Genomic DNA, 144,179 nt, shown 5'->3' on the forward strand with positions numbered 1-144,179 from the left:
GCCTGACCACACAAAGGTGATGCCATCTCACTCATTTCTCACCAGATTATGAGCCCCTGTGCTTGGAACTATTTACTATCACTGTGCCCTCACAGCACAATGTCTTCTTTTCAGTAAGCACTTTGTATAAATATTTGGTGAATCAAAAAAACAGAGTGACTCTGCTATCACTTAAGATCAGCTAGGTGAAAGACCACATTTAACTTTGATAGGGCCTTTCATTAACCAAGGGCTAATGAGCTTTGCTAGTGTAATAAATGTCTGGCTTTGAACCCAATTAAAATTCATCTTCCTCTGATTACCAGGGCTAAGTGAAGGTCTCCAAATTGCAGAAAAGATCTAGGAGACATGTGTTCCCATCTCGTAAGTGGTGGGCCCAGTGAGAGTTGCCAGGAGGCCATTTATCTGTCTGAGCAGTGAAGAATGCCTGACAGAGGACAAAGGATTCTATGTTTTGGGTGGAGACTGCTGGACAAGGAGGGAGGGGCGAGGGCAGGCTTGGCCCCTCAGAGAGAACCCTGGGTCCATCAGGAGCTCACGCAGAAGCTGGAGTTGACGCTGGGGTCCCACAGTGGCAAACAAGTGAAGACGGGAGGAGAGACATTTCTGGGTGCCACCCACACGACATCTCCCAGCTGTCCCCCAACTTTACCCTAGGGAATTTAGTGCCAGTCCTGGAGAGAGAGGGTTATCAGAAATCAGGCCACAAGGCACCTTTCTGTGCTAATTCGGGAGGTGTAGCTGAGAAACAGGGTGACTGTGGCTCAACTCAGTCCACAAGGGTGAAACTCCCAACAGTACCGGCATCGCATAGATGGCCTTGGGTTGATCCCTGAAGTGGAGGAAACCCAGCTGCAACAGCTCCTGTTCAGAGAGCCTATACCTGCTTCAGAAATGCTCTAAAAGGGACCACGGAGAATAAGAGAGTTCCTCAAAGACGGAGGGGAGAACCCTGAGGGTGTTCTGGTCCAGATGGTTGGGTAGCTGCTCCACACTAAAGTTAGCTTTCATTCCTGTCACCATTATTAGCCAACCCTTCATTTGACCTTTCTCACTGATGTGGCTTGGCAGAAAATAGGGCTACACAGCATTGTGGAAAATCCTTCAGCATCAATCACATTTTTCCAGAGAATTCACATATCCGCCGGCCCAACCCCGAGGGGCTCATTCATATTCAGGAAATGTGCTAGTGACTCAGGCCCTGTGAGCATAATTTCATTATTAAAGAAGATCCTATCCTATGAGGAACTGTAGATCTGGACTCTGTCTCTCTCGGCCTATTCTAATTTTAGGATGTGGGGTTCCATGGTGCAAAGCACACTTCTCTATAAAGCCACAGAAATCCCTTCTGAAATTACAGCTGGGTAATACTTTTTTGTTTCTATTCCGTTATCACATCAATTCACTGACAACATGTACCAAAACATCTAGGAAACTTTCAAGCTCTGTACAACTGTTGAATCGACTTATACAGAGCAATACTCTCACTGACTCATGGTTTCCAATAAGAGGGAAAAAACAGACTCCTTGTTTCTTAGGAATAATCTATCCATTGAAAGGTCATCCACTTGTTTTGCAAAGACCCCCCAATGGTCACATGGTTCATAAGCTTTTGGGAAAGTAATGTGTGTCCTCATGTGAAAAGAAAGAGAAAGTACTAGGGGGTCTGATGCTTTTAAGATGTGAATTTCTATGCTGCATGCTAGAATGGAAAAGTAGCAAAAGAGCCATAACAACAATAATCATTGCCGTTTATTCCATATTTTCCATGTGCTGAGTGCTGTCTATGCAGTGTCTTATTTAATCCTCCAAACGATCCTATGAGAAGAGCAGACATTCAGCCAGTGAAGTTACTGAGATGATTCTTTACTGGGTAGTGTATGTCCACTGCCCCGAGACCCCTGACAACACCCTCTCTCTCCATGCACACAACACTCTATCCGCCCTTTCCTCTTCCCTGGGGACATCCAGGACTGTTCCAGGACTAAAGCAGAGACTGTCGTGATTGGTGAGTGTCCATGCTGTACTCGTGGTTAAATATTTCTCATGTTACCCCTGACTTAGGAGGTAGATAGGATTATCCTCATTTGCAGGTGAACAACTGGAAGCTTTAGAGAGTATGGCAGACGCTCTTCCAAAGTTGGCTACAACAATATTTCCAGTCATGCATGCTCTTCAAGAACCTTGTCACTTCCCCATCGAGAGATGGGCTCTGTTTCTCCTCCCCTAGAAACTAGGTGGGCCTGTGTTGCTCTCTCAACGAACAGAATGTGGCAGAAGTGATGCTGTGTGACTTCTGGGGCTAGGTTAGCAAAGGCAATTCACTTTTCACTTGGCTCTCTCTCGGGACACTCACTGTTGAAATACAACCACCATGTAGAAAAAGCTCAAACCACATGAAGAGGCCATGTATAGGTAGGTGGTCTGACCAACAAGTTCAGTTGACGTCCCAGCTGACTGCCAGCATCAACAGCTGGACGTGTGAGTGAATGAGCCTCCAAATGACTGCAGCCCCCAGCTGGCAAATTACCCCTCAGCCTTTGAATCTTACAGCTAAGGCTTCAGATACCAGAGAACAGAGGCAAACTTCCCTGAGGCACCTGATCTAAATTTCTGGCCCTAAAATTTATGAGTATGCAAAATGGGGGGGGGGTAATTTGTTACATGGCAATGCATAATCATAGAGAGGTTAAACAACTTGTCCAAGGTCATACACCTAGTAAGTGGTGAAGCCAAGATTTCAACCACAAAGCACCTGACTTTGAAAGCCAGCATTCGTAACCACCAGGTGACACTGCTCCTGTGGCCACAAGACCAAGAGGCAACATGGTAGCATGAAGGTGCCAGTTGGACCACCTTTCAGTTGGATGTGCAAAGTGGATGGATCTGCCAGGGTGCCGTCACTCTCCATGGTGTTAACCCACACACTTTTTATCCTGGGGCTCTGTTGTGTGTCGTTTCCATTTCCAATATAATCTCCTGATCCAAGATAGCTGCTCCAATTCCAGCCATCACATCTGCATTCCAGTCATTAGGAAGACAGAAAGAAGAGAAAAACATGTACCCCTCCTTCCAAGGAAACTTTCTGGAAAGTGCAGACACCATTTCTGCTTAACGTACCACTGTCCAGAGCCTTGTCACATGGCGTACCTAGCTGCAAGTGATGTTGGGTGACCTAGTGTCCAGCTAAAAACTAGAAGCATATTTATGTAGATTCTAGAGTGTAAAAGAAGAGACCTTATATCAGGACACCTGGGAATGTTTGCCGTAGAAAAGAAAGGGGATCAGGTAGGAAATTAATGATTTCCAATTTGGAGCCATGCTAATCCCTCACTTCCTCTATTTTTTTCCAATGTTTTGTTTCTTCAAAAATTATTTATAATCTATTATTAAATATTTTCTAGAGGATTTAAACTGATTTTGCTGTAAAAGTTTTGAATGCCCTGAGACAACAGGAATCCCTTGGCTGTGTTGCAAGGGTAAATCTACCCTAAAAATAATCTGGGTTCAATCTACTGTGGTGCATCATCCTCCAAAGGAATAGAATTGCTGAATGGACCAAGAAGCTAAAAAAATAAATAAATAAAAATAAATAAAGATAGGGTCATGTTCAGGCATCACACCACAGAAAGCCACACAGGATTAGTTATTGTTCTGGCCTAGTTGAGAAACAAAGGTTACAATGAAATTTGCAGGATCCCATTTCTAGTTTTCCAAGTGTATTTCCCTCCCCTCTTTTAAATGTATATCTAAAGAATATTTCGGATGACACTTTCTCAGATGACTACAATGCTGAAACTGATATCACTTATTTCTCCCTAAAATGGGAATGTCTACTCTCTTTCCCATTTCCAAGATTCTTCCCAAAATGGAAACCATTTAAGTGGGTGGAAGTGGAAAGCTGTCTCTTGGAACAAACACATTACTTGAACTTCTCATTACAAGCCTAAGATATACGTTTTTCAGTGCTTGATGATTCAATCACAAAGAATTCTTTAAGGAAGGGACCTAAAATGCAATCGCCAATGGAAGCAAGTTTAAAGGAAGGCAAATTATAGTTCCCAATAAACAAATCTGTCTTTACATCATTTTGATGAAAATTTGCCACCCTTTAAGTGAATAAAACAGAAAGTCAAGAATGGCTTAGCAATAGGGAGAAAGGACTGTATATAAAATGTTCTGTTGGCACAAAAACGCAAAACCTGCTTTCTGAATTGGAGAATATCTGATCTTAATTAGAGATATCTTCAACTTGTTTCTACAAGAAATGACACTGTAGTTTGTATGGAACGTTTCACCTAGGGTTTCCAGGGGAGCTTGGGAAAGTGTGTGTAACACGAAGGGCCTAACCCTAAGAATTCTTCCCTGGAATCTAAAATCCCAATACTGAATTAAAACTGGATAGGGACTCTGTGATCTCCCTTCCCCCTTCCTTTCCTTCCCTTCCCTTTCCTTTTATTATATTTTAGAGAGAGAGAGCTCAGATGCAGGAAAGAGGGAGAGTGGCAGAAGTGGAGAGAGAGAGAGAGAGAGAGAGAGAGAGAGAGAGAGAATCTCAAGCAGGCTCCACACTGACTGTGGAGCTGAGCTGAGACACCCAGGTGCCCTGTGACCTGTACTTTCTGATGAGAAAGGTTCAAGAGTTTGGGCTCTGCCCACAGGGGAAGAGGAAAAGTGTTGGTGAGGAGAAGGTTTGCTATGGATGCTTCCTTCAACCACACAGAAAGCCAGCCAGAACAGAAAAGTAGCATAAGTCTGCACAGCATTTCGTGATAAGCAAATAGGTTTCATCCTTAGACCTCTATGAGGCTCTTTGCCACTTGTAGGGAAAACATACCAATCATACAATTCTAATCGTGGAAACCAAGGCTCAGAGTACTTGTGAGTTTCTAGGCTTCATCAACTGGTGAGTGGAACAGCTGGCACTCCAGCCAGGTCTTGTGTGCCAAGGAGATTATTCTTTCTACTACTTCACATTTTTCCCTCTCTCCACGTTTTAGGTGTCTACTGTGTAAAAACACATAGCACAGGTTTTTAAAATAGGTCCACAAATTCTTCAAAACTCCTCCTTAAAAAGACAGTAGTGGGGCCTGGGTGGCTCAGTCATTGAGCATCCAACTCTTGATTTCAGCTCAGGTCACGATCCCAGGGTTGTGGGATTGAGCCCCGTGTTGGGCTCCACGCTGAGCACGGATCCTGCTTAAGATTCCCTCTCCCTCTCTCTGCCCGGCTCTCCTGCTCGTACTTTCTCTCTCTCTCTATCTCTCTCTCAAAAATAAAAAATTCAAAAAAAATTTAATAAGTAGAGCCTACTAATTCTTCTTCCCTTTAACATGCACTGGACTTAGTGACTCTCTTCTAACAAACAGAATATGGAGAAATGACCATGTAGAGACCAGCTCACAGAAGTCACTGCGGCCTTCTCCCTGCTGTCTGCTGGTTCACTTATCTGGGGGAAGTCAACAGACAAGCTGTGAGGGCACTCAAGCAACTCTATGGAGAGAACTAAGGCCCTCTTTCAACAGCCAGCTGTCGGAAGGGGGTCTAGCCCCATATTGACGGCAACCTCACGAGAGAGTCCCAGCCAGGACTACCCAAAACCCACTCTCAAATTCCTGACACATAGAAACTGTGAGATAACAAATATTCATTGTTTCAAAGGACTACGTTTGGGGGTTAATTTGGTGCACAGAAATAGGTAAGTAATATACTAGAGAACTCTTCATTCTGTTCCTTGTCTCCCAAAATTATATTCTTTTCACTATACCATGTAGTGGTTTTTTGTTGCTGTTTTTTTAATCACTACCATTTATTGAGGGATTAGTGTGTACCAAAGGTAAACATTTTTTTCATGGATTTTAGTTTTTAGGGCTATTTTAGATTCAGAGCAAAATGGAGCATAACATACAGAGTTCCCATTGACCCCCTGCCCTTCCACATGCACAGTCTCCCCCACTATCAACATCTCCCACCTAAGTGATACATTTGTTACAATCAATGAACCTACATTGACACATCATTATCACCATAGTTTACGTTAGGATTCGCTCTCAGTGTTGTAGTCTATGGGTTTGGACACACGTATAATGACATGTATCCACCACTATGATTTCATACAGGGTAGTTTTTACTGCCCTAAAACTCCTCGGTGCTCTGCCTATTCATTCCTCCCTCTCACCTAACCTCAGGCATCCACTGATCCCTTTATACAGTTTTAAGTTATGTCATCAGTGAGAAAAAAAAATGACATACACTTTGAAGGATATAATTAAATTAATGCCATTATTACAAAAACTGGTGGTCCATTAGCACTTGTTGATAAAACATGGGATGTAAATTCTTACGTCTCATGATTATCCTTTCTCACTGGACTGAAGCTCAGCATCCCCAGGCTCCTTCCAGTTTTGGTGAGAATTGGTATCTGTATATTCAGCTGAGTGCTGGAACCTACAGGAGGTTTTGCACTTAAGGAAGCAGCTAAAGTAAGGGAAGGGAGTTTGTGGAATAAAGAAAGCTGATTCGTCATGCACATTCTCTATGCATGTATCTATTTTTCTGTCAATTTCTGAGATTTTATTTAATTTTTAACAATTGCTACTCTTATTGCTACTCTTATTGATGTATGGAATTTTTGATATGTTGGAGAAATTAGAAATTAGAGAAATCTTTAATTTATATTGTATTTCTTAAATTTTACATTGTGTTGGGACCTGAGTAAGATATTTTACTATATATTTTTTTAATGTTTATATGATAAGAGGTATTAATCTTTTCATTTATAGAATCTACATTTTGTTTGCAGTGTGAGGCCAATCTTTTTTTTTAACTTGTTTTATTTTTTATTTTTTTAAATTTACATCCAGATTAGTTAGCATGTAGTGTAACAATGACTTTAGGAGTAGATTCCTTACTGCCCCTTACCCATTTAGCCCATCTCCCCTCCCACAACCCCTCCAGTAACCCTCAGTTTGTTCTCCATAATTATGAGTCTCTTCTGTTTTGTCTCCCTCCCTGTTTTTATATTATTTTTGTTTCCCTTCCCTGAGGTTCATCTGTTTTTTCTCTTGAAGTCCTCATATGAGTGAAGTCATACGATTTTTGTCTTTCTCTGACTAATTTCACTTAGCATAATACCTTCCAGTTCCATCCACGTAGTTGCAAATGGCAAGATTTCATTCTTTTTGATTGGCGAGTAATACTCCATTGTATATATATACCACATCTTCTTTATCCATTCATCCATCAAGGGACATTTGGGCTCTTTCTATACTTTGGCTATTGTTGATAGTGCTGCTCTAAACATGAGGGTGCATGTGTCTCTTTGAAACAGCACACTCGTATCCTGTGGATAAATGCCCGGTAGTGCCATTGCTGGGTTGTAGGGTAGTTCTATTTTTAGTTTTTTGAGGAAACTCCATGCTGTTTTCCAGAGTGGCTGCACCAGCTTGCATTCCCATTTAGTGGTTTTTTCTTTTGGCGGTGGGGGGGGGGGGGAGTTATTTTCTTTCTCTACTTTTCACGGAGTCCAGACTGTGTAAGTTCAAATAACCCAGGGGACTCCTCATGCTGTTCCTTGGCTCCCAGAAGCCCCACCTTTTGGGAAAATCTCCCCAGATTCATGATATCCTTTAGCTATTCTGCTCATCTAATTTGAGTCAACATGTTAACATTTAATAATGTATTATCATCCCAGATTTCATGTTTGTATTTTAACAGGGAACGCCAATATCTTTTTTCTGCATGTGTCACTAACTCATTTTTATTTTATTTTATTTTATTTTATTTATTTTTTTATTTTCAAGTTAGTTAATGTACAGTGTAGTCTTGGCTTCGGAGTAGAACCCAGTGATTCATCTCTTACATATGACACCCAGTGCTCATACAAAAAGTAAACTTCAATATCTTAAGCTAAAGGACAGCTGCAACATAAAGTAGAGTGGTGGGGTGTGGGTTTCTGGCCCCTGGAGATCCCTAGAACTACACTCATAGTGTTTCTTGGTCTTTCTCTCTGTGTGGACACTCTACAGGCTATGCTCACTATGTGACTACCCAAGATATTCCAGTGACCCAAATCCTGGATTTGAAAAAGGTCCAACAAAGGAAGTAATTGAAAAATTAAAAGTAGAAGGTTAAATCAGAAAAGGCTACATACTGTATGGTTCCAACTCTATGACATTCTGGAAAGGGCAAGACTCTGGAGACAATAAAAAGATCCATGGTTTCCAGGGGTTGGGGGCAAGGGAGAGATGAACAGGCAGAGCACAGAGGGTGTTTAGGGTAGTGAAACTACTGGGTATTACACTGTAATGATGAATAGATGTCATTATGCATTTGTCCAAACCCACTGAATGTTCAACACCAAGAGTGAATCCTAATGTAAACTATGGACTCTGGGTGATAACAATGTGTCAGTGTAGGTTCACTGATGTTAACAAATGTACCATTCTGGTGTGGGATGTTGACAGTGGAAGAAAAAAGACATGTGGGGACAAGGGGTCACTATACTTTCTACTCAATTTTTCTATGATTCTAAAACTGTTTTAAGAAGTCTAAAAAAACCTAAAAAATAAAAATTTTTAAAGTAGGATATTAGTCTAGACCCATAGATTGTATAGAAGAGAGGCAGACAGCAAAAGAGGAGACCACAGATCGAAGGAGGGCCTACTTCCAACACCAGAATCCTTGATGCCTGTGCAGTGAGGAGTCAAGATGGCATGTCATCAGCAGCAAAGTCTACTTCAGAGCTATTTGTTTTCTGCCCAGCCTTGGGCTCCATACCGGTGGTACAGAAGTTATAGATGACTTCTCAGATCTACACTCCACTTAAGGAAACAACACAACACACAAGAAGACGAAGCAAGAGCAGCTAGTAGTAAAACCTAGGATGGTAAGGACTGCTGACGTGTGGTGGTGAAGTCAGGTGTGGACTGACTAGTAAGACAGGGCTGTGAGAACTAAGTGGCTGAAGGAGTGGCTAGATGATGCAGAATGCTGAAGAGTAGATAAAAGATAAAAGGTGCCGAATTGGGAGGGAGGAGTTGCTCTCTTGGTGGGGATGCAAGTGAAGGTATCTTAGAGAACTTGAACTCTGAGTGATGTTTGGAAAGGGTATTGCACGTGGATTTTCAAAGAACTAACTCTACTATGTATGAACTTGATCTTATTCTCCAAAAGCTCAGAAAATGGAGGGAGCTCCCAATGATGAAATGGAACCTAGATGTGCTCCTATGCCTATATAGAGAGACCAGCCTAGTGCTAAGTATCTGTTTTCTCAAGAGGACCTGGTGTGTGGAAGGTTTCCACACACCAGGTCCTCTACTCTCAGATCTGGGCAGCCTGTGGAGCCACCCATCTGACCCCAGTGAGGAGTGTCAGGGGCCAGCTGGGTGCTGGTGAGGCAGGGCTGGTTTGTGGACTGTGAGTACAGGGCCCAGGGCACTTAGAAGTCAGAATCCGTGGCCAGACAAACAATGCAAATGAAGGGGGAGGGGGCTACTAAGGGGAAGGCAAATCCATCTTGCAAATCCAGCAAGAAATAGAGACCCTCTGAGATGGGAAACTCGAAAGCTGAGACCTTTTTCTAATACATCACTCTTAAATGGGAAGAGGACTGCTAAGGTACAGCCCTTAAACTGTACTTCTTCTTTATACAGGTTTACCTGCAGAATGGGGATGACAATAGAGCTGCCTCAAAGGGTCCGTATGAGGAATGGGTGAATTCAAACACACACAGTTACTCAGAGCTACGCTGAGCACACAGTAAGTGCTTAATAAGGATTAGCTGCACCTCTTGTTACTAAACCTGGTCAGAAGCAGCAACAGCTCCTGGAAACAAAGTTGCCCGAGGACCCCACACAACACTCAGTGACAAATATGCTTCCTGACAGCGTGCTAGAAACTCTTTCAGAACGCATTCTGCCAAGCTGATTGCCTTTTCCTTTAGGGGTGGTGCATTCTGGCCAAGCCCCCAGGCTCCTGCCAGGGGCTGTCCTGCCTCACTATCTGTTTGGAAAGCCATGAGGGGGCTGTTCCCTCAGAGCACAGGCTGTGGGGACCATCCTGGGGCCATGCAGCCACCACAAGCCTTAACCCCCTCACATGTGGTGAACAAGGAAACGGGGCCTTCTTGCGTGGGGAGATGTGAGGAGATGTGACCCGAGAAAATCAAGCTGCCATTACCTCAGGCACAGCTGCCCCTGAAGCCTGTATTCATTTCCTCTGTTTATTGAAGGAGCGGTTCCCAGGGTTATCTTTAGAATTCACACTTCAAATGCTTTAGCAAGGAGAGAATTTTACTGATTGGTAAGGGGATGAAACGGGTTAGCACAGCTGTCATGGTCACAGAAAGAGGGGCATTGGTGTGCCAGTAGGACAGAGAAAGTTAGCATTTATTTATTTTTTTTAATATGCGTTTATTTTTGAGAGAGAGAGAGGAAGCAAGAGCGGGGGAGGGGCAGAGAGAGAGGGAGACACGATCTGAAGCAGGCTCCAGGCTCCCAGCTATCAGCACAGAGCCTGACGACGTGGGGCTGGAATTGGTGAACTGCAAGATCAGGACCTGAGCTGAAGTCAGAAGCTTGCTTAACTGACTGAGCTACCTAGGTACCCTGAGAAAGTTAACACTTAAAAAAAAAAACTGATGGCGTCTCCTGAGAATTTTCTCTTTCGCCTTACCAAAGCTGCTCGCCTTCTCACCATCCCTATTTTATGTGGCTGAAGGTGAAAGATTCAGAAGTGTTGGGAACCTCTTTCTTTTCTTCATAAAGACCCTCTCCCCACAACTCTTGTTGTGCTAGCATCTGTGTTCTACTCTGGCTCAGCTGGCTTCTAGACTCGAAAGCATCTGAGTGTTGGTCACTCATTCAGAAATATTATGAAAGACTTACCATGTGCCAGGCATTGTACTAGGCCCTGAGGGTGAAAAGAAAGAGAAGACAAATGGTCTGTGCTCTGGGGTCTCTGTCCACCTGGTGGGGTCACAACCACCAAAAAAAATAAAGGCAATGTAGTAAATTCTATACAGTGGGATAGTTATATTATTTTAAGACTTCACAGAGTATATATGAGAATCTATACCCATAACCCACCCCCTGATGAATGTCTTAGAGTTTACCCCTGTCACTTACCCCTGTCAGGGAGAGTTATGTTTTAATAAAAGTACTGAAAGACAGAAAGGCTTTCAAGACAAAATAGGAATTAATCTCATGGCAGACGCTCCTTGCTGATGAGATTGGGGGGATGAATTTTCTGATTCCACCTTCCTTAGACGGCAGCCCCAGAACCCAAGAATATAACTCAGCTGCCCCACCTTCATAAGTGTTTTATCAAAAGAATCATCTGTACTAATAAGTTTCTGTACGGAAAGGGGAAGGGTTGCCTGCTATTAAGAAACCCATATCTTTATACTAAGGACACATTTTCTCCCAAGAGTCAAACCCTTTTTCAGGGGAAGAAGACATCAGAAGTCTGTTGCTAATGCATCCTCATTTATCTGGTAAGAGATACTGATGGGTTCCTGGCCACAGAGGTGGGCTTGCCATGGGTCTGCCCTGCAGCGTCAGCTAAAATTAGGCTTTATCTCAGCTAGAAGGGTCTCCTTCTTTTGTGGAAAGCCATTTGGGATGAAAAGGGATAGAGTTATCTTTTGACAAGCCATTTCAGGCTAGAATGACTTCACTGGATGACCTCAACAGTAAGGAACAGGGGAAACACCCTACACGTTTTGAGCATCCTGGAAAGAGCTCCCCCCGCTTTGAGCTCTGCCCTGCCCACTGCCACTGACCATGGCCAAAATCGAGCCATACTGACCTGGGGGACTACCCCTGCTAGAAGCAGACACTTGCTTAAAAATAAACAAAACTGGAGAAAAAGAATTGGATCTGCAGATCAACAGACTATACGTAGGACACAGTATGAAGGAGTCCAAGAGAGAAGCCCAGGAGAAATAAAGAGACACAGAGAGTTAATGACCTACTTACAAATTCACCCCATAGAGCACAGACTATCTAACAGCCACCTCTGCCCAAGGCCTGATGAGTGACTGAAATACTAAGAGCTATAAAAAAGGAACGAGCCAAGAAGGAAAGCAATTCTGTGAGTCAGGGGCATCGGGGCCAAAGAAAGCTTACAGAGGACATGGGACGGTGTTGGGCCCCTGGAGCCCAGAGCAAAGTAAAGTAAAGCAATCTCAGAACCAACAACAGTAACTCAAATGACATTTTCAGGTATCTGAGTCAGGAATTTGAATTGTACACATGAGTGCACTAACTTACTGAAGCTTGAGCTAGTTCATGTAGTAATTTTTATTAAACTATGAATTGCCTTAAACTGAAAAGATTTGACTTTATAGAGTGACCAAATCAACTCAAATGGAAATAAACCAACCACATTTTTTTAATATGACCAATAAAAATTAAAATGAAGACATTCATTCATTCATTCATTCATTCCTTCAACAAACACTGAAGGCTGGCTGTGCCAGCCAACATTCTAGGAGAATAAGACATAGAAGGTCCTTGCCTTTGGAGCTTACTGTTTGGTAGAGGAAAGACAAACAATAAAACAGATTGAATAAACAAGGAAATATCAGGAAATTATAAGATGAAAATAAAATTACAAAAAGTAATTTTCTAGAACCACTAATTCAGATTGGGTGATCAGAGAAGGATTCTCTGGGGGAAGTGACACTTGATAAGAAATGGAAATGATGAGAAGGATCTGGAAAGGCAAAGACAGGGTCGTGGGATCATTCCAGGCAAAAAAAAAAATAAGGGTGAAGGACCTAGGTAGAAGTATTTAATGTGTTCAACAAACCGAAAGAGAACAAGGACTGTAAAGTGGTGGGCAGGAGGAAGGTGGTACAAAATCAGTGAGGAAAGCTGGGAGGTCCATATCCTGGAAGGCCAGGGTAAGGGGCTTGGACTTTGGTCTAAGTGTGATGAGAAGCCATAGGTGTTTCAGCTGCTGTATGGAAAATGGGCTGTACACAGTGAGAGGGGGAGGCAAGGAGACCACATCAGGGGCCATAGCAGTAGCGTGGTAAGAGATGGAGATGGCTTGGGCTAGGCATGCATGCCAGCTGACCCAAATCTCAAATTTTTCCATTGCCTTCATGGGAAAGCATCAGCAAGCTGTTCTTAAGTTACATGTGATTGAAAAACAAAACTGAATTCTCCGAATAAGATTCAATCAAACCATGTAGGAATGCTCTTTTCCAACAGGTCATGTGAGAGTTTAGTTAGTTTCAAACAAAAGAATAGACCAAACACCCCCGCCCCCCCCCTTTTTTTTAAGACGATGGGCTTTCTTTCTTTTTTTTAAAGTTTATTTATTTATTTTGAGAGAGCGAGAGAGAGTGAGCAGGGGAGAGACAGAGAGAGAAGGATAGAAAGACAATCCCAAGCAGGCTCCGCATTGCCAGCGTGGAGCCTGATGTGGGGCTCAAACCCACAAACCATGAGATCATGACCTGAGCCAAAACCAAGAGCTGGATGCGTAACTGACTGAGCCTCCCAGCTGCCCCACACCCCTTTTTAAAAAAATATTTATTTATTTATTTATTTATTTATTTATTTATTTTGAGAGAAACATATGGGGGTGCAGAGAGAGGGTAGGAGAGAGAATCCCAAGCAGGCTCCGCACTGTCAGTGCAGAGCCCAGCATGGGGCTTGAACTCATGAACGGTGAGATCATGACCTGAGCTGAAATCAAGAGTTGGATGCTTAACCAACTGAGCCCTGTCCTTGAATCTTTAATAGCCTTGGAATTTGGTGAGAAGATGAGTTTGAACTAGCTAGACTGGGTCTTGGACATCAGAGACTGAAAGGAAGTTGGGCTGACATGCTGGAGAGGAGGCAACACCCCTGCATCGCCAGCTACCTAAATTAGCAGTGGTCTGTCCTTCTGTGTGATTATTCCTGTGGAAACTCAGTTTGTCTTCAAAGTTTTGTCTTCATAGAAAGTAAGGTTGGAGAACAGGAGATGGGATTTCGACATGAATCTCCTCTGGTACCTTCCAAGCTCTTCAGCAAATCACATACCAGTCTAAAACTGGTTCTTCTTGGCTGGGTGGGAGAAGAAAGAGATTTCATGAGTCACCATGTGCACAGAATATTACATAATGTTCTACAAGGTACAGAGAAAGTGTAAAAGGCGTATTATCATTTACCAGATGCCAACCGTGTTTATATAACTTGATTTTCTTGGTTAGTGATCTCCATTTTGTAAATTAGCTCAAACCAATAAATCAAACTCCATTTTGTGCTATAAGAAGGCTACAGATTAGGCTAGCAAGCCCTGTGTGGGGCTCTTTTTAAAGAATAAGAGAGTCGAAGTTGTGTTCTTAATGCCCATTTTATATGCATGACTTGAGTTGAGTTCCTTATGCATAATTCATGTGGTCATTTACAGGCTTTTTCATGACTCCTCCATTAAGAGTTAACTAACAAAGGATGTTATCAGCCATGGCAACCAAGATATTATGCAAATCTGTCTCTGAACCAACAGCAAAGGGGGTAGAATGATTAATTAAAAAGATAGAGGAGGAAAGAGGGGTACACATCCCTCTTGATGTTCCTCATCATTTATTGATGTCTTTAACTGAAAATAATTTTGAAGGGTAAATATGTGTTTATGCATTTCCTTTGGGTGTGAGGGCACTGCTTGACCCTGTGAGCAACCATTGGAATGAATGCAAAACTGCTGATTTCATTCATTTCATTTCCTCTCCCTCCAAGGAATAGCATCACGAGAAGGTGGATTTGGTATTAGGTGACACCAGATTCTTGTCCCTTTAGCCCATTAAACTAACCGAGTCACTTATTTTAACAACTCTGTTTCTCACATATGCAGTATAGATAAAAATACTTGTCCCTATTTATTTACTTGGTACAGGGTGGGAGGGGACTCAACAAGGGTATGAATAGGAGAAGGCAGCAATCATTGGGAGTCAGCTGGAAGCTGGGCTACCAGATGTCAGAAGCAGAGACCAAGAGAGGTGATTTTCCCAGAGTCGTTGGGGTGATAGAGAACCAAGTCAAAGCAAAGATCCAGCCAAGTATTCCCACAACAAAGCTCCTGACATAGCTGCTGCTCGCTGAATTGCCAGAGGGACACAAAGTAGGATCCTCTAACTTGCCAACTGAGCCTTTGAAAATTTTCATTTCCAAAAACTGGTTACAAAAGCAGTAATGGGATCTGACGCATGAATAGTTAAAAGGTTTACCTTTTACCTGAAGAACAGATGTTTCCATCAAGCACAGCTGGAAAGTAAGGTTGAATCAAGAAGCAAGTTAGTCTTTCTCTCTCCCTCCCTCTTGCTCCCCCCACCACACCCCCACCACCTCTCTCTCTCAGGCTTTCACACTGATTGAGATAAGGTCAGGGCTCCTGTCCAGGAGAATCTTCCAGAGAGAGTGAGGGAAGCCATCAAAGGTCTTTCTGGATTCTATAAACAGTCCTAGAGTAACAGAATCTCTATGACAAGGCAGCAGCTACATTTCTCTGTGAGCTGCTTGGCTTTATTTCCTTTATTTCCTACACCTGAGAACTAAAGTTACATTTTCCTGTATCCCAACTATTTGCTTTTCAGTATATTCTATTTTAATATTAGGGTGTAATTACATTCTAATCCCACATTACAAAGAATTTGTGGATTGTTCTGATTCAGCTGTGAAGTAGACAGCACTTTGTTACCATTCTAAAATAACCTCTGTTATTTTTTGATTATACGAATAATTTATATTTATTGCATAAATGTTAGAAAACAAAGAAAAGTCTGAAGAAAGAATTAAAAATTCCCTGTCAGTATTTGATGTGTTTTTGAGGAATTTTTTCTTCTGTATATATGTGAACACAGCTGTAGTTTACAACATTAAAAACATGGTCTATTTCCCCATCGGAAAAGCTATGCCTCTGATCTGGATTTCCACATTTCACCCCAGAGGCCACAAATGATGTGCTATAAAACAGAGCTACAACTACAAACTTCTATAACCATTTAAAATTAGTCTTTTAAGGGGCACTTGGGTGGCTGTCGGTTAAGCCTGCAACTTCAGCTCAGGTCATGATCTCATGGTTCATGAGTCCGAGCTCCGTGTCAGGCTCCGTGCTGACAGCTCACAGCCTGGGGCTTGCTTTGGATTCTGTGCCTTCCTCTCTCTCTGCCCCCTCTCCCATTTGTGTGCTCGCTCGCTCTCTCTCTCAAAATTAAATAATTTTTAAAAAGGTTTTTAATAAAAAAATGAAATTAGTCTTTTGAAATGAATAATGCTCATAATTCCTGCCAATATCCCAGATTGCAATGAAGTCACAGAGGCTCCAAGCCACTGAATACCACTGCTAATGTTTTCAAGAGGTGATCATTCTTGGAACTAAGAGTTCCCTTCTTAACCTTCTAGGAAGAGTACTCCAGGATCACCAGAACAATGGATTTTCAGGGTTTTGCTATTTCCTAGCAAAGCTGGTGCCCACAGCCCCAGTCTCCAAGTCTGACCAGTTATTGGGCTGATATCATTGGGGTCTTTGCCTTTCCCCTCTGGAAACTAGAGCCCAGTCGATACCATAATTCCTCATACCCTTAAACCATAGTACAAAAGGCAAACCTCTCCAGGTTTCTTATATATCACATTTTCTTAATTTTGTTTCCCTTAAACCTTCCTTCTCATCTTCTTCCACTGTGATTTTTTTTTCTAAGAAAACTTCCTACCATTCTCCCTGGAATCCTCATTCCATGTAAAGAAACCTCCAAACCCCTTATTTTTAATAATATCATAGATTATTTGGAACAACTTCCTGCTATAAACAACTAAAAAAGAGCTGAATTTACTGAAGTGAAGTCTTCCTGAAAAAATCAAAGAGCTAAGAAGGCATCAAGGAATTATAAAACTAAAGAGAAAAGGATAACCCAGTGAGTTCAATAAGCAGAAAGGTTACTGAGAGCCTGTGTCCATTTTGAAAAGTTTAAACCTTGATTTCAATGGCCTGGTGGTAAAGGGAACATTTACCAATCCCTGAACCTGGGCAAGTCAGAGGGTCTAACAGGAGACACATGGGCAGGTTCTATGTAAGCTAAGACTTCCAAGGAAGCCTCAGAGTGAGGCTAAACTGGTTTACCCTGGGAACATCAATCCTTAAATCTGATAAGATGGTCCTAGATTATTAGTGGCCCAAGACCCCAAGCAGAAGCAAAGAACATTCTTTTTGTAGAATCCATCGTAGGCTTTGAGTTGTTATTACAATTTTTTTCAACTACAATTACATGCACACAATCATAACTAACAACCCCACAGCAATAAATAAAAACTCACATGTACAACTTCAGACATAGAAAGTATCAGGTAAAGACTATAACGTAATTATGTTTGTGTTTAAAATTATGAAAGACATGCTTGAATATATCTGCTTGAAGATGAAATAAAATCATAAAAGTAATATAACATATTTGGAAAAGAACCAAATAGAACTTCTGTGAAAGAAAAAGGCAGTAACAAATAAAAATTCCGTGGATGGTTTTTTAATGCAGCATAGAAAGACACACACACACACACACACACACACACACACAAATGGAAATCATAGAAGAAAAGGTAAGGAATATAGAGGACATAACGAGAAGGTCTAACATGTATTTAGTTGGTGTCAGAAGAAGCTAGATATTATGGAGCCAAGATAATATCTGAAAAGATAATGGCTGAAAATGTTCCAGAATCTGTGAAAGATGCCAATCCAAAAATTCAAGAATCACAATATTTAGCAATATAGCTAAAAATGGTAGACACATTATAGTGAGAGTCCAGAAAACTAGAGACAAAGATAAATAAAACCTTAAAAACATCCAGAGGCAAAAAGGTATTAACTTCAGAGGAGCATCAATTAAACTGTCAATTTCTCAACAGCAATAATGGAAACCAGAAAACAATGTAGTCCTATCTCCAAAGAGCTGAAAGATTACTTGCCACTTGAATTTTACAACCCAAAAATATATCATAAAAGAAAGATGAAATAAAAACATTCCAGATTAACAAAAACCAAGAGATGCCACTGCCATCACATTCACGTGAGAGGAAATTCTAAAGGATATGCTTTGCACAGGAGGACAATGACTGCAAATAAAAAGTCTGAGCTACAAGAGAGAGAAAAGTAAAGAAAGTAGTAAAGTGCATATATAAAGCTAAATGAACACTGATAGCATAAAATAATAGCAATGTCTTAATATTTTAAAATATAGAGAATTATGGGCACCTGGGTGGCTCAGTAGGTTAAGCATCCAAATTCAGCTGAGGTCATGATCTCTTGGTTTGTGGGTTCGAGCCCCATGTCAGGCTCTGTGCTGACAGCTCAGAGCCTGGATCCTGCTTCGGATTCTGTGTCTCCCTCTCTCTTCCCCTCCCCTGCTCACACTCTGTCTCTCTCTCTCTCAAAAAATAAATAAACATTAAAAAAATTTTTTTTAAATATAGTTTTAAAATATTTCAAAATGGTAGCAAATTGGTTAGGAAAGCAGTAAATGGAATTAGAATTATAAAAATGTGATTAGAATCCTAATTGTTTTTATTGTCCTCTGAGAGGACTTTGATACATTACGGATATAAATTGGCATATCTCAAGTAATCTCTAACATCCAAACAAGTAGAAAGGAAAAGTGGAATGAAAAAAGTAATACTTAATAACTGCAAAGGAAATAAAGGAAGAAATGACTCCAAAAGTCACTACAGTAGTTAATTCCAGGGTTTGAGGGAAAGGGACGTGATGAGGAGGGAACACCGAATAGAGTATTTCTAGACTACTGCTGATGATCTGTTTCTGCAACAGGTTGGTTGGTTACATGGACATATGCCTTACAATCATGTATTATACCATACATTTAGGTTTCCTCCCCTGTTAGAGCCTTTGTTGCTACTTCCAGAGCATAACTCTATTATTTTTCACTAAAATTCGTGCCATGTAGATCAGCCGCCCACTATCCTTCTTGATTTCTGCACACACACATCCCCACCTTGGTGCAATAATTGAAGAAATTGGCCCTGACTCCCAGCTTTCCCTCTGACCTTCTCACACCGCCGTCATGAGTGACTTCAACATCTACGTAGCCAATTCAGCTCACAACATGCCCTTCAATTGTGGATGCCACCCCCATCCCCACTTGCAACACTCATTGCTCTGATCTTAACAACCCCATCCCATGGCCATATCCTGGACCTGGAAATGCTTTTTTAAATATTTTATCTTATTTTTAAAGCATAAAAGCAATACAAACTCACTATAAAATAAGCAATGTAAATGCTATTAACTTTTTTTTTAAAGAAAGAGACAAAAAGAAAATTAAAATCACTCATGATCCCACCCTCCAGAAATAACAGAGCACGGCTGTGCATGTCTGCCCCTAGGTGTTTGGGTGCCTAAGAGAAAGGCGACCTGTTTCTCACAGGATGGGTCTGTCCTCTCAACTAAACCATGTGCTTGTCTGCATTGTGTGGGAATGTCTCTTGTCAGTTGACTGTCAACAGTTAACGGAGTTCTGTTCTGGACACATGTGAGCCATCACTTTGACCTTAGCAAGCTGCTCCTCTCTCTGGGTTATAGTTCCTTTTCTGTAGAACAAGAGCATTGAACTTGATGCTTTCTAAGGTCTTCATTTTCCTAAGACTTCCCTAAAAGTGAAACTTGAGGGGACATCCAACCTCAGAAAGCATCTACAGTGTCAGCCTCCGCAGCTGGGCTGAGCGTATGTATCATTAGAGCAAAAGGCCCAACCTGACAAACTGTTATCATCCAGAAGACCCGCTGTACAAATCCATGGCCCTGGCGGTATTACCGTGCATTTTTAATCAGCGGCTATTCTGATGAACAACATTTCCCCATTTCTATTTTCTGCACTCCCTTGACACCTCCATTTCCATTTTCAAAGGATATGGAAACAGCTCGCTTCACTTCAGATGTCAGTGTTTATTAACACCAGGGCAGGGAAGATGTGCATCTGAACCAGCAGAGATTAAATAATTGAGACGGACATAAAAGCTTTTTATGTTGATGTTCTTACATATCATTTATTGACAATACAATCCTGTTTAATGCTTTCCAGTTCCATTTCGGGGTCTGTCAGGAGCATTCTGGGACATTGTTCACAAACCATTTTATACTGATTCCTTGGCAAGCAAATGAAAAATCTTTGGAGGGTAGCGAGCTAACGGTGGCCATAACAGGAGAATTCAGTCTGTGATTCTGTGTTTGGTGTCCAAAGGGCCTGTGCTCCCCTAAGCCCTTGGTTCAGACAACTCCCAGGCGCTGTGCCTGAGTGAAGTCTGATCATCACCCCACCCCTTACTGAGGCCCTCCTGCTCACTCATTTTTCTTACTTGCAGATTACATGAATGATTGGCAAAATTCAGGACTCTGATGGAACTCACAAGCAGGTGAGACAGACACACACCTTGGTCTATGGGAGCATAGGATCAAAACCAGACATCACGACTTGGTGAATAAATGGAAGATTACAAACAGAATACTAAAATCCCAAACAAATGTAGAAGCAGTGTTTACATGGTATATCCAGTCTAGGGTCAAGTACATCTGAGCATAAAAAGAGATCAGGAGCTGAGAGAAATACCAGATGTGTGTACCCACAATCAGAGAACAGTTACCCACAGCAACATACCCCCACACTGAATATTTAGTATAGAAATATATTCAAAATGGTTGTAGCAGCATTCTCATATTTAATATCAAGTTTCTTCACATTTAATGAAAGAATATGTAACACAGTAATTAAGGACTCAGGTTCTGTAATCAAGCATATCTGAGTTCAACTCTTGCTTTCATGAACTCTATTTTTCTCTAGCCAAATGGGAATAATAATAAGATCCCCTTCCTAAGATAGTTGCAAAAAAAATTAATGAAAAGATGTACATAAAGTACTGAATATCCAGGGAACTCAGTCATGATAATCTATTGTCACTGGTTATAGGTGAGTTCCTTTTTGGTTACTTGAGATCAGTGATTAGAGATGGAGTCAGTTTCCTTACATCTCTACCAATATCAGCAAATATATTGACAAGATCAGTTCCAATACTTGTGATTATGATTTTTTTAATTCCACCTGTCTTCATCTTTACTTATTTACTTTTTGTCCTGTGATGTAAAGGATGAGGTTTTTTGGTAATTTTATATATTTGAAAGCCCCTGTAGAAATTTAAATGAATTTAAATGGTTGTATTCTTTTCTTTAGATCTGCATTTCTGAAGCAGATAGCACATAGTATTTCTTTAGAACAATAATTTGTCACATGTTGAAATTATTCTTTAAAAGTATAAACTCCTATACAATTATTAGGGGCTATTTTAAATAAGTCTTTTTTTTTTCTGTCAATAATTCTATGTATGTAAGGATTTAAAACTAACGCAGTAAAATTCATGGTCCAAAAGGGCTGTCAATCTTCAGGTAGCCCTAAGGACATGGCACGCTGTTGGTGCTTAATAATGATGTATCCTAATCATTAACATAGACTCTTTCTTTGTTTTTAGAGTTTTATAGAAAATCTTGTATAGAAGATGTGCCAACTTTTGGGGATAGTTGTGCAAAGGGCTTGAATGTGGAAGCCACAGACGTTCACAGTGTCCTCGCTGAGGTCCCTGTACACCAAGTAGATTGCAGAAGATTCCAAGATTGGTTAATTCAGTGGTGGATCACCAAGGACCAAGATTCTATATTTCTACTCTGCTATATATCTCCACTGGGTCACATTGATCCTCAAGCTGTTTGCCTTTCTGGTAACTTCCCATCCAGACATAAGGGTGCCCAAAGGAAGAAGAGAGGTCTGGCTTACTCATTATGTTCTAACTTCCTTCTATGGGAAGAAAAGGATGTTGCTTTCTTTTCCCACCATATACATGCCCTTTCCTAGCCCTCCATTCTCCCAGTAGTTACATCACAATTTTGTCAGAGATATATTCAGTGTTTACATTCTCGTGACTATTTACACATTATTCAGACTGAGTCAGATGTTACCTTATGAGTTATAGTTTCTTTCTTGTACAACTTTGTGTCTCCCCTAGAGTTAACAACTACCTACTTCTATTTACTTATTTTTTTTACATTTATTTATTTTTGAGAGACAGAGAGAGACAGAGTGTGAGCAGGAGAGGGGCAGAGAGAGAGGCAGACACAGAATCAGAAGCAGGCTCCAGGCTCTGAGCTGTCAGCACAGAGCCCAACACAGGGCTCGAACCCATGAACCGTAGGATCATGACCTGAGCTGAAGTTGGATGCTTAACCGACTGAGCCACCCAGGTGCCCCTGTTTACTTATTTTGAACATACTTAACTACTGATTCAACCAAAAAGTCTCCATTAATCATCTAAATTCCTCTCAAGATGTTTAGAAACATTAGAAATGCATCAAATCATATTCCTAAAGAATTTTCTCTTGGAGACTTCTGACCTGTTCTAATCAGAGCTAGCTGCCATTTGGGGATCCTTGTTTAACATCATCCTAAGATGTTCTTTTTCCATCTCTTGTTTCTCCAATTCTCTTTTTTTGGTGTACTATTTAGTTTTTGTGGTAATCTCCCTTAAAAAAAAAAAGGAATGAATCAGAGGTAATTTTATGAGATCCTGAAAATGTCTTTTTCTTATCTTCATTTGTTTGATAGCTCTGTGGGTATAAAATTACTGATTGCAAAACATTTTGCTTCTGATATTTTGAGGACATCTCTCCACTTTCTTTTAGCTTCCAGTTTTGCTGTTGAAAAATCCAGAGCTGTTCGGATTCATCATCCTTTTTTACATAATCTGTTTTCTTTTCTCTTTCGAAACTTGTAGGATCATATCTATGACCCCTGTGTTATGAAATTTAATGAGACTATGCCTTGATGTGAGTCTGTTTTCATCTATGTTGACAGCCACTTGGTGGGCTCTCTTTCCTTTAGTTCTAGAAAATTTGGTTGAACCATTTCTTTGTTGATTTTTTTCACTTCCACATTATAAAACTATTTTTATTTTTTTTAATTTTTTTTTTCAACGTTTATTTATTTTTTGGGACAGAGAGAGACAGAGCATGAACGGGCGAGGGGCAGAGAGAGAGGGAGACACAGAATCGGAAACAGGCTCCAGGCTCTGAGCCATCAGCCCAGAGCTTGACGCGGGGCTCGAACTCACGGACCGCGAGATCGTGACCTGGCTGAAGTCGGATGCTCAACCGACTACACCACCCAGGCGCCCCTTCAGTTCCACATTATAAAACTATTTTTAATTGCTAATGCCATGAGCAAAAAAGATAAATTTTTAAATGTTCAACTTTCACTTCTTTGGTTACTAGTGATGTTGAGTATATTTTCATACTATGCCTACTATTTTTATTTCCTACATTAATTATCTTTTTGTGCCCTTTGTTTATTGCACTCCCTTTCTTTCCAGCAGGACTTTATCTACTTATAGGTAAATGATTCTTCAGCCATTATAAAGGTATAAAGAACAAGAAAAAACACAGAAAGAGAATTGGTATGGTCCCACCACCCAAAAATAGCCCAGCCACAGTAGATAATTTGGTGTTTTCTTCCATCTTCCTTTCCTTTTTGTTCTAAGCATATGATTGTGGACGATGTTGCTTTCTGACAAAGCTGTGATCATTCTTTTTTCTTTTTTTTAATGTTTATTTTATTTGAGAGAGCACTCAAATGCTCACATGTCAGTGAGGGAGGGGCAGACAGAGAGAGGAACAGAGGATCTGAAGTGAGCTCTGCACCGACAGCAGAGAGCCCCATGCGGGGCTTGAATTCACCAACCAAACTGTGAGATTGTGACCAGGGCTGAAGTCAGGTGCTTAGCCATCTGAGCCACCCAGGTGCCCCATGTTGTGATCATTCTGTTTGTACAATTCTGTGCTCTACAATCCTACTTTTATTTTTAAACCTCTAAAGAAGACACTTTGAAATGTGTGAGTCACTCAATTCTTTTTTTAAACTTTTTATCAAAGAGTTCTCTCCTATAAAATCCTAATTTTCACTATGCCCACTTGCTCTGAAATCAAAGCAGGGAAAGGGCTGTACCTCTGGAAACATGTGTAATTGGAAAATTTAAAAATAGTTCTGTGACAGGGTCTGGGTGGCTCAGTTGGTTGAGCATCCAACTCTTGATTTCGGCTTAGATCATGATCTCTGGTTTGTGAGTTTGAGTCCCATGTCGGGCTCTGTGCAAACATGCAGAGCCCGCTTGGGATTCTCTCTCTTCCTCTGTCTCTCTGTTCCTCCCCTGCTCATGCGTGCTCCCTCTCTCAAAATAAATAAAAACGTTAAAAAAATAATTCTGTGATGAAAACGAGTGAGTTTAAGATAAGGATTGTGAATCTCTTAAGATTCCAAGCTCAGGAATTCCCCGCTCTTGGCAGATCCTTCCGATTTCTCTCTTTCTCTCAAGAACTGTACCTAGACCCTCTCTATTCTCTCCTTCTAAGCACTCAGGTCCTCATGCCATCTTTATTTCCTCACTGACCATTCTAGATCCTGGTGGCCTGGGTGGCCTCACCCCTGGACCTTATTGCCCCAAAGATTGTCACGACTCACTCCCGCACCTCCTTCCAGCCTTCACTGCCTGGTCACACACACTCCCACCCACCTCACGCCATACTCCCAATTCCTTATACTCTGTTCCATAGTTTTTGTTCCTAACCGCACAAACTTATTGTTTTTATTATTTACTCTGTATTCTCTATCCACCCCACTCCTGAAGTTAGAGTTCTTTGTTATGTTCACTAATGTACCCCCCAAATGACTAGAATAATGCCGGGCACACAGCATGTATCAATCAATAACTTATTAATTTTGTTGGATGAAAAAATGATTGCTCAAACAAACACTCCACCTGCCTTTACCATCCTGGCTTTCTCCCACATTCACTGTGTCAATTTCCAAACTGAAATTTTGGAATTTAAACTGAATTTAGCCAACACTCATTTTTTTCAGCTTCTGATGCTGTGGCTTCTGCTATTTTCAGGCTGCTGAGAGTCTGCCCAGTGGATCCACCACAGAATCATACTGCTGAAGCTCATATGTGCCTTTAATCATACCTAGCCATCTTTCTATTTATCTCCCTAGCAAATTCCACACTGTGATGTTCCAGAGCACCTTTTCCTTCTGAATTTGTATAGAGCCAGATTTTGTGGTCCACCTCTAGCCAATGTTCAAACTTGAGCAATTGTTTCCATTTCTGCAATAGTTTTTTTTTTTTCCAGCTCTTATTTTGTACCTACTCTTGTTGGCCTCATTCCCTCACCTACTTGTAACTTAGGCAATCTTGCTGAATTTTCAATCCGCTCACAAGCTGCTTTAAATCATTTTGTTTTAACAGACGGTTGTAAGCTTTTTTTTTTTTTATGTTCCTCCATGATTTTTAAAAGCTCTTTGCAGCTGAATGTTAATGGCTGCATTGTATTCCATTATATGATAATGTACTTAACCTATACTGATGTTCAACATAGATGTATTTTTCATTTATTTTGTTATCATAAAAACCTAGAGACATAAATCTTTATTTTACATTTCTTCAAATGCCTTATGGTAGATAACTAGATTTATTGGGGTCAAACTGTATAAATATTTTGAGATGTATAATAAATTTTGTCAAATTTATTTTCAGAAAAGCTGTACTGATATATGTTCTTAGGCACAGTGATTATTTCAGTATACTCTCGCCAATAAGAGGTGTTCTCATTTTATCATTATTTCCCAACTGGCTGGGCAAAAAAAAAAATGGTATTTTATTTTAACTATCTCTTTGGTCATTCATATCATATTTAACATTTTTTCACATATTTGTTAACTATACTTTACTTTTTACAAATTGCCTATGAATTTTTTTTTCTCATTCATCTATTGGAGGTATTCATGTTCTTAATCATTTTGTGTGTGCACTTGATAAATTTAGTGTAGGAATTATGTGTAACATCTAGCAGAAGTAATTTTCCAGTCTGACGATGGCCTTTTCATTCATTTTTGCCTTTTACATATGTACACGCTGTTTTTAAATCTTGTTAGAGCTATGTATCTTTGCCTTTGGGATCTTTGCATTTGCTTTTAACCTTAAAGAGTTTTCTCTGATCCAGAAATTTGATACTGTCTTCTGGTGTTTGTTTTTAACAGTTTAAGATTTAATAAAAGTTATTCTTTACATATTGGCACGTGTTCTCATATACATGTTTCCCCCAACTAACCAACCACTGATGTTCCAGTTTTGGAGTCTGAGCTGGACCGACAAATAACACCATTTCCCCCTTGTGAATTACAAACCACTTACTAGATGAAGATACAATTCTTACATATGGAGAACAAACAGAGGGTTGCTGGAGGGGTTTGGGGGGGGGATGGGGTAAATGGGTAAAGGACTAAAGAAATCTACTCCTGAAATCATTGTTGCACCATGTGCTAACTAACTTGGACGTAAATTATTTAAAAAAAAATGAATTAGAGAAAGAAAAAAGAGAGAGATGAAGATACAATGTGGGCAGATGTTGTCTTCTTATTTCTTTAAAGCTGATAAGAACATGTAATTTTAATTTTTTTTTTCAACGTTTATTTATTTTTGGGACAGAGAGAGACAGAGCATGAACGGGGGAGGGGCAGAGAGAGAGGGAGACACAGAATCGGAAACAGGCTCCAGGCTCTGAGCCATCAGCCCAGAGCCCGACGCGGGGCTCAAACTCACGGACCTCGAGATCTTGACCTGGCTGAAGTCGGACGCTTAACCGACTGTGCCACCCAGGCGCCCCAAGAACATGTAATTTTAGATAAACACCCAAATAGTCTGCTAATACACCTCCTCTCTGGAGTAAGCTGCCTCCCAACCAAGTCCTGATAGACCCTCAGCCAATGCCAGAAGTGCCGGAGAAGGAACTTCCTCACTAAGAGATGCCAGGACAGAGGGCAGACCTGCATCCTTCTCTGTGGGCCAGCCAGCTGAGCTAAATGAGGGAGGAGGGGCTTGAGCTGCAAGCACTCTTGTTTCTGGTTCTAAACTCATCCGTCAGGTATTTCCCTCCTCCTCCCCTAGAAAGGAGAAAGTGAGGGCTTGGGAGGAGAGCAGGCAATGTGACCCTAATTGATGACCCTGTACATAGAAACACACACTCAGGAAAACAGCTTCTCTCTATTCCCTCCTCCAACCCCACTCCCACCCCCCAACCAACATCTAGCACCACTCACTGGAGAACCCTTCACTGCTGTCCTGTTTTGTGATGCCATCTTTGTCATCATTCTGTGTGTCTGTGGGCTACTTCCGGCCTGTCCTGTTTCACTAAACTAACAGTAGAAACAAATTGATAACATTATTGTTCTTTTCTGTTGTCTTTTACTTTCTGGGAAAGCTGACCCCTCCTCACCACCCCTCTTCTTCTTTTTATTTTTTTCCTCAAAATGTATTAGTTATAGCGTCTGTTGTCCTCTAGATGCACTTGAGAATGATTTTGTCATATTCCAAAAATAACCCTATTGGGATTTTGATTGGAGTTATAACCAGAAAATTAATTTGGTAGGAATTGACATCTTTATATTATTCAGTCCTGCCATCCAAGAACATGGCATGGTTCTATTTATTGAAGCCTTCTTTTATATCTTGTAGTAAAATCTTGTCATTTATTCATATAAATCTTTCATATTTCTTGTTAAGTTATTCCTGGATATTTCATCTCTTTTGTTGCTATTGGGAATGCAGTATTTTTCCCATCATGTTCCCTCACTGGTTATGGTTAGTATATAGAAAATCTAGTAATTTTCAGATACTTATCTTTATATGTGTGTGCATATCTTTCATATATCAAGTCATTCTTTTCACTCTTTTATTAATAATGTCAATATTCCCCTGGGCCATACTCCCCAAATCCTCTCAGATCTCCTTCTTGCAAGGAGATCTCTCCTTGTTCTCTCTTCAGTCCTCACCATCCTTGACATCTTTGCTGACTACTCTCTTCCTATCTAAAAAGCTATTATTGGTGGTGGGGGTGGAGGTGGGGGGCTTGAGTGGCTCAGTTGGTTGAACACCTGGTTCTTTGCTGCAGTTCAGGTCATCATCTCAGGTCACGATCTCATGGCTGGTGGGTTCGAGCCCTGCATCAGGCTCTGTGCTGGCAGCATGGAGCCTGTTTGAGATTCTCTATCTCTGCCCCTCCCCTCCCCCCCCCCCCGTCTTTCTCTCTCAAAAATAAGTAAATAAATAAGCATTTTTTAAATAAAAATAAAAAGTTATTATCGGGGCTTCTGGGTGGCTCTGTCGGTTAAGCGTCCGACTCTTGATGTCAGCTCAGGTCATGATCTCACAGTTTGTGGAATTGAGCCCTGAGTCAGGCTCTGTGCTGACAGCATGGATCTTGTTTGGGATTCTTTCTCTCTCGATCTCTGCCCCTCCCCCACTGCACCTGTGGGCTTGCATTCTCTTGCTCTCTCTCTAAATAAACAGTTTTTTAATAAAACAAAAAATAAAAAGCTATTATTTATTTAGTGCCTCTTGTGAGTCAGGAATTGTGCTAAGTGTTTTATTTAGATTATTGTGTTCAGTCCTCATGATAGCCTTATTTTAGGTAGGTCTTTTTCTACTCATCTTACAGATGGGGAAACTGAGACTTAGAAAGATAAGCAAAATTCCCCACACAAGGTAAGTAAGGGGCAGTATTGGGCTTTCACATGTTCAAAACCTTTTCAATCCTCGGTTGTCCTTTATGACATTTTGTTAGCTTTGTTCTTTCTTCTCATCCTGTATCTCTGTTGTTTGTTTTTAAAATTGGGGAAATTTTCAGTCATGATTCTTTCAAATATTTTTTCTGAAGTTTCCTCTTTCCATCCTCTTTCTAGGACTCTGATGACACAAACGTTAGACCTTTTGGTATTCTCCCACGGAAGAAAAGGACTCTGCTCTTTCTACCCCCCTCCAAATGTTTTTTCTCTGTTGTTCAGATTGGATAATTTCTACTGATTTGTCTTCAAATGTACTGACTCTTTCTTCTGTTATCTGAGGCCTGCTATTCAGTCCATCTGGAGAGCTTTCTATTTTGGTTATTGTCTTTTTCAGTTCTAAAATTTCCATTGGTTCTTTTTATATCTTCTATTTCTTTGCTGAGTCTTTCTATCTTTCCATTCATTTCAGACTGCTTGCCTTTACTTCTTGGAGCATCTCTATACTCCCTATTTTAAAGTTATAATTCCAAAATCTGTGTCATCTCAGCAGTATTATCTATTACTTATCTTTTCTTCTGTGAGTTGACATTTTCTTGACTGTACTTTTGACATTCTACATGCATGCAATGAGACTTGGGGGTCATGCTTACATCCTAAGGGAAATTTTGATATTTTAGTTTTAGCAGGCAATTAACCTGGTTGGGTTCAGGCCAGAAGTTCCAACCAGTTTCTGTGGGTCATAGTTCTAACAAGAGTTCAGTTGCCAGTGTCTTTGCAGGGCTACTCAGATCTGTGCCCTTTGAGTGCTGTCCAGTGACCAGTGAGGGACCAGCATGGTGTCAGTCCACAGATCAGTTCTCATAGTCTGATAATCTGTTTAGGATCACACATATGCAGGTCAAAGGTCAGCCCAGGGGTTCATAAACAACTTGATGGGGTGGATTTCCTGAGCTTTTCTGTCTTGATGATCTTCTTGATACTTTTTAATTCCTGTAAGCTTCCCTTTTCAGTCTGGGTGTTTAGTTCCCGCTCCACTGTGTACTTCCCAAAACACCGTGCATGCGTTCCCAAACATGAAACGTGCACTCAATATGATAAGGCCAATTTTCGTGCCATGTCTCCTCCCTACCCCCAGACCAGTAACAGTCAGCAGGGGGATGCCTTGAGCTGATGAGCTTGCATCAGTTAGGCCACTCCTCAGGGGCTGAGGATGGGCTGGATATCTGACAAAAACAAAGTGCTATGAAGAACGGGGAAATGGCCATTGAGTAGACAATGAGTGGTGTCCATACACTGCTTCTTTCCTCCTTTTCTTCCTTACACCACTAAATGTCACCAACACCCTCCTAATCACTCAGGCTTTTAAAACTTTCGTGTTTTCTTCACTCCTGTGCCTCTCCTCCCCACCCACACCCCTGTGAACATCCAGTCAGGTGCTCAGCCTAAAGATGCTTCTTCACCAAAGCTTCACCAATGCTTCTTCTCTTTGATATTCTCTGTCTAGCCAATTTTAAAGCCTCTCTAATCTCCTTGCCCTCAGGTTCCTCAGTTAGCTTCCTTAGCATTATGATCAAGCCTCCCCCAATCTACCCTCTGCCTTTCCAGAAGTGTCTATTATGCATGCCCCCCAGGATCACACGATATCTCTCTGACCCCCTTCACCTCATCTACTACATTTGACTAACAATCAGTCCTTAAACATACCTTTCATTTTCTGCCTTTTGTTCCAATTGTGTCTTCCTTAAAGACCCTTTAACCCAATCACATTAGCCAAGGCTCAGTTAACATGCCGTGTTCTCCCTGAAGGCTCAGAGACCTTAGCAAGGTAGAAGTTGTCTCCCTTTCCCCTTAAGTTTTTTGGACATCTCTACTGTAGCTCTTGATCACGTTTGCCCTGAGTTCCACTGTTGTTTCCTTCACCAGGGCATCAGCTACTCAAGATACAAGACCATCTCTTATTCTCTTTTGTAGCCCCCACAGTGCCTGGCCCAATACCTCAGACACAGTAGATACTCAAGACATTATTGTTTCATTAGATTCAATTAAATGATCTTGACTCTTTAGCCCCTATTGTAACATACGTGGGGTCAATGCAATCCAGAAAAATAATTCTCCTTCTAATGGGCTTCCCTGGGTATCTTACTCAGAAAGGAATTTAATAAGAGAAATTATTCTCTCCCCAGCATAGTCTGAGTAATCACCTCTCTGCTACTGTACAGTTCCCTATACTTCTCATTTTATATCATTAATCACTGCTCAATTATTTGGTCAGTATCTATTCCCCCACCTCATACTTTGATATCATTCTTTGAAAGCAGATACTGATTGTTGTTTTTCTCCACTGTATGTCTGACACCAATTTCAGGTTTTCTGAAAGCACTCACAAATATTTATTCCTTGAATGGAGTTCAATAATTAAGATCTATTGAGAAGAGCCACACAGAGGTTTAAGTCCATTATACAGCATTGCAAATTTTGTTGATAAGAAACAAACTCAGAAGTCTAGATGCAACTGAACAACAGAGACTGATAAAACACCTTAAAGTATAGTCTGCCTTAATCAACACAATCTTGGACTTTTCCTCTCTCCATTCTCTTTTACCCTCTTTCTTAACTTCCCCAGGCTTTCATTCTTTCTTTTTCTGCTTTGTTCATACATGGGGATAGGCTGACAATTGTTTCATTTCAGTCTCATCTTATGACATGTGAACAGAGTTTTTAGCTTGTCATATGGCTGCATAGGTAAAGCTGGCACTTCTTAACCCCCTTGGTGTAGTTATGTGACTGAGTTCTGGTCAGTGGTATGCAAATAGAATGATGTATGCAACTTTGCGGTCATACCTTGAGGGAAAGAAGTATGCTCTCCCTTTCCACTTATCCCGTTCCCAACAGTTGAAATGCAGGTGTGATGGCTGGAGCTAGAATAGTCCTGTCCGCCCACAAGGTGGAAGCTGCATGTTAGGGTAGAACAAGAAGATGAAAGTAGCCTGGATCCCTAATCCCATGTAACCACCAAACCCACTTTGGCTATTTCCACCCACATTGTTAAGAAAGTGAGCTAGAGAAATGCCTATTTTATTTAAGCTGTTGCTACCTTTGTCTCTCAAATGACATCAATATTTACATCTTTAATAATACAATGCATGGACGGGTGCAGCCACTCTGGAAAACAGTATGGAGGTTCCTCAAAAAAGAACTACCCTATAATCAGCAATTGCACCACTAGGTATTTATCCAAAGGATACAAAAATGCTGATTTAAAGGGGCAGGCACATGCACTCCAATGTTATAGCAGCACTACTGACAATAGCCAATGTATGTAAAGAGCCCAAATGCCCATCGACTGATGAATGGATAAAGAAGATGTGGTATATATATACAATGGAATATTACTCGGTGATCAAAAAGAATGTAATCTTGTCATTTGCAACAATGCAGATGGAACTAGAGTGTATTATGCTAAACAAAATAAGTCAGTCAAAGAGACACAAATATCATATGATTTCACTTATATGTGGAATTTAAGAAACAAAATAGATGAGCATACGGGAAGGGAAGAAAAAATAAGATACAGAGAGGAGACAAACCATAAAAGACCTTTAAATACAGAGAACAAACTGAGGGTTGCTGGTGGGGTGTTGGGTGGGAGGATGGGCTAAACAGGTGATGAGCATTAAAGAGGGCACCTGTTGGGGTGAACACTGGGTGTTATATGCAAGTGAGGAATCATTAAATTATATTCCTGAAATCATTAATACACTATATGTTAACTAACTTGGATTTAAATTTTTAAAAAATTACAAAAAAAATAATAAAATAAAGTTCATGAGAAAAAAAAATACAATGCATGGCCATTTTTATGGCCATTTTTCCCAAAATAAAAAAAAAAAAGGATGAAGGTACTTTTTGAAAAATCCTACACCCATAGACCAAAGTTCTTGGCTATTTACCATGTGACAATACTTCCTTCATCTGGAGCTTATCTCAGGAAGAGAATGGCACAAGCTGTAGATATAAGATATCTCATTCTTTAAGGAAATGTATATTACCACAGGGAATTAATGCAAGCATAAGACACCTTGCAGGAAGCAACATGTCCATCAGTAGATGAATGAATAAAGATCTGGTGCTAAACACACACACACACACACACATGCACACACACAATGGTTTATTCAACCATAAAAAAAGAATGATACCTTGCCACTTGTGACAACATGGATGGACCCAGAGGGTATTATGCTAAGTGAAATAAGTCAGACAAGGACAAATACCACATAATTTCACTTGTATGTGGAATCTAAAAAGCAAGAGGAACAAACAAACAAACAAAAAGCAGAAACAGACCCATAAATACAGAGAACGAACTGATGGTTGCCAGAGGGGAGGAGGGTTGGGGGATAGGCAAAATGGATAAAGGGGAGTGGAGAGTACAGGCTTGCAGTTATGGAACGAATAAGTCACAGAAATGAAAGGTGCAGCATAGGGAATATAGTCAGTGGTACTGAAATAGAGTTGTACGGTGACAGACAGTAGCTACACTTGTGGTGAGCGTAGCATAATGTAGAGACTTGTTGAATCACTGTATTATACACATGAAACTAATGTAACATTGTGTGTCAACTATACTTCAGTAAAAAAATAAATTAAAATGTTGATAGCTTTAAGAAAAGACATTTTGCAAAATTTTTATAACTTGCTCTATGTCTTGAAAACTTACGGATGCTTGCTACCTTGTGATATCTCTATTAAAAAATAAAGTTGACCTTTCAGTATCTAAATAAGAAAGGAAAAGTTGTAATTGAATATCTACGGAGAATCATTGTGGTTATAAGTAAAGAGTTAGGAGTCTGTCCCCTTGGACTTTCGGGGCCAAAGAAAAAATCCAGCCATAACATTACTGATTACTACTTAATGTTACCTTGAGTGGATAGTAAAAAGGGTACTATTGAAAAAGTCTTTTGAATTATGTTTGTCTCTCAGGGTTCTGAATCTTTCATTTACTTCCCCCAACACAAAAAGAACTAAATACTTAATTTGTGGCCTAGCAAAGCAAGGGAAATTATTGGCTAGGAATCCCCCTAAAACACTTAGGGTGAGTACTGAGACAGTATGCATTTCATTAATTTAGTTGCTGAGAACTTTGATTGCTTACTGATATTTATGCAACTTTTCAAACTTATTAGTGATAACTTCATATTTTTTATGTAAAAGAAACAGTAGACTCAGCATTCTTAGATTTAACCTCATGGTTTCTATCCACAAAAAACTTGGAATGTGTATAGTATGACACAATCTTACACTTTGCTACATTTCATAGAAGAAACCATATCCTAGAATGATCCATTTGACAGGTTCACAATGGTCTGGGAATGTCAGGGTCTCAAATTCAGATTTATGACTATCCTCTCTCTTCAGCAGGAAGATTGCCTGGTTCAACAGACCTTGCTCATCAGAAATCTAGGTCAGGGTGGGGGTGGGGAGTTTGGGGGAGGGGCTTCCTTCTGTAGATACTAGAGTTTACAGTGCCTGAAAGACCAAGAGAAGAGATCATCTCCTTTCAAAACCTTTTTGTTAGTCCTTAATAATAGAGAGAAGCAACTTTTAGTTACTGATCTCTTTTCTTTACAAATAATTCTCTTGCTAAAGGAACAGACAAAATATTGCTAGTAGATATGCAGTTTGGAAGAAAGACTATCAATCATAAGATCTCAAATGAGCTAGGCCCTTTACAATGGCTTCCTGGATTAGAAAGTGTATTCACTGCTCTATTCAAACCTAGCACAGGGTCAGGTACACTGGAGGTGCTCAACAAATATTTGTTCAATAAATAAATAAATAAATAGATTCTATGGATAATTCAAGGAAGCATAAGAAATATTTCCTGCCCTTAGTGAGTTTAGCAGTCATACACGTACAATACATAAGTAAAAAGAACCCAATTTTCTAAGAAGCAAAGGATTAGTACTGATTGTAAGTACTGTAGCTTTTCTGGAATTTAGTTCTCTAAGGCTTAGACAAAAAAGTCGAAGGTGAGATGAGCCTTAAGAGAAGGGGAAGAAAAGAGGAAAGAATGCCAAAGAGAAAGATAGGCATTACTACGTAAGGTAGAGCCAAACACACTGGGCAGATATTATGGCAGAGCACGATTGTGGTTGAGGATGAGGTTAGAAAAAGAAGCAGGGGCTTTGTGTGGAAGACCTGAGCCAGCCAGCTGGGAGCTCTGATTTTCCTTTGGGTCACAGAGGCCATTGTGGTTTGCTCCAGTGGAGGAGAGAGCCAGGAGAGGCAGGAAGACCAGTTGGGAGGCAACTGCTCTCACGTCCGCATGTCCAGATAAGAGTCTAAATTAGGGCAGTGGCAGAGGTGATGCAGAAAGGAATTGCATCAGGAAGCATGGTGAACCACCCCTGTGGGATCTGTGAGATAAACCTGCAACGCTTTTCGCTGGAATCACAGGAATCAAGTCAGTTAATTGTGAGCTGCTCTGACATAAGGTGCACTAGAATAAATTCTAAGGTAGAAAACACTTTTTTCTATACAGTTCTATTAGCTTTGCCTAAAATCTTTTTCAGAAATATTCAAGTTCATTTCTTTTTAAAAATACACAAGAGTTTTCAGAAACAAGTAAAAATTACCCCAAATCCTACTCCCATTCACCAAGATTACTGTTATTATTTTGGTGGATACCTTTCCACACATTCTTGTATGCACAGATATGTACAAAGTATGATAGAATTTTATTAAAACACAATTGTTCCATATGTGCTGTTCCAGAATCAATTTTTCTCATTCCCTAATATGTTGTAAACATTTTTCCATGTTAATAAATATTGACCTACATATCATAATGTAAATTAATTTGCCTATATCATAATGTTCTATTAATGGATACTAAGATCCCTCTCTCTCTCTCTCTCTCCCTCTCCTTGTGTTACCATAAACAACCCTGTGATTAACCTTATTATGCACATCATTTACCATCTGTATAATTATCTCTTTAATAAAAATCTAAGAAGTTGAATTGGCTAGGTCAAAAATATGTATTGTGTTTTGATACATATTTCCAAACTGCCCTTCAGAAAAGTACATCCATTCATTTATTTACTCAATAATATTTCTTGAGCACCTACTATGTGCTATTCTATGTGCTGAGAATACAACAGTGAAAAAAATGGACAATGTCCCTGCCATCATGGACCGTACATTCTAATTCAGGACAACAAACAATAAACAAACAACTAAACATATCATACATTGTCAAGGAGTGGTAACTACTAGGAAAGCAAAATAAAAAGCAGAGGGCTGGAGAGTCACAGAGTGGGTGGAGGGAATAACGCATTTGACACAAAGTGGTGAGGAAGCAACTGTGAGGACGAGGCATGCGATGGGACCTGTAAAGACAACCAAGCGTTAACAGTGGCACAAAAAGAAGGAACAGGAAGTGCAACAAATCTGATGCGGAAACATGCCCAGCATGTTTCAAGGCCAGAAAGGCAGTGTCTCTGGAGAGTTGTGAGAAATGCATGTGGATAGGTAGCCAGATCAGACCAGAGAGCACTGGGAGAAAGTGTGTCCAGGAGGGGCTTCACAGCCATTCCTAGAGGTGTTTGGATTCATTGGGATATTGGCCAAAGGGATCTGATATTCTAGTGTGAGAATACTAAAAGAGAAAGGAGAAAGATAGAACCAATCTACTTTTGTGTTTTACCCCTTCTCGGTCTTCTATTCATTATACACGGTTTAATGGATGTCTATATTTCTCTCCACCCTTTCCCCTTACACCTGGGGTCTGGCAAGGGATGGATCACAGGTAATACTACCTGGGAGATACTTAAACTTCCCTTAGGTTCATTTTAGAAGTCTTACTATACCTCCTAACTGTAAACAGATGTGAAAACTCCTTTTGTCAGCCTCCTAACTAAACTGAGAAATTCTGTTCCCTCTGTCATCTTAATAAAAACTCAGGCAGCAACATGGGCTCATCACAGCTGATTTATACTAATTTTCCCCAAGCCATCTAACACAGAATCTTTAACACGGAAGGTGGTCTACAAATATTTGCTGGATAAACAAAAGACAAATTTTCTCTAAAAGTACCTTTGCTTTGTAGGTGTTCTATTATTTTGATTAGCAACAGTTTCGGGGGATACATTCTGCCCTGATCTAATTCTGAAGCTCTTTGACGACAGTTCCCTGAGTCTTGCCTTTGGGTGTCTTCTCATCTGCTGGGGATGCCCAGGGAATTTAACAAAGGAGAGCACTGACAGACAGTATTTAGGATACAGGTTTGAGTAAACCCAGGGCTTTACTCTGCCCTAAGATGTCTGCCTGAGATGATGATTTCTTCTACAGTGATATTTTAGAAATCACACAGAAAACAAATAAGACGAAGTAAGAACAAAAGAAATCTTTTAAAACATTAACTTCAGGAGGGGTGGCTGGTTGACTCAGGCGGTTAAGTATCTGACTCTTGATCTTGGCTCAGGTCATGATCTCTCGGTTTGTGAGATTGAGCCCCACATTGGGCTCTTCACTGACAGCACGGAGGCTGCTTGGGATTCTCTCTCTCCCTCTCTCTGCCCCTCCTCCACTTGTGTGAGTGCTCTCTCTCTCAAAGTAAATAAACAAATATTAGAAAATTAACTTCAGGAGGAAAGGTGATTTGCTGACAATGGAAATTGCGATGTTAATTAATTTACTGTTCTTTAGTTTAAACGAAGTTAATAGTAACATTTTCTTCGGTTATAAAAGTAATTCGTACTCATTGCAGAAAAATGTTTCAATATTGAAAAGCAATAAGGTAGAAAATAAAAATTACTCAATAAGCCATTCTCCAGTGATAGTCACTGTTGAAATTTTGTTGGGTTTCCTTCCATTTTAAACGTAATTATCATATTATACATGCATAGTCTTATATCTTTTTCACCTGACAACAAATTCTGAATCTTTTCCCAGCATGTTTTTAATATTATTAGCAACAGATACATAATGTTCCAACTATGTCTTTGTCATAATTTATATTATGTGCCTATTATGGACAACTGTTTTCAACCTATATTATCAACTCCTATAAGTACTGTTGCAGGGAACACTCTCATACATGATCGTTGTCCAAATCTCTTATCAATGTCCTGAACTACAGCCTCAGAAATGTAACTGTTTGGTCAAAATATATGACATTTATAAAGTCTTTTGTTAAGTACTCCAAAAGTACTTTCCGAAAAGGTCGTATTAATTGACACTCCTTTCCTACTACCCTCAGCCATCCCTATCACCCCATTATATTCTAAAAGACTAGCAAATATATCCTGGGTTCAAATCCCAGCCCCACTAAGTTAGGAAAGTTATTTAACTTCACAAAAGCCCACTTTCCTCATCTGTACAGGGGCGATAGCAATGGTATCAAGCTCATAGGATAGTTATAAAAATTAAATGAAATGAGGGCCACCTGGTTGGCTCAGTCAGTCAAGCATCTGAATTTGGATCAGGTCATGATCTCACAGTTCACGAGTTCAAGCCCTGCATCGGGCTCTCTGCTGTCAGCATGGAGCCTGCTTCAGATCCTCTGTCCCCTTCTCTCTGCGCCCCTCCCCCCTCTCAAAAATAAATAAACATTAAAAAATAAAATTTAAAAATAAATAAATAAAGATTAAACTAAATGATAACATAAAATTGCCTACCAGTAACCAGTAACCAGTAAACTCACCCTTCCCAAATCACTCCTAGCCAGAGTAATATTTGGGTACAAAATCCCCTAACACAGTTGGAAAAAGTACCAAGCTTCCCTGTTTAATAAAACTGTTTTAATAGCTGGAGCCACACGATTATTGCATCCACACCAAAGCCTCAATATTCTGAAAACAGCAGTGCCTACTTAGCTGCCACCTGGAAGCAAAGAGGATCTTTCCGAAAGGTGTTTTCTGTCCCTTATGCATTATTTTCACAATGGTGTTTTTTTCTTATTATTTCAAGGGAAACATATTTATGTAAAGGGCAATGGCTTCAATTTGAAAAATATTTTTTTTTTTCCAGAAAGAGAGAAGACCAACATGAATAGCTGCATAATTCGTATACAGGGCTCACAAATATCAATCTACTACATTTCAGGTGTGCCTTTCAAAAAGAAATCAATTTTTTAAAAAAATGTCCCTGAGCAACTTAACTAAGATTTTAATTCCAATTAATTTGAAGAGTCTGCTGGAACTTTGTGTAGAATTCAGAGAGTTTGTTGTTTGGCGGTCCCCTCACCTTTTGGTTGAGATGATCCCAAGAAAAATGAAATCACTTGCGGAAAGCTGTTTATCAGATGGAGGCCCTAATATGTTGCATGAAATAGGTTCAACTTTAAATACAAAATAGATCATTTTCAATTGTTTTATGAGAATACATTCGCTTATTTTTTATTTAAGTTTATTTTTATTTCTTTTGAGAGAGGTAGAGAGCAAGCAGGGAGGGGCAGAGAGAGAGGGAGACAGAATCCCAAGCAGGCTTCAGGCTGTCAGCACAGAGCCAGATGCAGGGCTTGAAGTCACAAACTGTGAGGTGATAACCTGAACCAAAATCAAGAGCTGGATGCTTAAGCAACTGAGCCACGCAGGCGCGCCCTTGCTTAATTTTTTATATAGATATTTATTGGATGTGAGAACATTAGTATTCAGCTCTAGAGAGAAACAACTCAAAACTGTTCTGTATTCGTTGCTTAAGAGAGTATTTATCACTACCAGTGAGATAAATACACAGAATGTGTTCTAGATTCTTTGCAGTTCCTTGACATTGGGTAACTTTGTGTCATTATTTAGGAGAGAAACACTGGGACATTTCATGCTGTAAAAACAACAGAGGAAATGAAATTGTAGGATATCAGAAATGGTCTGGGCTACCGTTTTCACCTGCGGTTTCTTTGGAAATCTAAATAAAAAACTTTGGTCTACTGCCAAAAGGTGGCATTTGGGAACAGAAAACTGATTCAATCCTTCCCTTTCCGAAGTACAAATATGCCCAGTGTTTTCCTGTCCCAGTTTCCTTCTCCTTACTCTGAGATCAGTGTTATCAGACCCTATAAATTTCCTATGTGGTAGGTCACCAAATAAACAGAGGTGTATGGTAACAAACAGTTGGACTTAGATGTCTTCCTGTCTAACTGTTTTGGCCAGAAAAGATGGGTAATTTCTCCTGTGAGATGTATTAGGGAAAAATTCTAATTTAGAGTTATCCAAAACCTGATCCCACCCAGATTACTTCCAGCTCTCCACCACTACAAAGAATGACTTGCCGAACATCCTCATACATGTTCCTTTATGGACCTGCATAAAAATCTTTTTGGGATATACACCCAAGGTAGAACATTAAACCATCAGGTGTGCATAGATTTAATCTGACCAAGCCAGATGACACATATAGCTATGTACTGTAATGCAGTATTCTTGCATTACATATTCTGGAATCCTACATTTTTTCCCCCTACCATTTGTCAGTATCCAATGTTCTAATTTTTATCAATCTAATAGGTATGAAGTGATACCTCATTCTTTTTTTAATTTGTATTTTTCTGATCATAATATATCTGAGTATCGCATTATGCCGGTTAGCCTTAGGAGTTTCTTCTCTGTAAATCATCTGTTCATAAGCTTTGCCAATTTCCACTGGGGTTGCTGTCTTTTTCTTGTTGACTTGCAGGAATTCCTGATATACTCTCTTATTGGACATTGCAAAATATCTTCTCCCAATAAGTCAACTGTTAACCATCCATGGTTAACAGGAATTCATACTACAGAAATTCTTAATTTTTATGTAATCAAATTCATCAGTATTTTGCCTTATGGCTTGGGGCTTTGATATTTTTAAGAAGTCCTTGCCGTTCTTGAGCGACAAAGATAACCTCTTACATTTTCATCTAGTACTATAATAATTTTATTTTTCATGTTTAGTCTTTAATCCACTTTCACGTGGATTTACCCGTGTATGCTGTTTTAGGTTGGAGTCCAGTTTTATATTTCACCATATAGTGAACATTTTCTACTAAACAATCTATGCTTTACTCACTGACCTGGGTGCCATCTAAATTTATCCTAAATACTAATACATACAAATATTTGTATCTCTAGTTTATCTATTTTGTTTCAATGGTCTATTTGGCTGTTCTTTTGACAAACACGTATTTTATTACTAACGTTTTGACAATGTCCTTACATCTAGGGCTACTCCCATTCTTTATTACTCCTTTACAAGTTTAGCTTTGTAAAAAGCTTCATGGATTTTTATTCTTATATATACATTTTAGAATAGGCTTATTATTAAGTTCATCAGAAAATTATTTGTAATTTGCATTGGGATTGCATTGAATATGTGAATTAATTTGACGAGACTCTTCATATATTACAATCTTCTACCCAAGGGTATGGAATGTGTTTCCATTTAAATTAAATAACTCTATGTTCTTGATTAGATTTCTAATTTTTTTCCCAAAGACTATTCTATACTTACACTAACTCATGTAATAATCAAAACAGCCCTGTAATCTTTTATTATCATCATTTTCCAAATGAGGAAACTGAGCCCAAAGAAATAAGTGATTGCTCAAGAACTCACAGCAAGTAAGTAACAGAGTCTACATTCAAAGAGTTTATAGTTCATAACTCTTAACCACTGTGCTGCCTCTCAGTTTACAGGCAGTTACTTTAGTTTGGCTGCTACTGTGAAAGATATCTTCTTTGTATTATCATTTATTTATTATCTGGTATATTGTTTTTATTATATTTTCTAATTTATTGTTGCAGATGTAGAGAAATGTAGTTGGTTTTTTAAAATTTTAATCCCAGTATAGTTAACATACAGTGTTATATTCATTTCAGGTGAACAATATAGGGATTCAACAATTCCATACATCACCCAGTGCTCTTTTGTTTTTAATTTTAATTCCAGAAATGTAGTTGATTTTTAAAAGTTTATATTTGCATCCAGTGAAGTTGCTGACTTCTCTAATTAGTTATAAGGGTATATTGTTTCTGTTGCTTTTTTAAAATATCAACTGTCAATGATGACAATTTTGTCTTTTCCTTTCCAATTTTCAAGTCCCTCATTTCTTTTTCTTGCCTTATAACATTGGCTAAAGACTTCCAGTAAATGGTAGACTTTCTGTAGTAATGATCATGGGCAAAGACAGTATCTTAAAAAAAAGCAATGTTATCCAGAAGAAAGTTTTCATTTTATCTTGGCGATAGTATATGCAGCACATCAGAGAACTGTTTCACAAAAGTATAGGTTAGAAATTGTGCCTGGTGGTCAAGAACCTATTCTAAGCAGACAAGCCTTGTGCTTATCTGTGCCACAGAAATCACTTTTCCATAGGAGACAGCCCTTCTAGGGGAGACATAGCTCAGTTGTAACAAACTTGACTTCATGCTGACTGTAAGTGAATTTAATTCCATCCTAAAGCCCTATAGCAACAACACAGCTCTGCACCTGTCACTTGCTTCATGCAATCTGCTAGATGCAATTGTTTTTGACAACACGTAGGTCTCCATCCCCATGGGGGAATTCACAGACAGCAACATTGGAAGGAGTCTTAGAGATCAACTATTGCTCTCATTTTACACACATCTAAAAGTCCCCATAGTGGGTGCCTCATCACCCTTGAGCAGATAGATGATCCACTTTTGGGGGACTGATGCTAACAACTGACAGAGTTTGAATCAGACCAGGGGCTAACACAGCTTTCTCCTAATTGGCTTCAACACTCCATCTTCAGTAGAGGTTGTCAGATGTTTATGGCAACATCTCAAGACTTGCAGTGACCTCATCCATCCTGACTTCAATGGGGACCCAGAGGAGAGAAAGAGGAAGCACCTACTCTTCTTTCTTGTATCCCCAAAGGCTTTTCCCTATGCAAGATTGGTGCATCTGCACAAAAGTGGGCACTGGTAGCTCTGTTATGTAGTCCTGGGGCTTGAGTACAGTCAGACACATCAGAAGCTCTGAGTAGGTAACCAAACACAACCCCTCCCTTTTATACATACCCAGGGTGACTAATACTTGTGGTAGAAATGAGTGAACTGAAAAGCCCCACAGGAACCTCAAACCCAGTACATCCAAAATGGAACTTCTCACTGTCTCCTCCAAACGCACTCCCTTCTCACCGTAACCCCTGCCCAGGACCCAGAACAGCCTCCATTCCACCATCCCCAGCACCTTCCTGTCCATCATACCTGAGGAGTCACTCAGCACCCTGAGAATATCTCCTGACCACCCGCTCCTTCCCATTACGATTGAGGCCTTGGCCACACCCTCCCAGCTACTCTACGAAATTACCCCTGACTCCTGGGATCCACCCTTCATACTACTGCCAGAGGGAATCTTCACATCATGCCTTCACATGTAACCATGTCTCCTGCCTAAAACCTTTGAAGGCTCCCCACCACTCTCGGAGCAGATGCTCCTTAGCATGGCATCTACTACCCTCATAGCACAGGTTCTTTGCCCTCTCCAACCTCACACTCTGACTGCAGGATCCCCAGATCCCCATCTCTGTACCTTCCCCGACTGTGCTTCTGATCACTGTTCCCCCTACATAGAACCTGCATCCCCTTCCACTGGGAACTGTCTAATGTCTCTAGGAGCATGTTGGGGGCCCCTGCTCCTGGCAACCTTTGCTCCCTCCTCACACTCCTTGTCCTGCTGAGGTGCCCTCCTTCTGGGCTTCTTCCAAGACCCTGTGCATCCGCCCCACTAAACTGTAATGGTTCTTTCCTGGACACTGTAAGAGACTGGATTCTCTATGACAGTAGTTATTGCATAGCCAGTCTTGTTTCATCCCTTTCCATATTTACAATAGTACCCCTGGGGTGCCTGGATGGCTCAGTCCTTCAGTGTCCAACTTCAGCTCAGGTCATGATCTTGCAGTGCATGAGTTCCAGCCCTGGTTGGGCTCTGTGCTGACCGTTCCCTGCCTGGAGCCCGAGTTGGATTCTGTGTCGCCCTCTCTCTCTCTCTCTCTGCCCCTCTGCCACTCGCAATCTGTCTCTTGCCCTGTCTCAAAAATAAATAAACATTAAAAAAAAATTTAAGATAGTACCCATGAATAAAATACACTGAGTCAGATTTTAGTATAGGACCTGTTCAGCAGTGGGTGTCCCACGCCTAGCACAACGTCAACCTGGCACGCTGTGGACCATCTGAATGAATAAATGTTGAGTGATGAATGATGAATGAATGATTTGCTCAAGCCCTTTCAGGGCTAGGTGGGATGTCACCATCAGGGAACATCCTGGGTATAGATGGAAACTGAGTGGCACCAACAGGCGCTCGGTCGGGAGGGGGCGCTGCAGGGCGGCGGGACGAGAGCTGGAGGGTTGGGGGCGGGGGCGTCCGAGACCCGCAAGTGATCGGGCTTGCCCGGGGACCCTGCGCCACAACTCTGCATGAATTTCGCTTTCGCTTTGGGCCAGCCGGAGGCGGCGGGGCCGTCCCCTGAACGCCTGCGGCCGGGCACCCGTGGAGTTAATCCGAAAGCGCCGCAAACCCCGCGGGCCGAACTCCGCGTGTCACCGAGAAGCTGATGTAGAGAGAGACAGAGAGAGAAAGCAAGCAAGAGACCAGAGTCCCGGGAAAGTCCTGCCGCGCCTCGGGACAATTATAAAAATGTGATCCCCTGGGTCGGCTTCCCACCATCACCCTCACCTGCTGCGTCCACCGTCCGGATCCAGCTCCAGCCCAGTGTCCGCCCAGTGCCCGCTCAGCATGTGCCCGCCGCGTGGTGAGTAACCAGCCCGACTGAAGACTCATCATCGCTGGGGTGGGGAGGGCGGCAGCCAGGGAAGAGGAGGCAGAAACTTGGCACCCGCTGTGGGGGAGACTGGCAGGCTGTCAGCAGCCTCGTGCAAAGGTGAAAAAAAAGCGTGACTGCGTGCTTACAATGCACTAAATAGGATATTGTCTCCTTATCTGCCCACTTTACAGATTTGAAACTGAGTCTCCATGTGCTGCCTTTCTCCCTCAGGGTCCCTCAGCTACAGTTACAAAAGGGCAGATCCCAGCCAGCTTCAAAGTGAGGCTTTGTCACCCCTCTGTTTCCAAACAGTAGGTTAGGAGTCTGGGCCAGTCATTTCACTGCCTGGCCTCAGTTTCCCTACTAGTGAAATAGAGGCCTTTTCTGTGTGAGCTATGAATCCAACACCTTTGTCGGAGCTCAACAGGGGGCCTTCACAGGGAGTTGGCTTCTAGCCCCAGAATAGAGCACTACTTTCCAAGAACTTGATTCCTCTCTCAGGTGAGGAAGGAAGACTGGAGATGGGGGAGGGAGGTGGATGCTGGTAAGATGTGGATAGGTGGAGATGGGTGGAAGGTAGAGGCAGGCCAAACCAAGCTGACCAGCTCAGCCTGCTCCTCGCTTGGTTTCCAGGCCTCCTCCTTGTAACCATCCTGGTCCTGTTAAACCACCTGGACCACCTCAGTTTGGCCAGGAACCTCCCCACACCCACCTCAAGCCCAGGAATGTTCCAGTGCCTCAACCACTCCCAAACCCTGCTGCGAGCCATCAGCAACACGCTTCAGAAGGTGAGTTTTCCAGTGTTCTTGTTCCCACTTTGCAGCCTCTCTAGGGACGGGGGCTTCTCTGAACCTCTGGTCACCCGAAAGAACTGCAAAGAAATTGTGGACTTTAATCAGGAGCTGTCAAGAAGGGGAGAGGGAACTTTATAAAGGGCCCAACTATTAGCTAAAGAGTCTCAATGAAATTGTGTCTCCAGAGAAAGCAAGAGTGGTAATAAATTATAATGGCATTCATTTTGGCTGTGTCTATGCAGAGGAAAGTGGATATTTACAGTGTTCCCTGTAGCCTGCCAACAGAGATGGAATTGTGTCAAGCCCACACTGTTTCTCTGACACACTTATCAATCCAGGAAACCATTATTAGGTGCAGCCTCTGTGCTCTAGGGGCTACAAAGATGAATTAGGCTTGCCCCTCACACTGCTCGCCAGCTTCCAGTGTAGTGACCCAGTTTGTTGTCTGAGCAACATTTCAGGGGGGCCTGTGACAGTGCACGTCCAGCCTTCAATTTTCTGGCTTTTAAAAAAAATTTTTTTTTTTATGTTTATTTATTCTTGAGTGAGAGGGAGACAGAGTGTGAGCGAGGGAGGGGCAGAGAGAGAGAGGAAGACACAGAATCTGAAGCAAGCTTCAGGCTCGGAGCTGTCAGCCCAGAGCCCAGAGCAGGGCTTGAACTCGGGAACGGAGAGATCATGACCTGATCCAAAGTCGGACACTTAACCGACTGAGCCACCCAGGCGCCCCTGCCTTCATTTTCGAGGGAGAAACTTATCTAATATTATTGACAGCTTCATTCATTTCTTAGGTTTCATATTTTAATGCAAAAAAAATTATTTTCCTTTCAAAAGTGCTTCAATACCTACAGCTTTTGCAGAAGCAACCCAAGGCTGATGTTTTAAAGGCGGTCCTTTTGCCTTCCTGTTCTCTAGTAAATCTTGCCTGAATTTCTTGTTGTTTTATGAATATCTTAAAACGAGGTCAATGCCACAAGGTCTTAAAGAATTCTTTTCCTCTTCTAATCTTTCACAATGTGTTGCCAGTTGCTCCTCACAGTTCAGTCGATCTTAATTAAAAAGGCAACTCAGCAGATGAAAACGGCAGAGAAAAGTGCTTTAATTCCTGAAGAAAGTTTCACTGTGGATAAAATTTAGAAGCTGCAATTTCAGTAGATGCTTTACGTGAAAAAGCTAACTCTTCTACTCCCCAGGACAGCGCCAAAGGTCAAAAGATTGCAGAACTCAATCTGATATTTTTTAATATCGTTCCTTTGTCCAGTTTGATAGAACACACGAGCTAGCTACCGCAGAGGAAAGAGGTGGCAAGTGCATGCGATTCACAGCCCATGGATTTGTAGAGTTTGGCCTGTAGCTTTTGTATTTGGTTTTGATTTTGAGTTTGATGCCATTGAAAAAGTGGACCTTCCATATAAGAATCCAAATTTCCAGCTTCTCTTGAAAATCTCTGAAGAACTACAACAGAGGGCCTGTATTTCCAAATCTAATGCTTTACAGCCTGCTCGGGAGAGTGGCTGCCCACGTCCGTGTGAATACCTCCAGGAACAGTGTATAGTCGCCTGTTGCTGCTGTAACAGATTACCACAGACTAAGTGGTAACACACATTAATTATCTTATGGCTCTGGAGTTCAGAAATCTGAAATGAGCTAAAATCCAGGTGTGAGCAGAACTGTGTGTGTCCCTTTCTGGAGACTCCAGGAGAGAGTCCGTTCCATTCTCTTGCCTTTTCCAGCTTCTAAAGGCAGCCCACATTCCTTGGTGTATGGCTTCCTTCCATCTTCAAAACCAGTAATGGCCAGTTGAGTTGTCCTCGTGCTCCATTACTCTGACATTGACTCTCCTGCTTCCTTCCATTTATAACAACGCAGCAATTCCATTGGACTCACCCAGATAATCCAAGATAACCTCCCTATTTAAGGTCAGCTGATTAGCAACCTTCATTTCATCACCAACCTTAATTCCCCTTGACCGTGTAACATATTCTCAGGTTCCAGGGGTTGGGAAATGGATAGGGACCTGGGGGGATGGGGCAACATGTTCTGTATCTCAAGCCTTGATGATGGTTCATGCAGTTCCCTCTGCCTGAAATTCTCTCTCCTTTGCCTGTCAGTCTTCTAATCCACTTAATGCAGATGTCCCATCACTGGTGAAGCCTTCATACCCTTCTCAGCATTTCTCACCTGCTGACATGACTCCTAATCATTGGGCGCTTTGCTGTCTCTGCAGCTGAACTTGGGATCCTAAGGGGGCATAACATAACACAGTCCTCTTCTTTGTCATGTTCCTTAGTACAGTAAGTACCCCCTTATCCAAGGGAGATATGTACCAAGACCCCCCAGTGGATGTCTGAAACTGCAGACCATACCGAACCCTATACTATGTTTTTTCCTCTACACACATAACTATGATAAGAGATTAACAATAATAGCTAATAATAAAATAGAATAATTACAATGTATTATAATAAGTTACGTGAATGTGGTGAAGTTACAGTAAATCTCTTACTGTACTGTACTCACCCTTCTTATGATGAGGTGAGATGATAAAATGCCCATGTGATGAGATGAAGCGAAGTGAATGACGGGCACTGTGACACAGTGTTAGGCTACTATTAACCTTTTGACCGTGTATCGGAAGATCGTCTACTTCCGGACCATGGTTGCTGGCAGGCAGGTAACGGAAACCAAGGAAGCAAAGGCACCGATAAGAGGGAGGACTCTACTTGCACACGTGAGGCTTGATGAATGGAAAAATGATGTCAATCTTCAATCAGATTTACTAACTTCTTAGATAAGTTTCATAGTTACATTCAACAGTGCTTTCCAACATGCGTGTAGGGTGACATCTGTGCATTTGTGTGTGTGTATGTACCGCAAATTAAATCTCCGCTTGTCTTTAGGGTTACATGTTCGTTATATCCCTCAAGTTGTGACCTCACCAGTTCCGCCTTTACAAGTTATACTTGAAAAGGATGTTCATAAAACACAGGTCCTTTGGCAAAAGGAAAAAACCAAAAACTGTTTTCACCAGAAGCAAGTGTCACAGCGTGGTGTGGATGCTGATTAACACAGCCTGTTGAAATGATTTATAGTGTTTACATAATGGAAAAACACATCATCCAGGGAAACATGTCCTAAGCGAAGGGAGAGAGGAGGGAGGGAGGGAGAATGTAAATAACTGGTTTCCTTTTGTCTTAAGAACATCCCAAATTTCCTGCAGGTCAAAGAGATGGATGGCAAGGACAGCCAGCTCTCACCTTGCTGGCACCGTGGGGTGCCAGCCTCATAGGAATCCAGGTGCCTTATTAATATTATAAACCGGGTTACTCTTTGTTTTTTACAGGCCAGACAAACTCTAGAATTTTACTCCTGCACTTCCGAAGAGATTGATCATGAAGATATCACAAAAGATAAAACCAGCACAGTGGAGGCCTGCTTACCACTGGAATTAACCATGGTATTGTTGATTTTCTTCTCAAAGTATGTAATACAGTGAAGAGCTGTGCATCAAACCTCATCTTCTTCTAAAAATGTGCATGTTTCAGGTTCTCCATCATCGTGAGACTTTAACAGGTCCCACTTCAGAAGTTGGACTTGAAAAATGTATATATAAAACAAATACGTTTTCTACAACAATGTGAATATATTTAACACTATTAAACTTTACACTTAAGGATAGTTAAGGTGGCAAATTTTATGTTATATGTTTTTTACCACAATAAAAAGATATGTTTGAGAAGAAAAGTAAGGAAAATGTATATTGAGAATTAATATCTTTGATATGTTTTTTTTCCTCTAGAATGAGAGTTGCCTGGCTTCCAGAGAGATCTCTCTGATAACTGTAAGTCAGAAAATCAAAGGTTTTAGCTCATATGATGAATTCATATCATTGATGTCTCATTATCTTTTCTTCTAGAATGGGAGTTGCCTGGCCTCCAGAAAGACCTCTTTTATGACGGTAAGATACAAAACTCTTCCCTTCCTCAAATGCAATGGTGGCGGGGAGGGAGACATTTTTAGCTCATCTCAATGGTTCCTTCCCGTTTTGTCCTATCACTTAGACCCTGTGCCTTAGCAGTATCTATGAGGACTTGAAGATGTACCAGGTGGAGTTCAAGGCCATTAATGCAAAGCTGTTAATGGATCCTAAAAGGCAGATCTTTCTGGATCAAAACATGCTGACAGCTATTGATGAGCTGTTACAGGTAAGACCTTCATACTACCAGTAAGAGCACCTTCTTCATGCTGAGACAGCTAGTCACGGTCCCTGATGAAGTGTAAAATCTCCCCTTCTTGGATTGGGAGTGGCCTGAAATTGCCCTTCCATATACCATGCAGAGCCTCTTGACAAAGGCCAGTGGTGAGCAGGTCACCGTAAGAAAAGCAAACCCCAATTGTTGACATGGTATATACCAGGCTCTTTGCAGATGTTTTCATATATTTCCTTATGTTGTCTCCACAACCACCACAGGGCGTATGTACAAAGGAGGAAACCAAAGCTTAGAGTTAGCCACTTGTCCACATGGCTTATAAGTGGCAGAGCCAGGATTTAAACCCCCATCAAAGGGATTCCACTACACTTATCCTGTCACTCAAAAGGCTCCATGATGAGGGCACCTGGGTGACTTAGTCAATTGAGCGTTCCAACTTCAGCTCAGGTCATGATCTCATGGTTCTTGGGTTCGAGCCCCATATTGGGCTCTGTGCTGACAGCTCAGAGCCTGGAGCCTGCTTTGAATTCTGTGTCTCCCTCTCTCTCTGCCCCTTTCCTGCTCACACTCTGTCTCTCCCTGTCTCAAAAAATAAACATTAAAAAAAATTTTTTTTTTAAAAAAGCTCCACGATGTGCACTGAGAGGCCAACATGCGTAACTGCATATAATTGTCAGAGAAAACAACTGAGGCTGATGCCTGGGTATGACCCATTTTGAACTAAAATGTACATTAAATAAAAAGAATGACCTATCCCCTAATATCCACAATGTTACTCAGAGACAAGAGCTTGCTTTGTAATTTTCTGAATCATCATAGCATGTGATGCTAATACAAAACATAGAAATATTCACCTAAGCAAAAGCCGTGTGACTATCTTGGTGACCAGGGCATGGGATAAAAAGAAGTATGATGTCAGAAATCATTGTCTGAAAAAGAATTTATTCTCCTTTCTTTCCTTCTTTGTGCCAAATTACTGTTGGAAAGGCAGTGAACTTCATGCAGGTATCAAAGAACGTTACCATCTAGAGAGTTGTAGATGATATTTCATTTTCAGGTCTCGGAGTCAGGTGATTTGGGCACTGGAATCCATTCTCCCGGGAATCAGCCAGCCATGCACAAACCATTCACAACTTGGGGGCTCAGTATTTTTCCTTGTAAAATGGGATGACTTTATCCACCCCGCCTTTCTCTTAGGCTTTTTGCAGGGAATAAGTGAAAGCATTGATCATTGTGCCAATATAAGATCTTGCATTGTGTTAGCAAATTAACAGGCTAAAACTGAGAGATCCATTGCCAGGTTTATTTATCTGTCACAAATGAGTGCACCAAACAAGTCTGTTACTCATGGAGTTCCGATCAATAGCAATCCGTCACCTCTCTGTTCTAAAAAGGACTTAGCTTCTTAGTAGAACATATAAAAATTAATTAGATATTGCAGCAGATGTCATCTTAACAGAATTGTTCCCTTCTAAAATGCAACTCCCACTGATGATTTTCTAAATAGCTTTAAGGGTCTTTTCAGAGCTCACTGAAGATCCATGTGCTTGGATAATGAGTATTTCTTCTCTCAGGTTCTGCCTGGCCATCTGGATGGGAGTAGATTTGGGTCGGGTTTAGGAGATGTAATGAGTGAGTGGGTTGCAGGCTCTGAGACATGTATTGGCTTCACCCATTTTTACGGATGAACGTTTTAATTTTGGGATACCATATATGTCATCCTTAATATTTATTCACCTAGGCCCTGAATGTCAACAGTGTGACTGTGCCACAGAACTCCTCTCTGGAAGAACCGGATTTTTATAAAACTAAAATCAAGCTCTGCATACTTCTTCATGCTTTCAGAATTCGTGCAGTGACCATCAATAGAATGATGAGCTATCTGAATTCTTCCTAAAAAACTGAAGTCTCTCCCAACCTTAAAGCCACTTTTACAGAAATGTGAACCAAAAAAAAAAAAACCATATATATATATGTGTGTGTATATATATATATATGTATATATATATATATATATATATATATATTTCATAGGATGTGGGTTAAGAACCAGGGAGTGGGTGGCTTGACCTGGTCTTCCTTAAGCTAGTACAATAATTCTCATGCTTGTTTACATTAGTTGCCACCCAAAATTTGAAAGATATGACTGTTATGTCCACATGATGCCTTTGACCAAGTCTATTTCACATTTACTGGGGAGGGATAAGTTGTTTTTAAGTTTTCATGAGCAAATTGCTAAAGACGGAAAATGTCCTTCCTTGAACATGTTTTTCTTTTCCCTTTAATAGAAAAGCAAGAATTTATAAGCTATTTCTGTATCTAAGTGTTTGTAGACACAAACACCCAAGCATAATTTATTTTAAAATACTTATTTATATAATTTTGTGTTCATGAAAGCATGTGAGCTAACTTATATTTATTTATGTTATATTTATTAAAATATTTATTATCCAATGGATTTGAGAAATACCTTATTTTCTAAAAATAAAATGATTGAATAAAGTAATTCTCATATTTTTCTAATGTAAGTGGAATATTTTAAGTGTTAAAATACATGTTGTGGGAAAACTGAAAACTCCAATGAAATGTGAACAAAATTCCCTTAGAAAGAATGCCACAATATTCTTACCCATGTCCTAGTTTCTCTAATCTCTTATTTTATTTTATTTTTCCTAAGTTTATTTATTTATTTCGAGAGAGAAAGAGGGACAGAGAATCCCAAGCAGGCTCTGCACTAACAGCGGGTCTCGATCCCATGAACTGTGAAATCATGACCTGAGCCAAAACCAAGAGTCAGCCACTTAACTGACTAAGCCACCCAGGCACCTCTTCCCCCAATTTCTTAAAGGGAGACTCATTAGACTAGATATGCTCTAATACTAAGGCCTTCGAATGAGTTATGGTTTTTAAGAGTATATTTTGTTCAGCGTCTACATCTGAAAGTAAAATACATAAAAATGTTTTTTCCCTGTTAACCACAACATGCTGTGCATTAGACAAATACATAATAATATCCTCCAACTGGGAAAAACATCATTAAGAGTCCTTCTAGTTAAATTATTCTAATTTTTGTGACACTTTGGGCCCTCAGGGGAAGCTGTTTCTAAATTACAATGAGAAAAACTCTCCATTTGCTTTAAATTATATAGAACTTCTGCCTGAACCACATGGATAATTGCCTCTCTTTGACTTAAGAGATGTGCTCTTAATGATCCAAATATTAAATTCCATCTTTTTAATTCTCTAAACCATGTGAATTTTAAAAGATTCACCTGGCAGAATACCATGTAATTTTAGTACTCCGATAATCGTCTTCCTCAATATAAAAAGGCCATAGGAAAGGAAAGATTTGGTGTGCCCCGCCCCCTTCCTCACGTGACTCCTGTTCACCACATCCTAGCTGGTGTCCCTGTGGACCAAGAGGGGATGTGTATTGGCCACCCCAGGTCCTCATTTGTGTGGCAAACTGACTCATTTGTTCAGACTCTCACCCCTCTTGATACACAATTAAACAGAAACCATCAGAAACTAGATCCCGATACATCTCCTCTTTTCTTTAGGGATTCCTCCACAAATTTGAATGACCTTCAAGGGATTCACAAACAGGAATTTCTTGCCTTTAAGTGTTGGGTTTGGGGTTTCAGCAGCTTTGATTACGGTTAGAAGGGCTCGAGGGCTTGATGGGGCTGGAGCCATAGACTTGCTGCCATCCCTCACTTGGAATGGCGACTTGTCTGTTGTCTGGCCGGTTGTCTGTGCCCAGAAACAAGGAGAGGCAAGCAGATCGTCCATTTGTGGACAGGATGAGTACAGAGGAATACAGGTGTTACTTTGGTTCTTTTTTTAAATTTTATTTATTTTAGAGAGAGAGTGTGAATGGAGGAGAGGGGCAGAGGGAGAGGGGAAGAAAGAAAAAAAAGTCTTAAGCCGTCTCCTAATGGAGCCCAACTCGGGGCTGTATCCCACGACTGTGGGATCATGACCTGAGCTGAAATCAAACGTCAGACGCTCAACCAACTGAGCCCTACTTTGGTTCTAGAAATTACCATGACATATGCTTCAAAAACATGACTGGCCCTTGGGGCACCTGGGTAGCTCGGTCAGTTGAGCATCCGACTTCGGCTCAGGTCATGATCTCACATTTTGTGATTCGAGCCCCGTGTTGGGCTCTGTGCTGACAGCTTGTAGCCTGGAGCCTGCTTCGAACTCTGTGTCTCCCTCCCTCTCTCTGTTCCTCCCCCACTTGTGCTCTTTCTCAAAAATAAACAAACATTAAAAAAACAAAACAAAACAAGACTGACCCAAGAAACCCCTTCACAACTAATTCCTTTCTTTATTACATGGTTAGTTTTCCTCTTTTCTTTTAAGCCTGGGCCTACAATTTACAAATTGTATAACATGACCAAGTTGTTTTAACCTCTCCTGTTTCCTCTTCTATGAAGTGAAGGTGATGGTAGGACCTACCTCAGAGGATCAAAGTGAAGGTTAAATGGAACAGCTCATGCAAAGCACTGGCACTGCACCTGACCATAAATATGAGCCATTTTTGAAAATTATTAGTCTTTGGGCTTGGTGACGGGGCCAAATCGGTTAAACTCTCTTTTGCTACTATTTTCTTATCTGTGAAAGTCAGAAAACTGTAGCCCCTATTTTAGTGCTGTTGTGAGGATTAAATGGCACAGGACAGGACAGTGCTGGCATCTAGTCAATGCTCACTGTCAATTTTTTCAAAGTGTGAAGGTTGTTTAAAGATTTCAGCGATGCCCTGTCCCCGTGCAGCATTATCATAGGCGTGTGCCAGGTGTCTGGGGCAAGTCCCTGCCTTCACACAACAAAGGATGGGGAGCAAAGTAACTTAATAAGACCGAGGTTCCTCTCTCAAAAATAAACATTAAAAAAATTTTTTAAAAGGGGCGACTGGGTGGCTCAGTCGGTTAAGCAACCAACTTCAGCTCAGGTCATGATCTCACAGTTCATGGGTTCGAGCCCCATGTCAGGCTCTGTGCTGACAGCTCAGAGCCTGGAGCCTGCTTCGGATTCTGTGTCTCCCTCTCTCTGTGCCCCTCCCTCCCCTCAAAAATAAACATTAAAAAAAAGAAAAAAAGAAAAAGACCGAGGTTCCCCCACTAAAAATATTTCCCAGTCCTAGTCTGTTAGAGATTCATTTGATTAACAAATTATTTTTAAAAGAAAATAAACAGTGAAAGTGTTTCTCACACCTGAGAATGACTTAATCAGAGAATGAACACGAAAAACAGCTGACAGCTGTCCCACTGAGGGCCCAGAGCTTTAGGAAAAGGGAACAGTTCTGGGGAGCAGTCTGGCCAGACATCCAAGGGTTGTCTTGGACAGCTCAAGTGATGCAAAAGGACCTTAGATACCCTAATGAGGAAAGAAAACATAGGGACAGAAAGGGAAGAAAGAACAGCTTTGTCTGGGGCCCAGCACTGACAGAAACGGTGAGTCCTCTGCCATAACACCCTGAACAAACCATTCAGGTGCTGTCCTTGTTTGAAGACTAAACATACGGTTCTAGCTAGCATAATGTGGCTTCCTAGTTTAAGACAAAATACGTTACAATATCGCCACAGACTGAATGTTTGTGTCCCCTTAAAAATCCTATGTTGAAGCCCTGCTCCCCAATGCAATGATATTTAGAGATGAGGCATTAGGAGGTGAATTAGGTCAGGAGCATGGAGCCCTGATGATGGGATTAGTGCCTTTGTAAGAAGAGACTGGAAGAGGAGCGCCTGGGTGGCTCAGTTGGTTAAGCATCTGACTCTTGCTTTTGGCAGAGGTAATGGTCTCGTAGTGGGATCAAGCCTCGTGCGAGGCTCTGTGCTGACAGCAGGGAGCTTTCTTGGGAGTCTCTCCCTCTCCCCGTCCCTTTCCCCACTTGCATGCACGTGTGCTCTCTCTCTCTCTCTCAAAATCAATCAATAAAAAAATTAATAATAAAAAATTTTAATTAAAGAAAAAAGAGACTGGGAGAGACCCTCTGACCCCCACATGAGGACACAGTGACGGGTGGCTGTGTACAAAGCAGGGTGAGAGCCTTCACCAGATACCAAATCTGCCGGCATCCTGATCTCAAACTTCCCAGCCTCCAGAACTGTGAGAAATGAATGTCTGCTGTTGAAGCCACCCAGTCTGTGGTATTTTGGTGTAACAGTCTGAGCTGACCGAGAAATCTATTTTAAATAAAAAAAAAAAAAAACCAACCACATTTTCAAAAATTTATTTGTATCCATTTTTTTGGTTGAAATGTATTTGGTGAGAACAAGTCAAAAACTTTAGTTGTATTTATGTTATCTTTCAATATGGTATTAAAAAGACAAATGTGGAGAAGCATATGGTTGGTTCAGTCAGTAAAGCATGCAACTCTTGATCTCAGGGTCATAAGTTCAAGCCCCATTTTGGGCACAGAGCTTACTTAAATATATGAATGTGAATTAGGACATCAGTATAACATCAGAGCCAATATATTCATGTAACCTTTTTAAGAAGCAATATTAATGCTTTCTGGGTGCTAACTAAATGCCAGGTGTGTTTCTAAGTGTTTACCACAAAATGTATAAAATTCCCCCAATAATCCTACAAGGAGAAACTACTATCTGCCCCCCCAACCCTTTTTTTTAAGTTTATTTATTTATTTTGAGAGAGGGACTGCAAGCGGGGAAGGGGCAGAGAGAGAGAGAGAGAGAGAAAGGAAAAGAGAGAGAATCCCTAGCAGGCTTCGTGTTGCCTGCACAGACCCCAACTCAAGGCTCGAACTCACAAACCATGAGATCATGACCCAAGCTGAAGTCAGACACTTAACTGACTGAGACACCCAGGCATCCCTACCTTCCCCTTTTTATCTTTTTTATTTTTATTTTTTAACGTTTATTTATTTTTGAGACAGAGAGAGACAGAGCATGAACGGGGGAGGGTCAGAGAGAGACAGACACAGAATCTGAAACAGGCTCCAGGCTGTGAGCTGTCAGCACAGAGCCCGACGCGGGGCTCGAACTCACGGAGATATCATGACCTGAGCTGAGGTCGGACACTTAACCGACTGGGCCATCCAGGCGCCCCCTACCTTCCCCTTTTTATATACGAGGAAACTAAGGTAGGAAACCATATAATCCCACATGATGAGTGGCAGGCATTGTGATTTAACTCCAGGAGGCCTGGTTCCAGCCTGTGCAACCGTTGTACCCTTTGCCTTTGGTTATATTAAGGGCCCAGTGAGTCAAGGGACATCGTTGTCATAACCATACAAACATCACCACGGTTATTTATGTATCTTCGCTTCCCCTCACTATACCATGCAAACCTCAAGTATGGAAAATGTCACGTTACTCATGTCTATGTGTTCTCAGGCCCAGGCACTTAAAAGTGGTAGAAAGCGAGAGAATGGCCAATCTTCATGGGTTCCCATATGTTTCTCATTTCTTTTTCTAATCTAGGAATAAAGAGAAAGTCTTCTGTCTTTAAAAATCATAGCATTCCCAATTACCAAAAATTTTTTTTCTCTTTTAATTATAAAATGCATATGTTTGCTTGGTTCAAAACAATCGTACATGCTTAGACTGGGGAAAAATCCAAAATTCATAAGCCTGTTGATTTATGCAATTCACGTATCTATGGTTTGGCATGATGTGGTCACTATCCATTAGAAGCCATATGCCAACACTTCACACTGGTGAACCAAAGAGTGGTCTACTTCCCCTTGCATGTGACTTCCACACAAACCCCTCAATGGTAGTTCCAAGAGGCCCAGGCAATCATCTCATCGGCTGGTTCTCATGACAGGAGTGGGCCACAGGTCCAGCCAGGCTCCTCAACACCCCCTCCAAATCCCTTGGTAAACCCCTCCTGGAGAAACTCCACTTCTGAATGCTTTATCGATGCAGGTTACAGATAAGATCTCACAAATGACCTCTATAGATCAGGGAAAGTTAAAAACTCACCAAACTAGGGGCGCCTGGGTGGCGTAGTCGGTTAAGCGTCCGACTTCAGCCAGGTCAAGATCTCGAGGTCCGTGAGTTCGAGCCCCGCGTCAGGCTCTGGACTGATGGCTCAGAGCCTGGGGCCTGTTTCCGATTCTGTGTCTCCCTCTCTCTCTGCCCCTCCCCCGTTCATGCTCGGTCTCTCTCTGTCTCCAAAAAATAAATAAACGTTGAAAAAAAAATTAAAAAAAAAAACAAAAAACAACTCACCAAACTAGTCCAAGTCCTGCCTGCAGTTAAGTTTTTAAGTAACAAAACCATCTCTTAGACTTCCCAACTTGCTTGAACATAAAACGGTCCTATAAATGCACAGAGCATACCCTAATCTAAAAATGAACGCAAGCTAGAGGTTCCAGCAGACAGCAGGAATGGACGGCCACAGGATAAAGATGTCTGACTAACTCCAGACTGTCTTGTCTAACCAGGAATCTACATCACGACTGGAACAGACTGGATCTAAATCCTCCAGCAGGCTTCAGGGCAGAGCTGGAGGTCCCCAGGACCTGAGGAAAAACCTCAGAACTCCATGCTCAGAAATAAACCCCAGGGCCTCTGTGTTAATATCAGCAGCTTACAGAGCCCTTATCGTAAACACTCAAACCTCAGGATGTGGGCTGGAAAAGACACAATCCCGGCAGTAAATCCCTGGTCACCCAGTTGGGATCACACCCTCCAGCAAGCAGTACGCTGCTTTACCCCAAGAAGGACTTCCAGTAACAGGCAAAGGGCTGGGCCAACGGCCTCACTGAGGACACCTTATCAGCAAATATGATGTCCTCTTCAGGAAATGGAGTGAAAATGTGTTTCCACATGACAATGCAGGGGAGGAAAATCTGCCCCTAAAGCAATTCAATAACATTAAAAAATGAGCCTCAAATGTGCAGGAAAACCCCTTTAGAGAGATGCACACGTGAAGAACTAAGAGGAACCCACCTAGTTTTAAATAAAAATGCACCTTCCAATAACAAAATGCGGAGGGATGTAGTCATACACTCAGTCATTCCTGGAGTGAGGACAGTTAAGGGCACGAGGGGATGGGCAGGTTCTTCCAAATTTCCGCCAACTCCTGGGTGAACCAGCCTGCCCTGCTTTACACTCAGCCCCCGTCCATGACGTGGAGAGCTGGGAACAAAACCAACTAATGCCCAAATGGCCAAGGTAACAGAAATCAAGAAATAAGATGCTTTAAAAAATAATTGATAAGTAAATAACAATACAAAGGACACATATTAGTACTGTACAAATGCAGATTTATTTTTCTTCCTTTCATTCATACTATGAAAAATTGTTAGGAAACCGGCTTACATACAAAGCACCTCTGGAATTATGCGTTTCTTCGGAAAACTTATAAAAAATAATGAACATTTAAAAATTCAAGTCCTTTAAGTATTTTACATTCCTGAATGTTAAAACTCCATGTGTTTCCTAGTGTATAGTACAATTTAAAAAAAAAAACTCATAAAGTGACACTGACTTGAATTCCACAGGATCCCTGACAATTAAAAATATGTTCATCCCTATAAAGTGAATTTGTTCTTCACAGGCAAAACAATAGATAGTTAAAGTGTATTTCTCTGATTAATTCATTGAGATTTATTTTATTCTCCAGCTAATTCCTACAGAAGACCAATGGTAATTTATAGTTAGTTCAAATAAGTTAACAAAACATATCCGAAATGTTAATCGCCACATGCATGATTCTAGGAGAGTGACAATATCTATACATACCCAAAAAACCATTTCACCAATTAACAAGAGCCAATGTGGCTCATTATTCCCTGGGGCAAGTCTTCTTCAAGAAGACATGACATTTTTCCCTTGGTCCTGCTCTGGCTCTCTCTGAGTAGCATCTCTCCCCCCACCAGAAAGTAAACGATTCCAGGCTGAGAGTCAAGAAATATAGTGCTTAGCCTTATGATTTTGGAAGGTTAATGAAATTTGAAGGGACTCTCTGACCATCCATCCAGTTGAACTTCCCCACTGAGATGAGATCACCTCTGAGCGTGCACCTCAACATGGGATGGGGACTGGATTATATTCCTTTCTCATCACTCAAGGACAAGGTAACACGATTGGTTTAACAGTTTAACAGACCACTAGCCAGACAGGTTGGTAATGTGATCTATGGAAATCATCCCACATAAAAAGATACATTGTACCCAGGGGCATGTATGCCTGAGTGGGGGCTAAAAGAACAGGAAGGTATCTCTCATTATTAATGTCAGTATGAGAAAAGCTCAACTACATTGGTGCAAGTTTAAGCACACTACCACTGAGTTACTAAAAAGGTTTCAAATACTTGATATGAATTTCATAGTTCACAGACTCCAAAAGGAAAATTACCACATTTCTCACCTGACTGAGTCCTTTTAAGCACCTTTGTTAAGGACAGATGTTGGGTGGGGAAGCAGGGCAGGATGGTGTGAGTAGGAGGTGCAAAAAATTTTTTTAAATCTAGAGGTTTTTTAAGTTTTCCAAATATTTTACATTTTCTCTACCCCTGAATAATGCGAGCTGCAGAATGGCCCCCAGTGAAAGGAGCTGCCTCCACAGACTGTGAAGTTCAAGATCTCATCAACTCCATACCCAATTACCAGTTGAAGTTGGTCTTTACAGGTAAAAGTTCCTGAGGCTTTCTTTTTCAGTCCGTCTTCCAAACTTCACCTTTCCTGTAAGAAACCTAACAAAAGAGAGAACACAAACAAATTCAGGGATTCACTGTTAGGGGAAGACAGAGGCATGCTTTTAGAGAAAAATCACCCATCCATTTCAAAAAGGAACTTCTCCAAGTGGCTGGGTTTTCCTGAGCTGAAGATAAGCCACTGTAATTTAAAGACTAGTTGCAAGATGCTAAAACATCCTGATAAAAATACAAAATTCCACCAATTTCTGCCCACAAACGGCACAAAATATTGGTAAATTTTGCTTTTTTTTTGCTTGTTTTTTTTTTAACTCACAAAAGAATTTTGTTTTCCTATTTAATGAGGGAATTGGACTAATAAGCTAGCTTTCATGATTTTTTTCAAGGCTAAAAAAAAATTTCACAAACCCCTTTATGGTTCTAACATATCAACAAGTCAAGTGTCTAGTGAGATCAGGAGCAGACACAAACAGAAAACAAAATAACCCATTATATAGAGTTTGTGAGAGACATTTTTTTCAAGGTTGTTTTGATGGAAGAGGCTGTGATTATTTGGTTATCATAGCACAGAGGCCATTGTTGTCAATAGGCAGAAGCGTCTATATGCAAATAAGCAGATTTCCACATGTGAGCCTTAGTAATTTACAAAATTTCAACATTTCCAGGAATATGAATGAAAAATTTGGCACTAAAACTAGATATTCTATTTACTTGAGGCTTCTGCACCCAAAACCTACAGGGGAGATATGCCCACAAGATCTCAAAAGCATTCTGAGTGATCACAGAGTGATCTTACTTTTCATACAAACTTGTGGGGCATATACACATTTTTACATTCTTTTTTGGAATAAAAAGTCCAACTAGAATTCCAAATAAAAACCTCTCTCTGACTTACTGAGGCTTTTGAGAAGTAACACTACATTTGTTAACTATGGTAAGAATGTATAATAAAGTTTAGAGTTGGTTTCACTGATGTGCTAGATCAAACCATACACACACAAAAAAGACGAGCTTACACACAAAGGAAGGAACCTGCAGTTTTCTGGATTGAGACTAGAAACTTGAGCCCTCCTCTGGGCTCCACTTTTGCCACTTGAGGTTCACTGGTGCCACCCAGTGGCCTCCCCTGGCACTGCTTCAGTGCCACGAGAGGCCTAGAAAGCTGAATGTCTCAAGTACCATAATGACATTTTTAACTACCCCTTAGAGAGCCTTACTACCTGCCTGGAGCTTTCCACGCATTATCTTTTTCATTCTCACAATAAACTTAGGACACAGGGGTTTTTGCATCCATCTGCCAAAGCGGAACAGAGAGGCTTAAAGTTAGGTTGAGCATTTGCTCCGTCACAAAGCCAGCCAGCACTTGAGATGGGATCTCAACCGTTCCTCTGATCCCACACACAAACCACTCACCTTTACTTAGATTGTGGCAGCCCACGTGCTTACCCTACATTAACATAATTCTCTGAATCCAAGCTCACAAATAAGCAAGCAACACATTCTATCATAGAAACTGGCTCTTTGAAAGACAGAGCTTGATTCGAAGTAAAACGACTAAGAGAATTTCTTGCTCACCTTTCAGCACATCTTGGACTTCAACGGAGATGCTTTTCAAGCAGTTGTATAAATTCTGGGCTGTGGCATTACTCTGCTCCTTTTCTTGCCACTTCTTCAGCACCCTAAAGTTATAGATCGTAACATCTTCTTTCTTCTCCTGGATATCTTCAATATCACTCCTCTCCAACTCCAAGTTGGCAATGGCCATTTTCATCCACTCCTTCCCCAACTTCGCAGCAAGGATAATCAGCTGTGTGTCTGTTAGCAGGTTTCTGGTCTTCGCTCCGTCTAAAAGCAGACAAGGAAGTCTGCAGTTGCTCTCAACACATCATTTATAGCAATTTATAATGAAAATGCATTCTCCTTATACCTGTGATTTGTAACTTCAAAATATATTTAAGTGTCAAAAACTCTCTCCTTTCCAAACTATTATATGGACTAAAGGGAACTATTTCATATAATAACATTAAACCAGGGTACAACGTTCACAATGTTAATTCAGTAATTCAGGGAATGAAGCTGTTTTACAAAGCAGCACAGATTGGGTTGGAATAAAAAGATCGGACACCAAAAATAATTTATATGGCTCAAAAAGAAAATTACATAGTTTTGCCCTCACCCAGCTCGTGCCTTTACCTGAATGTTAGTGCCACATATAAACGCTATCTTAGTGGTCACTAAAGACCCAGCAAGACATCTGAATCCCAATTTCTATTACGCCATCTCCTGGCATTACGGAAAAAAGCACAACTTACAGAAAAGTCATGAGATGGTCTGTAATGTCTATTAATCTCTATGAAACAGAATCATAATCTTGGAGGGACATGTGTTTGCCAAGGTAAACTACTGGCCCCATGAAAAATATTAGCCCTATCACTAATCTAGATTTGCTACTTTTATGTTTTGTAGTTAGTTGCACAATAGTGTTGCAAAGCTCACTGGCTGCCTAGATTCCGTCAAGGATCATAAAGGCATTACAAAATACTGGAGGCAAAATTAGAAGGGAGTGACAGGCAGAATACTTTCTGCCCCTTCTTCAGGATCACAGAACTCTACAGCCAACAATTTACTAATATGAATCTAATCTCTGTACTAACCCTTCCCCACTTCACAGATCCCTTCCAGATTGAAGAAAAGGTCTAAACAATGGCCCGCGCTCTCTAGTGGTTTCTTGAGATGCGGTACACTGCTCCCAGCTCTCAACAGCAGCAGCAATGAAAGCTGCACAGGCAGCCTATGAAAACTGCCAGTTGTCAGGACCATCATAAAACTTATTGCTTCCGATCCCGAACCTAAATTCTAACAAGACCACACGGTGATTCTATTAAGACTGAGTACTGGCTATATTTAAAAAGCATCACACTGATACACTGAGTCTAAAACTACCAGGACAGTGACTCAGTATCTCAAAGAATGTTGTGAAAATACCTTAACAGAAGTAAATCTTTATTAACTTATTTTTTTGTATTTAAAAAAAATTTTTAACGTTTATTTATTTTTGAGACAGAGACAGACAGAGCATGAACGGGGGAGGGTCAGAGAGAGAAGAAGAATCTGAAATAGGCTCCAGGTTCTGAGCTGTCAGCACAGAGCCTGACGCGGGCTCAAACTCAGGGACCGCGAGATCATGACCTGAGCCGAAGTCGGACGCTTAACTGAATGAGCCACCCAGGCGCCCCTTTATTAACTTATTTAGATACCACACTGTCAACTCCAAAAAGGTTGGAAATCCTTAATGTTTCTAGGTGGCATTTAATAATTTTATTTCTATTTCTAGCTGCTTGCTATCAGAGCTCATTTTAAATAGCCAAAAGTAACTGCATGTAACAAGAGAAACTTTTCCTATATATCAATTTAATATAAAAGTGTGTCCCCGTTATAAGATGAATACGGTCTGAGGATCTAATGTACCGCATGGTGACTAGAGTTAATAATACTATGTTGTATACTTGGAATTTGCTGAGAGTAGATCTTATGTACCATCACCACCAAAAAAAAAAAAAAAAAAAAAAAAGTGAGGGGATGGATGTGTTACTTGACTTTATTGGTAAATATTTTACAATGTGTAAGTAGATCAAGTCATCACATTATATAAACAATTTTATTTGTCAATTATATCTCAATAAAACTAGAAAAAATTATATTCCAGTTATGTTTTAAAAGTAATTCTAGAACCTCATTTATTTTGCTGTTTACTTAGCAAAAACAATATGCGTTTCTGCAGTGATATACAGTAAAGGCATCCACATGTCGTCCTCACAGTCTCCTGCTCTAGAAAGTAGAGAGAATCTTACATCACTTTATAGAGGGCTTATCTGCTTTCAGAGATTCATATCTTACAATAATAGTAAAAGAAAAGGTATTCTGAAGAAACAGCTAATTTAGGGAGTTATATGAGGCCCTTGAAGCCTTGAGACCTTGAGTCTCATATAATTTGAGTCTGTTTTTAAACTTAGGTTTGTAAATTCTGCCTGGGCTTGAATTTTGAGCTACATACTCCATCTTCTGGTGCCTTGGAGTACTGTTGTTAAACATTTTCAGTATCTATTGTATTTTCACAATGATCAAGCCTTGGTCTACGCCATTTATTTGGAAGAAATTGAGACTCGCCTCCAATAATTGAGCTGGAGGCTCTTTTCCCCAGATGTAGCTAGTGACCATGACACCAATGAAGGCATACACGGACATTCACAATTTTATTCATTCAATCGGCATCCATGATCTTCTACATAGATGGCTCCATGGTCACTGCTACAGAAAATGTAAAGATGGACAGTTCATGGCCCCTATCCTTATAGACTGTAAGGGAGCTCCCCCTGGTGCCCCCTTCTATTTAGAGTGAGTGAAGGGGTGGAGTGGGGACTCAAGCTGGAAACAGGGTGGGGCAGACCCAGGAAGACCCTTATCCGGGCCCGAGGAGGAGTTGGGACGCAGAGGGAAGATATCTGGGAGGGCAGGCTCAACTAATGTGGCTCCAGAAGACTGGCCCAACAGCACGGGCTTGGATAAATATTAATGGGGGGAAGCAGGGAAAATAATTTACAGCCACTGATGACATTTTTACAAACCTGAAGTATCAACCTGCTTCATTCTTTTGTCATAGACTTCCTCATCAGATAAGCTGCTATTCATTTTTCGCCGCCTGTTACCTTAAAAAAAAAAATCAACAAATTTGCTTTCCTTATATTATTTTCTACCCACCCTTAATCTGGATTTTTAAAAAAATCATCATCCAGGTACGAACAAATTGAGAATGAATTCAAAGTTTGTTCAGATGATTAAGAGAATTACAGAACACTTAGATCTTTTTTTAAAAAAATTTTTTACAGTTTATTTTTGAGAGAGAGAAAGCAGGGGAGGGGCAGAGAGAGAGGGAGAGAAAGAGAGAATCCCAAGCAGGCTCCAAACCGTCAGTGAAGAACCCGATGTGGGGCTCGAACTCACGAACCAAACCATGAGATCATGACCAGAGCCAAGATTAAGAGTCAGACACTTAACTGACTGAGCCCCCAGGTGCGCCAGCAGATAATGAAGCCACATTTGCACAGCAAAATAAAAATTCTAGTAGGTAGAAGGAATAAAGGAATAGATTAAAACTCGTTTAATGTCCAGTTAACTAGTACTTACCACTTGTGCTGCTTTTCGAAATGTTCTGATTCTGATCATGCTGAACCCAGTCACCTGTTAAAGTATAATACACATCAACTGCAAATAGTACAAAATTTGACTTAAGTCAGTTTTTTGAGATAAATAACGAGTACTCTTTTCAACAGGTCCTACAGGGCAAATGTTTCCTACCCTCCAGTCATCCACTGCAACTGTCCCGATTTTTGCCAAACCCATAGGCCAGGTGAAATGTTACTTACTCAGTATTTCTTTACATCTCTAACCGCTGTAAACCGACCACTGGTATCACTTGTGGTATGGATAAGGAAGACATAAAGATAAATATTTCTTATTTTAAATGTATTGATATGTACTCCACCGAAAACAATCTCATATATTATCATTCTGCACTTTGGGAACACCATACGTGGGGAGTTCCTTCTGAACATATCATTGTGACTTTATGCCACCTTCCCTGTTTGAAATGCAATCCCTGCTCCATGAAGAGTCCATGCCTCATGCAGGCCTTCTTTGGGTCCCTTTAGTGAAGATGCCTTAATAGTGACGAGCAATCTCAAGTAACCATTAGTTTAGCCATTCCTCCCCCCCAAATACAGTGGAGACCAGAAACATCTTACAACAAGAGTATCTTCTAAAGTTTTTAAAAAAATGTTTACTTTTGACAGAAAGAGAGAGAGAGAGAGCACGAGTAGGGGAGGGGCAGAGAGAGAGACACACACACAGAATGTGAAGCAGGCTCCAGGCTCTGAGCTGTCAGCGCAGAGCCTGATGCAGAGCTTGAACCCACAAACCGTGAGATCATGACCTAAGCCAAGGTCAGATGCTCAACCAAGTCACCCAGACACCCCATAATGCAGAGCACTATTAAATATGTTTTTAAAAACCAACATGAGAGGTCTTATAAAGTGGTCTTTAAAACTACCAAGAGATCTATTCTTAGTCCAAAGAATATAGTATTCAGATTGCTACATGTTAAATACCTCTCTTACAGTGGCATTAGCGGTGACTATTTTCAGGTTCATTTATCTGAACAAATAACGAATACCAAGAAAAACAACACAATCCCCCCCCACACAGTCCCAACTAAGACTATTTACAGGTAAATAGTTTTTGCTCAGATGAAAGGGCCCGTTTCAACTACTAACTTAAGAGTATAATATTGAGGAGGGAGTTAAGATGGCAAACAAGTAGGGGGACCGGGATTTTCCTCATCCCTCAAACACAGCTGTACGGAGGTCAGATCACTTGGAACACCCAGGAATCAGTCTGCAGAGTAACAGAAGGATCTCCACAGCAGAGGGAGACAGTTTGGCAGGATCAAGGGCTACCTCAACAAACAAATCAAAGCACACGTGTTTGAAGGTTCAAACACTCCACCACCTCAAGCAAGGAGGAGCTCTGCAGAGGACTGACCAGCGAGATAGAGCAGCCAAATACGCAATAACAGAGTGTGCTCAACACACTCCACAAACACTTCCTGAAGTGTCAGGACCTGAGCAGTGTTTGACCCCTTTTTTTTTTTTAATTTTTTTTTCAACGTTTATTTATTTTTGGGACAGAGAGAGACAGAGCATGAATGGGGGAGGGGCAGAGAGAGAGGGAGACACAGAATCAGAAACAGGCTCCAGGCTCTGAGCCATCAGCCCAGAGCCTGACGCGGGGCTCGGACTCACGGACTGCGAGATCGTGACCTGGCTGAAGTCGGACGCTTAACCGACTGCGCCACCCAGGCGCCCCTGACCCCTTTTTAATATAGTAGTACTCACAAGTGCAGGACACATAACAAGCTTTAAAACATGCAAAAGACAGAAACTTAGCCAAAATGACAAAACGGAGGAATTCTCTCCAAAAGAAAGGTCAAGAAGAAATCACAGAGGATTGCTCAAAACAGATATAAACAATATGCCTGAACAAGAATTTAGAATAACAGTCATAAGACTAATAGCTTGGCTTAAAAAAAGCATAGAGGACACCAGGGAAACTCTTGCTGCAGAGATCAAAGACTAACTAGTTAGGATGAATTTAAAAATGCTGTACCTGAGATGCAAAATAAACTAGATACAGTGACAGTGAGGACGGAAGAAGCAGAGGAGAGAATATGTGAAATAAAAGATAAAATCATGGAAAATGATGAAGCTGAAAAAAGAGGGAGAGGAAATTACTAGATCACGAAGGGAGAATTAAAGAACTAAGTGATTCCATAAAACAAAACAATATCCGGACCACAGGAGTCCCAGAAGAAGAAGAGTGAGAGAAAGGGGCAAAAGGTTTATTTGAACAAATTAAAGCTGAGAATCTCCCTAATCTGGGGAAGGAAACAGGCATCTACGTCCAAGAGGCAGAGCGAACTCCCTTCAACGTCAACAAAAACAGGTCAACACCATGACATATCATAGTGAAACTGGAAAAATATAAAGACAGAGAATTCTGAAAGCAGCTAGGGACAAAAAAGGGTAGACATATAACAGTAGTAGCAGACCTGTCCACTGAAATTTGGCAGACCAGAAGGGAGTGACAGGAAATATTCAATGTGCTGAATAGGAAAAATATGCAGGCAAGAATCCTTTATCCAGTAAGGCTGTCATTCAGAATAGAAGGGGAGATAAAGACTTTCCCAGACAAACAAAAACTAAAGGAGTTCATGACTGCTAAACCAGCCCTGCAAGAGATCCTAAGGACTCTGTGAGTGGGAAGCAGCAGCAGAGATTACAAAGGACCAGGGAACATCACAACAAACATGAAATCCACGGATAACACAATGGCGCTAAATTCATATCTTTCAATAATCACTCTGAATGTAAATGGACTAAATGCCCCAATCAAAAGACAAATGGTATCATAATGGATAAAAATAAAAATAAATAAATAAATAAATAAATAAATAAATAAATAAAAAACACCAAGATCCATCTATATGCTGCCTAAAAGAGATACCTGCAGATTGAAAGTGAGGGGATGGAGAACAATCTATCATGCTAACGGACATCAAAAGAAAGCTGGAGTATCCATACTTATATTAGACAAACTAGATTTTAAAACAAAGATTGTAACAAGAAATAAAGGGCACTATATCATAACTAAGGGGTCTATCCATCAAGAAGAACTAACAGTTGTAAATATTTATGTCCCCAATATGAAAGCACCCAAATATATAAATCAATTAATCACAAACATAAATGAACTCATTGATAACAATACCATGATCGTAGGAGACTTCAACACTCCACTTATAGCAAAGGACAGATCACCTAAACAGAAAATCAACATGCAAACAACAGCTCTGAATGACACACTGGATGAGAGGGACTTAACATAGATATTCAGAACATTTCATCCGAAAGCAGCAGAATACACATTCTTCTTGAGTGTACATGGAATATTCTCCAAAACATATCACATACTGGGTCACAAAACAGCCCTCAACAGGTACAAAAAGGTTGATTTCACACCATGCGTATTTTCAGATCACAATGCTATGAAACTTAAAATCAACCACAAGAAAAAATTTGGAAAGCCCCCAAATACATGGAGGTTAAAGAACATCCTACTAAAGAATGAATGGTTAACCAGGAAATTAAAGAATAAATTTAAAAAATACATGGAAGCAAGTAAAAATGAAAACATGACAGTCCAAGCCCTTTGGGATGACTCAAAGGCAGTCCTAAGAAGAAAATACATTTCAACTCAGGCCTATTTCAAGAAGCAAGAAAGGTCCCAAATACACAACCTAGCCTTACACCTAAAGAAGCTAGAAAAGAAGCACCAAATAAAGTCCAAAGCCAACAGAAGGGAAATAATAAAGATTAGAAAATAAATAAACAATAAAGAATCCAAAAACAAAACCCAATAGAACAGATCAATGAAACTAAGAGCTGGATTTCTGAAAGAATAAACAAAATTGATAAACTCCCATCCAGACTCCTCACAAAGAAAAGAGGACCTAAACAGATAAAATCATGAATGAAAGAGATCACAACTAACACCACAGAAATACAATTGTAAGAGAATAATATGAAAAATTATATGCCAACAAACTGGACAATCTGGAAGAAATGGACAAATTCCTAGACACTCACTCACTACCAAAATTCAAACAGGAATAAATAGAAACTTTGAACAGACCCATAACCAGCAAAGAAATTGAATCGGGAGGTGCCTGGGTGGTTTAGTCAGTTAAGCGTCTGACTTTGGCTCAGGTCATGATCTCACAGTTGGTGGATTCGAGCCCCACGTTGGGCTCTGTGCTGACAGCTCAGAGCCTGGAGCCTGCTTCAGATTCTGTGTCTCCCACCCTCTCTGCCCCTCCCCTGCTCATGCTCTCTCTCTCTCAAAAATAAATAAACATTAAAAAAAATTTAGAAGAAGAAAAAAAAGAAATTGAAACAGTTATCAGAAATCTCCCAACAAATAAGACTCCTAGGCCATATGGCTTCCAGGTGAATTCTATCAGACATTTAAAGCAGAGTTAATACATACTCTTTTCAAACTGCTCCAAAAAGTCAAATGGACGGAAAGCTTCCAAACTCATCCTATGAACCCAGCATTACCTTGATTCCAAAACAGACAAAGACCCCACTGAAAAGGAGAATTACAGATCAATATGCCTGATGAAGCTGGATGCAAAAATTCTCAACAAGGGGCGCCTGGGTAGCTCAGTTGGTTAAGCATCTGACTCTTGATTTTGGCTTAGGTCATGATCTCAAGATGCGTGAATTCGAGCCCCTCATCAGGCTCTGCACTGACATGTGGAGCCTGCTTGGGATTCTCTCTCTCTCCCTCCCTCTCTGTTCCTCCTCAACTTGTGCTCTCTCTCCCTCTCTCAAAACAAATAAATAAAAACTTAATAAAACAAATTCTCAACAAGATACTAGCAAATTGAATTCAACAGTACATTAAAAGAATTATTCATGGGGCACCTGGGTGGCTCAGTTGGTTGAGCGGCTGATTTCAGCTCAGGTCATGATCTCACAATCTGTAAGTTCACGGCCTACATGGGGCTTGCTGCTGTCAGCAGAGTCTACTTAGATCCTCTGTCCCTCTCTCTCTGTGCCCCTCCCCTGCTCATTCTCTCTCTCTCTCTCTCAAAAAGAAATAAAAACATTAAAAAAATTAATTGAAAAGAATTATTCACCGTGATCAAGTGAAATTCATTCCTGGGCTGCAGGGCTGGTTCAATATACAAAAATCAATCGATGTGACACAAGACATTAATAGAAGAAAGGATAAGAACCATATGATCCTGTCAATATATGGAGAAAAAGCATTTGACAAAATACAGCAAATCGTTTCTTGATAAAAACCCTCAAGAGTATCAGGATAGAAGGAATATACCTTAACATCATAAGAGCCATATATGAAAGGCCCACAACTAATATCATCTTCAATGGGGAAAAACTGAGAACTTGCCCCCTAAGATCAGGAACACTAGAGGGATGTCCACTCTCACCACTGTTGCTCAACATAGTGTTGGAAGTCCTCAGCAATCAGACAACACAAAGAAATAAAAGGCATCCAAACTGTCAAAGAAAAAGTCAAAACTTTCACTCTTCACAGATGATTTGATACTCTACATGGAAAACATGAAGACTCCACCAAAAAACTGCTAGAGCTGATACATGAATTCAGCAAAGTGCCAGGATATAAAATCAGTGTACAGAAGTCAGTTATTTCTATACACCAATAATGCAGCAACAGAAAGAGATATCAAGGAATCAATGCCATTTACAATTGCACCAAAAATGACAAGTTACCTAGGAATAAACCTAACCAAAGAGATAAAAGATCTGTATGCTGAAAACTATAGAAAGCTTATAAAAGAAATTGAAGGAGACGCAAAGAAATGGAGAAACATTCCATGCTCATGGATTGGAAGAACAAATGTTAAAATGTCGATACTACCCAAAGCAATCTACACATTCAATGCAATCCCTATCAAAATAACACCAGCATTCTTCACAGAGATAGAACAAACAATCCTAAAATTTTTATGGAAACACAAAAGACCCCAAATAGCCAAAGCAATGTTGAAAAAAGAAAACCAAAGCTGGAAGCATCACAATCCGAACTTTAACCTGTATTACAAAGCTGTAATCATCAAGATAGTGTGGCACTGGCACAAAAACAGACACGTAGAACAATGGAATAGAATAGAAAGCCCAGGAAAGGACCCACAAATATATGGGCAACTAATCTTTGACAAAGCAGGAAAGACTATCCAATGGAATAAAGACAATCTCTTTAGCAAATGGTACTGGGAGAACTGGACAACAACATGCAGAAAAATGAAACTGGACCACTTTCTTACAACATACACAAAAATGAATTCAAAATGGATGAAACACCTAAACGTAAGACAAGAATGAATCAAAATCCCACAGGAGAAAACAGGCAGCAGCCTCTCTGACCTCAGCCACAGCAACTTCTTACTTGATATGTCTCTGGAGACAAGGGAGATAAAAACAAAAATGAACTACTGGAGGAGGGCAGGGTGCCTGGGTAGCTCAGTCAGTTAAGCGTCTGACTCTTGGTTTTGGCTCAGGTCATGATCTCACAGTTTCATGAGTTCAAGCCCCACATCAGGCTCTGTACTGGCAACATATAGCCTGCTTGGGATTCTCTCTCTCCCTACCTGCTCCCCCCCATTGAACACTGTCTCTGTCTCTCTAGAAATAAATAAACTGAAAAAAAATGAACTATTGGGACCCCATTAAGATAAAAAGCTTTACACAGCAAAGGAAACACTCAACAAAACTAAAAGACAACAGAAAGAATGGGAGAAGATATTTGCAAATGACATATCAGATAAACAGTTATTATCTAAAATCTATAAATAACTTACCAAACTCAACACCCAAAAAAGAAATAATCCAGTGAAGAAATGGGAAAAGACATGAACAGACATTTTTCCAAAGACAACATCCAGATGGCTAACATAAACATGAAAAATGCTCAACATCACTCATCATCAGGGAAATATAAATCAAACCACAATGAGATACCACCTCACATCTGTCAGAATGGCTAAAATTAACTCAGGAAACAACAGATGTTGGTGAGGATGCAGAGAAAGGGGAACCCTTTTGCACTGTTGAATGCAAATTGGTGTGGCCACTCTGGAAAACAATATGGAGGTTCCTCAAAAAATTAAAAATAGGCCCTAAGTAGGTACAAAAAGATGGAGATCATACCGTGCATATTTTCAGACCACAACACTATGAAACTCGAAATCAACCACAAGAAAAAATTTGGAAAGGTAACAAATACTTGGAGACTAAAGAACATCCTACTAAAGAATGAATAGGCTAACCAAGCAATTCAAGAGGAAACTAAAAAGTATATGGAAGTCAATGAAAATGATAACACCACAACCCAAAACCTCTGACACGCAGCAAAGGCAGTCATAAGAGGAAAGTATATAGCAATCCAAGACTTCCTAAAGAAGGAAGAAAGATGTCAGATATACAACCTAACCTTACACCTTAAGGAGCTGGAAAAAGAACAGCAAATAAAACCAAAACCAGCAGAAGACAGGAAATAATAAAGATTAGAGCAGAAATCAATGCTATCAAAACCAAAAAAAACAGTAGAACAGATCAATGAAACCAGAAGCTGGCTCTTTGAAAGAATGAACAAAATTGATAAACCACTAGCCAGTTTGATCAAGAAGAAAAAGGAAAGGACCCAAATAAATAAAATCAAGAATGAAAGAGGAGAGATCACAACCAACACAACAGAAACAAAAATAATAAGAAATTATTATGAGCAATTATATGCCAATAAAATGGGTAATCTGGAAGAAATGGACAACTTCCTAGAAACATATACACTACCAAAACTGAAACAGGAAGAAATAGAAGATTTGAACAGACCCATAACCAGTAAGGAAATTGAATTAGTAATAAAAAATCTGCCAAAAACCAAGAGTCCAGGACCAGATGGCTTTCCAGGGGAATTCTACCAAACATTTAAGGAAGAGTTCACACCTATTCTCTTGAAACTGTTCCAAAAAATAGAAATGGAAGGAAAACTTCCAAACTCTTTGTATGAAGCCAGCATTACCTTGAGACCCCACTAAAAAGGAGAACTATAGACCAATTTCCCTGATGAACATGGATGCAAAAATCCTCAACAAGATATTAGCCAACCAGATCCAACAATATATTAAAAAAACTATTCACCACGACCAAGCGGGATTTATACCTGGGATGCAGGGCTGGTTCAATGTCCACAAAACAATTAACGTGATTCATCACATTAATAAAAGAAAGGACAAGAACCATATGATCGGCTCAATAGATGCAGAGAAAGCATTTGACAAAATACAGCATCTTTTCTTGAAAAAAACCCTCAAGAAAGTAGGGATAGAAGGATCACACCTCGAGATCATAAAAGCCATATTGAACGACCCAATGCTAATATCATCCTCAATGGGGAAAAACTGAGAGCTTTCCCCCCTAAGGTCTGGAAAAAGACAGGGATGTCCATTCTCGCCACTGTTATTCAACATAGTATTGGAAGTCTTAGCCTCTGCAATCACACAACACAAAGAAATAAAAGACATCCAAACTGGCCAGGAGGAGGTCAAACTTTCACTCTTCGCAGATGACATGATACTCTGTATGGAAAACCCAAAAGATTCACCAAAAAACTTCTAGAATTGATTCATGAATTCAGCAAAGTTGCAGGATATAAAATCAATGCACAGAAATTGGTTGCATTCCTATACACCAACAATGAAGCAACAGAAAGAGAAATCAAGGAATCAATCCCATTTACAGTTGCACAAAAAACCATAAAATACCTAGGAATAAACCTAACCAAAGAGGTAAAAAATCTATACACTGAAAACTATAGAAAGCTTATGAAAGAAATTGAAGAAGACACAAAAAGATAGAAAAAGATTCCATGCTCCTGCATAGGAAGAACAAATATTGTTAAAATGTCGATACTACCCAAAGCTATCTACATATCCAATGCAATCCCTATCAAAGTAATACCAGCGTTCTTCACAGAGCTAAAAAAAAAATAATCCTAAAATTTGTATGGAACCAGCAAAGACCCCAATAGCCAAAACAATCTTGAAAAAGAAAACCAAAGCAGGAGGCATTACAATCCTGGACTTCAAGCTATACTACAAAGCTGTAATGATCAAGACAGTATAGCACTGGCACAAAAACAGACACTCAGATCAATGGAACAGAATAGAGAACCCAGAAATGGACCCACAAACATATGGCCAACTAATCTTTGACAAAGCAGGAAAGAATATCCAATGGAATAAAGACAGTCCCCTCAGCAAGTGGGGCTGGGAAAACTGGACAGCAACATGCAGAAAAATGAACCTGGACCACTTTCTTACACCATACACAAAAATAAACTCAAAATGGATGAAAGACTTAAATGTAAGACAGGAAGCCATCAAAATCCTGAGGAGAAAGCAGGTAAAAACCTCTTTGATCTTGGCCACAGCAACTTCTTACTCAACACGTCTTCAGAGGCAAGGGAAACAAAAGCAAAAATGAACTACTGGGACCTCATCAAAATAAAAAGCTTCTGCACAGCTAAGGAAACAATAAGCAAAACTAAAAGGCAACCTACAGAATGGGAGAAGATATTTGCAAATGATCTATCAGATAAAGGGTTAGTATCCAAAATCTATAAAGAAATTATCAAACTCAACACCCAAAAAACAAATAATCCAGTGAAGAAATGGGCAAAAGACATGAATAGACACTTCTCCAAGGAAGACATCCAGCTTTTCAACCGACACATGAAAAAATGCTCCACGTCACTCATCATCAGGGAAATACAAATCAAAGCCACAATGAGATACCACCTTACACCTGTCAGAATGGTTAACATTAACAACTCAGGCAACAACAGATGTTGGCGAGGATGCGGAGAAAGAGGATCTCTTTTGCATTGTTGGTGGCAATGCAAGCTGGTGCAGCCACTCTGAAAAAAAGTATGGAGGTTTCTCAAAAAACTAAAAATAGAACTACCCTACGACCCAGCAATTGCACTACTAGGCATTTATCCACGGGATACAGGTGTGCTATTTCGAAGGGACACATGTACCCCAATGTTTATAGCAGCACTATCAACAATAGCCAAAGTATAGAAAGAGCCCAAATGCCCATCGATGGATGAATGGATAAAGAAGATGTGGTATATATATACAATGGAGTATTACTCGGCAATCAAAAAGAATGAAATCTTGACATTTGCAGCTACGTGGGTGGAAATGGAGGGTGTTATACTAAGTGAAATTAGTCAGTCAGAGAAAGACAAAAATCATATGACTTCACTCATATGAGGACTTTAAGAGACAAAACAGATGAACCTAAGGGAAGGGAAACAAAAATAATATAAAAACAGGGAGGGGGACAAAACAGAAGAGACTCATAAATCTGGAGAACAAACTGAGGGTTGCTGGAGGGTTGTGGGAGGGGGGATCGGCTAAATGGGTTAGGGGCATTAAGGAATCTACTCCTGAAATCATTATTGCACTATATGCTAACTAATTTGGATGTAAATTTAAAAAAATAAAATTTAAAAAAAAAAGCAAAAAAAAAAATTTAAAAATAAATAGAACTACCCTACAACCCAGCAATTACACTACTAGGAATTGATCCAAAGGATACAAAAATGCTCATTCGAACGGGGCACATGCACCCCAATGTTTATAGCAGCACTATCAATAATAGCCAAATTATGAAAGAACCTAAATGTCCATTAACTGATAAACGAATTAAGAAGATGTGGTGTTTATATACAATGGAATACTATTTGGCAACGAAAAAGAATGAAATCTTGCAATTTGCAATGACATGGATGGAACTAGAAGGTATTATGCTAAGTGAAATAAGTCAGAGTAAGACAGATATCATATGATTTCATATGTGGAATTTAAGAAACACAACAGATGAACATAGGGGAAGGGAAGGAAAAATAAGATAAAAACAGAGAAGGAGGCAAACCATAGAGACTCTTTAGTACAGAGAACAAACTGAGGGTTGCTGGAGGGGGGAGAGGGTGGAAGGATGGGTTAAATGGGTGACAGGCATTAAGGAGAGCACTTTTCAGGATAAGCACTGGGTGTCACTATGTAAGAGATGAATCACTGGATTCTATTCCTAAAGCTAAGACTACACTGTATGGTAACTAACTTGAATATAAATAAAAAAGAAACAAACAAACAAAGAGTATAATATTGAGAGTAAGAATCAATCCCATCTACCAAAAAGGTTCATGCTTAAACTAGGACTGAGAATTCCAAAATGCTTAAATCAGGTTTCATTTCTAGAGTATAAAACATGACAAGAAATATAGACTCTAACAGACAGAAATCTGTATTTTGGAAAGACATGAATATATGACCCACACACAGCATTATGTTACCATTAGCAATTACCAAATTCCTTTGTCTACACATAACCTAGTGGATACAAAAGAAACTAGCTGAAAATTGATTCAAATGTTGTTCAGATGATAAAGAGATTTATAAAATACTTAACAGATCCTCATTGTTATTACATTTGTACAACAAAATTAAAATTCTGGATAATGAAATTAATAGGAGAGTGGGTTAAAATCCAGCTAGTGGCACTTACCAACTTGTGCTGCTTTTTTGAAATGACACTGTATTACATATACCAGGACAGAATTAAGGTATCATAATCCAAAATGCAAATGATGCAAAAATAATTTCTACTACAAACACATGGCGGTGGCAGGAGGGACCTCAGTGCCATTTGCAGATGAGGATACAACAGCCACAAGGGGGTTGGGAGACTTGCCCACACTCTCACGTACAGCTGGTCAATTCTAGGGCTGGAACTAGAACCCATAGGACCTCACTCCCAACCCACTGTTCTGCCTCCCTTCTGGGTCCAAAATGTGTTCACTATGCACATTTCTGCTGTTTTAATAACTCCCTTCAATAGAATTGGAGTTCAAGCTCAGACCTGCCTGAGGAGGAGGCCAGGGGCAGATCTGGGGTATCCCCCCGAGTCTCCCCTCTCCCAGAGGCGGTCCTCATCAGCAGCAGTCCTCTTCAACTCCTCCCAGAGCAGGAGAGCATGTTGAAAAGGTGGTTGTCAGCGGACTTCCCAGCACCAAAATATCAGAAGAGGGAAATGCATTCCCACAGCACAGCTGTGATCATACCGTGAGGCAAACGAGACAGGCGGTCGGACAAAATATCGATGTACCTCCAGGTCACGAGAGAGACTTTGTCAGGGTACCCCTAATTCACATTAAAATATCTGAGACCCACGGGGCGCCGGGGGTGCTCAGTCGGTTAAGCATCTGACTTCAGCTCAGGTCATGATCCTGTGGTTCATGAGTTTGAGCCTCGCTTCGGACTCCATGCTGACAGTTCAGAGCCTGGGGCCTGCTTCAGATTCTGTGTCTCCCTCACTCTCTGCCCCTCCCCACCTCTTTCTCTCTCTCAAAAAAAAAAAAAAAAAAAAAAAAAAAAAAAAAAAAATATATATATATATATATATATATATATATATATATATATATATCTGAGACCCAAACCTCAGAATGGTAAGGGGGAAAAAAACAACACTCTATTGGCTATGCCCACCCACTGCCTGAAGTTTCCACATACTCACTGAACTATACCCACTGACCGAGGGGTCTGAACATTGGTGCCTGAGAATCAGAGCCTAGCTGGGGTTTTTGTGTCTCTTAATCATATTTTTAAATGTTATGGTAATGAAACAGACAATTACTCTATTTGTCTTCCCACCCCAACCAACCCACAAACCAGAGTTTTCATTCAAGACACAAAACACTTACATTCTCTCAGCTTTGCTTTCCATACAATTTCCTCAGAATCCATTTCAACCAAAAGTAATTTAAACTCCACTGGTTGCTCCAAATACACTTCAATGTAACTTTTCAATTTTAAAAGTGAACCGTCAACAAATTCGATTTCCTTAAAAAAAGGGGGGGGGGGATTTTTAAAAATAAAAGTTGCATTAGTTGACAATAACAAATGTCAAATAAGGAATACTAGAAGGGTCAGTGCTGACCTGAATGCTTACTGAAACTCTGATGCTCGAAATGCCACTCCTTAATCACAGACCCTCTTATTCTCTTGCTTCTAGACCCTCATTACTCCAACCTGCTTTTCTACTTCATTGAGGCTTCCAGTATGTTGGCCCTATTTTTTTTAAGATGTAACTGTTCAGCCCTTTCTTGGTTTCAGTGTTTCACGTTCCCAAACTAATCACCCTTTTGTAGGTGCTTTTAAACTTCCTCACCATCTTTTGCTTCGATCATTCCCCAGCCTGGAATTGATTTAAAACATTGACAGAACTACACTGAGTGTTTTAGCCACACTCTGTCACTGAATACCACCTTTCCCCCAACAAACCCTTTCTTTGCTATTTTATGGATAAAGAATCTCAGAGAAGCTAATAAACTTGCCTAAATCCACATCTAGGAAATGGTAGAAGTGAATTTGAATCCACACCTTCTGACTCCTCATTTTTTTTTAAGTTTATTTATTTATTTTGAAAGAGAGAGAGAGAGAGAGAGAGTGCGCGCACGCGCGCGAGCACGAGTGGGGGAGGGGCTGAGAAGGAGAGAGAAAATTCCAAGCAGGTTCTGTGCCATCAGCACAGAGCCCAATGAGAGGCTCAAACTCACAAACTATGAGATCGTGACCTGAGCCAAAATCCAAGAGTCAGATGCTTAACCAACTGAGCCACCCAGGTGCCCCACCTTCTGACTCCTCTTAACTACTACAGAGACTGATTCCTGTCCTGGACCTCCTCTGCTCCTCTGCAGACTGACTCACAAGCCTAGAGGGAGAAGTCTAATTAAAAAAAAAAAAAAAAAAAAAAAAAACCTCACTGGAATGTACTAGGCACCACCTTTAAAAACCAGGGATCTTAACCTGCCCCTCTCCCTTCCCATTACAAATCACTAGCATTATCCTCACAACCTTTAATAGTATCACCAAGGCCTACAAAGTGAAGATCTCTCTCTCTCTCTCTCTCTCTCTCTCTCTCTCTCTCTCTCTCTCTCGTGGCCCCACTTTTCCCAAAGCCCTCTGCATTCCCATTTCCTGGAACTATTCTGGTGCCCTGAGCCCAGCTGCACATCCCATCACCTCACTTAGGCACTTATGGTTTCCTCTTCCGGGAGAGCTGCCTCCCCAGTGAATCTCTCTCCCTTCAAACCCAGAACAAATGTCACCACATGGGAACCCTTCCTGAACTTCACCACACCCATCTCTATGGTAATACCACATGACATGTTAAAATGATTTCTTTACATGAATATAGTCTGTCTCTTTCTATACTGGCATCTTTTGAAGGAAAAGATCATGACACTCTTAGCTCTTATCCCAGACTGACTTTTAATAGGCAATTTTGATAAATGACAGTTAAACACATCATTAACGGTATAAAATCAGCAAGAATACCTTAGATTTACAGAGTTTCACAACTCTCAGAGAACCCCAAAACCATTACCTTTCTATGATCCTTTGGGCAATACTAGGAGATTATCCCCCATTTTATAGCCCAGAAACTTGGTTGAGAGAGAGCACACAACTGGTGGCAGAATTAGACTATTTAAAGCCCTCCCACCATCATCTTGTGTAAACGAGAGCTCTGGGGACCATCTCAGTCCTTTCCTAGACAGATTTACCCACTGAATGTGTACTATTCCCTCTCCTAGTAGCTCTTAATCCTGGCAGCACATTATAGTCACCCTGGGAGCTTTAACAAGCCCGATGCCGAAGCCACTCCCAAACCAATTATGTCAGTATCTCTGGAGATGGAACCCAGGCCACAGACTTTTTTAAAGCTCCCCTGGGAATTCCATTTTGCAGCAAAGGCCAAGAATCACACTGTTCTAAGCAAGCCCTTCACATTTAATTCCACCTCCCAGGCAAGACCGCAGTTGGCTTCTTGTGATCATCTTGAGGTAGCATCTGCCAGGGCTTGATCAGCTTGCAAGGGCTGAGAACCTCTCAGATCCCAGTGGAAAGACTGTGGAATTAGGACCCAAGGGCAGACGGGGCTCAGGGCCAGGCTCTCCCACCGCCTGGCCGTGGGACTCAGTGGTTCACTGGCCCACTTTGCACATTAGTTTCTTCAGCCATGCTACTGTAAGGCTCAAAACACACCAGGTAGAAAGAGACCCTTTGAAACTGGAAAGGAAGGTCATAGAAGGCCATCTGATCAACCTGACTACTTCTCCAGGGCACCAGGCCCCTGATAATATAATAAAATAATGCAACATGGCCCACTGCGATCAGCTCTCTCTTGCTTCATATTTTAATGTAATGGAATCAAAACGTTGTTCTCAACTTTTCATAAACTATAAAACAAACATAAAAAGGTGTACAAAAAGAATTTCCACACAGATGTCTAGTTAGATAAGGTACGACACACAATCAGAGCACATAATGAAAATAAGTTTTAAAAATAACTTAGTCATTTACAGGAAACCAAAATCACTTACAAATGTCATGTGTACAGTGAATAGTTGAAACCTAGTGACAATTTGTTCTCATAACTATTTTTCAAATGCCTTCCAGTAAGAAAAGCCAGTATCCTTGTTAGCAACTCTTTCCCATTAACCTTCAGTGCTCTGTGACTTAAAATCAAGCTTAAGGTTTTTATTCCTTTGAAGCTAACATTGAATTTAATTAAAAAAAAAAACTCGAGAAAATTTAAAACCTTTTTAAAGGGAAAGAGATTAGATAAGTCGATTTTTCAGATTAATTCTGAAATTCAACAGCATCTCTGGAATAAGCTTCAAGTTTAGCAAAGCAATTGCTTTCTTTTAAATAAAAAATGAGAACAAAACACATTATTTTAAAACCATCAGAATACATATCTACAAAATATACATCCTGCTGCTACTCCAAGTGGTTTTCAAAATATATATACCTCTGGGGTAATTTCGGCTTCTGGTTCGCTGATCAGTCTGTATTTCTTCCCATTCTGCAATAACTTCTGGCAAACAGGAGGCTTGTCAATTTTCATGAATTTCTTGGAGGAGTGCTTTACAGACTTGGAAATATCCTGAAGGTAGAAATAGGTTTTGGTTTTGAAATGCATCAGCAACAACTGTAAGGACTCTAAGCATCAGAGCAGTGCATGTGCCGCCCTGCATTATCTTCATTTCCCTGTACAAAATGACAGCAAGGGAGAAACTTCCACGATGCTCTGAAAAGAAATGCCATAGAGGCGAATAAGGCACCTTTGATCTGCACTTCAGGCTTCTAGGTCCCCAAACATCTTTCTGCCAAAGCACTACAGCCAAAGCACCCACCCTGCATGGCACCTAAAATTTGCTTCTGAAGGATTTGAGAAAATTAAATTAGGGCTAGTGTTACACATTCGTATTGATTATATGCCGATGATGTGAACAGAGAGCAGCTACTTTATTGTCAACAGTTCTGCTTTACCCGAAGTTTGTTTCTACCCAGCACCTTACATGTTCCCATCCTTATTTTCACAACTGTCCCAGAGGGCTCCCTGATTTTATATGTATAGCTTGAATGCCCCAAAGAGGTTAAAGGAAACTTTGGCCCAGGCTCACTTGTAAAACAGCTGAGTAGCTGAACATGAAATTTAGGTTTCCTGAAGGCAAAGTTCAAGGAGTTCTTCCTATGTAGGGGAAAAAACAACCCAGGAAGGTGTAAAAATCAAACATCAACAGGAAGCACATCCTGCCTTTTAACCATGCTATGCTCCCTATCGTTCTAGTGGTGTCTTCTTCTACATTTGTTGATACAATCAGCCCCTCACCCCAGCTTCCCAGGAAGTACAGATAATACCCTTTTAATTACTTGTATTTACTCCTGAAATATGAACTTCATTTAATAGTAGTACTTTATTCCGGGGTGCCTGGGTAGCTCAGTTGGTTAAGAGTTTGACTCTTGGTTTCAGCTCAGGCCATGATCTCATGGTTCATGGGTTCGAGTCCCAAGTCAGTGGGAAGTCTGTTTAGGATTCTCTCCTCCTCTCTCTCTGCCCCCCTCACTCCCTCACCCCCCACCCCCACCGGCTCTCTCTTGTTCTCAAAAAAAATATATATATATATTTATTCCAAATCCATGGTAATTCTACTTTAGATGGGGTTATTTTTATACTATTTTGAAGACTAGCTTCCCAACTGCAAGTATTAACTTTAGTAAGATTAAAGGAAGCCTATTTTACCTTAGGAAGAAACTAAAAACCTATTACTTAATAGAATTTTTAAATTTTAATATATATTGCCAATTATAATCAATATAACTTACGTTTCTAAAGCTGTGCAAATACTACAACCTAAAAACACTGGAAATAGGTAGTTTCATGTTGTAGGGGGCCAAGGGAAGGCTACCCCAAGATAGACTACTTTGGCATGAAGGCTATTTTGATTTTGAAAGCAATCAAGGGTGGGTAGGTGGGTGAAATAGGTGAAGGGGATTAAAGAGTACACTTATCATGAAGAGCCCTGGGTAATGTACCAAATTGTTGAATCGTATTGTACACCTGAAACTAATATAATACCGTATATTAATTATACTTGAATTTTTAAAAAAATTAAACAAATTTTTTGAAAAAGCAATCAAAACCCAGCAGATTCAGGAAACACTCTTTACCTCCCCTACAATTGCCTAGAAGAAGTTGGGTAGAGGACCTCCTCCAGGAAGAGAACTATCACCAGAGAAAACTACATTACGTGACATGAACCAGGTATGGTGACAGAGAGGAACCCTGCAAGGCCTGTTTCATCAAAGTCCTCTATGTTCCATTGCTTCTGAGTGGCCCAGCAAGCACTTGTTTACTAAGCATTTACTCTTTTTCATTTTCTTCCAAAGTGTATTCCTTCCCTTTGAAGTCCCAGAATGCTGCCCCCTTCTCCTTAGTTCACAATGACATATATACCTCATTTTGCCAGTGTCTTTGGAATTTCCACATCTGTGTGGATTCCCGATACATACAAAATTAAATTAGATTTTCTCCTGTTAATCTGTCTCATGTCAACCTGATTCTTGAAGGGCAGCCAGAAGGATCTTGTAGGGCAGAGGAAATTCTTCCTCCTTGTCAATGTAAATTCTGTAACTCAAACTACAACTCATCATTTTGTACACTTTATCACAGATCTTATGTTTATTTTCTTAACTTCTGTCAAACTCTCATTTCAAATCTGAAAGGACAATTTTGAGTCATGGTTTTTTCTGTCTACTTTATTTATTTCAGTTCTCCATCCACCTCTAAACCATTACAATTGTACAGAAAATGGCTAAAGGTATAACAGGAGTTCTAACTGCCACAGCTCTAACTATGTAAGCATTCAGAAAGCGGGATAATCATCACATCCTGATTCTGGAAAACTGGTTCCATTATGAACACCCAAACCCCCACCCCTCAGGCCTCGATGCCTTAAACACAGTTAAGTGGTTCATGAATATCTGCTCTACAAAACTCAGAATGTGAACCACAGGCCAATTTTTATCCAAAAATTTCCTCTGCAATGAGTTAACCTGGGAGGTGGATCTTATGTGAGGAACTTTAGGCAAAGAGAAACCTCAAGTCATCCTACATTTGACCCAAAGGCCTCAAATGGCTCCCCCGTGTGTTCCAGAACAGGTGCTCCTCAAACTCTTAATGTGCATGCAAATCACCTGGGAATCCTGCCCAGTTCAGGCTCGGATTCTAGAGGTTTGGAGTGGGCTAGAGCTTTTGCATTTTACCAAGCTCCCTGCTGATGTCAACACTCCTGGCCCCCTGGGACCCAGACCACATTTTGAGTAGCACGGCTATAGAAAATAAATGGCCTAGACTGTACATCAGCCAACCCTCTCCAAAGCCAGGCCTACTTGTCTGGGCCATCCTCATCTATGGAGAGCTACTTCCCCATCTGTCATCTTCTTGACACTATTTACACGTATAGACAACCATACCCGATAAACCTGAGGACTTGGCACACACCAAGGCACTGACCTTAGAACCTTATGCCAAATTAGACCCACAGTGGGGAGACACTTAAATGAACAGGGACAGGACCCACATAAACATGGCATAACATTTGAACACAGAGTATTCAACATTTATTATTCATTTTCATTAACTTTACCTTGATGAAGGACTCATTATTGGTTGCTATGTACACTCGAAAAGACAAGGATGGATTATGGTCAATGGCTTTGTAGAGAATCACGGCCCCATGGTGGTATACTGTTTCTTCACTTTGAATAACAGGTCCCACCGGAGAAAGAGAGCTCACATGCCACTTGACATGGGTTGCAGAATGATCCACAGTGGATTCTAACGAGGCCCCAGAACTTTTAACATGTAAGACTTTGAATGTCATATTGGCATCATGGTCTGTTAAAGCATGAAGGTAAATTAGTGTTCCAGGCAGTATACGGATGGCACACATACTCTTATATACGCACATGCACACACTAATGAGACTTTTAGAAAACGAGTACTTACGACCCAAGCAGAGGGAATGTGGAAACTGAATGGAAGTAAGACAGTTTGGGTCACATTTAACATCAAACAAGGGTCCACCAACAATCCAGGGCTTAACAACCAGGTCTGCGTATTTGCTCCAGGACAAAACGCAATACTTGATGTCAACTTTTCTGTTAACCTCAAATATCAGGCCAGTTTCTGTGCACTGGTAAGTTCCCTCCGCATCCAACTTTAGCCTGCATTGGACAGATAAGAACACCTGTTTAGGCCTAACATTTGGTCAGCAAAGGACTTTTTAAAATTATTTAGGTTTTTAATTTCATTCAAAAGCACTAATGAAATTCTACCACATTTTGAAGAAGCATCACTATCAAAGAAAACAATCCAAGTAGTTACATAAAAGGTGTGAAACTGGTGATATTGCTTTGTGTTTCCCCTATTTGGGGTCATTTTTATGTACAAAGTTAAATTACTAACGATATTAAGTCTTCTGTATTCACAACTACTTACAAAAACTGTTCCCGGGAAAGGAGCCTGGGGGTCACTTGTTCATTCTGTTTCTGAAGAAAAAGTATACACACATATGCACATAAGCGAGTAATATATAAGTAAATGTTGTTTTCTTAAAGCAAACTAGGAAATCATATTTTATAATTAAAAGATACTTACATTTTCAGCATTACAGTGTTCACAGGAAGGTTGGATTTTATTAAGTTCTAAATAATAGAAAAAAGGTTTTACTTATATGAATGTGATTGGCATTTTCAAATAAAATTTTTTTATTTAATTTTTTTGTTATTTTAGAGAGAGCAGGGGTGAGGGGCAGAGGGAGAGAGAATCTTAAGCAGGCTCCATGCTCAGTTCAGAGCCCAACACAGGGCTCGATCCCACAACCCTGAGATCATGACCTGAGCTGAAGTCAAGAGTTGGATGCTCAACTAACTGAGCCACCCAGGTGCCCCTCAAAGATAAATTTTTTAATAAATATATGTGATATGACCAGATCACAAAATTCAAAAGTACATGCCCCTCAGCGATAAGAAGATCTAAAAGAATATTTTGGAACATGTAAGTTTATACCTGAATGTAAATGATCCTTGGGCAAGTCTTTATCCTCCCACTCTTGCACTGTGAAAGAGATCATCACACATGTATTGGCACAAGTCATCCACAAGGTAAGTCATGTACTACTTAAGTACCCACCTTCAGCTTCCCAACTGACAGGAGTTTAAACATGTATTTAAACACTTGCAGGAGTTAATCCAATGACACATGACACATCATGTTTGTCAATCCCACTGCAGGTCTAAGGTGTGAAAATTAGCTTGAATGTGACTTCAGTGCACCCCATCTTGGCACATAAATCTTTATGTGATCTTTTTATGCAGCACTGAAGGCTCTGTCCCCATCCTGCAAACCTGACCCACATGTCATGGGAGAGAAACAGACGAAACTGGCAGGGTAAGCATATTGCCTGGTTCTTACCCTGAGCAGAAGCTTCCTCAGTGGAAGACTCTCCTGGCTCCCCATCTGTGGAGACAAGAGGGGCATGAGCAATCTCTTCATTAGTTATTCCTCACCTAGGACGGTGTCTCTCCTGGAGGGCTGCAGCCCCACTGAAGACTCCTTCATGGCCCATGATAAATGCTTGGCTGGCGTCAGCCCTCAAGCTGTTAGAGTTAGAGATTAGCTTGGGAGAAAGGAATCAACATCCTATTTTAAGCATATTTAAACTGGAACTATTGTAAGACTCTCTGATATAGCATGCAGACTCTTTCCATAGGGCTCAAGGCCCTATATGATCTGGCTCCCCATTACCTCATTTCCTGCCTGCCTCCCCACACCTACTGCCCTCCTGTCACTGCTTGCCATTTCTCCATCCCCAAAGCATACTCCTAACTCAGGGCCTTTGCCCATACTGTCTCCTCTTACAAAGGTTCATGCTACTCCTCCCCTCACTTCCTCGTGGTCTCTGCTCAAACATCCTTGTATCTGAAAGGCTTTCCTGACAAACACATAAACACACACACACACACACACACACACACACACACACACACACTCCCCTGCAAGAGGGCCTGCCTGACATACTCACTCTTTGCCCTTCGTTTTCCTTGAGGGCATCTCCCCAACCAGGTACACTGTACAGTTTAGTGTTTCCTGCTTCCTGTCTCTCTCCCTGCTAGATGTGAGCTTCATGAGGACTGTATCTCTAGGGCCTGGTAAGTGCTCAGTGACTTTTTCTGAATGATTAGAATTCCATAATACAAAAATAATATTAAGAAAGGGAACAGAGAAAGAAAAGAGAGAGAGAGAGAAAGGAGAGAGAGAGAGAGAGAGAAAGAAAGAAAGAAAGAAAGAAAGAAAGAAAGAAAGAAAGAAAGAAAGAGCAAGCAATAAGTTCTTCTATTATTTACACTGGCCACTAGTTGCATGAGCTTGGACTCTGCGGTTATATTACTAAGTCTCCCCATGCTTTGCCTTCCACGTCTGTCAAATGGGGATTAGAATAATATTACCCCCCAAAACTTAGGAACACAAATTACCATTCCCTAAGTGCTCAGTAAGTGTTAGATAACTATTATTAACTAGTATTTTGCTCTGGTGATAAGCGGGACTCATTACAAAATTCAAGAATTCTAGACAACAACATTGTCACTTATATTTTAAAGGTCTGAACAACCTTTGGGAGGGTCACCCCATGGGTAAGGCGCTCCTCAACACATATGCAAGGTCCTATGCCATCACCAATGCCCAGAAGGTACAGACACTCTCCACAAGAGCACTCCAGCCCAAGACACACAAGTTGCCTGATTCCTGGCCTACTGGGGCAGAATCCAGGGACCAGGGTTTATAAGACAGAATCAGCTTTAAAAGAAAGCATTAAGGGGCCCCTGGGTAGCTCAGTCGGCTGAGTGTCCGACTTTAGCTCAGGTCATGATCTCACAGTTTGTGAGTTCAAGCCCCACATTAGGCTTTGTGCTGACAGTGCAGAGCCTGATTGAGATTCTCTCTCTCCCTTTCTCTCTGCCCTTACCCGTTTGCGCTCTCTCTCTCTCAAAAATAAATAAAAACACACAAAAAAATTTTAAAAAAACAGCATTAAGATAAAGTGGCAAACAGAGACTATAAGTATTCAGAGTCCTGGACTCAGAATACTACAGATGTGAAATACCCAAACCCTACATCACACAATCCTCCAATCATATTTCCTCAGCTACTGTCCTATGAAGGATAATAAAATTATAAATTATTTATGGGCTGTATATCTACATTGTGTCTCATCCACACCCCATGTTTTTCTGCCTTGGGAGCAGAGAAAGGGAAAGAGATTCGAGAATCCTAACCAGCCTGCAAATACAGAGTCTCTGACCACGTCTTCCCAGCCAAAGCAGAGAAAAGTGATGTAATTCTCCCTAACTTGTAAATCGCAGCTTCCCTTCAATCCATATAACGAGGGTGGCCCCAGAGTTCATGCCCATGAGTAGAAAGCATATCCACTCATGACGAGGGTGAGTGGGCCTGCGCTGCCTGCTAGCCCACAGAGGAGCAAATACTCCAAGGTGGCCTACCTAGTCTTTCCGCCTGACCTGAGAATGGAGGTGAATGGGTGGGTACCTCTCTGATCTCTCCTCTAATGGGAAGGATAAAAACTCTCTTTTAACAAAGAGAATACTTTTGCGGGGAGGCAGGACCCCTTACATGACCTGGGGCTCACTCCTAGGACAAGCATCCTCAGCCAGCCCACAGAAGATGCGAGGCCACTTTCACTGCCAAAGAATACCAAGAAGTCTAATCCAGCCAAGGGCCAGGGCTTGTGTCTTGCTCCACACACACCCTGCTGAGAACGACCGCACCCTCCCACCCAATTTTGAGCCTATCTTGAGCCTCACCGATTCCAAATGCCTTCCTCCTAGGTTGCCTGCCCTGGTGAGGCCCTGGGCCAGGCCTAGCTTCTGCAGCCTGAGCGTCCTGCCTCCAGACTCCGTATCCCTATGGCCCTTTACCCAGTTATTACCAGGGATAACATCAGAGACCTGATCCCAACGCACAGCTCTCTAATTTCATTTCTATCTTAAACCATTCTATAGAGGCTAGACTTTTGACTGCATTTTTAAAGGATGAAAATCATCCATAATGTATAGAGACCTGAGGCACACATTTTTTCTTTATAGGTATCAGCATATGACATCTCTGCAAGGGTGATACACAGATTATTACAGGTTCTTATCAATGCATAACACGATTGCAAGAAACTTACAGTTACTATCACAGGTTCCCCACTGGGAAGCTGCAGAGAGAATCAGGTTCTACACAGGACTTCCGAGTGAAGTGATTTCATTTATTTAATAGTATTACAAAGGAGCCCTCTGACTGCCTTGCTACAGTGTTCATGGGCAGATCCCAGTCTAAGAACTGGGAAAAAAATCCTACAGTAAAATAAAATCACTTAAAATAAAAGCTTAGTCACTTACAAAACTTTTGACCAAAACCGTATTTTATATTTAGAATCCATGCTCCTAAAGTGGTTTCATACTCAAGTTGCTCACAAATAACTAGAATGGCATGCCAGGAGACTCTAAACCACAAATGGTACATTTGCAGCAGCAAAGAGTTCACTCTGCTGTAATCTGTGAGCAGCGACCACCACAGAAGGAAGCCAGGCCCGCTTGTGGCCGCACTGTAGATTGCGGTCAACGCAGATCAAGAACATATGCCACGTACTGTTAGTGCAGGGAGCTCAAATCTGCAAAATGCTTACAGAAATTTCCCAATGTTTAACTTAATTTTGCATATTAAAAGATAAAGAACAAGCAGTTGGTAACAAAGGCGATCCTTCCCTTTCTTCCTTTCAACAACAAAAAATAAAATTCAGAGGAAGGATGTACTTACTTGTTTTTTCTGGTTCTGGTTCCTCATTATCTACAAAAAAAAAAAAAAGTCTAAATCAAATTCTCTTGACAACCAAGAGGAAACCCGGGCTAATGGGAGAATAGGTAAAATGTTTGCCTTTCGCCAATAGCAACCACTTCCTGTCTTTCTTCTTCAGCTCATCCTGTTCGGCCGCTTTGCTTGCCAGCTAGAAAGTATTTACCATGTAAGTATTTTTTTTCAGGACTTCACAAAACCACACTGGTAATGTGTCCTCACACCGTATAAGGAATGTATGCATTAGTTTAAAATACAAATAAAGGTTCATATGTTTAACTAGAATTCTATAACTTAAAAAAGACATATGAGGGGCGCCTGGGTGGTGCAGTCGGTTAAGCGTCCGACTTCAGCCAGGTCACGATCTCGCGGTCCGTGAGTTCGAGCCCCACGTCAGGCTCTGGGCTGATGGCTCAGAGCCTGGAGCCTGTTTCCGATTCTGTGTCTCCCTCTCTCTCTGCCCCTCCCCCGTTCATGCTCTGTCTCTCTCTGTCCCAAAAATAAATAAACGTTGAAAAAAAAAATTAAAAAAAAAAAAAAAGACATATGTGACTCACCAGATTCACTTTCAGAGCTGTCCTCAGAACTGCTGTCCTCAGAACTGCTGTCCTCTCCTGAATAGAGGCATATGCCGGGGGAAGTACACAGTGAACAAAAAATAGGAACTATTTTTTTAAAGTCTGGTTCTGTAAAATAATTTCTACATATTATTTTTTTTAATTTGAGAGAGAGAGAGAGAGAGAGAGAGAGAGAGAACGAACCTCAAGCAGGCTCCATGCTCAGCATGGAGCCCGACAAGGGGCTTGATCCCACGACCCAGGGATCATGACCAGAGCTGAAATCAAGAGTTGTACACTCAACTGACTTAGCCACCCCGGTGCCCCGTAATTATATATATTATAAAACAGATTCAAACTCAACTAATTTCTTCTTAATTTAATAAATTCTTACTGAGTCCAAAACTACAGTTCATAAAAGGGGGCTGATTTTCCTTTGGAAATGGATAAAATATACTTTGATTGTTTAAGTGGGAGCTCAAATCACACTTTGCCTGCAGAAATCATTTTATTTGGTTGTCACTCAGGTCCTACCCAGCCTTGACTTGCCCTTACTGCTCCTGTCTTCCTCCTGTACTTGCACCTCTGGACAGCTCACATGCACAAGTTCAATGACACAACAGTGCAGAATTCTGGAGAGTAAATGCCACTGACTGAAGCACAGGACAAACTCAGTCCACACTATGCAACTACTTCTGGAAAGAGTGGTCCCCAAGAATGGGGACCTTGTGTCCTTGTCCTTGGTCTCCTTCCACTTCCTCACCCCCAACTCAGTGTCTCAGCCCATTGCAATCAGGCTTCTGTTCCCACCACTAGTTAGGAATCCTCTCTGTGATGTCCCTAAAGGACCATGAACCCCCAGAAAATGACTCCCACGGGTAGACACCTACCACCCCCTCTCACATGGTGCTCCCGTGAGGTCAGTCCTGGCTCTCTTACCTCTCTGCGTGCCCTCCGCCCACCCTGCATGTCCTCTCTGCCACCTCCCAATTGCTAATGCCCCAGCCTCCACTCCCCATTCCCAGCCTCCTTTCCACCTTAAGAGCCCTCAGAGGGCATTGCACCCGCTTCCCAATTGGATTCCAACCTCCACCTCCAGGGGCACCCTGACTCTCCCAGCAGACCTCAGAAGCGCCTGAGGCCTAATCTGTTGGCCAGGTTCAGCCCCCACTACCAATCCACATTCTCTCCTCCTCTCAGTTTGCAGACACTGCCCCAGCCCCCATGCAGGATCAGGATTCAGCAAGCACATACATGGAAAGTTATTAGCATCACTCTCAAATCCTCCCTCCCTCCATCCAGAACAAAGGATTGGCAGCAGTTACATGGAGGAAAGAAAAGATTTGAGAATAATGATGAGAACAATAATGATAGTAGCTAAGAGCGGCTTTGAGTGTTCCCTGTGCCAGGCACATCGATATATATATTCACGTATTTACATGTATTTACTCATTTTGTGTATATATGCTTTACATATACTTATATAAAATGCTTTACATATATTTACACATTAATCTTCACAACTGTCCAGTGATGTAAGCTGAGGCCAGTTAATTTACTTAAGCAAGACCACCACCTCCATACCATCTTCCCCTTCACCCACCCACCCCCCCCAACTCCAGGCCAAGAAGTCTGTAGTTAAGATTTCAACTCAGGCAGTCTGGTGGGAACCTACACTCTCAACCATGTTGTTAGACTTATAAACATGCTCATTATTACTTCAGCAGATCAACCCCCAGGAGCTGGTGACTAACTGGATGTGGGTGTAGAGGGGGAGTAGGAGGCAGGTTCCTGCATGAGAGGATGCCTGAGTGGAGGGTGAGGCACTGACTGTGTAGGAACAGGTGCTAGGAAATCAAGTGATGGGACATGGCCTTGGTCCTCCAGGGCTGGAAGCATAGAAGAGTGATTTTCAACCTTGGCTGCACCATGGAATCACCTGGAGAGCTTTCCCAACACATCCAAGCCCAGGACTCAGACACTCCCTAGACCCTCTGATTTAGCTGGTCTGAGGTGGGGCCTGAACAGCAGTATCGATCTTTAAAGTCCCCAGATGACTGCAATGTGTAGCCAGGGTTGAGAACCACTGGGCTAGAATCAATCTATTTTAATTACTCCCCTGCTCCCCAAATTTGAATGTTCCCCAAATAGGATGATTGCCACTCCTTCTCCAAGCCTTTACAGATACCTCCCCATTGCATGGAAGTCTCTTTCCCAGGCCCCAGGTCCAGAGTTCCCAGGGATTCATTAAGACCTAGCCCCAAATCACTTCTGCTGAAAGTCTCCCTCACCCCACCAAGTTAGCCATGCCTCCTCTGTGATCTACCCTATCACATTTATCCGACTGGCAAACCGAGGTCTAGAGGTCCTCCAAGGTCCCTGGAGGACCACGGCTGTGTCTTATCACCTTGATTCGCCAGTACCCATCCTGACACAGACGCTCAATGCATGAATGTACATATGCCCAGCTTCAAAGTACCAAGCAGACGGAGACAAGCCTCATAAGTCAGTTCTCTTGCTTATTAAAACTGCCACCTACCAATCTTGAGTGGTTTGGCTCCTTCTTCGGTTTCTTCTTGACCCCCATGGAAGGAGGCTGGCTTGCAGGCCACCAGCCAGTGAACGCCGGAATGGAACAAAGTGGCTGCAGTCAATAAATAATCATTTTCTAAAACTTCAAATGTTTTATACAGTATAGATTAAGTTTTTTAATAACTCAACAATGACTTAGAATACCATACCTTTCTCTTCTGAAGAGGCATTGTGATGATCATCACTAGAGCAAGAAAAGAAAAAGACTTTTAAAAACAGATACTAGAAGCGCCTGGGTGGCTCAGTTTGTTAAGCATCCGACTCTTGATTTCAGCTCAAGTCATGATCTCATGGTTTGTGAGGTTAAGCCCCACGTCAGGCTCTGTACTGAGCATGCAGCTTGTTTGGGATTCTCTCTCTCCCTCTTTCCTGCCCCTCCCCTGCTCGTGCACTTGAGCCCTCTCTTTCTCAAAATAAATGAATAAACTTAAAAACAGGATACTAATTTTACATAAAATAATTATGAAAATCTTCAAAATGATCATTATACTATGCTTCTCCAGAAATGTTGCAAATTAAAGAACTCTCTCCTTCCCCAATAGATTTCCTGGCCCTCTCACTCTCCACCTATGGCCTGACTCCATGCCAAACACTCAATGGAGCTTATCAGGTGTGCACCTGATGGACTTCTTGTCCTGTCACACCCTGGGGAGACATCACAGCACCTTTAAGATTCACAGTATTGCCCATCCACGCCCAGCCATCTGGCCTTCCTCTGTCACCTCTCCAGGAACACAATCCTAACTCCAATCCTGCACTGGCCTCTAGACCCTCCATCCAGTTCGGTGAGTCACCCTCCTTCGCCCAGGTCGTCTCGCTCTGCTTCTCTGGACTCCTCCCTCAGATATGGCACTCTGAGTACTGAGGGTGCACATAGCTCCCCCTAAGTAGGTCTCTCCTTTGTCCTCACCACTGCTGAACTCTATGACCTACATGCAGCAGTCTCACAAGAGAACACATGATCTCCACTCTCCTCCCTATTTTCTCCTAGACTCAAAGCCACCTGGCTGCTGCTCTCCCACGTTACCAGTGACTACTGCCCAAAAGACCCAGTGGGCCTCCTCAGTCCTTAGTGACCACTGTCTCATTAGACCAAGGTGACAGGCTTCTCCACAGCTTCCACGTCCCTTCTTACCTGGTCTGCCACCACTTCCCACCTCCCCTGTTGCAGTGATCTCTCTTCTCTGTGTGCTTCATCCTCTGGCCCCATCTGCTTCAGCCTCTGGAGCATCGACATAACCCAGAAGCACATCTGTGCACCCTCCTCTTCCGACTCCTCACACTGCCTCGGGGCTCACCTTCATGCCAACATTTCAGATCCTAAATCCGCACCTCCTTCCCAGGCCTCTCCTTGGAGTTTTAGGTGCCTGGGACCTGGTGGTCACTTCAGCACTTTAAATTAAATACAGTCAGCACTTAACTAATCGTTGCTTTCCCTCTTCATGAAAACCTGCTCCTCCTGATCTGCCTTTGCAGAGAATTCCATCCCTGGATCACCCACCTGGAAACAGCCAGCACCAGCTCCTGCCCGCTTTTCCTCATCGGGCAGCTGGTCCTTGTCCTCCTGAGCCTCCCTCTATATATCTCTCCAATCTGCCCCCTCCTCAACACACGCTGTCTCTATCTCAGTTCATGTGTGTACTCACTCACTGGTGCGCTCTCTCTCTCTCTCTCTCTCTCTCTCTCATTGGTTCTCACCACCTGATTGTAATTTCCTCATAAATATTATATATAACTACAGTCTCACTCTCTTGGCTTACCCATCATGTGACCATCAGTGAGGTCTAATCATGTCCTTGTTTACACCCTTCTGTGCTTCTCACTGCTTTGTGGCTAAAGCCTAAGTTCCTTAGCAGGGCACACAAGGACCTCCACCCTGCTCCCTGGTCTCCCACCCTAAGTGGTCCCCCAGAGTGAAAGATCTTCAGTGTCCCAAGCACACCCTGGCTAACACACACACACATACACACACATACACACACACACACACACACACACACACACACACACACACACACATATCTCACTCTATTATTATCCCCCCACACAGGGTCACTGCCTCTGGCCTTCCAAGTCATGTACCCCAACTCTGGGTGCTCCATGGACATGTGCTATGATGTTAGGTCACCCCCTGGAGTTGTGAGTGCATGTAAATGACACCCTGCCCTCCCCTTGATGTCAAAACTCCTACTCATCCTTTAAGAAGAGCACTTCTCGAAGTATGGTCTGAGGAACATTAGAACTATGGGAGGTGACTTCCAAAAACAGTTTTTCTGGGCCCACTGAATCAGAATCTTTGATGATTCTGAAGAAAACAATGATGCTATTTGCACGTAGAGTGTTTAAAATCTTTATTTTCTCATTTAATCACCCCAATAAGCCTGTGAAGGCCATTTTACAAATGCAGAGAGTGAGGCTCAGACAGGTTACTTAACTCCCTCAGGGCCACAGAGCTAACAGCTAGAAAAGCAGCACTTGACTCCAGGCCATTAGAACTTCTAAGCCCATGCACTTGCCTGCTACCAGGCCTTCCATCACTGCCCACCACTCCACCCCTAACCCTCAACCCTGGTGGTAAATTGAGGGTGACGTTGGCTAAAGCAGTAGCAGACCAACCGCTTTCCCTTCCCTCCTCTTCACCCCCAAGTTATTTGGGATCCCAGACGTGGTAAACCTCCTTGACTCAAGATTTTACACTGGTAAGCTTCCCCAAGTATTTGCTATTTCCCAAATTCCACGACTCTAGGAGATACACACATTCTCATTTTCAGACTTAAATCCTCTCATTTTTTAATCCTCAACTCCTGCTCAAAAGGTCGGGCGGTGGTGGTGATCCTGTAATTGGGAAATGCTTCAAGAAACTAAGAATGGCTAAAATATGGTCTTTAGTGAGACACATAAAAGAACAAGTCAACCATTACATCTTTTTTCCTCTAGACTCATGCCTCTTATAATGCAGTCGCTATGCTTTTTAATTTGAAAATAATTATGAGAACATGGATTGAAAGTTAGCCATTCATATTGCACAAAATATGCCTGGTTAAAACCCCCTTCTGTGTCCTCAACAAAACCATGCTTTCCTCTTCACTAGCGCTTTCATTTTCCCCTTTCTACAGCTGCTTATCTCTGTTTCCAGACATATATACATCTACTTAGATATTAGAACTTTTGCTAAAACCCAGAAAGCCTCTGTATAAAATCCTTTATTTGCTCCATGAAGTGGATGAGAGTGAGTGGTGTCTGAGATGAGATTAGTGGCCAGACACTCAGGGGGAGCAGCTCAGGGGGAAGGGCTTAGACCCAACGAGGAGGAACCCGCCCGCAAGGCAGCGCACCTGCCCAGTCCAGCCACGTGGAGGAGGCAGACCCTAGTGGACCCAAAGGGCTCCTTACCACTACATGAATGCTAGGCCCCCACACTCTCTTTTGCCATGTGCATTGCTCTAACGTAAAACCACAGCAACCATCGAGAGATAGCACCCATTCCATATATTCTCAGTGTAATTCAGGGACTGAAGATAAGTTGGAAAGGGGCATAGATATTTACTTAGCATTTAAAGCTCCTTAAATTTTGATCTGGACTTAATCATTATTATTAGGTAAAATTTTATTGCAGTTCCAACATCAACATCAAATATAAATGCTGCCTCATACCTATGAGCTTCCCAGGATTAGTACAGCCCCTTTCCCTTACAGGAGGGGGGAAACAAACAAAATCACTCTGCATCTTGGCACAGTAAAATCCCTGAGCTGCTACAGGACTGAAAGAACAGGCTTGAAACCTCACAGGGCTGATATTCAATGAGGGTACTTATTGCATGTTAGTTGGGAAATGTGGATAATATTAAAATATGTGTGGCCACCCATGTGGCTCAGTCAGTTAAGCGTCCAACTTCGGCTCAGGTCATGTTTCATGTTTCATGAGTTTAAGTTCGAGCCCCACATTGGGCTTGCTGCTGTTGGCACAGAGCCCGCTTCGCATCTTCTGTCCCCCTCACTCTCTGCCCCTCCCCAGCTCATCCTCTCTCAAAGATAAATAAATCTTTAAAGATAAAATAAAATAGTAAAATATGTACAAATGGATAAAACCAATTACTATTGGAATTAAGTCACAGCTGCAACGAAATGAAACCTGAGAGCAACACCAAATTCTCACATGGGTGCAGTTACCTTAAAAGTTTCAAAGCGCTTTCAAACTCATGAGAGCACCAGCTCCTCATACCAGCTCTGCCAGGAGGCAGGAAGCAGGGCCAGTACTGCCATCCCCACCTGCGGATGAGGACACTGCCGCTCGGGAGGTATTGAGTCACTTGGCTGAGCCGGCACCGGCTGGTGAAGGGTGAGATGCAACTAGAATTCAAGAATCCTAACCTCTGAGGAAGCCCGTTCTCCAGCCTCAGCACCCGGCTTGACTCTGTGCCACCCGGACAGGTTGATATCAGGCATCGGAATGATTTCACCCAAATCTGGCTCAAGAAGTAATAATTCTCCACTTAATTTTTTTTAACAATCCTTAAGGTAAAAATAAAACCTTAATATGACAATGGCCTGTATTTATTAGATGTTTACCGTGTACTGGAAATTCAGCCAAAGACTTGGCATGCGTCGATCAGAGCTTATTTAACCATCACGACAATCTTTCGAGTGCCGGACACTGGACTAGCATTATCTCCATTTCACAGGTGAGGAAATAACACTCAGAGATCTTGAGTAACTTACCCAAGAATCTGGGTCCATCTGATTGCAGAGCCCAAGCTTTTATCAATACCTTTTTACAACTAAAAGCAAAAAATTCTGCCAAGCAGATGACAGCACCAGTCTCTCTTCCTACTAAGGTTCCTACTACCTGTGAAGGTAATTTTCAAATATAGGAAAGACTTTTTTGGTATAATTAAATCCATAATAAGCCCCAAATCCTCCTCTAACTAACTTTTCACTAGAATGAAACCAACCAGTATCTTACCCCTTTCAGCCCCTATTAACCTTCTAGAAAACGGACCATAAAAAGCAAAGTAAAACCTATAAGCAAATGGGTTAAGGAAAGTGGAAAAGAGTTTATGTTAGCCACAAACTAGAGTTAATCATGAAATAACTATATTTCCCAGGGAATAACCCCAATGCAATCAATATTCTCTGTAATACAGATCTCTTTTTCATCAACTCAAATTAACAAACATCTAATTATTTACCGTACGACAGGTGCTGTGCTAGGCAGAGGGGATATAAAAGTAACACAAGACACATGAACTTTGTCCCCATGGAGCACCCTAATGGAGAAGGGACATTAATCAGAAAACAAATACATATGTATATGATGCCAGAAGAGCAAAATAAAAACAAACATAAGCTATAGGTTAGCCCAGAGCAGGCTATGAGAACAGGAAGAACTGAGCTCTGATACTAAGATCACAAGCATGTGACTAACAAAACAGCCAATTAAACCATGATGCTAAGGCCATCTTGCATTTTCAAAGAGTGCTGCCTCCCCACAAACAGAATCCTCTAGTTGTTAGGCTCAGAAAAAGCTGCAAATGAAAGGAACCCACAAGATCTTCCAATCCAATGCATCATTTTACAAGAGGAGATGGGAACCTAGGAGAGGGTACGTGGATAAATAACCAAAATCACACAACAAGTTATAAGCAGAGACAATCTCCCAACTTGTCTCAGGTCTTGGTTTTCTCATCAATTCACTCATTCAACTAACACATGTGGAGTATGTGCCAGATACGAGTAAACAAAGCAACAAAACCCATCAGCCTGATGGGGAAGCCTGACTTCCTGTATCTGAGACAAGAAGTGCTTTGAGAGAATGACAAGAGAGCTCCTCTAAGATTGAGGAATTAGGGAGGGCTCCCTGGGGAAGTGACATGTAAGCTGGGCCACAAGGACATGCAGAAATGGACAAGAGGGAAGAAATAGGAGTAGTGGGGGCAGCTCCTGTCTGAGACAGGAAGGAGTTGATCAAGGTCCAGGAACAGGAGGAGAGCAAGTGTGGTCAGAGGGAGAGAAGCAGGAGATGAGGAAGGTCAGGGAGGTGGACAAATCCTAACTCTATAACCAAACTGATAGCAACTGCCAGGATGCAAAGTGGCAGTTATTCAGTCTGCTGAGCAGTCTCTGCATTTCCACCCTGGGAAGATTTAAAACTTGAAAGCAGAGGAAGAAGTCAATAGTACAGGTCCCCAAACCCACTGTCCTCAGCATCTCACATGGGGACTTGCCTAAACTTGTCAGAACCGACCCCCTGACAACTTGCAGGTTCACACACTGCTTGTATTGAGCCCAGAAGCCTAAGACTTTCTCTAAAGAAAACCTCAGTCCCCCAGACCACAAGAGCCAGCCAAGCCCAAGGCCTTGTAGTACTAGGTGACAAAAACCTTCCAGGGGGTTACTTACTCTTAAAGCACACTCCAGGGAAACTGCCTTCATTCAGAACTGTGCTCTAGAAGCCAACAGTCCCCCTCCATACAAGCCAGGACAGAAAGACTTCCTCTGAGGCAAGCCCTCCACGACTAGCCCTGGGGTAGATGAGAGACTCAACAAAGGGAAGGTAGAGAGAGAAGGGCAGGAGAGCTGTGGGCCACCAGCTGTCCATCCCTTTGGGGATACTTCCCAAACCAAGCTGGTTTCCCATCATGACCTAGTTTCTTTTCTTCTTTCTTTTCCAAAGATCACCACTTCCAATCAGCTCACTCACGAAAGAAGCCATCCCACGGTTTTTTTTTCTTCTATGTTTAGGTCACTGAATGAGAACACAGTCTTCAGTCCCTCCAAAGGTACTTAGTGCTAGCAAAGATGAAAAATCCACAGGGCTGGCTCACCCAGCCAGCTCCTTCACCTACCCCCATCCCTTTTTAGGTTACTCCAAAAGGAAAAAATAATGGTGAAACTGGTAGGCCTTTGGGTATCGAAAGGCTGAAGGACTGATTGCACATTTTCTGTAGTAGGCAACAACTGGAAACTACCATGCTCATCAAGAGTAGAATGCATCAAAAAACACGATACAATCGTAAAATGGAATACTGTAAACAATGAAAAGGAAGGAACTACTTACACACAACAATGTGGATCACTCCCACAAATGTAGTGTCACACAAAATAAGCCAGGCATGAAGATTATATGCCGTATGATTCTATGTTTATAAAGTTTACAAACAAGCAAAATTAATCTCTCTTTCCTTTAGGGAGGAGAAATACGACTATGAGGGACTGGAGAGTGAGAGGGGCTTTGGGGTGCCATGTTTTCGTTCTTGACCTGGGTTGTGTTTACACAGACGTGTTCGCTTTGTGATATGCCACTTAAGAAGCTTGTGTTTTCTACATGATTGTGTACACGCACCCACCCACCCACGCACCCACACACACACAAAGGATTTTCATCATCTTCGGAAAGGAAAAGTAAAGTATTTAGAACTTCAGCTTTACAGGCCACAATTGTGAATGGAGGATGACCCCGGCTGGTGGGAGAGCAAGGTAAAGCAATGCTAAACTGCACTAGGGATATGGCCTAAAAGGCAGCTATGGGGTGACAGGAATTGGGGGGAACAGTTTTGAGGTTTATTCCCTTCTTCCTTCTTATAACTATCAATGAGAACTTTGCATAATATACTCCAAAGGGAAGTGGGGCCAGCAGAGAAAAGGACTGGAACCAAGCTAGAACATTTCTAACAGAGAGAAGACAAGGAGGGTAGGCGGAAGAGAAAAGAGAAAGAAATCGTAAGTGCCCAGGGTGGACAAGAAGGACAGCTTGCCTGAGCTGACGATGTATGTGGTAGGGGAATTCCCATGAGTCAGCCCTGGAGAAGGAATCACTTCTCTGTTCCCCTCCCTGAGCCAACAACATCTGATATACACCTGGATTAATGGGGCTATTGCACTGCTCTGCTGTAATTTATTTACAAGTCTGGGAACTGAAAAGAAACAAAAAGAGTGTGAGTTAGGGCATGTGTATAGCCAAGGATTCCACATCCCCAGCATCCAACACATGGTTTGGCATATAATTTGCACTGAAAAAAAAAGTTCACTGACAAAGAAATGAAAGAATATGGTAGACATAGAGATTCTCTATTCCTCAGTATTTAACAAATCTATAACAAACAGCTTACAATGCCAAAAATGTGAGAATGGAATCCTGTGCAGCTACTAAAAATTACAAGCAACAATAGCCATCATCTGTAGGGTGCTTTACATAAGTTTACAGAGACAATTTGCACCTCACCCTTGTCTGATACAGAATTATACCGACTTTGTTGCCATACTGAAACATGAAAATGACACATTAGCAACAATCTCCCTGAGAGGCCAGAAAGATCAGAGATGGTGAACTAACAGGTTTTCATGGAAAGAGGTGGGGCGGGTCCATATCTCACAGAAATACCAGGAAGGGCTCGTATTTCTGGGTGGCCAGCAGAAAAGTTCAGTTAGCTCTGTTTGTGTAAATAACTGTTAATTTCACATACTATATTTCATTTCACTTCCTCTCTTTATTTTTTTTTGGGGGGGGGGGGGCTTTACTTTTAGCCATAATTTAATTCAAAAGTTCTCTTTAACAATTATTCCCAACACTTACTGTTGGGTGAAGTCCTCTAAAGAAGTGTTTTTGATGTTCAATGTGGACTCAGTCTGTGTCCCACTGTGGTTTTATTCATGAGCCTTACGTCAAGAAATCAAATAGTAAAACCTATCTGCACACAGACTTTTTCGGGCTGCCTTGCTGATTGCAACAGTGTTTTAAAGAAAGGACAGTGGCAGAAAAACAAACCTCTCTCCACCCTGTGAGAAACTGGGCCTAATGTTTAATGATTCACAAAAAACTGAAGTCGTGGACACTTTAAACCTTGGCAGTCTCTCCTTGCTCTAGTTGTTCGTGCAGAAACTTTGTTGTGCAGCAGTGACTGTCCTAAAAGAAAATTTTCTGCAGGCTGAATCTTTGCTGAGCGTTTCTGCCTACTTGGGGTCACTTCCTGCAAGCACTTAACTGCAATTGAGAGGATTACCTAAAGTATATATTTCACAAACCGCCCATCACATGCCTTACTGAAACACTACATCCAATGCTAAAAGCCTCCTTTTGCAGATGACAGTAACTCTGGAGAACACAACCACAATACCATTAGAGCGTCCCAAAACTAGCTCTTAATAAACATTCCCATGTAAAAAGCAGCTGCTTTTAAAGGTCTGTGGAACGCTGGTGACAAACAGAGGCACTGGCTACCTTTACAATAATAGAAATCCTTCAGGCTTATACTGATTTGAGCCCTCTGTGCGTGAGGCATTGTTTTAGTGCCACATTGGGCATGATGGACTGCCTGCCGGGGGGTAGAGCCTCCACACAAGGGCAAAGGGGGGCGTTAAGGGAACTAATCCTTCCCTCGATTCAAGCCATTTTAAAGCTAGGGAGCCCAAGCGCAGACAGTGCTCAGCAAAACCTCGGACATCCGCCCGGAGCGACCGCCCAAGTCCTCCTCCAGGTGCAGAGGGTGCAGGGGCTCCCGAGAGCGGAAGCCCAGGAGCTAGGGGCAGATGAGGACAGCAGAAACCCAACCTCGGGGGGCGGAGAGTCACCCGCGGAGGCGGGAAGAGCGCGAATCCGCCCGCGGGGAGCAAGGGGGCGCTGCAGCGCCACCTGCCCTCCTCCGCACCCGCAGGCCTCCCGCAGCCGCCTCCACCAGGAGGATGTGAATAAATCGGGCCCACCTGACAACGCCGCAGCGCCGAGTAGCTAGGTGCCGGGGAAAACGCGGCAGCAGGGAGCTGCAGCGCCGCCTGTAGGCCCCGCCTCCGGGCCTGGAGCGCGGGGCCTCCGGAGCTGCGCGCCGCCGCCTCTCGCGCGGGCACCTGCGCGCGACCCCGGCGCCGTCTTCCTTACGCTGGTGCGGTGCAGTGCACCCAGACCCCCGGTTAGGGATAGAGGGTTGGGGTAGAGCATGGGGGGAGCCAACGCTCCCCCCATGCTCTGTGCCCGCGCGGGGCAGGCGGCGCCACCGAAGTGCGCTTTGTTTGTGTGGCCGGAGCGGGGGTGCCTGGACGGGAGTGGAGCCCTCGCCCCCTCCCCCGCAAGGGCAAGGACAGAGCCCCGGGAGGGGTGGGGGTGCTCAAGGGGGCAGAGCTTCTGTTGCAACGCGTCGTTGTTGGGCCCAGCCGGCCCCCATCCCGCTCTGCCCTTTCTCCTTCCGAATCCCCCGACCTCCGCAGATGCTCTCACCTGCTCTCCACGACCCCCACGCCGCGGCTCATCGTCGCTCTGCCGCTGGGAGGGGGCGCCACGCGCGCTCCAGGCTCCGCGCTCAGTGCAAGCCGGGGCGGCTGCAGGAGGGGCTCGCGTGCTGAGCGCTGCCCGGCACACTCCGAGGCTGCCGACGCTGCGGGGGGAGGGAAGAGGGCGAGCGAGAGCCACCGGGGGAGGGGACTGACTGGGAGGGGGTGCCGGGCGCGCATCCGCAGCTGCAGCCGCAGTCTGAGGCTGCCGGGGCTCCGGTAACGGAAACGCACGCTTGCCAGCGGCCTGCGCGTGCACACTGGCGTGCACACCAGCGTGCACACTTGCACACGTGCGCAAATCCTCCTAGCCTTTGCTGCATGTCGGCGCCCTTGCCCTAAGGGAACTCGGCTTGATGAGACTAAGCTGAGGCTTCTGTGAAGGAGAAGGACAAGGGCCATTCTTTCTGGAGGGATCAGAGAATTCATGGCACCATGATTAGGGTTAGCTGCTCCTGTATCTGGGAATTTTCACTGGGGACCACGAGATACCCGCCCAAGGTGTTCCCCGATTTGCTTCTTAAGATCTATAACCCCGCTGAAATTCCAGGTCAAGTTTTGTATCCAAAGTACAGGTGCCTGGAGTGAGGTGCCACAGCTTTCATCCGATTAACAGCTGCGTGACCCGTCCCCCGCCCCAAACCGTGAAGGTGTATGGATTAAATCAGGGGTTCCCAAACTTTGGAATGCATTAAATCACCAAGGGAGGTTTTTGTTTGTTTTTTTTTTTTTTAAATCGCAATGCCCCAAGTAGTATCCAGCACCAATTAATTCGGTGAAGTGGGACTCAGGCATCAATAGTTTTAAAGTTCCCACGTGATTCCAAAGCTCAGGAAAGTGTGGGAACCACTGCTTAGACTGTTGGTGACCCTCACCACCCTGTTCTCTTTCATTCCATTTTTCAGCATGGTTGCTCATCTGCCTTACATAAAGTGGTGGGTGTCACAGCCTCTAGCCCAGGTCTGGCTCTCAGTAGTGCTCACTACATACAGGGTTATTCAGGAAGGCAGCAAAGGCAGAATCCAGGATGGGCCGTCTAACTTGCAGCCTTCTCTTTGTTGTTTCTGGAATTCTCCACAGACTGAAATACCCCTGACCTCATGGAAATGGCCTCATGTAATGCCTGAAGCTGGGGGAAATGGCTCATTGCAGCTTGAAGAGACCTCTGTCTTTTAGATTCCTCCAAAAGTCTCAGCCCCCCCACCTGCCTCACTGTGACTCAAAGGTCCTGTGCTAGCAGTGTGGGTGAGTACAATGAAAGTCCTAGCCCCTACAGGTGGAGCACCCATGAATCCAACACCATAGTAGGTACTTATATATTCTAAGAAAGAACTGACCTGGGGCACTGTTATTGGGCCTTGATGTTCTCTTTGTGGAACATAAACAATTTCACAGAACATCAACATCAGATCTGGCCTCTCTGTGACCATGATGGATCAAGACAAGAACAAGACCACTATGTAATCTTGTCTGAACACAGACAAAATGTGAACATTGTCCAAGCCACAAAATACCAAACATAACTATCCTGGCTAATAAAAATGACTGCTGCTTCTTGGCCAGTCACAGCCTTAGCCTCACTCTAGTCTGCCCTCTCTATGGATAACATTATGAAGATACATATTTGTAGAACTACCCCTGCTTTCTTAAGCCTGCCCCCTAGTCAGTTAATAAAAGCCCAAATCCTTTAATAATATTTTCTAACACCCTCTCACTGAGACACCTCCAAGGTTTCCCATGGCGTGCATTTCCCTGACTGCAGTGAGTAACCCAGCTTGTATAACTATAGGTGCATTCCAAGTGGTCTCTGGGCAAAAGGATGTTAAAAACAAATTATCTTATTTAATCATCGCAGTAACAGCACAAGGTAAATATTATACTCTCTTTACATTTAAGCTACCTTCTTATAGATCATATAACTGGAACTCACACAGGGCTACCAGCTGTTAGTGGAGAGCTTGTTCATGTTCACATGGGCTTGTGGGGAACCAGGCTAGTGTGTTGCTTACCCACACAAACTTTGGCTTCCAGATATGCCTGAGCTCTAACCCCAGTTCTGCCCTCTTCTAGCTATGGGAATTTGAGCAAGTTATTTAACTTTTCTCAACCTCAGCTTCCTTGCCTACCTCCCAAAAAGCAGGGTGGGGGGGGGTATCTAGGAACTGGTATTTTTTGAGATATAATTGTTATATAAAATTGTATTGATTTCAGGCATACAATGTAATGATTCAATATTTGTATATATTGTGAAATGATCACCATGATAAGCCTAGTTAACATCCATCACCACACATAGTTACAAATTTTTTTCTTGTGATAAGACACTTTAAGATCTACTCTCTTAGCAGTTTTCAAATATATAATATTTGAATCAAATATATAGTACATTATAATTAACTACAAGAAATACACATATTTTTTATAGGCTCCCCAGGTGGCTCAACCCAACACCAGACCCTAGTTTGGGATCTCCTGGCCCTATCTCCTTTTCCCTTCTTCCCATTCACTTCTCAACCAATTGTAACATCATTTTTGACCCACTCCCTACTCTTGCTAAGGTCACCAGTTACCTTACAGATGCTAGATCTGAGGTACCCTTTTCCATATGCCATTGACTCACTTGACTATTTTCCCCTTCCTGAAATTCTCCGTCTTTGGTTTCCAGGGGGCCTACATGGTATGATAAGCAACTGAGGCCCAGAGAACGGAAACCCTTTTTTTCTTCTTTTAATGTTTATTTGTTTTTGAGAGAGAGAGCCAGGGAAGGGCAAAGAGAGAGGGAGACAGAGGATCCAAAGCAGGCTCTGCACTGTCAGAAGAAAGGTGGATGTAGGGCTCTAACCCACGGACCGTGAGATCATGACCTGAGCCGAGGTCAGACACGTAACCAACCGAGCCATCCAGGCGCCCCAAGAACTGAAACTCTTGATCCAAGCCTGTAAGGCACTGGAGACTGAAAACAACCATGTGAGTGAGCTTGGAAGTGGATCCTTCACCCCAGTTGAATCTTTTCATGACTGCTAAGCCACTTCCAGATTCCTGACCCACACAAACTATGAAATAATAAGTGTTTGTTGTTTTAAGCTGATAAATTTGGGGGGAATTTATTATCCAGCAATAACTAATACAAACAGGAAACAAGATCCTATGGTTAGTGCAGTAGAATCACATCATCTGCACTTCAACTTGGGTAAGTTGAGCCTTACTTGGTCTGCAAAAGAGGGACAGAGAACAATTCTGCCTGCTATGCCAGTGAAATAAGATGACGAAATGAAAGAGGTGAGTCTGGTTTCATTAATCAGTCTCTGTTCCAGTCCTGGGCATCTCTCACAGAGGAGAAAGCCTTTTTTTTTTTTTAATATAATTTATTGTCAAGTTGCCTAACATACAGTGTATACATAGTGCTCTTGGTTTTGGGGGTAGATTCCCATGATTCATTGCTTACATACAACACCCAGTGCTCATCCCAACAAGTGCCCTCCTCAATGCCCATCACCCATTTTCCCCTCTCCCCTGCCCCCCTCCCCCCATCAACCCTCAGTTTGTTCTCTGTATTTAAGAGTCTCTTATGGTTTGTCTCCCTCTCTGTTGAAAACTATTTTTTCCCCTTCCCTTCCCCCATGGTCTTATGTTAAGTTTCTCAAGTTCCACATATGAGTGAAAATATATGATATCTGTCTTTCTCTGACTGACTATAGAGGAGAAAGTCTTCAATGTGTTGTTCATATTTTTAACTATCCATGTTTTGTACAAAGTGGGAAAAATGAGGCTAATTCACTGACTTGGATGTATAATGTAGTCAAAATGACCCCTGAAATCCCTTAACTCTTCAGGACCTGAACCCAAGAGTTCCCCAAGCAAAGAATAGTACTGACCTTAGGCCAGTGCCAGCCCTGGGAACTTGCTTCAGAGGGCCCTACCATGGCCCTCCCCTATTTGCACCTTCCACAGGAGGAGCAGTCAGTGAGGCCCAAGGGATGTGTCCTTCTGGAGACTGTTCCTCCCCCACCCCAACTTGTAGACCAAACTCAAGGGATGAGAGACCCTGAGTTCCCTGTCCAAACGGCATTAAGCCCACTTCTAGGCCCTACATAGGCCTTTTCCCCAAGTCCAACTTTCTATGGGTGGAATATACCACCAGAATGCACATGCCAGGGCAAGGGGACACCAAAGACAGCTGCTTAAAGGGATATGGATGGAGCTTGGGTGTCCACATGGGAGCTGAGTGGTCCACTTATGTGTACAAAGCCCCTCACCATGTGGACAAAGCAAGCAGTGGAAAAACAAGAGGGTGGCCTATGGACTCTGAGCCAGCTCACTTAATGCTGTCTTATACTGGTGTTGGACTCCGAGAAGGCTAACTTTACCTGACCTTCAGTGTCATTTTACAGGAATATCTGTCAAGTCAGGAAGACAGAATATATTTCTTTTTAAATTTTTTTAATGTTTATCCATGTTTGAGAGGGAGACAGAGCATGAACGGGGGAGGGGCAGAGAGAGAGGGAGACACAGAATGTGAAGCAGGCTCCAGGCTCCGAGCTGTCAGCACAGAGCCCAACACGGAGCTCGAACTCACGGACCGCGAGATCATGACCTGAGCCAAAGTCGGATGCTTAACCAACTGAGCCACCCAGGCACCCCAGGAAGACAGAATATATTTCATTTAACAGTGTGCTAACTTGCTTTATACCTTCTAAATATTTGGACATATTACATATTGATATTCATTAGTACCGCAGCCCTGAGTCCTGCAAATGATTAGGAAGCCCTGGCCAAGAACTAAATTGCTTGCATTCACTTCAATTTGCTCTAGTTTTGGTTTCTCTTTGCCATAGGAAGTGGAGGCCAAGGCATCATTTGAATGGGAGAGGACAGCAATGGGATGAAGTGATTACTTTTCCATCCCCTTTTATTTAAATGTATTTGTTTATTATTTTCCCCAACACAGGTGTGTCTTCTCTCTCTGAGGTCCAAATGGAACTTGTCCTTGGGAACCCCTGTTGTTAAAGCCCATGCTTGGATTCTTTGTATTTTGTGGAGGTTGTTTAACTCTTTCCTCAAGTAAGCACTCATCACAGTTGGCAGTGTTCATTCCAGACCATTTCCCCCAAATCTTTGTATATGTTATAGAAAATACCATTTTTATGCATTTGTCTCAAAAATTGGGTGATATGTGCGCTGTTTTTCAGTTTGTTTTTACTCTACAGTATATCTCAAAGGTCTGTCCATCTTAAGAACAAATTCTGCTATTTATATATATATATTTTTAATATATTTATTTATATTTCTATTTGATTTATATAATTTTGTTTATCTCATTTGGATACTAAAGATACTATATGAAACTTGTATGTGAGTCATGCAGGCTTTTAGATTAAACAGTAAGTTTATTTATCTTAATTTTTGGAGTATAGAGTGTTAGTGGACAGAGATTTGAAGAGCGAGAATTTCCTGAAGACATCTTGGAGAATTCCTTAAATATTGTAGTATCGGGGTGAGAATCACTTATTGAAGCTGTGAATAGGAGAAGACCAGCCATTTCCTGATTTAAATATGGCAAAGACTACTCAGTTTTCTCTCCATATCTGGTTTCTCTGTGTCATAGACTCTTATCTTCTGTATCAGGCCTGGAAAAGCAGATGTGGCCAAGATATCAACACTAAGAAGTTCTTTGGCTGCTGACATTAGCCAGTGGAAATCTTTAATTATATATTCAAACAACTCTTGGTTTTTTTTCTGAAGGCCATCGATACCTTGGGGCTCGCAATGTTTGTTTTCTAAAGTGAGGGCGTCTAATTTTTTGCTGAAGGTACCTTTCATGGCCTCTTAGGGCTTGCTATGAATCTTTCCTCCAAATGACAAAACATGCAGTCCTCTAGGTTCCACAGAGAAGGGTGTTGGCCACTGCTCTGCTATCAATCAGAACCCACCATGGTACATGTTCATTCCAGTGAAACATACCACAACAGGGACCTTTCCCCAAAACTGACAGACTTCGAGCATTCAAGTTAAATCATTTATCTAGAAGAATCTTTATTTAGTTGTAATGGACTTCATGTTTGTGTCCCCCATCCACACACAAAATTCAGATGTAGAAATCCTATCCCCTGATGTGGTGGTAATAAACGTAGGGTTTTTAGGAGGTACTTAGATTTACATGAGCCCCCCCCCCCCCCAAATGAGAGAAGTGTCCTCATAAGAAGAGGAAGACACCAGAGTTCCCTTTACATCTTGTGAGGAAATAGCAAAAGTGACTATCTGCAAGCTAGGAAGAGAACTCTCACCCAATCTGCTGGCACCTTGGACTTTCCCAGCCTCCAGAACTGTGAGAAATAAATGTCTGCTGTTTAAGCCACCCAGGCTGTGGTATTTTCTTATGGCCGCCCAAGCTGACTCAGACACTAGTCTTTAGGCTTCTATTGTCAACAAATGTTCTTATAGTTTGGTGAGCATTAATCTGTTTCTGCCTTTATCCAGTTAGCCTTTATCTCTTTGTTTCATTTACTTAGAGACAGAAAATGTGTGAGAAGGGATTTAAGGAAAGTTAACTTCAGCTGGGAAGTTACCATTCTTCCCTCCTACAACCACTTACACCCCCATTCTAATCATGCACCTGAAGAAGTAACTACTCAAAGTGTGATTTCCAGATCTAGTTTTATGACAGATACATCACTGTGTCTCCCATTAATTCTAGGGCTGTTACAGAACAGTAAAACATTGCTCACACTATTTTAACTCATCTTAATGTCTTTTTTTTTTTACACCTTCACAACTCTGTATTAGCTTCTTCCTCACTCAGCAATGATTTTCCCTTTTAGAATAACCAGTTCAGATTTCAAAGTAAGGAAAATATGACCCCTCTGATACGCCCAGGAAGATTGCACACTTGGTCCACTGTGTACTTGTGGATATCTTTAAGAGGTACAGACAAGCTCTTGTCCCTCTCTCATTGACTTTCAGCTTCTTTTTTTTTTTTTTTTTTTTAATTTACATCCAAGTTAGGTAGCATATAGTAGAGTAATGATTTCAGGAGTAGATTCCAGTGATTCATCCCTTACATACAACTCTCAGTGCTCATCCCAACAAGTGTCCTCCTTAATGCCTCTTGTCCATTTAGCCCATCCCCCACCCACAACCCTCCAGCACCCCTTAGTTTGTCCTCTGTATTTAAGAGTCTCTTATGTTTTGTCCCCCTCCCTGTTTTTATATTATTTTTGCTTCCCTTCCCATACGTTCATCTGTTTTGTATCTTAAATTCCATCTATGAGTGAAATCATACGATATTTGTCTTTTTCTGCCTGGTTAATTTCTCTTAGTATAATACACTCTAGTTCCATCCATGTTGTTGCAAATGGCAAGATTTAATTCTTTTTGATTGCTGAGTAATACTCAGATATATATATATATATACATATATATATACACACAGATGTAGACATAGATAGATATAGATATAGATATAGATATAGATATAGATATAGATATAGATACCACATCTTCTTTATCCATTCATCTGTCGATGGACATTTGGGCTCTTTCCATAATTTGGCTATTATCGATAGTGCTGCTATAAACATTGGGGTGCACGTGCCCCTTCAAAACAGCACACCTGTATACTTTGGATAAATACCTAGTAGTGCAATTGCTGGGTTGTAAGTCAGTTATATTTTTAATTTTTTGAGGAATCTCCACACTGTTTTCCAGAGTGGCTGCACCAGTTTGCATTCCTACCAGCAGTGCAAAAGAGTTCCTTTTTCTCCACATCCTCGCCAACATCTGTTATCACCTGAGTAGTTAATATTAGCCATTCTGACTGGTGTGAGGTGGTATCTCATTGTGGTTTCGATTTGTATTTCCCTGATGATGAGTGATGTTGAGCATTTTTTCATGTGTCTGTAGCCATCTGGATGTCTTCTTTGGAAAAGTGTCTATTCATGTCTTCTGCCCATTTCTTCATTGGGTTATTTGTTTTTTATGTGTTGAGTTTGATACATTCTTTCTAGATTTTGGATACTAACCCTTTATCTGATATGTCATTTGCAAATATCTTCTCCCATTCTGTCAGTTGCCTTTTAGTTTTGCTGATTGTTTCCTTCGCTGTGCAGAAGATTTTTATCTTGATGAGGTCCCAATAGTTCATTTTTGCTTTCGTTTCTCGTTTCTCTTGCCTCCAGAGATGTGTTGAGTAAGAAGTTGCTGCAGCTGAGGTCAAAGAGGTTTTTGCCTGCTTTCTTCCCGAGGATTTTGATGGCTTCCTGTCTTACATTTAGGTCTTTCATCCATTTTGAGTTTATAACTCACCTTAATTTCTAAAATTAGATATCACTTGGGGTTTTTTTTAGAAGACAATAGGACAATTGTAATTCCAGAAAAATTGGAAATTTTCCTTTTAGTGTGTTTCAGTATCATTTTATGTATAAATTCTTCCTCCCCATTTTATTTTTTACAGAATCTGTAAGTGTAGGTCAGGGTGTTAGTTTGAGCTGAAAGCAAATTTAGGACAGCCTTGCCATACAACGTGGGATCCAGAGGCCAGCAGCATCAGCATCACCTGGAAACTTGTTAGAAATGCAGAATCCCGGGCCCACCCAGACCTACTGAGTCCCAATCTACATTTTCATGCATCCTTCTTGGGATTGTAAACATGTGCAGTTTTGAGAAGCACTGCTTTCAAGATACTGGATAGTTCACAGACTCTCCAGGAGGGCCAGAGAGCCATGTTTGGAATATTGCTGTCTGGAACAACACCCAAATCACTCCCCAAAAGAGCTCATTGAGGGCAGCAGCCTGGAAAGCTACCACTGGCAGCAGGCTTCATTCACCTTTGGAGCCCATGTGGGCCCAGACCCTTTCTTCTAGCTTCCAAGCCCAGGCATGAGGCAGATGGAGAAGCTTGCTGGGGCCCAGGTGACAGCCTACCCCCCAGCTTAGGGGAGGCCAGGAAAAGGAGCAGCATTTGCAGTTTAAGTAATGACCGGAGGGCTGTGTCCCTGAAGGGGAGGGAGTCTTCAAAACATAAGCAAGGAGGTTCGGTTGCCAGGTGGCCACAAAGAACGGCAGATCTCCACTCCCTACGTATTTTTTTTTTGAGGAATGGTGGAGCCCAGCTCTGCCATTACCTGCACGGTCACCTTTAGCAAGTCCAGGAACATCTCACAGCCTCTGTTCCCTCAGCCTTCATATTATTTTAGTATGATGGTTTCTATTTACACAGAGCTCTACAGTTTGCAAAGCATTCCTACACATATGTTTTCATTTGAGCCACAAAACAGCTCTGTGTCATAGGTAAGGAAAATAGTGTTATCTCCATTTAATAGCTTGGAAAAGAGAGACACAAAGTGACCCACAAACCTTCAAGCTTTGAGTACTGTAACCTGTAACCACAGTCAAATGAATTCATGCATGTGAAAGTAAATTGAAAGTTCAACGTGTTATTCCAGTTAAAGGTGTTCCTTATCTCTCCAGTACCGCTCCACAAATATACTTCTAGGTGAATTGAATCACCCACCATGATTTTGCTGGTCCCAGAATCAGCAGTCCCCTTTCTCTCCCTGTAGTATGCTAAAACTATTACCAGGAAAAGTTAATAATTCACATCAGTGGTGGTGTGAATATTAATGAGCCATAAAAAATACCATAGGAGCCCAGATAGAAGAACAGACTAAGCTAAAATTGTTTCATCGTTTAGAGTCATCTGCAGAAAAGTAACTGAGAAAACGTTAAATGTTTCTTTTGAACTATTTTTGAAGAACTAACATGGCCACCAATTCAATTATTAGTTCCTTGTCCTCATACTTTGTAAGTTCTTCTACAAGGTCCTGTGTCCAATTGTAGAAGGTACAAAGGCAGCTAGCTAAAGGACCAGGACAATGATCAGACCAGATTTCAGGTGTTCTGTTCTCAAAATCAATGTTTATTTTGAGTGTCTCAAATAATGAGCCCTTTCTATTTTTTTCTCTAGAAAGACACAATAGTTTACTTTTATCTCTTTTTTAACAGTAGGTCATACCCTATGGCTCCTTCATTGTCTGTTATGAATTCCATTCTTTGTCATTGATGTTACACCAAGGGAAAGACTTTTCAACAGGGTTGTTAATTGGGTGAGGCCTCAAGGTCAAATGTGTTTGACAAAGACTGTCCAAGGAAATAAGTTTTTGGCTACAGCAGTGGAGAAAAGATTATTACTTTTTTTTTTTTAACTATTATGAAGTCCCTGCTGTGCAAATATATGATAATCAATGCTATCATTATCCCACCTAAACTGAAATAATTTTATTCACATTCATTTATTTGCCTTTTTTGGGGGAGAGAAGGGTTCTTTGCTATTCTGAATATATATGTATTTATACATATATAATAATTATATATGGCAATAATAATTGTCATTGTGGTGTGCCTACTATATGCAAAAGATGGGGCTAAACGTTCTTTAAATAATGTTTTAAAAACTTTTTAAATTAAAAAAATATTTTTAATGTTTATTTTTGAGAGAGAGAGAGCGAGAGAGGCAGAGCACAAGCAAGAGAGGGGCAGAGAGAGAGGGAGACACAGAATCTGAAGCAGGCTCCAGGCTCTGAGCTCTCAGCACAGAGCCCGACATGGGGCTCGAACCTATGAACCGTGAGATCATGACCTGAGCCAAAGTCAGACGCTTAACCGAATGAGCCACGCAGGTGCCCCCAAAACTTTTATTTATTAAGTGATCTCTACCCCCAATGTAAGGTTCAAACTCACAACCCCAAGACCGAGAGTCACATGTTCTACCCACTAAGCCAACCAGGTGTCCCATGACTACGCTAAACATTTTTAATATATTATCTCAAATCACCTTTGGTACTATCAACAATGTTATCAACATTATACAGTTGGTTATAGGGTTGGATAATCATCATCATCATCATCACTAATTTTTACTGCCTTTTTACAGGCAATTGTGTTTGAGTTAGGCTCTTTCACATGTATTGTCTTGCTTAGACCTTGCATCTGCCCTGTGAGGTAGCTACTATCATCATTCCCATTCTACAGATAATTAAGTATTGCAGTCTATAACCATGCCCATATAGGTTCATTGCCAAAGCCTTTCTTCTTCCTAAGAGCAGGTTACCTATGAGTTCTGTGAAATTCTCATATACACAGTTGCCTTTGAAAGACATTGGAAAGCCCAACTTAGCTCAGGCTCTAGCATCAAACGGACTTGGCTTCAAATCCAGTGAATCAGATTGGCAATAACCATCAAGATAGTTTTTCCCACTTCTACCACCAAGTCTACTTTCCATCCAGTGGGGAAGGAAGAAAGAACAAAAGCATAGGCCCCTTCCTTTCATGAATGACTTCTGCCCTGTGCCATTGGTCAGAACTTAGTCTTATGGCTGGATCCAAAGGAACTGGGGAATTCAGACTTTATACTGGGCAGCCATGCACTCAACTAAAATTTAGAGATTTCACTAATAAAGAAAGAAAGAAGGATAAAGAAAGAAAGGAAGGAAGAATGAAGGACTATTAGGATAACCAGTAGTCTCTTCCTCCTTGAGCTTAAGCACTCTGTGACCTTGGACAAGTTACTTATCCTCTCTGAGCCTCAGTTTTGTTCTTTGTAAAATCAGGATAGTAGTATCATAAGCATATTGTTAGGATTTAGCTAGTGCATGTAAAGTAACTAGCTCAGGGCCCAGGACAAATTAAGTGCTCAATAAATGTTAACTACTACTAATACTCAAAAAGATTATATAATTGAAATACTAGAGTGGAGCCACAAAGAGGAGAATTGTATAGTGACTGAAAAACTTGAATTATAGTGTCAACATATAACAAGGATTATTTTGCTAGGTTTTGTATTGTTGCTGAGCTTTTTCCTACCTATATTTCAAGGAATGCTGGGAGCTGTATGGAATATTAAAATGAGATAGTTTCAGATTCTTGGACAACTGAGGTTTAATTTCCCCCAATAGAAATGATGACCACACTAGAGCTGTATGTGTGCTAACCTGCATCATCTAGATATATCTAGACACAATATCTAGATAGTAGCCTAGAACAATGACATTCAGCCTCTGTTTTATAAAACTTGAGTTTGTCTCCAATTATTTGTAAGGGTACAACAAATTCTTCAAAACAAACTTAACTAAGATAAATTTTATGCATGCAGTATGCACAGTGTTCTGACACTATTTTTATGAAACATTTATTGACTATGTACCAAACATCCTGGTAGGTGCTGGAGATACAGTGACAAGTGGGCCCTGCCTTCCTGGAGTGGGCAATCACTTAGCAGAGATAGACTTTAATCACATAATTGCACAAGTCAATGTTAAAATTGCAACTCCAGGATTATGAATAGGAGGTACATGGTGCTCTGAAAATGCACAATAGGGAGAAAAAGCAACACGGGAAGATGGGGAAGGTTTTCCTGAGGAAAGTCATGCCCTTTTGCAATCTGAGTCATGAGGAGCACAGTGGACATGTTCTGGTGCAATCTGGAATCAATTCAGATTTTGTGAGGGCTGAAGGGTATATAATTTGGGAAGCCCTTTTTTAGAAAAAAGAATACAAACATATCTTACTTCAGAAATTTTACAAAACCACATTGACCATGCAAAGGGCCCCATGTAAGTGAAAGGCTCTAAGTCTCAAGCTTCATCAGCTGTAGGTAACCCCATCAGGATGGGATAGACTAACTCAATGATGGCTTTGGAGTGAGCAAGGGAAGTTCCCAGACCCTGCCAGGGGAGGCAAGTACTCAGATTCTCTCTCAGAGCTGGGCACCAGTGAGAACTTTTAAAGCAGTCTCTATAGTAACCTCAATTTTTAATTAAAAGGCTCAAAAGGGTTTGCCGGGTTACTCCAGGACCTGGACTAGCACTTTCGAATTTTCTGAAAGGAGTATTCATGGGCAAAGAGATCCCCCCATTCTCCTTGCCCATGATGTGCAACCCAAGGCAAAAACAAACTAGGCTGACCAACTATCACAAGTGGCCTGAAACTCTCCCAGTTTTAGCACTAAATGTGCCTCATTCTGAAGAAACCCCTCAGGCAAAACAGGACAGATGGTCACCCTCATCCAGCAGAGGGCAGCTTGTGAGTGCTTACCAGTGTGATGCCTCTTCTGGTGAAAGTGGGTGTGACAAGCACTATTGAGCACCCTCTTCCTGTTCCCCTCTATTTCCCAACAGGAGGGAGGTTTATGCTTCTCTGCTCTTTTGGAGTGAGGTGATGTCATGTGACTTTGGAAAAGATGCTTGTGACTTCTGGGTAAAAGCATTTAAGAACCAGTATGTGTAATTCTCCATCTTTTCTTCCTCACTGGCAATGTCTTACATGGTAGAAACTTTGTCAACCTGAATCCCTAAGAATGACATGGAGCAAAGCCCCCCACCAACCCTCAAAGTCATGTACTGTGTGTGATAAACTATTGCTCTTGGGGCACTTGGGTGGCTCAGTCAGTTGTGTATGACTTTGGCTCAGGTTATGATCTCACGATTCATGGGTTCGAGCCCCGCATGGGGCCCTGTGCTAAGAGCTCAGAGCCTGGAGCCTGCTTCAGATTCTGTGTCTCCCTCTCTCTCTTCCCCTCTCCAACTTGTGCTCTGTCAGTCTCTCCAAAAAAATAAATATTTAAAAATAATAATATTTTTTAAAAAACTATTGTTCTTTTAAGCCATTGTGATTTGGATGTCTTTTGTTACTGCAGCATAACCCAGTTCATCCTGACTGATATGGGAGGTAAAACCAAGACCCTACATAGAGTCTATAGTAGTAACATGGCTTTAATGACTTTCTTGTGGATGACTATAATAAAACTGTTGTATATATCCTAGCATGTTGCTGAAAGGAGAGAAAACCAGTGTCACTTTTCCAAACTATCTGGCAGGAGAAAGGCCCTGGACCAACCTGAAGACCTAGTGAGAAAAACTCACTGGGCCGGGGATTACTCTAGCAGGTATTGCCCTCTTGACCTCACAGGATTAGACAGGTGCCCGTCAGAGAAAATGAGGCTTTGCCACAAGCATGTTATACTAGGGATTACACAATTTAACATGCACTCAGATAGTAACAGGGTTAAAGTGTATACACACACACACACACACACACACACACACACATTTATGGAGCTATAATTTACATATTGTAAAGTGATTTAAGTGTACAATTCCATGATTTTTAGTAAACTTACAGGTTGTGCAACCATCACATTTTCATCCATTAGAACATTTCTAACACTCCAAGAAGATCCCTCTTGTCTAATCACGGTTAATACCCAGTCTCACCTCCAATTCCAGGCAACCACCAGTCTACTTTCTATCTTTACAGATTTGCCTTTTCTGGACATTTTATATAAATAGAATCATACATTATATATTCTTTTATGTCTGGCTTCTTTCAATTTACATAATGTTTTTAAGGGTCATCCACATTGTGGAATGTATATACGTATAAATACATAACTATATAAATACATATATACACGTGAGTACATATATAAGTACATCAGTATCAGTATATATATTTTTACACATACATATATATTGTTGAAGAGACAGGGTATGGTGGAGAAATCATAGGCTTTGGAGACTATTGAACTTGTATTGAACCCCAACCTCCTGGAAGCTCTCAAACTGTCAGTTCAATTATTCCCAAGTCCTTAAAAGAGTAACCAAGTCTCTGTACCTGAATACAAGTACCCCTATCATTCCCCAAGACCTTCTTTCTCAAGGTTTATATCAAAAGGCGAATTTACATCAGAAACAGTATTTCCCTGTGCAGCGATATGGAGACAGGACAAAACACCAGAAACCTCCCAGTGGCCATTTCCTCCTGGCCCATACATTTCCTCAGCCCTGCAGAGAAGCTGCAGGTACGCACCTGGCATAGTCCTTTCTTCTTCCTCAGGCCAGAGGTACTGAGGAGCCCTAGAATAAACTGCCCAGAGACAGGCAGCAGGAGGAGGTCAGGAAGGCAGGAGAATAAAGGGGCAGGATAACTCATAAAAACAACAAAGAAGCAACAAACACTGCAGATATAGCCCAAAAGGCCTCGGAGGAAAAAAATTCTGGGCACAGGGGTGTGTACTTCAGATGCAAATACAAGGGACACCTGGGTGGCTCAGTCAGTTAACCATCCAACTCTTGATCTCAGCTCAGGTCATGATCTCACGATTCATGAGATGGAGCCCCGAGTGGGGCTCTGTGCTGTCAGCACAGAGCCTGCTTGGGATTCTTTCTTTCCCCTCTCTCTCTGCCCCTCACCCACTTGTGCACACTCGCTCTCTCACTCAAAATAAATAAACCGTAAAAAAAAAAAGAAGATACAGGGGTACCTGGGTGGTCTTCAAGCCCTGCATTGGGCTTTGCACTGACAGTGCAGAGCCTGCTTGGGATTCTCTCTCTTTCTGTCCCCATCCTGCTCACTCTCTCTCTCTCCCTCAAGATAAATAGATAAGTTTAAAAAAAAAAAAGAGAGAGAGAGAGAGAGATACCAAAATATCTGTACATAAATCTTTTTATTTCCTTACTATAAATTCCATATGCCCTGGTTGCTCCCACAGTGCATCAAATATATACTTTGCTAAAAGATAATAAAATGTAATTAAGAAGACATCCTATATTGCAGAAAGCATTTAAGCCCCAAGCTGAGGAAAACTGCCAGGAGAGACACTTTCGAAACGCCCTATTCCAGTGGTTCCCAGCCCTGGCTGCACATCAGAATCACCCAGGGAACTCTTAAAAATATACACAATGCCCAGGCCACACCCCACCTGTGTTAGTTTCCTGTGACCGACAAACAAATTACCACAAGCGCGGTGGCTCACACAACAGAAATTTCTTCTCTCACATTGCTGGAGGCTAGAGGTTTGAAATCGAAGTATCAGCAGGGCTGTGCTTCCTCTGAAGGCTCTAGGGGAGAATTCTTCCTTGTCTTTTCCAGCTTCTGGTGCCTCAAGGTGTTCCCTGGCGTGTGGCACATGGATGCAATCTCTACCCCATCCTCCCATGGCCTTCTCCTCTTCTCCATGTGTCTCTCCCCTGGTGTCTCTTGTAAGGGCATTTATCATTGGATTTAGGGCCAACTGGGATAATTAATCTAGGGTGATCTCAGCTCAATATCCTTAACTTAGTTACATCTGCAAAGACCCGTTTCCAAATGAGGTTACATTCACAGTTTCTGGGAAGTAAACATATCCTTTTGGGAGCAATCATTCAACCCACAAAAAACTGCTAGAGGATGAATGTATGACCCCCAAATTCCTATGCTGAAGCCTTGTCCCCAGTGTGATGGTATGGGAATGAGGTCTTGGGGAGATGATTAAGTCATAAGGTTGGAGCCCTCATAAATGGGATTAGTGCCCTTAATGAAAGAGGTCCCAGAGAGCTACTGTACCCTTTCCACCATGTGAGGACACAGCAAAAACACAGCTGTCTATAAATCAGGAAGCAGGCTCTCACCACACACCAAATCTTCTGGTGTCTTGATCTTGGACTCCCAGGCTTCAGAACAGTAAAAAGTAGATTTCTGTTCTTTAGAAGGAACAGAAGATAGCCACCCAGTCTATGGCATTCTATTTAGCAGCCTGAATAAACGACGACAGAAATCAACCAATTGAATCAGACTCTTCAGGGTGGGACTGGGCTTAGCATTTTTTAAATTTCCCCCAAATAAATCCAACCTGCAGCTAAGTTTAAAAACCACTGGTCTATTTAAACTGCCACTTCCTGCCCAGCAGAGACCCTGGGGTGGAAACAGAAGAGGCCCAAAGATAGCCCAGACGATGTTCCTGTTCCCCAACACACACCTGAAGTTGTGCAAGATTGAGTGGACCGCCCACTGCAAAAAGAGGAGAAAAAGAGATTGGTTGGAAAGAGGGAATCCCTCTGGAAGAATGTAAGAAATGCCCCATGGAATATAAGCTTCTAGCTTTTAAGGTTTAGAATCTCTTCACAGGAGGGAGTTCTGCTAAAGGTTAAGGGCACGGCCATGAAGTTTCAATACTGGCTGGTTTCAAATACTGGCTGTTATTCTTTTGCTGTGTGACCTTAGGCAAGCAACCTAACCTCTCTGACCTTTGTCTCATCCTCAGAATGGAAATGAGATAGAAGCTACACTGCTGTCAGTTACTGGAGGTAAAAGTTACCAATGGAATTTAGAAATGATAGACCAAATTCCCAAAGAGGTGGCTCTCTGGGTACAGAAAAAAAAAAAAAGGCAAAGTGACAAGAAAGAAGTTTAATATACTATCCCTTGGCTATTTTTATCTGGAATAACTAAAGTAAAAGTAAAAGGGAACATTGTGGCAAATCCTGGTGCTGTGCTATACTCAAATCTGGCTGGTCAAAGCTATGGAGAAAGCAGTCCAAATGGTGGAGGGAAGGGGGTGTTAAGGGTGTGCAAAACCAAGAAACTACTAAACCAGAGGACATAGTGTGAGGAGTGATCTCATTTTGTAGATTGATATCATCAGCTTCCTGAAGAACTTTTACTGCAGTAGATTGTAAGAATGACTAACTGAAGAACAGTGTCTTGATTTTGAATACAGCAGAGTACAAGAGCATGTTTGGTTGATGCAACACCCACAGCTTAACCATTGAATAATCAAACATGGCGGTACGTGATCCAAACACACACGTGTTCCAAAAGGGACATCCAAACACGTGTTCCAAAAGGGACAGCTAGCCTGGTAGATGGGCCAAAAGCCACTGTAAAGTTTGTTTACCCTGAGAAGGTAAGTTGGTGGTTCCCATCCCTAAATGCCTGATGGAGCTGCCCAAATGAGGCAGCTCATAGGCTGCATATGCAATTCATGCTAAATTAGCTTTATGATGATCAGGATGTTCATCCACTTAATATGCCCCTTACCCAGGTCATAGCAAATGCTGTGATTTAAGGGAGCTCCTTTTGCATAGACACCCCATATAAACATATTGTTGCAAAGTCAAGCAACAGTCTAATAAACCATATCAGAATTGTTTTCTCAGTTTTCCCGTAGTCTAAGAAAATTAGATCCATTCACAAAGGAATGGGGGAAAAGAGGGTAGTCAAGGGAGTAGTCACAGCAGGGTAGAGTCTTTAAATAGTTATTAGGAAATAAAATAAACATGGAGGACACTGATGAGGTTGAAACACAGATCTCAATCCACCACGATGGGAGGCTGAGTGGATTGATAGCAACTCCTGCTATCCCCAACATTGAAGGGCTCTAAACAAATCCACTCTATTTACCTTAGTTTGGGAGAAATTTAAAAGCTGGAAGGCAAAGATGACAATGAAAAACATGACATCATATCAATGGTGGAAATTAATCAGGATGAAGACTGATAAAAGCACCAGGGTGTCTTGGCCTGATCCCTAGCTGAGGACCCAACGTCATGTGCACATGTGTGGCTAAAATGACCAGGGGGTGAACAAAACTTTTTCTGGGACTCCTTGATGCAGGATCCCAATGTGTAATTTCAAAACCTACTGGTGAGGTCCTGAAGGAGGCCACAATTAGCTTGGGATCATATGGAGATGCAACAGTGATGGGAGTAAGGTGAAATTTTGGATGAAAATTAGATTGTTTGAACAGATTTTGTGTGAGATAGCTGTGACTCCTCTACCTGAATGTATTACTGAGATGGGTATTATGTCTGACTGGGGAACACTTCTGATATCTTGTATTGTAAAACTGAAGGCATGTCAGTGTGCCCTTTAGCTATTATTAATTAGACATGCTAAATGAGAGCCTATAGATTTGCTGGTGCCCAAATAGTTGTTAATTGTCAGTATTGGATACCTAGTGGATGGAAGAGATTTCCACTTTAATTAATGACACTTCTATGCTAGCACTGTGTGCCCCATGAGAAAGAGATATGCTCATAGGGACTAAGAGTAGATTATCAAGGCTTGAATAAAGTAGTATCACCTATAGCATTAGCAATCCCCGGTATGATTTCAACACTGCAAAAAATACAAGCCGAAGATATTGGTACCCCTTGATTATTCTTGCAAATGCTTTTTTCTTGATCACGATCTCAGAAAAGAGCCAACCACAGTTTTGCTTTCATATGAGAAGGATTCCATATGCATTGTCACAGGATTATTTGAATTCACTAGCTTACTGCCATAATTTGGTTTGATAATACACTACATTGATGATACGATAGTGTTAGAAACAGAGGAACAAGCCAAGACCACTTAAGTGCAATAGTGGCATACATCACTAACAGATACTGGTTGACAAATCCAGCAGAGATCCCAGAGCCCACCCAAAACCATGACATTGTTAGGAGTAACATGGGAAGGAGCCACATCTGACATTCCACAGACAACTAAAAACCACCAGTGTCATGGCCTACCCCTGGGACTGAGGAGCACAGTGCCTGTTGCAGTGCTTGGGTTTGGAGGGCACAGATTCCACGTTTGGGAGCCCTGCTTGCTCCTATCGTGAAACTACCTGAGAGAAGGCTGTACTTGAACGGGAGACTTAACAGTAGCCAAAGTGATGGCCTGATCAATATGGGGCCCTTATGATTCACACTCAGATATGATTTTGGAAGTATCTGCACACTCACACTTAACACAGACTAGAGCTTATGGCAATAGCCCACAAATACCACCCAGGGGTGACTGCTGGAATTGGGGGCCAGAAAATTTCCAGGTGCAGTAGCACAGTACGTGCCACACAAAAGACAATTACTGGTCTGCTATGACCGAGCGTTAATTGAAACTGACTCTGTGACTGAGGGACATAAAATAACCTTGAAACCTGAAACATGCATATTATCTCGGGCAATGTCAGAAAACTTTCCAATAAGGAAATCAGTATCAAGAAGAGCTCCATAATAAAATGGAAATGGTTTATTCAAGAACGTGCTCCAGAAGGAATGAAAGGAGGTTCTCATTGTCCTCAGGGATGGGTAGCCCCGTTTCTAGAGGGCCAGCTTTGGAATTGTCTGAAGAGCTGCCAGATCCTATTGACACATTGGTGATGTCATACGAGCATCTCTTGACTGACCGAGAAAAACTGCGTGGTTCAAGGTTGGCAGTTCTAAAGTACAAGCAACATCCTGTTTGGAAGACTGTGCACCATAACCAGCTGATGAAAAACTATAATTGAAGGAGGTGAGAACCAGTCTGCTCAGTGGGCTCGATTACATCTATTTTCCTTGCAGTGTTGGAGGAATTGAACAACAACGAGAACCTTAAAGTCAGAGTGTGTCTGGCTCATGGGCAGTGGCCAATGGCTCAGCCATAAGGTCAGGCAGATTAACATGGACAATGAAAAATTAGATTATTAAGTGGATATCCATATGGGACACGGCCCTATGGAAATTTAAGGGGTGCATTAAATAGGACATGTCAATGCCCATTAGAAGAATCTCTTTCTCAGATTTGAAGGTGATTGGAATCAGCAAGTGGTTATCTTGATGCATTCGCCTGGTTCCAAGGTGGGAAACTGCAGCAACACAGAGATGGGCTGATCATCAACATATTCCTCTGGCACCCCCAGAGGTACAAAATGCCAACCAGAACTGTCCTGTCTGCCAGGTAGGAAGACAGAAACTACAGGTGGCTGTGGGGCATATTCCCAAGGAGAAGACTCCCGTGCACAGCTAGCCAGTAGACTACATTGGGTCACTGCCAGTAGTGCCGGGAGGCTATAATTGGTCCTGATGGAATAGACACATAATTTGGACTGGGCTTTGCATACCCATGGTAACGCAAATGCTCAAAACCATAAAAGGGTCAGATCAGAAGAACTATACCAATTTGGACCTCTGAGTTACATTTCTTCAGAGCAAAGAATGCCCCTTACAGCCCATAGTGTCTAAGCGTAGGCAAACTGATTTCACACAAATGGACACGTCATGTTGATTATCATCCGCAGAGTAGTGGTTTCATAGAGTCAGCTGGGGCAATTGAACATGTACTGTCCAAAACTGGGGAAATAAAGGCATGAAAGGCTGATTCATACACCTTCATGAGTGTGTGCTCACAATCAATGTGTGAGGAGTCAAGGAGGGGTCTCCACTCATTAGATTCTTCTGCTTCTCTGGAGGACTTGGGGGACAAGGGATGGGGAGGATGCTAGTATGACTATACAATTATTCCCACATCACCTCAACTTTTCTTTTTTCCTAACTGATGGTGGTTATTCAGGGACCAGGACTGCACCTGTGGGTACCAAAAGCAGGAGGAAGTACGGATGATCCTTGCTAAGAAACTCTAATTATACCATTAAATCTGTATGCCAGAATTACTAAGGACCTATGGGTTGCATCGTGCCTTCAGTCTATCTGGAAAAATTCATACTGACCATGCATGCAGCTGTGTTCCTCAATGTTCTACAAAACCCAGTAGTTCTGTCCCTGTGTAACCCCACTGTGTAGAACAGGAGTGGATTGAGGGGGAAGCACTCCGGACCAGCACAGTAGTTGAGCCTAACATCCCTTCAAATGGTGGGAAAGTTTGGGCAAAAAAAATCACTGACACATGGAGAGAAGGAGAAATAGTAGCTAGGGGTAAAGGAATGAATAAATGTGTTATGCAACAGAAGAAATCCAACATTGCACTGATGCCCTAGTGATGCTCAGAGAAACAGAAGGATATTGTCTTCTAGCATAGTTATATCAGGACACTGAAAGGGTAAAGCCATACATTTGCCAAAGACCATCTCTGCTTTTGGAATCTGATAAGGACAAGTGGGAATCTGCAGATCAGAGTGGTATTGCTCTGAGTGACATTTTAGTCACCTGATATATAATGAACTGAACCAAGTATTAAGAACCAGAGAGGACTCTAGTAATGTTCCCACACCTTTCGGCTCTTATTTTTCAGGTTGCATCTACTATCAAAGAATATGATTAAGTTAGGAATTTAGGGCCACTGAATTGTGTAGTGTACAGCTTCTGGCCAAGTGATTACTGTGTAAACCTTGATGATCAAATGCTTATGAAGGTCTCCAGTTATAAGGGTCAAAATACAGCAGTGGCATACCCAATATGCCACAGTATACTGTGCATAAATACATACTATCCTTGTTTTTGTGGGTGGCAAGGTATTAAACAGAATAGGAAAAGACGATGACTTTCTGGGGAATAAAGCAGTGGGCATCACGTGCTAGAGCTGAGTTCCCCTGGGGAACAGCCTCACAGCAAGATGACGAAGGCTATGGTGGTCCTGATGGCAGACTCAGACTAAACTACATCTAGGCGTGACAACCATGTATCTCACCCCAGTATGGGGGACTCAGTGTTCCTGAGCATAAAACATGTGTCCTAACAACACCCAGGCCATTAGTATACAATGACAATATGCATGGTGGATTCACACATTGACCCTCAGACAGAAAAGGGCCTTACGGTAGATAGGTATTAGTTTAAGCATCAGAGGACAAGCTGAGGGGTGCCTGGGGCACTCAGTTGGTTAAGTGTCTGACTCTTAATCTCAGCTCAGGTCATGATCTTACGGTTTGTAGGATCGAGTCCCACATCAGGCTCTGTGCTGACAGCAAAGAGCCTGCTTTGGCGTGGGCTCTCTCTCTCTCTCTCTCTCAAAATAAATAAATAAACTTAAAAAATAGTTTAAAATAGAAAAGGACAAGCTGAATTTGCTCTTAATGAGGAGCTCTATTCAGAGGATGACAATAGAGTTTTCTTATGACCAGCATGAAAGGTAGCCCATCAAGGCCTACTGTGTAGTGCATAGCAACAAAAGCCATCCAAGTCAGTGATAATTAAAGACACTTTTACTGGATGCTCAAGGCAATTTCAGAATAAAAATCTCACTTTTTATTGGGCTAAGAGCCAAAGAAATGTACCCTGTAAATGTATAAAACTAGTTTCCAATTAAACTCACTTATTGTTTTAGAGTCCATGTCAAGAGCATTCTTATAAATTCTTAAACATATTTTCACGCAGTTTGATTTTCTAAGGGTCACAGTTTTATGTCAGAAACACGGAGGTTCCAAGTGAATCAGGGAAGATTCTTTTCATAAAATGCATGGTCTCCTGTATTTCAACTCCAACTCTCAAAGCACTCTTATGTGGCCCAGAGTCCTAAAGGTTCATTTTACACCTTTAGGTTTAGACTCCTTTTCCAGTGCCTCCGTTTCAGAAGGCCCCAACCAACCTCACCTGCCTCATTCCCCAACGCTGCTGCTAGAACTACAGTTTTACTGAGTTGGGAGGATAGGAAATGTGCCAAACCATGAAGCAAATGGTAAACAATGAAATATTGATGGCGCCAAAAAGAACCTGAGGGAATCACGGAGGCTCACATTACTCAAAAGCCTTGTGGGTTTGATAAAGTTGCTTAGCCATATGTGTAAGGATAATAAAACACAAATACACTGTATTAACTCCAATTATGAGGGAGAGTAAGGCTTTCAAACAATAAAGAAAACATTAAATTCTGGATTTTAAGGTATTTATTGTCACTTTCATCTGTTAGGCCCTAGAGGCAGATCAATGGAAGACATAATTAGATTTAAAAATAAATGTCTAAAAAATCCAAACTCAGAGCTGCACACTGTAAGACAAAGCCTCCAGTACGCTGTTATTTTTGAAGACACTCATCAGCTTCTAATAAAAGAAAGAAAAAAGACTTGAAACTTTTGGAATATATGTTTTGAAAGAACTTTAAAATACATTTTTGGGGGATACTAAGTAGCTGGGTTGAGAATAAAACACTGTGACATTTCGCTTCTGGTAGAGAATTCAAAAAGCATTTTTATCTCTTTAGAAAGTTCAAAGCGAAATAATTTGGGGTAATTGCTTGAGCATCTGGAAATAACAACTCTCATTACTTTGGTCTGATCTCAGAGAAATGCAAACATACGTTGGAGAGCCCATCAACTTTTCCATTGTTTATGTGTCCATGCTTACACAGATAGAAAAAGCCATGAGCAAAAATGAAAGTAGTTGGATTTATGGCGGTGGATGGGAGGTTTATGGGTACTTTTTTCCTTTTCTTCTGATTTATGTTAATGTTGCTACTCTTACCATGATTTCACAATCACATTTTCACAAATGTTTCCTGCATGATGCTTCCTCTGGTGCCAAAAAGATCCAGTGTTACACAAAAACAGCTGTGGGGCAACTAGGTTCTTGTCCAGGTTTGTGTGAATTCTCCCTAGAGACCAAGATGAGAACCCAAGATGAGAGACAGTTCTATATATGATTTAAGTAGAGTAAGATATGGGGGTTCTAGAATAAAAACAAATTAGAGGGGAGCCTGGGTGGCTCAAGCTGGTTAAGCATCTGACTCTTCAGCTTGGCTCAGATCTTGATCTCAGGGTCATGAGTTTGGGCTCCGAGTTGGGCTCTGTGCTAGGCGTGAAGTCCACTTAAAATACATACATACATACACACATAAGAAAAAGTCCAGGATAGGTTTGCAAAATCCCAGAGAACTTATACAAATTGAACATGAAAGGTATTTAATTATTTAAAGACCTAGTAAATCCATTCACAATGGTAATATATAAACATGTCACAAGATAGCATCAAAGCTCAGAAGAATATCTTTAAGCCAATATTTTAAAGACATGTTTGCTTATTCGACGTATTTACATCTATATTGATGTAAATCTTCAAACAAGATCCATGAAAAAAAAATATGTTTGAAAGTAACACTTAGGTGACATTTACTTTTGTTTTTGAAAGGAAGATCCCTCCCTCTTTTCTAAACTATTTGGTTCCCACTAACATCTTTTCTTTCAGATTCACTCACTTGGTTTAATTTTTCTAAGTGCCTTTCTCCACTAGCTTTCAAATAAATTATTTACCCCTCTGAAAATGTTTTAAACATCAACTCAGCCAAAGCTGATGTAAGGGAACCCAGAGGAATTGACAACACACAAAATAAAAGGTTTTTTTCTTAAATGGGGCTACAGAAAAACAAGGAAAAATTGATAGAAGAATAACCTTAATTCTCCATTTCCAAGGAGGGGAAATGAGTTCAAGACAACCTGGGGCATGATGACATGTTCCTAGATTTTTCCTTTTCTATCTGGAGGCAAAATGTGGCATATTTGGTGCCCATGACAAATGGGCAAGTTGTGAACTTAGAAAAGTTAATAGTTATATAGGAGAGTGTTGGGGCACTTGGTTGAAAAAGGAAATATTGCAACAGTATACAGTAAATATTTAGTGTGATTGAGCCAGCATACAGGGTTTAATTACAGAAACTTTAAAAAACAAAAGGCATACATTCCTCAAGGTTTTGTTTTGTGGCAAATGACCAAGGACACACACAAAAAAAGTGAACTGTGATTTTTCCTCAGGTTCACAAAGAGAGAATGAAAATTTTCAGACTTTGATTTTGACCCTAAAATAAATTCAGAAGTGGGAACAGCTTTGGCCAGAAAGGGGATTATGTACCAGGTGTGTTTCCACCTCAATTTAGAAAAATGCTCCTGGAGGATAAATAATAAACCTTTTAAGTCTCTCACCACAGCTGTATGCAAAGGAGCAAGAAAGATGTAGAAACACAGCAGAGGCTGAGTGAGAAGAAGCAGGGCTGAGCTTCTTCGTGGAAGCAAGTGTGGGCGAAGTAACGAGCTGGGATCTGTTCCCACAAGAATGTTTATATCTTCATTAAACCAGAGACTCCAGCCAAAGAAATACCTCCAGGCACTAGGAATCAGGATTCTTTTTAATGCTTTAGCTTGTAATGAACTACTAAAGAAATAAAGTTGACAGGAAAAGAGAATCTACCTTATTTTCCTGCCCTCTGACCCCAGATGGCTGGTTTCAGAGTGAGAAGGGGACTTGGAACTCACAGAATCTGTCTCCCCCACCTTATTTCACAAACCCACGGGAAGTTTTTTTCTTTCTAAACTTCACGTCTCCCCTTAAAGCCCCAGCCTGGTCACTTGCTAAGTCCCCTCAGCTTGTTACTGCTCCAACACTGGTCTGGAGCCCTCTTAGAACTCTTAGATTCTGGTCAGCACAGTCCTTAGGTGAATTAACAAACCACCAACAAGCCACCTACCCCCTCCACACACACACACACACACACACACACACACACGTACACACGTACACACGTGCACACACATGCACATGCAAGCACAAAAACTCGCTCACAAAGGACAAAAGCAAGAACAAATCCCTCCCCTTAGTAACAGAATGACATGCAGTTACTACATGGTACAGCCAGCTGCACAGTAGAGTTCTCGTAAAAGCACAGGATTGGAGACTGCTGCTGTACAGAAACGTGAGAATGAATTGATACCCAGGAGGAAAAGGCAGTTAAAAAATTATCTTTATTTGCAGAAGCCTGACATACATCAACAGGGATAAGTCATGTTGATAGTACATACTTCTGATATGATGTGATGAAAATGATGCTCTTTCTCTGTGGCCTTTTCCCAAAACATAACCCCTAATCGCAAAGAAAATATCAGAAAAATCCCAACTGAGAGACATTCTACAAAATACTTGACCTGTACTCTTAAAAACTGTCCAGGCCATCAAAAACAAGCAAAGTCTGAGAGACTGATGCAGCCAAGTGGAGTCTAAGGAGACATGATGACCAATCGCAATGTGGCATCCTGGATGGGATCATTGGACAGAAAAAAAAAGACATTAGATAAAAACTAAGGAAATGTGAATAAAGTATGGACTTTAGTTAATAATAATAATAACCTACCTAGAGGTGCCTGAGTGTCTCAGTCAGTTAAGGGTCTGACTCTTGGTTTTGGCTTAGGTCATGGTCTCATGGTTCATGAGTTCAAGCCCCACATCAGTTTCTGTGCTGGTGGCACAGAGCCTGCTTGGGATTCTCTCTCTCCCTCACTCTCTGCCGCTCCCTGACTCTCTCTCTCTCTCTCTCTCTCTCTCTCTCTCTCTCAAAATAAATAAAGAAACTTTTTTTAAAAACTTAAAAAAAAATAATGTATCAATATTGGTTTGTCATTTGTAACAAATCACACTAATGTAAGATGTTCATAAGAGGGGAACCTAGCTACAGAGTATATGAGAACTCTCTATACAATCTTTGCAATTTTATTTTGTAAATCTAAAACTGTTCTGAAACAAAACATTTATTTAAAAAATTCTGGTTATATAGTACATATACTGGTACTTCAGAAGTCAGAAAGATCAGCTTACAGTCTAGTTTCTGCTTATTAACTTTATGACCCTGGACAACTCTAGCCTTCATTTTCCTTCCTTATCTCTAAAGATTGTAGGAACTGAAGGGGATCCAAATATTTCATCCCAAAGTATGCCAATTTTGGCCTAAGGATTACTTTTATTATTTTAAGCTGAAGGCAACTGAGAAACAGCAGACGTAGGAGAAGCTCTCTGCCCTCCCCCTTTCTGCCTAAAAGCAGGGCATAAATTCCCCTTCACAGAAGTGACATGAATTTCCATTTGTAAAGGTGTTCCTCTCTCCCAGACTAGGAAGAGAACCAGCTTTATCATTGGAGAGGGCACCTGGAGTTGGAGTCAGCATAGCAAATCTTACCAAACAACTCTTATCTACCACACATTTCCTAGTCAACTTCCCACACCTTACTGTCCTTTGGAGCCCCAACACCATTTTCCTTTATCTAATCACTTTGCCACAATTTATCGTGCTTTGTTAAAATAATATATAAACCCCCAAATCTAACCGTTTCTTTGGGTTTTCACTTCTTTCCTGTGAAGTCCCCATGCCTATAAAAATATTAATAGGGGGCTCCTGGGTGGCTCAGTCAGCTGAACGTCCAACTCTTGATTTTGGCTCGGGTCATGATCTCGTGGTTCGTGGGATCAAGACCCACGGCAGGCTTCACACTGAGCATGGAGCCTGCTTAGGATTCTCTCTCTCCCTCTTTCTCTGTCCCTCCCTGCTCATTCTCTCCCTCAAAATAAATAAATAAAGGTTAAAAATGTTTTCTCCTGTTAATCTGGGGTGTTTTTTGTCAGTTTAAATCATAGGCCCTAGTTACAGAACATAAGATGATAGAGGAACAGTTTTTGCTCCCCCTAAAATCAAGTGACATCAATAAACTATATGTGGGGTTGTAGCTAAGAGCATTGGAGGCTTCAAATTATTTCCTATTTGTATGACTAATGAATATCTTCTTTAGAATTCAATTTCCTTGTCTTTAATCTAGAGGTGATAATAGTACCTTTATCTCAAGGAGATGTTGCAAGCAATAGATGAGATGATGGTAATGTAAAATGCCCAAGGCAGTTCAGGACATGTGAGGTGTTATGATACATAGTCCTTGCTGCATAGTTGACCCTCAGTCAGAGATCATTCCTTTTTCTTGGCTCTCCTGCTAGAGGCACAGCAGGGGCAATATCTGGCCCCCAGTTCTGTTAGTTTAAAAAATACATTTATCCATCCAGTTAGGTGTGATCAGGTCCAGGGAAACTGAATCATCTTGATCAGACTTTCAAGAGATTAGCTCATAAACCAGCAGGCTAATGTATTAAGTTTCTTGGGAAATATAATGATCCAAGAGACTATGTCTGGCTGTGAGGCTGGTTCCTCCCAATTGGAACATCCTCTGGGGTTCATCTCAGGTTCAAAAGCCAGCTCAAAGAGGACTGAGATGGGGTGCAAAGAATGCTACAGTCTCAATGGAATATGTAGCCAGCTCTTGGTAATTTATATTCCTGGTCCACTGGTATGAGCTGAATTATGTCCCCTCAAAATTCACATGTTGAAGTCCTAACCCTCAGTACTTCAGAGTGTGACTATATTCGGAGGGAGGCCTGTAAAGAGGTAAGTAAGGCAAAAGGAAGTGATTAGGGTGGGCTGTGTTCCAATATGCCTGGTGTCTTTATAAAAGGAGCAGATTAGTACACAAACAAGCGCAGAGGGAGGACCACATGAGGACACAGGGAGAAGGAGGCCATCTGCAAGCCAAGCAAGAAGAAACCAGCCCTACTCATACCTTGGTCTTGGACTTCTAGCTTGCAGAACTAGGAAAAAACGGATTTCTGTTCTTTAAGCTGCCCAGTCTGTGGTACTTTGTTATGGAGGCCCTTATAAACTAGCACCCACCCACTACAGAGAAACAACTAGTTGGCCTGGCACAAATTCTGCCTCTTATCCAATTCTCTTTTTCAACTTTCCTTCTCAAACTGAAAGCACAGCACATATTGAGACATGCTACAATTCATTTGTATAAATAACTTTTTGTATAGACTTACTTGCATAAGTATTTATTTTATAAAGAAACTTATTTATAGAAATATATACAAGCAGATAATCAGAATCCCTTGTTAAAATTAAGAAAATACCCCAGTAGATTTGTCTACAAAAAAATGATTCCATTGTAAAACACTCTTGGAAAATACTACATACTAAAGCTTCTCTTAGAAGTTCACAATGTATGGGCACCTGGGTGGCCCAATCCATTAAGCGTCCAACTTCGTCTCAGGTCATGATCTCGCCATCTGTGAGTCTGAGCTCCGCATCTGGCTCTGTGCTGACAGCTCAGAGCCTGGAGCCTGCTTCCGATTCTCTGCCTCTCCCTCACTTGCGTTCTGCCCCTCTCTCAAAAATAAACATTAAAAAAAATTTTTTTAAAAAGAGTTCACAATGTATCAATATATTAAAGGTTCTGAGAAATCCTACAACAATGAATGTGTTTCAACATTATTTAATCCAATACTTGCAGAAATGATTCAGCCATGCAACTCTTTCTAGTAGGTTTCTATTTACAATTCACTTTGAGAAACTTTGCTCTGGTGGAATGCTTCCCACTTAACCATCATCATTTAAATGTGTTATTTCCTCAGGAGTCAGTTAATGTCATTCATTTTATTCCCACAGTTTTTGTTTTTCAGAGGGTGACTTTTCTTGGCTATCTTCCCAGATTCTCAAAGTTAAAGTCTTTTGTTCACACAGGATGGAAAAATAAAATTCTCCTTGCAAAGCAAGGTAAAGAGAAAACAAATCATTTGAGCTCATGTCATTATCTTGTCCCATCAATTAACTCTAAAAGTTCTGACAGGGCCCTAGAGAATACAAGAAGCTCCCACTTGGGGCGCTTAGCTGGCTTGAATGGTGTGACTCTTGATCTGAGTGGTAAGTTTGAGCCCCACATTGAGGGGGGGAGATTACTTAAAAATAAAATCTTAAAAAAAGAAGTTCCCACTTGGTGAAATGTACTTTTTAAAAGGCCATGTTTTTTGAGGATCTCTCGTTGCAGCTGATATTTTTAAAAGCCAGATAAATAAGATAACTATCTGGGAAGCTGTTAACCTATGTGATGGCTGAAGGGGACTTTCTGGAAATCAAAATGTATCCTATCTCTAGACATCTTCAATCTGAGTTTTCTCTTGATCATAAGAAACAAGTTAACTCAATGAGTTAAAAGTCATTGTTATTCATAACTGATTTTTTTGTCCTGCTCCTTGGTCAGCTGACCAATAAAATAATTATTCCTATTTTGGTCTATTCTTCACCTTCATCTCTCTTAAGATCCTGATTGTCATTTCAGATTCTGCACATGGGGAGACAGAAGCTTCTGAAGAAACAGATGACCAGCTTGAGAGTAAATAATGAAACATTTATTTTCTAAAATGAGTGAGTTAGGATGTAACTTACAAGCCTACTAACTTGCTCAGTGGAGTTGCAAACAGAATTAGAGGAGGTGCCCAGAATTTTAGAATTGGAAGAGAAAATGATGGCTATGCCATGTAACACCCACCCCCTTCCCATTTTTCTATTAATAGAAGAGGAGGGGACTTGGGATTGGACTGTAAGGGACCATGTGTGGTACCCAGCAAGAGCAGGCACAGTCATGGAGAGCTGGCTTCCAACTCAAGGAGGCTACTTACCAGCTGGGTAACCCCAAGCCATCAGTCAACCCCTCTGCAGAACCTGCAGTCATTGCTGCTGTGCTCTCCTTTGTGGGTGGTTACAAAAAGTAAAGTAAGATCAAGTGAGTTTGTAACTGGGTGACCTCCACAAGGGAGGTTGCAAACTTGATGGTCTGTCATTTTCCTGATGTGTTTTCCTGGAATTTATTATGCTTTCAACTCTTAAATTAGGAGATTTTATTTGAAAATCTTGCCACTTGCCACAACATGGATGGCCCTAAGGGAACTTTCACTTATACTAAGTGAAATAAAACAGACACAGAAAGACAAATACCATATGATTTCATTTATATGTGTAATCCAAAAAACAAAACAAACAGATCAAATAGAAACAGACTCGTAAAAACAAAGAACAAACTGGTGGTTGCCAGAGGGGATTGAGGTGGGAAGATGGGTAAAAGGTGAAGGGGACTGAGGTACAAATTTGCAGTTAGAAAATCAGTTAAGTCACAGGGATGAAAAGTACAGCAGAGGGAATACAGTCACTGATATAATAACGTTGTATGACAGATGGTAACAGCACATATCACAGTGAGCACTTCCTAATGCGTATAAATGTCAAATCACTATGTTGTACACCTGTTACGGAACCTGGTCTGGATCAGCCAGTGGAAGAACCAAGTGGCACTGGCAGATCTTGGAAGGCAGGAGATTAATTTCACACGGGTGGGCTCAGAGGAGATCACTCCCCAGAGGTCTGAGCCCCCAGCATAAGCAGAAGGAACAATTTATAGCCTGTTACATCCGAATTAGTAGTGATTTGGGGCACATGGCAAGTGGGGCAGTAAGAAGAACCTGAAGCGGAGTCCTCCAGCAGGGACTGGAATTCCCCTGTCAGTCCTGTCGGCCATCTTATAACATAATTTTTCCCTATCACACCTAAAGCTAATATAATGTTGTATGTCAACTATACGTCAATTAAAATAATTGGTTTTCCATCAGATTTAAAAAAAAATTTTTTTTAACGTTTATTTATTTTTGAGACAGAGAGAGACAGAGCATGAATGGGGAGGGTCAGAGAGAGGGAGACACAGAATCTGAAACAGGCTCCAGGCTCTGAGCTGTCAGCACAGAGCCCAACGTGGGGCTCGAACTCACAGACCCCAAGATCATGACCTGAGCCGAAGTCGGCCGCTTAACCGACTGAGCCACCCAGGCGCCCCTAGATTTTTAGATATTTTCTCTAAATAAATGTCTTTATAGAAATATAAACAAGCAGATAATCAGAAACCCTTGTTGAAATTAAGAAAACAATGTCTTTCAACATTGGGCCCCTATTCCCAACATGGGAATTGGGAGCTCAGGAGCATTTCCCCCCTTTGGTGGGACACATGCTAGCCAGGTTATATCAGTGCTCACTCCCACCCATTTGTTAATGAGACTTGCGTGATACTGAGAGGCTTTGGATTTCCTAACCTGTGTAAAAAAGAGTGAGTTGCAATACCAGGGGTCAGGATATTAGCACTTCAACTTCTTCTTGGATGTAATGTCTGATTTCTTTACACTAAGATTGGAGATTTGATTTCTCTATAAATCCATAATCACTGACAACATTGAACTTTAGCTGGTCCCTGTTCTTCTGGAAAACAGAGAGGATTAATCTTCTCAACCTTCTGTTTTCTGAAATCCTCCACCTTTTTGTGTTACTAGAAAGGAATCCTGTAAAGACCTACCCCTTTCCCTTTGGAAAGACTTGCAATACCCCCTTGTTTACCATAAAAGGGCCAGACACAGACCCTCCGAATTCCTATTCTTTGTCTTGTTAAAAGACAAAACTCAACTGAGTAAATTTGAAGATCTAATAGGTTTTATTCAATGATTCATGAATTGGGCAGCATCCCATCAAGCAAATAGAAAATTACCCCCAAAAGCTGTACAAAATGGGAGATTTTATTGGCAGCAGGGGTCAGGTCAAGGATGTTACTAGTAAAAAATGGATTGCTTTAGGTAAGGTCACCTTCCTTTGGGAGTAGCAGTGGTCTATCAGGGGGGTTTCCTCATTAGTGCTGACCAGGAAATTCCAAACTGACTTGTTATGATTATTTTCCTGGTAAAGGCTGAAACTGCAGTTAGGTTGAAGCCTTAGTTTGGTGATGTGGTCTTACACAAGTGACTTCATTTTGGGCTTGTTGTCTCTTTAAATAGTCTCAAACATGATTGGATGAATTGACCCCTCCCAATAGGAGAGGAAGAATTTCCCCTGCCCTTCAAGGTCCTTTACGCTGGACTAAGAATCAAATTGACATGAGACAGATTAACAGGAGAAAATCTAACTTAATTTTGTATGTATGGGGAATCCACACAGATATGGAAATTCCAAAGACACTCAGAACTAAGGAGAAGGGGGCAGGGGTCTGGGACTTCAAAGGGAAGGAATACAATTTGCAGGATAATGAAAAAGAATAAATGCTTGGTAAATGAGTGCTTGCTGGGCCACTCAGAAGCAATGGGACATAGAGGACTTTGATGAAACAGGCCTTGCAGGGTTCCTCTCCATCACCATACCTGGTTCATGTCACATAATGGAGTTCTCTATGGTCATAGTTCTCTTCCTGGAGCAGGTCCTCTATCCAAATTCTTCTAGGCAATTGTAAGGGAGCAAAAAGTTTCTTCCTGAGTCTTTTGGGTCTTGATTGTTTTCAGCTGAGCATAATCTGTATGCCAAAGTGGCCCATCTTGAGGCAGATTGCCCTTGACCCCTATACCACCACTCCTGCAAAAAAAAAAAAAAAAGCAACTAACTATTCACAGATATAATTTTTTTTTTTTTGGGGGGGATCAGCTGGCTGACTGGGGCTTCTCCTGATGAAGGAAGCAACTCCAACTGTAAGATCACTCCATCTATAACTTGTCTGCTTCTCCCTACAAAAGTCTTAGGGGAAACCTCTCTGCAGGGACACTCTGATTTTGACATCTAGAAGCTCTTCCTATCGCAATTTTGAGTAAAATCAATTTCCTTACCTACCTTGTTCAGGTTCATTTGCCTTTGACACCCTGGTTCCTGAAAACTGTATAGGACCCTTGCCCAAAGCATGAATCCTGTTAAGCATTTCAGACATGACTGAGTCACAGTGTTGGACAGAGGTTGGTGGCCAAGTGTTCTCCTAGCTTAGGGGCTGATGAAGAAAGGGAAGCTTCAAGAAGGCAGGAAGGGAGAGCAGGACAAATTTGGAGATAAAATGAAGACAAGAGTGGAAGGTAGGTCTTTGTGAGGAGCAGAAAATTCTCTAAAAGTCATTTCTGTTCACTCAAGACAATTCCATAAGCTAAGACTTACCACCTCCATTTCATCTCACCCCTCCCACCCCCTGAATTATCTTTGGTTTCCTCACTATGGTGTGTCCTTCATGCCACCTCCAGTTATCTAATCAAAACCAAGCCATGATCATCACACTGATCTATTATAAGACTATGGCTATTCTCCACTGCCTTTAGGGTCAAGACCAAAACCTGTAGTGTGGCACAGAAGATGCTTCACATCTTGGCCCCAACGTGTCTTTCCAACAGTTTTCCCCCACCAATCCTCAAGCCATACCCTCCCCCAATAGAGCAATACAAACAAAGCTTCTGACTCAACAGCTAGGGTCCCAGAGGAGTCCTGATCTCTATAACCATATTAGAGTTCTGGCAGACCTCCAGGAGCACTGTTTACATAAGGAACAAGTGGCCCCAAGAGAAACAGGAAAAAAAAAACAATGTTGGAACTCATGTTAATCCCAGGAACCCTGGCATTAAGGCTGCCCCAATGTGAATGGTACATGGAATTTGCTGGCCATCAAGGGAGAGAGATGCTGTGAGGGTTGTAGAAAGAGCATCCTGCTTCCTGGAAAACCAGGAACTGACAGAGCACAGCCTCAGGTTATCTGATTCTAATCTCTCAGTTGTCTTTGGGCTATTTTGGACACTTTTCAGTTGTAAGTGGTTGATAGTAATGCAAAATGATTCTCATGAACATGTAAATTTTCTCCTGATTAATAGAGGTCCAGTTGATCCCCCCCCCCATGAAAAACCTGTGGAAAAACCAGTTTGCTTCCGTTTACATATGAATTTCAATATTTCTGATCTATAAATACATCTGTTCTTAGAGTTATAATGCCTGCCTGATTCCTTCATTGGTTAATAAGTAAAATTAAATCTTTAACATATATATATATACAATTGACCCTTGAACAACCCGGGGGTTAGGGCCACTAATACAAAATTCCATGTGTAACTTTTGACTCCCACCAAAACGTTACTGTTTACCAGAAGCCTTATGATAACAGTTGAGCAACACATATTTTGTATGTTATGTGTATTACCTACGTTATTCTAAAAATAAAGTAAGTAGAGAAAAGAATGTTATTAAGAAAATCATAAGGGGGCGCCTGGGTGGCTCAGTCAGTTAAGCACTGACTTCAGCTCAGGTCATGATCATGCAGTTTGTGGGTTTGAGCCGTTTTGGGCTCTGTGCTGATGGTCCAGAGCCTGGATCCTGCTTTGGGTTCTGTGTCTCTTTCTCTCTTTCTGTCCCTCCCCCGCTCATGCTCTCTCTCTCTCTCTCTCTCTCTCTCTCTCTCGAAAATAAAATAAACATTAAAAAATTTTAAAGAAAGAAAGAAAATCATAAGGAAGAGACAATACAATTACATTTACAGTACTCTACTGTATTTATTGAAAAAAATCCACGTGATGAGGTTTTGGAATGGTAGTGGGGGGCGGGTCTGGACATCACAACAGAAAGAATTCTCAAAGATGTCTTTGGTGCAAAAAGGGATCTTATTAAAGGACGGGGACAAGATCTGTGGGCAGAAAGAGCTGCACTGTGGTTGTGAAGAGTGGCTGGTTATATCCTAGGTGGGGAGGGGATAAAGACAAAAGGGAGGCCTCCAGAGCGACTTTGTTTTTTTTAATTTTTTTTTTCAACGTTTATTTATTTTTGGGGGGGACAGAGAGAGACAGAGCATGAACGGGGGAGGGGCAGAGAGAGAGGGAGACACAGAATCGGAAACAGGCTCCAGGCTGAGCCATCAGCCCAGAGCCTGACGCGGGGCTCGAACTCACTGACCGCGAGATCGTGACCTGGCTGAAGTCGGACGCTTAACCAACTGCGCCACCCAGGCGCCCCTGCAGAGCGACTTTGATATGTGAAAGAGGCCTCCTAAAATACTGGAGGCCTTGCTGTTGTCAACCTAAGGTTGTTTTCCCCCAGTAAGGCATTAACATTAAGACAAATATACTCTGTATTTGCCTCATGTATTTGTCCAGGGGCTGCAGGTTATAAGGAAATTTAATTTTACCTGCCATTTCCTTCTTGCATTTGTTCCCCACATCACTATGGAGGGGACGGTGATATTAGGGCTCCAGGAAACTGAGTCTATAGGTTTCTGGAGATCAGGCTATTGATAAGATTGCCTTTTTCTTGTAATTTACTAAGATATTTGTAAACTGATGGACACTCATGTTCTGTATGACTGTGATCTCTGTCAGTTAACCATTTGTTTTCTTCCTTCCTTTTCCTTTGTTCTTGAGCAGCCAGGAGTGCCTGAGGAATATCACACATATCCCACCTGGACTGACGGGTGGGGGCTTGTGCTAGCTTGTGCTTGATGCTCAACCTGCCTTATGCTCCCTCATCACATGTATAAGTGGACCCGAGCAGTTCAAACCCATGTAGTTCAAGAAAGAACTATATGTGTGTGTGTGTTTGCCATGATTTTAATTTTTTTAAGTTTATTTATTTATTTTTGAGAGATAGTGTACACTCTTCGAGTCCCCACTCGAAGGGAGAGAGAGAGAGACAGAGACAGAGACAGAGACAGAGAGAGAGGGAGAATCCCAAGCAGGCTCAATGCTGTCAACACAGAGACTGACTTGGTGCTTGATCTCACAAAGTGTGAGATCATGACCTGAACCAAAATCAAGAGTCAGACACATAACTGACTGAGCCAACAAGGTGATGAGGGAGCATGGGGCAAGTGGAGGGCAAAGTACGGGCTAAAAGCGCCCCCCCACACACACACACGCACCCAAGTGGAATATATATGATATTCCTCAGATACTCCTGGCTACTCAAGAACAAAGGAAAGGGGTTTAAGTGCTTGCCATGGTGATGTGGGAAACTAAGGCAAATGAAAAACTAAATTTCCTTACTGCCTACAGCCCATTGACAAGTCCTTGAAACTGGCAGAGTAACCTCCCTCTAGGAGCTCAGCTGCCTTCATGATGACACTTTGCTAGGGGCAAAAGAGAATCTTAGCTTAAGGTTATACTGACCTCCCAGGATCCTGTAAGTCTATTTTAACATATAAAAATTCCTTTGGAAACTCCCTTTATCTCAACTGCCCCAAGATATATGCTGGTAATCATACTCCAAGCTTATGGCCGCCTGATATACATCTGAAAGTGTCATGACTAAGGCTTTACTAGACGGTAATAAATGGCATTTTCCAAAAACAACTAGCCCCTGAAGGTCCTGGAAACCTTGCTTCCAAATACCTGAGGGACTTAACTCTATCCCTAACCTCTTCCAAACCTGAGGATGTATAATCAGTTACCCATCACAACCCCAGGACACCTCTTTCTGCCTATAGGTCCTGTCCCTGTGCTTTCATAAAATCACTTTTTTGCACCAAAGACATCTTCAAGAATTCCTTCTTGGCCGTTGGCTCCAGAGCACCCCACCATCACCCCAGAACTTCATCAAAGGCACCCCTGCCATGATTTTAATTTTAATTATCTTTTAATAGAGGATAAGATGCTGTCTGGTCCTACCCAAAATTCTCCCAAAGCTGCCCAGAGACAAGTTGTCTCATCCTCTCCAGGGAGTCGTCACAGGAGACTGAGGGAGTGATGTCACTATTCTAGTATTTTAAAAAATGAGTTGTGAAACATCATGTAAGGAGACGTTCTTCACCTTGAGAGAGCACTCCAGTGGCTCAGCAGATACCAGCATCAACAGGTAAGTCAGCAGTGGGGCTGCAATGGCAGTCAGGTTCTGTGCCACAGCAGCAGAGGGTTAAGGAAATCTGTAGGTAAGGATGCTGACAGGGAGACAGAAGGGAAACCAGGAGGACTGAGGAGTGGATGAGCCTGGGAGCTCAGTGGGCCTCAAGCCTATAGACTTTTCTTGTTGTCATTGTTAATGTTCCCCACATTCTTTGAATATCCATCCTCCTTAAGGCAGACATAGCACTGGGGAGGGAAGAAAGTATTAAGTTACATTGGTGCTATATTCAGTGAGTTCTTGTGCTCCTAGTATTCACTGTTCAGGAACCTAGGATACCAGGTTATGTAAGAAAGCAAATATGATATAGAAAATACGCTGAGATGCCCATTTGCTGACATCATCCCTTACTCAAATATCCCTCCCCAAGCACTCTAGTATCCATACCAGTTATCAGTCAAAGACTGTGGTCAGTCTCTCTTCAGCTGTCAGAGACTGTAAATGTATCTGCCATTTTCAGATGACATCTGCGACTATGAAGACTACAACGCAATCAATTTCAAAATGAAATTGCAAGTCTTTTAAAAGATGTGGGTGTGTGAAGCAATGAGTCTGACACTGGAGATGTGTTTGAATCATGTGTAAAGCTATGATAGGCAGGAAGAAACAGTTAATAACAGAGGAAAAAAAAAACAAAAAGTAACCAGATTTGGCAGACATTGTAGGTGACTCATTCAACATCTCCCACCCCCTTCTTTTCCTGCCTGTCTTTACTTTAGAAGCTGGAAACGCTGAAATATCTTTCTCCCTGTGTTTTCTGCAGCCAGCAAGAACTGACTGCCAAGTTCAAATCTCTTCCTAACTATGTGATCCTGAGCAAGTCATTTAACTCTCTTTGCTCATCTGTAAAATGTACCTGCCTCATGAAGATGTTCTGAGAATTAAATGAATTAATATATGTGAACCCTTAAGAATAGTTCCTGGTGAAAAAAACAAAAACACTAACTCAGGGGCACCGGGCTGGCTCAGTCGGTAGAGCATGCAACTCTTGATCTTGGGGTTGTGTGTTTAAGCCCCATGTTGGGCATAGAGCCTACTTAAAAAAAAAAAAAAAAAAAGAAGCACTAACTCAAAAAGATATCTGCACCCCCATGTTCACTGCAGTATTATTTAAAATAGCCAAGATATGGAAACAACCTAAGTGTCTATTGATGGATGAATGGATAAAAAAGATATGATAGATATACATGTGATACACACACAGAATGGAATACTACTCAGTCATAAAAAAGAATGAAATCTCACCATTTTCAACAAAAATGGATGGACCTTGAGGGCATTATGCTAAGTGAAATGAGTTAGAGACAGACAAATACTCTCTGGTCTTACTTATACGTGGATTTTACAACAACAACAACAAAGAGTCCAAGCTCATAGATACAGAGAACAGATTGATGGCTGCTAGAGGTAGGGGGTGGGCAAAATGGGTGAAGGAAGTCAAATGTTACAAACTTCCAGTTATAAAATAAATAAGTCATGGAGATATAATGTATGGTGTGGCACATATAGTTCATAATACTGTATTCTATATTTGAAAGTTGCTGAGAGAGTAAATCTTAAAAATCTCATTACAAGAAAAAAAATTCTATAACTATGTGTGGTGATGGACGTTAACTAGATTTATTGTGGTGACCATTTCTCAATATATACAAATATTGAATCATTATGCTGTACACCTGAAACTAATATAATGTTATTTGTCAATTATACCTTAATTAAAAACAAACAACGAAAAAGAATCGTTTCTGGCAACTAGCAAGAGCTCAGTAAGTGTGACCAGGAGTCTAACTGATCTAGAAGTAGGGTCACATGCATGTACACCTCTTGGTGTGGAGGTGGGGAGACATGACTAACAGTCCCACAGACTGCATATTTTGGAAGAGGCGTGGTTTACTGAAGCAAATTCTGGATGCTGGGCTAGCCAAAGTTTCACCAGCTCTGCTAACATAGCAGGGACAGCCCAGGGCAATTGTCATAAGTCACCAGGGGCCCAAGGAGAAGGTATCTAACACCTGGAATGTTGAATTCCAGAGTCTTCACCACTGCATGTTTGGAAGGCTAGTCCAGAGCCAAACAAGTTTGGAAAGTTCTTTTCTTCCTGCCCTGATAGTCCTCCTACATTTTTCTGTGCTTAATTTTCTCATGCTTAATTTTCTCAGCCCTGTATCTATTCACACAAAATTGTGATAAACACTCCTCTCCCATCTGTAATGTTAATCTGGAACTATTTGGAATGCATAATCCTGCCAACACTTGGTTGGCTATACATCATCGTTAGCAGAACAATTCTGCCCCCCCCCCCCCCCCCCCCCCCCCCGTCAGCCACATTTGTCAAGTTCCTACTGTTTTCTTGGCTGGAACTTTTCTCCCTTAGTAATTCTTCTCAGTAAGCCCCTCAATTTATCCCATCTTGCTGATCGTGTTTCTTTAATAGTCCTTCAGTTTTCCTTGCCCCTACCCCCAGACTCTTCAGGGATTCAAACTGACTTTTGCTCACCAGGACAGCCTGGCTGAATGCACGTGTCCTGTTTCTTGGCTATTCTCGATCCCTTGGCTGTTGAGTTTTTCTCTAGAGCATCGTGATGAGTAATTGCACCTAAATCTCTAGCAAAGCAGTGCCAAGAACTAACAGGAGGCCCTCTGAGCATAAAATTACAATTTCAAACTGAAATGTTTCTCTAATCATTTCCTGCCTTTCTCAATTCCTTCCATCCCATCTTATAATCATCCTCCATAAAGATAAAAATAAAATGAAATCTGGTTATAGAATTTCTGAACTTTAAACAGATTCACTGAAACACGGGTTGTAAACTTCCATTTTGTACAAATGCTCAATTTGAAGAGAATAGATATGTAATCCATCTGTGAAATTAATAAAACAAAACATTATTTCATTAATAGGCAAGCTAATTCAATGTAGACATATGAAAAAGACCATGAGGAGTAACCAGCGAAATATATGGAGGATGAAGTAGTGAAGTAGTGTTAGCCTCACTCTAAAGTTGAGTCTCTAGAAGTAGCATAAACAAGAAAGTCATGTTGGGAATTTAGAGAAGGGATATCTCAAAGTTGTCATTTTGTGTGGTCATTGATACTTTGATATTACTGTTCAAAGCATAATTTTTAACTCAAAATATTATGGACAAGCAAACATTTCACAAAAGAAGATGTACCAAAGGCTTAAGCACATGGAAAAAATGTTCAACATCATTAGTCATTAGGGCAAAGCAAATAAAAACGACAATGAGATATACTAGATATAGCCAAAAATAAGAAGACTGACAATCCAAAGTATTGGCAAAAACATAGAGCAACTGGAACTCTAGTTTTCATCTCTGTTGGAGATGAACAATGGTACAGCTAT

At 41.5% G+C, this 144,179-nt stretch overlaps 2 protein-coding genes and 1 long non-coding RNA gene across 5 annotated transcripts; 1 reads left to right on the forward strand and 2 right to left on the reverse strand.

Moving 5' to 3' along the window:
* Positions 1–13,620: 13,620 nt before the first annotated feature.
* LOC125175190 (uncharacterized) lies at positions 13,621–44,430 on the reverse strand. The gene is made up of 3 exons (XR_007155686.1): positions 44,330–44,430; positions 31,493–31,602; positions 13,621–14,063 (listed from the first exon to the last, which is right to left on the reverse strand). It is a non-coding gene; the product is annotated as an uncharacterized LOC125175190 (long non-coding RNA).
* IL12A (interleukin 12A) lies at positions 44,109–51,811 on the forward strand. The gene is made up of 7 exons (XM_047875539.1): positions 44,109–44,405; positions 45,051–45,205; positions 48,555–48,668; positions 49,011–49,052; positions 49,128–49,169; positions 49,273–49,416; positions 51,164–51,811. The coding sequence occupies exons 1-7, from the start codon at positions 44,390–44,392 to the stop codon at positions 51,317–51,319; spliced, it is 669 nt and encodes a 222-aa protein (XP_047731495.1). The 5' UTR covers positions 44,109–44,389; the 3' UTR covers positions 51,320–51,811.
* Positions 51,812–58,649: 6,838 nt separating this feature from the next.
* On the reverse strand, positions 58,650–103,178 carry LOC125175413 (NACHT, LRR and PYD domains-containing protein 1a-like). Of its 3 annotated transcripts, none has more exons than XM_047875951.1 (17): positions 102,975–103,178; positions 92,917–92,951; positions 92,715–92,843; positions 90,176–90,232; positions 89,583–89,612; positions 86,175–86,219; positions 85,770–85,817; positions 85,359–85,405; positions 85,200–85,249; positions 84,708–84,925; positions 84,346–84,596; positions 81,165–81,299; positions 78,052–78,190; positions 65,242–65,295; positions 64,683–64,763; positions 61,633–61,902; positions 58,650–60,096 (listed from the first exon to the last, which is right to left on the reverse strand). In XM_047875951.1, the coding sequence occupies exons 1-17, from the start codon at positions 103,004–103,006 to the stop codon at positions 60,077–60,079; spliced, it is 1,641 nt and encodes a 546-aa protein (XP_047731907.1). In that variant the 5' UTR covers positions 103,007–103,178; the 3' UTR covers positions 58,650–60,076. The 3 variants fall into 3 exon arrangements, with proteins under 3 accessions (XP_047731907.1, XP_047731908.1, XP_047731909.1); XM_047875952.1 differs by having other exon boundaries at positions 92,715–92,819; positions 102,975–103,177; XM_047875953.1 differs by lacking the exon at positions 92,715–92,843 and having other exon boundaries at positions 102,975–103,176.
* Between the last annotated feature and the right edge of the window lie 41,001 nt (positions 103,179–144,179).

Source organism: Prionailurus viverrinus, chromosome C2 (genome assembly GCF_022837055.1).
Source record: "Prionailurus viverrinus isolate Anna chromosome C2, UM_Priviv_1.0, whole genome shotgun sequence".
NCBI lineage: Eukaryota > Metazoa > Chordata > Mammalia > Carnivora > Felidae > Prionailurus > Prionailurus viverrinus.

Excerpts from the sequence above, each read along its gene's own strand:
- LOC125175413 (XM_047875951.1), bottom strand. The coding sequence starts at position 103,006 with ATGAGCCGCGGCGTGGGGGTCGTGGAGAGCAG. Across the intron at positions 86,220-89,582 it reads ACCAGAACCAGAAAAAACAA|ATGGGGAGCCAGGAGAGTCT; the intron begins GTAAGTACATCC and ends TTGTCTCCACAG. Across the intron at positions 60,097-61,632 it reads AGTCCAAGATGTGCTGAAAG|GTTTCTTACAGGAAAGGTGA; the intron begins GTGAGCAAGAAA and ends CTCTTTTGTTAG.
- IL12A (XM_047875539.1), top strand. Across the intron at positions 48,669-49,010 it reads TACCACTGGAATTAACCATG|AATGAGAGTTGCCTGGCTTC; the intron begins GTATTGTTGATT and ends TTTTTCCTCTAG. Across the intron at positions 49,170-49,272 it reads GAAAGACCTCTTTTATGACG|ACCCTGTGCCTTAGCAGTAT; the intron begins GTAAGATACAAA and ends CCTATCACTTAG.